Here is a 144,179-nt window from a genome sequence, read left to right on the forward strand (position 1 = left end):
AACGTGAAAAAAAAGTCCTTTGCAAAATCACTATATACGTATACAGTGTAAGTATGGTTGGATCTCACCACTTGATATGTTGCAGTCAAAGTTTCAAATGTGTGCTGTAAGTTTTCCACTGTCCGATCTGGTTCTTAGATGACAAAAGTGCATGTGAAACATATGCCCTCCAACCATGCCATAGCAGTGACGTGTGGATGATGGTTAAATAAACCTCGGGCTGCTGAGTAAGATTTCGGATAGCTGAATAATCCTTGGGCTGCGCGCTCGGGATATGAAGTCCCTTCGATGGCCATTGAAGGGACTTTCGGCCAATCAGATTTGTAAAAGGCTTATTTAAACGCATTTTTACTTCTCCGCATTGCCCTGTCGTGGTTTCCCTTAGTGGTTGTCTGAGAGTGTGTTCCTGAGCGTTTATTTCTGGTCATTGACTTTGGCTTCGTTTTACTTCCTTGTATTCTGATACCCTTTACTTTTGGCTTTCCCTCATCGTTGTGTCTCATTCTGTGTCCCCGACCTCGGCAAGTATCCTGACTATTCGTTGGTACGTTACATCCGGCCATTCTAAGGCCCGGTAAGACGTTACCTTTTTAGTCCTAGGTGTGATACAGTTCTACGTGCTGTATCAACTAGTAATACTGACACATGTGAATGCATGCCAAAATGGCTGCTAGTTGCGCTGACCTGCCCCTCGGCACATGAGCAGAGTACTGTTAAATAACTTTGGCTCTCGCTTTAGAAAATGGACATTGGGAAAGTATGTATATCTTGGTTGTCTGGATTTACTCTATACATCCTGAATAAAATAAGACTGTCAACGTAGCAAGTTCAAAATGCCACACTTTATCACAAAATGGTTGTTATAATGCTCCCTTGATAACGTCACAGTTCTATTACAGCCCGGTTAAAATTACTGAGCATTGCTACAGAGAAGGGTTTAGTAATGCTCTGTAACTCTATATTCTTATATAGCGTACAGTCGTCTAACCCCTAAAGATAGATGTCCAAAAATTATACCTGCTCTATCGACCAACATGGGACTCTGGTGTAGGGCCCAGAATCAGGACTGTCTTGCTGAATGTCAGACAGTTGAGATGTATTCCTAAAAGATTATGGATTGTAACTGCCATCACTCTCAGGGTCCCAGTGAAAGCTGCAGATATTAATGTCATTTACAGACTAGGGTTGCCAGACACACCATGTTTTATTCTTGCTGTTTGGCTTTACGTAAAAAGTGTAATCAAGCAGTAGGAACAATTTATATATAACACCTACATCTGATATATCACGTCTTAACGCAATGTAAAACATTGTTTCTGAAAAAAAATCAATGTTTACATTTGTCCAAACACACGCCTCTAGTCAGACAGCAACTAGAACGGTTTCTCATAGAGAAGCAGTGGATTGGAGGAGGGTGGGAATTGCTGCACAAGAACCATCGGACCGCAGTGGTTGTTTATGAGCAGAATTAAAATGGACCAGACGTCATACTTGATGATCTGATAGCAGATGGAGCAGCAGCACAGTGGAGTGCGTTGACTCCTAGCGCTGGATCACAGGACACTTCTGGCACCATAACCACTACAGAGAGCTCCTCTCTAACAAATCTAAACATATTAAGGAACACATAGAACTTTAAAAACAATATATTTATTTTTAATGTCAAAGTGCTCCTTTTTAACATGTTTGTGCTTCTCAAAGTTGGGAAGTGTGGATATCCCTCCGATGACATAAATATTAAATTAATACTACACTTTTGCTGTATTGTCTAGCAACTCTGCTCCAGACTTTTTTTTTATTTTTATTTGGTTTTCCATCTGTAATTTATCAAAATATCTTAAATTATATCTTACATATGAAGCAATATTCTTACAAAAGACAAAAACAGAGACAATACCTGCGCGACCAAGTATGGGTCCCCTCACCTTATGCTAAAAAAAAAAATCTTAAAAAGATAAAGAATTAAACATGAATCCTATCGGGGTAAGAACTAAGCCATGGATCCCATATTTTTTTTATATGAACCAAATCTTTGAAAAGCCGAAAAATAGTCCTTTTCTATCAGACACTGAAAATTTATTTGATTCACTAACGCCATCAGAGGGATTTATTTTTTTTCTTCCACGTTTTTTAAATAACCAGTTTCATAGCCACGAAAAAACTGAATAATCAAAAATGTGACATTTTTATTAATGTTATCTAAGTTTAGACGTAAAATGGATTTTCCTGGCGATTCCTTAATTTTCAGCTTTAAAATATCTGAGATTATTTGAAAGAGTTTAGACCGGTTATTATTAACTAGTCTACAAGACCACCAGATATGAACACATGTTCCTTCACTAATTCCACATCCCCAGCATAGAGCGGAATGATTAGAATCTATCTTATGTGCTCCAGACTCATAGAAGCTGATTAATACTCTCAGCCAGCAGAGTTGAAGACACTTAGACACACTGTATCTGGTGCCTAGAACTGTCTCGCCCAAGAGAAAGATGGCGGTTCCGGCATGCCTGACGTCACTCTCACTCCGGGCACCTGACAGCTGAAAAGAAGAAGCTGAACGGGGGGGGCGTGGCTAGAGCTGGTTGCCACGTGCCTTCTCTCCACGGCGACGTCACGGCTAGCCTGGCGAGGCTGCTCGATGAGTGGAATGAAGCTGCCCAGGGGGGCGTGGTTACCCGACGTCAGCAGGTCAGACCGCGTGTGGGCGTGGCCAGTCGCGCGGAGAGAGTGGCAGTTGGGGTTGGTAGCCGGGGGATGAGCTCCTCCCGGGGCTGAGCGGAATCGAGTATCGCCAGCAACATGGAGGACGTGAACTCCAATGTGAGCGCGGACCAGGAGGTGCGGAAGCTGCAGGAGCTGGTGAAGAAGCTGGAGAAGCAGAACGAGCAGCTCCGCTCCAGATCCACCCACCAGCCCCCGGGCTCTCCCAGGACCGTGCCCGCCGCTCCCAGCCTCCAGCACCGGGCCTCCCCGCACACCGCGGCCGCCGCAGCCTCCCTGCTCCTCCTCGGCAACGGCGGCCGCTGTCTGAGCCCGGGGCCTGCGCTGCGAGACCAGCGGGGGGACGGCAGCGGGGACGGGGCCGCCTGGGAAGAGCTGATAGAGGCGGCGGCGGAGGAGAGGAGGAAGGACGGCGGGGACAGCGAGCTTATACTGGACCAGGTGGTGCCGCTCCGGCAGGAGGACATAGACAGCATGGTGTGCTTCCAGGAGGAGGAGAGCTGGTAACTACTAGAACTGACAAAGTTTGGCCAGTGCGAGCCCCTGTATGGGGAGCTGGGACATGGGAGGGCAGGGAGTCCTGAGCCTGTACACAAATACACACAATAAACCAGGGCTGGCTGAGTGTCATGGGAAGAGTACTTTAGAAACAGGTGGTTATATTATCATTAAGCTAAATTATCCCACTCAGTTAATGCTTTACCTGAGTTCAAGCCATGCAGAGGTGGAATGTTATAGAGAGCAGAGTGGTTATATATATATATATATATATATGTGTATATATATATATATATATATATATATATATATATATGTGTATATGTGTGTGTTGGCACAAGTACAGAGAGTCGTTTTTTGTTTTAGTTGGAAATGTAAAGGTTCTAACTTAGACCCTGTGGGTGTGGAGGACTATAAAACAAGTACTGGCACAGTGTTTGGGTGCCTATTGTGGGCACCAGCTGTTTTTGCATGGCACCCCAGAATGCCATTATCATGGCTGCACTCAGTACGTGCTGGTGGAGGGCAGTTGGAGATTTTCATGTCTCCTTTGCATCTGCTAGCAATTACTCTTGTTTGAATAAAGCAAATCTTGTTACTTAAAGCAACGCTGTTGTGTTTGACAGTCTTTGGATAGACCCCTAAAGTCTGAAGACACTTTTTCCCCATAGGCACAGTCTTCTTACTTCAGCGCCTGGTGCTTCAAAAAAACAAAAAAAAAAACAGGAGCCTGAGTCAGTGCTTAGCTGACACTCTCGGCCATGCTTTGCCCAGTTGCTGTAACTGGATTCTTCGACAATTAGAATTCGGTCACAGGGCTCCAGGCGCATGCCAAAATCCAGGTAAGTTGTCAGATTTTTCTAAAACGGTTTGACAAATGACTTGGTAGGGTGCCAGGACCCTGCTGGCACTATATCAGCTTATATTGGTTATGCTTGGAGTGTTCCTTTTAATACTGAAAAGTGAGAGCCGCTTTAAAGTGGCTTTCTTACTTATTAGTATTTCTTATATAATGAAACACTCCTGTGGCAAAGTTGGCGGTTCATTGAAATTCCAAAATTAGTTATTACATTATCTAATAGATATTTTCAAGGTTGGCAAAACCTGAAAAAAAGGCAGAGCTTTCCCAGCAGCCATCACTCGTGTGAAAAGGCTTTGTGAAGGATTCCATGAGATCTTCCATAGACTTGTTTTATATTCTTTAACTTGAGTAAAACATTGGTTCAGGCGCCTAAAATTTGATGCCCCCGGAGTTGGACATGGATGACACCAATATAATGATGTTGGAAAACATCCGTTATCTACCTTAAGATTTTCCCATGTCTGTTACGTGGGTATGGCAGGAGAATAATTGGGAGGGAGGGGGGGGGGGGGGGAGGGGAGGGATCTGTGGGTGCAAGCCCTTTGTTTTTTGTCAAACCATTGAGTGTCTTAACTAAAAAATATAAACTTTTGTAATTATTGGGACCTGTGTGATGACTGATCATGACTGAAACTGATTTTCACTGGCCCCTGTGTGTCCTGTATTGTGCTTTTGTTTTAAATTGCGTTTTTTTTTGGGTTTTTTAAACAAACAATGCTGCTGACAAAATAATGTTGAACCAAATTTTGAATTAAAGGGGGACATTCTAATAGCATAACATCTACAGTGCATTGTAGAGGTTATGTATGATGCCAGGAGTGCCTCTAAATTGTCATCCACCACACAAGCTTTCTTCACTAAGCAAAGCCCAGGGCTTAGCTCATTGACTGAGAGCAATCAGCTGACACACTCATCCAATGAGCTGTCCCGGCGCTGCAGGGCTTGGCTTAGGAAAGCTAATGGGGACTCCCAGGCAGGGGTGTATCCTGGTTTTGTGCTGCCCTAGGCCGCAAGGCTAACAAGGCATTTGCCCTGGGCGTTTGGGGGCGGCTTTTTTTGCCGCCCCCTGGAAAATGCCGCCCAAGACAAATGCCTTGTTTGCCTCGCGGCAAATACACCCCTGCTCCCAGGATCGAGCTTCTGGCTTACTTTTGTTGGCAGTGAGGTGAGGAGCAGTGTCCAGTGGGCCATTACCAAACTATTTGACTACTTACAGGGGCTGTGTACTTATACTACCATAAACACAACTATACTCTTTAGTGGTTATGGTTCTTGGAGTGTTCCTTTTAAGCTGCTCTGAGCTGCCTGTTCTGTTTTTGACATATAATGTCTTAGAGTGCTCCTTTAACATATGTAAGGACACAACTTCTGGAATAAAAGGGAATCATGACGGAATATTTCCGTCATGTGTCCTTAAGGGGTTAACATATGTAAGACAATTCTCTCGGGTGTCTCACAAACCTAGATAGAAGTTAAATTCTGTTCACAATATATAGGCAGTGTCCTAACATTACAATGTTCTGGATGAAATTGCCAAAATATTTCCTACAATTTCACTGGTTGAGCTTGGTAGCCACAGAACTAAAGAGAAGCACAGAACTGCAAAATTTGCATCATCCTGGAAAATGCTAAATGTATTCACTGTATGATTAGAGGCTTATTAGTTTGTTTTCTAATAGATATGCATAACTTGTGAAAATGAATTCTTCTGACCTTTAACCCCTTAAGGACACATGACATGTCATGATTCCCTTTTATTCTAGAAGCTTGGTCCTTAAGGGGTTAAAGGACCACTATAGGCACCCATACGACTTCAGCTTAATGAAGTGGTCTGGGTGCCAGGTCCAGCTATGTTTAATCCTTTTTGCAGTAAACATAGCAGTTTCAGAGAAACTGCTATGTTTACCTATGGGTTAATCCAGCCTCTAGTGGCTCTCTCATTGACAGCCGCTAGAGGCGCTTCTCACTGTGATTTTTCACAGTGAGAAGATGCCAGCGTCCATAGGAAAGCATTGATAATGCTTTCCTATGAGACTGGCTGAATGCGTGCGCGGCTCTTGCTGCGCATGCGCATTCAGCCGATGACGGAAGAAGAGGGAGGAGAGTCCCGGCGCTGGAGAAAAGTAAGGAATTAACCCCCTTCCTCCCTCTTCAGCCTGGTGGGAGTGGGGGCACCCTCAGGGCACTATAATTTTCCAGGCACTATAGTGGTCTTTTAATTGAACAGTACATTCTCAATACGGCAGTCCATTATGTATTCTGTGGATGTTTTTACATGGCACATTTACTTTTTTTTTTTTTATTCATATTTGGTAGACTGTATGGCTTGAAATTGCAGGACTGTGCACATTTCTTTTGTATGGGGATAATCTAGGACCACATTATGACTGGCCTGGAAAAAAAATTGTAACGATTTTATATATATATATATATATATATATATATATATATAATTTTTTTTTTTTAATTTATTTCTTTATTACACACACACAATTTGCATGCCAGATGTACAAGGTGGGAAAAGGCAAACCTCTGGCCATATGCGGGAAAACGTGAAGATTTGTTTTGCTCTTGGCTTCCTGTTGCCTCCACTCTTTGACCTGTTAGTGTAGGGTTTCTCTAATCAAGTATATATTTTTTAGCCTTTTTATTATAAAGACCTATAGCAAAGGTCTGATGTGATATAAAACACAATATATTGAATCATGTGTGTGTCTAAGAATGTGCACTATGGCTCGCAATTTTAATCCAATGAATAATTATTACTAAAATGAGAATTGACAGAATTTAAAGGTTCACTGTAGTGATAGCAATACAAACTCTTTAAAAGGGTAAAAAACTCACCTTTATTGCAGTTCCTCGTGGGTCTGCGTGGCTAGCTCAGCACCCGCACTGCCTCCTTGGCTGACTCTATCAGCCAATCCAATGTTTTCCCATGGGAAAGCATTGGGAGACTATCGCTCATGGGCAGTCAAACGCGCAGCATCACCTCATAGAGAAACACTGATTCAATGCATCGCTATGAAAAATGTTCAGCTCCTCCATGCAAAATGTGGAGATGCTGTGCAACACTGACCCAGGAGAGATTGTTTCATTTCAGTTATTTTGACCAATTCTCACTTTGGTGAATAACCCCACAAGTGTGAAATCTCCTAATTACAATCAGATTTGTCATTTGGCTGTAATAGCCAGGCATCTGCCATAACAGGTTCTGGAAGCTACATGGGCAATTAACATGAAACTCCTTTAAAAGGGAAGTCACTTATTTTTTAAATATTATGTTTACTTATCGTCATAACATATGTACTTGTGGAGTATAAAAAATTTAAATATAGAAATCCATACATATTTACCCTGCATGTGGTACCTCCATCATTTCTTCTTTGCACAGGATAGCGGATAAATGACACAGTCTCAATTTATTTGCTTCATTTGCAATGGGCTTCCTGACTTTGCCTTCCTCAAGGTAAAAACACCTTAGTCACAACTGGGTATTCTGTAAATCCTGAGCTGGTAGGAGTTCCTTCAGGGAACCACTGCATTTATGTACTTAATGATGAATAGTAGTAATTTTATAGTTCAATGTTTTCCTGCAAATTTAAAGTTTACATTAGAGGCAGATTATTTTTTTATTTTTATTTTTTTAAATTAGCTTGGCAACTGAAATTAAAGCTTGCTTAAAGGAACACAGGAACACAAACAAGTATTCCTGCCCCTATAGTGTTACAAATACTATTTTAGCCCCCTGACCCACCCTTAAAGCCAATAAAAACTCTTGCACAGGTTTGCCACAGCTGGCTGTGCCCCCGATCTGTCTCCTTGGCTGACATCATCAGAATTGATTATCTCAGACAGTCCCGTGCTTTCCTATCCCAATTATGATGTCAGCCAAGGAGGCAGATAGGGGGTTATATTCTATTAGGGGGGCCTAGATAGTGATGTATCATTATAGGGTGAGAAACACATCTGCATTCCTTTAATGTAAACACTGCCTTTTCTCTGACAAGACAGTGTTTACGTTAAAAAGCCTGCAGGGAATGACTACTCACCAGAACAACTACAGTAAGCAGTAGATGTTTTGGTGATAGCCAAAAATTGCAAAGAGCGTCTTCTTTATTTGAAAGTTTTCCATACTTTATATTTGTATAATTAAATAGGCAAATTACAAAAAATAAAACCAAGGATTAATTTAAAAAATCAATTTAAAAGTAAAGTGGCAGAGCTGCAATATAGCAAAGCTCATTTTGCCTTATTTATGATGGGAACAAATGCAAATTATAATTATTTATTTATTTTTCCTACATCCAAGTACTTCCTGCAGCCAGATCCTCCACTGGTAACTCCTGCTCACTACACTTAAATCATTAGTGTTCATGGTGCTTAGGGTGACCATTTTATTTGCCTATCATTTTTTACACATCTTCAGTTCCTTATGACCTGTGGGTTGGTTTCTAAATTTGCCTCTTAATTTGCCTCTTAATCCCAGGTAGGCCTTTATTTATTTAAATAAGTTTGTCAGCCTCTGCTCTTTTGTTTGCGTTATTTAAAGGGTCACTCTGACTTTAAAAATAAGTTGTTTTTTTTTAAAAATAGTGTTCAATGCTCTTTAGATTCAGTATGCCTCTTTTTTTAAAGATTAAAAACAAACTCCAGAGAGACACCTTAATCCCAAACGAATATAGCAAATACCAGGGACGCAGCTCACAGTTCGCACCGGGTATTATAGCACAAAATAATGTTTTTTCCTGATTCACCGCTCCCATAACATAAGAGCTCAGACTGCTAGAGGTGGGACCAACCAGCTTAAAGGGACACTATAGTCACCTGAACAACTTTAGCTTAATGAGGTTGTTCAGGTGAGAACTATAGCTCCCTGCAGCCTTTCTCATGTAAATACTGTATTTTCTGAGAAAATACAGTGTTTACATTGAAAGCTAGGAACACCTCCAGTTGCAGTCACTCAGAGTGAACCAGAGGGACTTCGGAGTTGATGGAGGCATAATTTGCCTCCATCCACTCAGATCTGCTGTCCTGTGATTCAGTATCTCCTACCTCTGCATGCAGACTCTGAACTTTCCTCATAGAGATGAATTGATTCAATTCATCTCTATGAGGAGATGCTGATTGGCCAGGGCTGTGTTTGAATCATGCTGACTCTGCCCCTGATCTGCCTCTTTGTCAGTCTCAGCCAATCCTATGGGGAAGCACTGTTGTCAGCAGACTGCTTGTTTTTTCTGAGTCTAACAGCATGCAGATTTACAGCTTCAGGCTTGAATACAGTAAGATTTTTACTATATTTATGGAGGCATGAGGGGCCCAGGGGGGCTAGATGGTGGTGTTAACACTATAGGGTCAGGAATACATGTTTGTGTTCCTGACCCTATAGTGATCCTTTAAGATATGCAATAATACTGTTAAAACAATTGTACTACTGTTTCTCAGATTATTTCATTATTTATTTTCCAAAAAATGTCCTTTAACTTCCCATGCCATACATTTGTTACTATGGTTACTCCTGCTGTTGGGGCATTGTGGGCATCTCTGTTCTCACAGCACAAAAAAAATCAAGAATTAAAAAAAATAAACTGTAAAACTTGTTTGTCTCCTGGCAGCAGCTGCTCTGCCTTCTCTGCGGTTTTCTTATGGGGATTCTGAAGATGGTGGACATCTAACATTAAACTCTGATAAAGCAGGAAGCACCTCTAGTGTCTGTCTGCAGGATTAAGACAATCTCTAGTGGCTGTCTCTCAATGCAGGGTTAAGGGGATAGTGACACTGCACCCAGACCATTTCAAATAGATATAGTCTGGCTGTCAGTCCCTTTAAGATGTAGTGGTTTTAATGCTTACTTTACATTTAAGGGAGTTTAGTTTCCCTTAGTCTTGCAGACTGGAATTCCAATGGTTCTGCTGGCAAATTTATATTCATTTCTCGGCTTACCTTAAATAGCAATTAAGCAAAGCAATTAACCACTACATCTGAAAAAATGTAGGCTTAACTAGTCTCCTAGAAACTCTCTTCCTTGGCTGCATTGATCATGCAAAATGTACACTTTTTGCATTATCACTGTTAATCTTTTCCAGTCTGGGTGACAGTAATAGACTGAGAATGCTGGGGGCAGTTTAGCACAGTGGTCTCAGTCAGTCACAGCCATTCTGCTTGGATATAACTGGCATTAATAATTTAGAAGTATCTGGGTCCTGGGCAAAGCCTCCTTTTTATTTATTTTTGTTGTCAAACCATTCTCAAAGGTTTATAAAAAGATACAGTGGAACCGTGCCCTGAGTGTCTTGGCAACATAACCACTACACTAAGATGCAGTGGTTATGTTGCGTAGTGCCTTGGCAAAGTGTATGTACCTGTGTGTCTTAGTTGTGGATGTGCTTTATTGATTAACTGTGTGACACAAGCTGTTAAGGGTGTCAGGTGATTACTGAACATTGTTTTTTTTAAAAGCCTAATTTGTTATTGAATTCATTACACAAGCTACTAAACTAACTCAAACCTTGAGCTGAAGTGGTCTGGGTGCCTATCCTGGTCCTTTAAAGTAATTGTTGGCCTGAACAAGGCAGGTGTGTCTTACATGGAATGGGTATGTAAATAGTGATGGTTGCAGTTATATGATCACCTACGATGAAGATTTCTGTTCTGTGTGAATAAGGAAAGGAGTGAACTATTACGTGTAATGATCAAGGCCCATTTTTATACAACTTTGTATAGTTAATATTGTTTAAGATTTGAGCTTCAGTCAGATGCACATTTACTGCAAGTATCAGTGTTTTTGGCTGTTGACTAAAGTGATGTGTTCTAACATTTCTCTCAGTTGTTTGTTCCTGTAGGATGTTTGATGTACATGTTAATGCATTCTTTAGCCTTTGTTTGCCCTCGTTTTTATTTTGTCTTTGTTTCTATTCACATCTTACGTAGCACGCATGTTTTCAGCTGCCACAGCGTGCACATAACGTAAATGCGTGTTTGTGGTGATTTACAATGTGACAGTTAACAACCTTGTACAGCCATAGCCATTCTGAGAGCACTCGCCTGCCATGCAATATATTCTGTGTATTTCATTTTAAGCAGTACTTATGGAATAAATGCAGATGTTCCTGTGTTTTATAAAATTCTACCAGGGCAAGTTCCTGTTAATATCCAATTTTATAATGGACAAATGGTATTGATAAAGACATTGTAGGTATTTTAATCAACTGTTAATTCAACATGTTTCCTGTATGAGGGTTCCATTGCTGTTTTTTTATATAATGTACGTATCCTCCCTTGGCCTCCTCAGAAGTTTGATGGGCTGAGTTGATTGAGTAGAATTGCATATCTGTAGTTTAGATGCTCTGTCCAACCCGAGATCTTACTGGAGAAGAACAAGTTCAACTCTGTGAAAACTATTAAAACTTTTAACTATTATGACTGTCTACTTTTCTTTGTCGTCTGTCTAAATGCAAATAGAAAGTGACTTGTGACTTTTGATACTTGTCTCACTTTCTTTTCAGATGATCAAAGTAGATGCTGACGTCATACTAATCGCAAATGTTTCACTTATGTAGTATGTGTTCTTCATCTGTATCATACTTGTTGGGTTGTGAATGCGTTATCAGAATTAGAATCTACTTTGAAATATTACGGTTCCATGCATATTGTTTGTGTGTATACAGTACTTCAAACATTTTAAACAAACTATTTTATCCAAGTTAGTCTGAGAGATTTCTTTTGTGTGTTTTGTTATTGTTACAGTGCTCTTCCAATATAGTGTAAATACAAACAAATATTTCATTCCTATGCAGGCAGGGCTAAAATTGGCTGTGGAGTTATGTTGCTGTTCATAGCTTATAAATTGGAGGAATCCTGTAATTCCTCATGTAAATATAATTATTTGCTGTTATCAAACAGACTGTACTTTATGTATGAAGTGTTGAAAAGCAAAATGCATCAAATCTCTATTTGAAGGTAGATTCTAGTACTGATTCATCTTAATGCAGCAGTAATTAGTCAATGTAATATACAGATCATTTAACTTGGATAAATGAGCTATCTTGGCAACAAAAATGCTACAACTTAATGTAGATCAGTGGAAGGCCTGAGGGATCTTTCATAGATCCCCATTTTGTAATTTTGCACAGGTGTGTGGAATACACTATTGATGTGTCACACTCCTGGTTGGATTTATTATTTAAACTCTCTGAAAAATGTGCACAGAAAATATTTTATATACACCTCTAACCATGATCTTGCATGCTTTCATATGTACTTTAAGACACCAAGCACCATGACCACTTTATTGAACTGGTCATGGTGTCCAGAGACTATATGTACAGCATATCAAAGAAGAACGCTGCACACACAAGAGATTAACCTCTTAAATGTTGAAGGTGTAACTCCACCTCTGCCACTGTCAATAGGCTGCCCGGAACAAAGCTCTAGGTTGGCTAATGTCAGTACTGTACTATGAAAATTTGGCATCTGACGCCAGTACGCACAATATGCTGGTGCCAGACAGCCAATAATGTCACAGCATTCACTATCCTCCCCTCAGTCTGTACTCCCGGACTTCTTTCCCCTTTAAGACAGGGGGATTGGATTTCAGGGAGATATTGGTCTCTACGCTGGAAACCCTGCAAGAGTTAAAAAGTAATTCACTAACTTTTTATGCCATACCGTGCAGCTCTGTCTGCAGGGAATACCACCTCCTTGGCTGGATCATCAATCTTGATGAGCTCAGTCAGTCCAATGCTTTCCCATAAGAACACATTGAGAAGCTAGTTTGCATCAACATACAGCACCAATTAGATGGCCCATCTGATTGAAATAGCAGACATTTGCGGAAGCAACTCTAGTGGCTGTCAGAGTGAAGATGGAAACTTTCCGTCATGCTGGTCTTTTACTTCTAAAGCTGTGCCCTTAAGGGGTTAAATCCTGCAATGAAAACATTGCTGTTCTTGCAGAATGAGTGTTTGATTTCTCTTGCCGGGTTAAAACTAGAAGGACATGGCATCCAGACTGCTTCATTGAAATAAAGTGGTCTGGATGCCTATAGAGTCCCTTTAAATCTTGTGTTTTGCTTTACCTCCGGAGTGGCTGTAATGAAAGTCCATTAACATAACATTTCCTAAGCTAGCTTATGGAATGCATTTGCAGCAATTTCTGCTCAGCATATAACAAATTGAGTACTTTGCTGCTAATGTATGTTGAATCATGTGTTATTTATGAGCTGACAATGCTTGCTGTAGGATTTGAAACCCAAAATATGATTTATTTTCAACAAATGAGTAATGGGTGAGATATTATTGTAGATCAACCTTGTGCGCAAGCTCTTGGCCTAAAACTCTCTCATTCATTCCGTCACCCTCCAACCCAGTTTTCTATTAGCGAACTCATGTATTGGGTTATGTGCAATGTCTTACTAATTTCTCGTTGCAATAACAATGCATCAGAGAGGGTCACCTCATTCCCAGAAAAATCAGAGAATCAATTTCTCTAGAGACAGCCTCTTACAGGTGTGAGTGATTTGTCATTCTTTTTTAATGATGTTTCTGTTTTCATGGCTGTTGTGGCAGTCTTTACAATGCAAAAGCAGCTTTTGTATGGATTCATTTTAGGAAAGGCAGAACAGGGCATGGCATGGTATAGGATCTTGTCAGCCAACCCAGCCTTGTGAACTGGCTGGATTGTCACACTTTTCTTTATATTTTGTTTCCAATTTAATAGTTTTCTGTCTAATATCCTATTATAAATGCACATTCAGATATATAAAAGCCTGATATTGTATGCTTCTTTCAAATATCTGTTTAATTTGTCTATTCTGTAAGGGCGTTTCCTTCTGTTTGGAGCGATGTAACTAGTCTGGTATAGTTTAGCATATTAATATGGCAGGCATTCAGGAATCTGAATGTAAACACTGAACTGCAAAGCCAAAGCTGCAGTGTCTGAGCCAAGATTTACTCTCCATCCTGAACCATAATGTGCCATGACATGATTTTTCCATGCATTGCGGTGTAGTACTAATGGTACATTAGAGCACTCCATATATAATTTTGTTTCTACTTAATCACAGATTTACTTTAAAGGGACAAAATAGGCACACAAGTACAGCTTAATGTAGGGCTTTTGAGGCACCGTGCCTGTTGCTGCTTGTAAAGCAGTGTAAATGCTTTATATTGCTGCCAAATCCCACCTCTAGTGGTTCTCACTCAGACAGTTACTAAAGGGATTTCCTGGGTTAGATCCTTCAAAAATTGCAGGACCAACATTCAGCGTTCTGCTGGACGCCCCCCACAGAGATGCACTGATGCAGTTTGCCAAAGGGGAAGCATTGGGTGGGGTCATCTATCAAGGTGGTGTGTTTTTTTTTTGTTTTTTTACAGCTGTGGGGGGGGGGGGGGAAGCATGGTCTATTGAGGAATCCTTCATAGACCACCTCCTTGTATGCTAACAGGCTGAAGAGGACTGGCTGGATGAAGATGCTGGAGGCCACTGTTAAAGTTTGCTCACCTCATTTTCAGTGTTGGGGCTCAGCAGTGATTTGATTCCAGGCCCAAGTTTCACATGCTTCTGGAGAGAGAAGCACCTCTAGTGGCTGTTAGGATGACAGACACTAAAAGGCTAATGGGTTACTCCAATCAATAAACTATTCTAAGAAAACACTGATTTTGGTTAGTCACCCATGCTGTGATGGGATATTTGTATTTTTAATGCTATAGTATTCCTTTAAGTGGTCATCTTGCCTGAAAAGTTTGTATTTATTTTTTTGTTAGAGGAGGTTGTTGTGTCCCGAAAGCTTTACTTCACAACTTCTACCAGATACAGATTATGTGAATGAATTGCTGATTTTTAAGCCAGCTAGATTGGCTCAAGATCTCCTCTTCCCACCTCATTTCTTTATTAGTTATAAAGATATTTTGAGAATATTATCTAGTCGGGCAACGTGATCACATGCTTGGTAAAAAGGGAAAACGTTCAGATCCTAATTGACATAGCATTCCTATTCTGAAACACAGTAGTATGGTGGTTTCATCAAGTTGGTTTGTTACGTGTTGTACATACATGTATGCTGACTACATCATTAAAGAATTTAGGTGAGCACACATTATGTGTAACCCAATCCTTGTAATAGCCACTTTACTACTTATAAAAATAGCTGTCTATACAAAACATTTTGTTCTGTATGTTTATTAGAGGAATTAAGGGAATGAAGATTATCAGGTGCATATTTGTTCACTAGGGCAAATCCCTGCAGTTTCATATTGTGATAATATTGTAATACAACTACAGGTCCTTGGAAGTGACATTCAAACTATATTTCTCTTATAAATCATGGGAAGTGCTATCTTTAACCTTAACTGTGTCATAGGCACAATTCTGTGCACAAGATGACTTTATCGTGGGCAGCAGGTGCAACACTTTAGTAAGCATTTGCCTCACTCCTTGCTGCCTCTGTTTGCTCCAGTCCATGGCTGGGCTCCAACGTGACTGTGATTTAGCATGTTGTCCCACTGGAAACCCGCTACTGCCTCTCCCACTGCTGGGAAGCTCCTATTAGAAGTTTACAGTTGGCTCCAGTGACCCAAGTCCTGCTATGCATGGCCATTAAAGCATAAGCTGATTGCTCTCAGCCAATGGCTACAGAGTTGCTGGAGATTCTGGCAGCAGGGAAGGTGGTGGCAAGCACATGGAAGTATCGAGGTAAGTTGTTAAACCCTTCTTACATTTATTCTGTGAGGGCAACAGGACATTTTTGGCACCATTGTACTGGTTATGGTACTTGGTCCTTTAAAGGGACACTGTAGTCATTATAATTATTTAATCTCTTTTAATTGTTTATAGTGCCTAAAGTCCCCTGGCACAGTCTCTCCATTTAGTGTTAAACCGTGTTGGAGCAGTTTAACACTAAATAAAGGTTCCTGCCCACCCACAACTTGGCCTCTTCAGGTGTGGCTAATGCAGAGATTTTACACTTTGTTGTAGTCATACAAACTCCCAAACGGAGCTCTGATAGGCTAAGAGCAGTCAGTTGACACACTCAACCAATCACAGCTGCCCATTGCTGCTCAGGCTAATACTTCCTCATTAACCAAAGAAGCACAAAGGGGGATGGGCTGATGAGTACTCTTAAGCGCCGAATGAAAGGACGGCACCAGGGAACTCCAGACACTATATGAAAAGTTAAGTGATTAAGCAGATACAGTGCCTATTATTACTATAACCTATAATTGTATGTGAATACATTTCCTATGTGTTTAGATTTTGTTCATGCCAGGATTAATGGAGTGAATAGAGAACAGGATATTATTTTTTATTTTTAATATTTTTTATCAAAGGCCAGCAGACACGATAAAGTGGTTTCATGCATGACCTCTTCATCACAATCCTTCCTAACTCCTTATATAGTCTGAGACCACTAGTTTTACCACAAGATGAGTCTTAAAGCAGCTAGTTTTTAACTTAAAGTAAAACGGGAGAGGGAAAATTATAAGGTTTTTAAATGGTTTTAAGTTCAGATGAGATATTTTAGTAAACCTATCATTTAAATGTGCAAGACAAATTGCTAGCAGATATCAATTATTCCCAGTTGGTTTGAGACGTTGGTATTCGTGGCTATGCTGTAAAAGCCATATTGGTACGGAGATAAAGAATACAAATTGCATTTACACTGATGACTGCTTCTCTCCCAAAGTATAAATTGTTTTAACAATTATATTAATAAAGCAATTTATTGCATATTGAATGGCTTGTACTATTAAAGAGACACATAGGCACTCCTGGTTCTAGGACCCTGCCAAGAGCATTGAAACTGTGCTCCTTGCATGGACTGCTCTGGGTTATTAACAGGCAACCTGATGTGTATTATGCCAGACTAATCTGTAAATTTTTCATGGGTATCCAAATTAAAAATTCATGTCCATGAAGAAATGGAGCTGGACAAGTGGTACCGTGCTCTGCAGTGTCAGGCAGAGCAGGAATATTTGGGGTTGAAGAGTGACTGGTCCAGATTTGCTGTTGAGGTGTGTGGGTGTCACGGTGGCCCCCTGAGCACGCGGTCCTATGGGGAATAGGTTTGAGTTTGGGAGGGGGGCCATGGCAGATTTACTGGGAACTCCCTTTCTCCATTTCAAAGTCCCCTCTTATTTCTGTCACCCTGTGCTTATTAGGGTCACAGGGGGACCAGGAAGCACAGTCTGACCTGCCCAAACCAGACTTCCATGGACTGATCGGTTATGAGGGCTCCATGCGCCCGACCACTACAAACTCATAAACTATGTGGAACTTTGTCGAGGAAGCTGCCATGATGGATTGACTTTTTGAGACTTGTTACCCGACTAACTCAAACACAGACCAATTGGAGGTCTGGTACCCGGTTAGTCTACCTTTGAGGAGATATGTGACAGTAGTCAGTCACTGGGGATGCAAGACAGACAATGTGTGGGTCCCCAGATTCTTTTTGTGTTTTAGTCACTCTGTGCCCATCATTGGAGCAAAGTATATTGAATGTATTGTTTGTCCAGGTTGTATGTGCATTTATCCATCCCCCTTTCCCCTGCATTGCATTATCCCATTGTTCCAGGGACACTGCAAGACCAGTTCAAACTAGGTACCCTGCCCCTCCTCAATCTCCCATTTGGTTCTCAGCCCTCGCTTTTGTCTGGCCCTCCCTTCCTTGTACTATAGTGCTCTATTCACCCTATTATATGGTAAATTAGGCTGTTGGGGGGCATACATTTGTGTGCTATGTGAATAAAGGTTAGTTGTTGTTGTTTTAACCTTCACTAAGTGCTGTCTGGTGTTTGGGAAAAGAGCTCTGATTACTGCTCTGCTGATGAAAAGGGTGTCCAGGGCTATAATTCTACTAGCTTGGTCCAGGGTGGACAAGGCCCTCAGCGATTCCAGTTGAGCCTCTCAAGTGCTACAGGCTCCCTGACCGCTATGGGGAAGCGGACTTATGCTGGCGAGTAGGGCTAACTCGCAATTTCCGTTCTAGTTTATCCCAATGGTGCTCGAAGGGTTTGAGGTCAGGGCTCTGTGTGGGGCAGTCAAGTTGATCCACACCAAACTCATCCTATTATGTTTGTATGGACCTTGCGTTGTGCACTGGGGAACAGTCATGCTGGAACAGAAAATTACCACCCCCAAACTATTCCCACAAAGTTGGAAGAATTGCATTGTCCAAAATGTCTTGGTATGCTGAACCATTAAGATTTCCCTTCACTGGAAAATTAATGCTTGATTTCCCTTCACTGGAAACTTGAGCCCAACTCCTCAAACAGCCCCATACCATTATCCTTCCTCCACCAAACTTTACAGTTGGCACAATGCAGTCAGACGGGTAAGTCTCCTCGCATCTACCAAACCCAGACTCATCAGACTCATCAGCCCATCAGACTACCAAACAGTGAAGGTTAGTCACTCCACAGAGCACTTTCCACTGCTACTGAGTACAGTGAACTTGTGCTTTAGTCAGTGGAAGTTTGCACCTCTTCAGTATGGGATCAACAGAGTGTTGGTGACCCTGCTCTGTGACTTTAAGTGGTCTTCCGCTTTGTGGTTTTAAGTTGTTCTTAAACACGTACACTTTCCAATAATACGACTAATTGTTGACCATGGAATATCTAGCAGGGATGAAATTACACAAACTGACTTATTGCAAAGGTGGCTGGCACAGTACCATGCTTGAATTCACTAAGCTCCTCAGAACGACCTATTTTTAATTTTTCTTTTTATTTTCCAAATATTTGTGAATCAAGACTACATGGCTAGGTGCTTGATGTTATACACTTGTGGCAATGGGTCTGATTGAAACATCTGAATTCAATAATTAAAAGGTGTGTCCCAATACTTTTGTCTATATAGTGTAGTTTCTATAATTACATTGTGTGCAAAAATTCTATATAGAATTTTTTTGTATAGGTTGTGATAACATTGCCTTCCATAACTTTGATTTAAAGGAACACTATAGTCAGGAACACAAACCTGTATTCCTCGTCAAATGTTTTTTATTGAATATTTTCAAAGTTATGATACGTTTCCAAAAGAAAAAAGTGTCATAGTATACGTTATAACAAATATTAACTGGGGGAAATGGAACAGTATATTTATCTGGATTTACAAAGAACGGTATATATTTACAATAAATTTTTTAAAAATAAAGTAAGCAAATATGACATTTCAATTCTTATATTTGGTCAGGTGAGACAATGCCTAAAAAGTAAATGGATTTAATAGCATTTTCAAATGCTATTCTTTATGATAATTAGTATCTCATCTTTTCAGAGTGAGTTTAAAACTTCCTTTATGTCTGGTATGATGGGTGATTTCCGGTGGCTGCTATTAATATGTTCTAATACCGTATATACTCGAGTATAAGCCGACCCGAATATAAGCCGAGGCCCCTAATTTTACCCAAAAAAACTGGGAAAACGTATTGACTCGAGTATAAGACTAGGGTGGGAAATTCAGCAGCTGCTGGTAAATTTCTAAATGAAATTAGATCCTTAAAAAATTATATTAATTGAATATTTATTTACAGTGTGTGTATATAATGAATGCAGTGTGTGTGTATGAGAATTCAGTGTGTGTGTGTATGAGAATGCAGTGTGTGTGTGTATGAGAATGCAGTGTGTGTGTGTGTGTATGAGAATGCAGTGTGTGTGTGTATGAGAATGCAGTGTGTGTGTGTATGAGAATGCAGTGTGTGTGTGTGTATGAGAATGCAGTGTGTGTGTGTGTATGAGAATGCAGTGTGTGTGTGTATGAGAATGCAGTGTGTGTGTGTGTATGAGAATGCAGTGTGTGTGTGTGTATGAGAATGCAGTGTGTGTGTGTGTATGAGAATGCAGTGTGTGTGTGTGTATGAGAATGCAGTGTGTGTGTGTGTATGAGAATGCAGTGTGTGTGTGTGTATGAGAATGCAGTGTGTGTGTGTGTATGAGAATGCAGTGTGTGTGTGTGTATGAGAATGCAGTGTGTGTGTGTGTATGAGAATGCAGTGTGTGTGTGTGTGTATGAGAATGCAGTGTGTGTGTGTGTATGAGAATGCTGTGTGTGTGTGTGTGTGTGTGAGAATGCAGTGTGTGTGTGTGTGAGAATGCTGTGTGTGTGTGTGTGTGAATGCTGTGTGTGTGTGTATGAGTGCGGTGTGTGTGTGTGTATGAGTGCGGTGTGTGTGTGTGTATGAGTGCGGTGTGTGTGTGTGTATGAGTGCGGTGTGTGTAATGCAGAGTGTGATGCAGAGCCTTGGTGGGGGGTGGGCATTTTTATTTTTTAATTATTATTTTAATATTTTTTTTTGTTTCATTACATTTTTTTATTTTATTATTATTTTTATTTTATTATTTTTATTATTATTAATATATATACATTTTTTCGTCCCCCCTCCCTGCTTGCTAGCTGGCCAGGGAGGGGGGCTCTCCTTCCCTGGTGGTCCAGTGGATGGGCACTGTGTAGGAGGGGGCTGTGGGGGCTGCAGAGAGATGTTGCTTACCTTTCCTGCAGCTCCTGTCAGCTCTCTCCTCCTCCGCCGGTCCGTTCAGCACCTCGGCCAGCTCCCAGTGTAAATCTCGCGAGAGCCGCGGCTCTCGCGAGATTTACACTGTGAGCTGACAGAAGAGCTGAACGGACCGGCGGAGGAGGAGAGAGCTGACAGGAGCTGCAGGAAAGGTAAGTAACATCTCTCTGCAGCCCCCACAGCCCCAAGTCTGTATTATGGCAATGCAAATTGCCATAATACAGACAATTGACTCGAGTATAAGCCGAGTTGGGGTTTTTCAGCACAAAAAATGTGCTGAAAAACTCGGCTTATACTCGAGTATATACGGTATTTGTTTTTTTGGTTTATATAAGTTATTTAGGAGTTTTTTTTTTGAAAAGGCAAAGTGTAAGGGGTCAGTTATCGATTCATCTAAGAGTTTGATCAGAGAATGTATAGATTTCCAATAATTTCTCAATTTAGGGCAAGACCATAGTATGTGAGATAAAGATCCTACTTGACCCCACACTCCAACATTTGTTAGTGTGACATAATTTTAATTTTAATAATTTTAGATGTTTCTAACGCCTCTCAGTTAATTTTTCCACTTAATCATAGTCTAATTTTACATTTCCTCTGTCACTATAGGCACCCAGACCACTTCAGCTCAATGAAGTGGTCTGGATGCCAGGTGCCTCTAGTTTTAACCCTGCAGCTGAAAAAAGTTCAGAGAAACTGCTTTATTTACACTGAGGGTTAATCCAAACTAGAGGCCGCTTCTGCGATCCTCACTGTGAAAGAATTGAGTAATGCTTTCCTATGGGCAGTTTGAATGCACGCGGCTCTTGCCGCGCATGCCCATTTGGCGCGGACGCCGGCAGGAGGAGGAGTGGTCACCAGCGCCGAGAGAGCCCAGCGCTGGAGAAAGGTAAGTGGCTGAAGGGGACCATGAGGGTGGGGGGGTGGGACCTAATAACCCTATAGTGCCAGGAATACGAGTTTGTATTCCTGGCACTATATAGTGGTCCTTTAACAGCTGGAAATCATGTGTTTACGATCAGGATCTAAATAGTAATTTTGTTTTCTATAACAGACCTATTCATTTAAAAATCGGAGAGACTACATTTATTAAATATTGTTTTTCGATCATAACATATATTTTTTCATTCACACCATCTAAATTATACCTATTTATTATTTCTGAAAATTTAAGAAAGGAATTTGAAGATATTTTGTTCTTGATATGTGTTTGACAAACAGGAAACAACAATTACAGGGTGCGCCAAGAACAAAGTAAATAAATAAAATGTATAATAGGAAAAGAAATACCAGGGAAACAGGCAAATTAAAGTCTCTAATTCACAGGTATATTCTTCAGAAATTCTCAGGACGTCTTTGGTCAAGTTCTCATCGGCATATATGAAAGAAAAAAAGTTATGTGATATGTGTTACTGAATGATTTGACCAATAACCTACATCAAAACCAGGAATGCCCACTCTGATCACTGAAATAGGTGACGCTCTTGACCATGATGGTGTGGTTTAAGTTTTTTAAATCGTACAAACCTGTATTCCTGACACTATAATGTTAAAAACTCTAATTTCCCCTCTAAATATAGTAAAATCTTACTTTTGTTCCAGTCTGCTGCTGGCTCTGTCACTGATCTGCCTGCTTGGCTGACATCATCCGCAGTGTTGATCAAAACCAATCACAATGCTTTCCCATATGAAAGCATTGCATTGACTGAGACTATCAAGGAAGCAGATTAGGGGCAGAGCCAGCACAAGTCAAATGCTGCCCTGGCCAATTGGCATCTCCTCATGCACTGGATACACTGTGCAGAACTGCCACAGAAAGCACCTCTAGCAGTCATTTGGGGAGTGGCCAGTGGAGGTATCTCTAGGCTGTAATGTAAACCGTGCCTTTTACTGCAAAAAGCCTGCAGGGAATGATTATACTCTTCAGAATAAATACAATAAGTTGTAGTTGTTCTGGTAAATGGTGTCCCTTTGACGGTTATAAGAACATTTCAAACTAAAAATCATTCTTTCAGAACAACATTTAATATATTCAGAATTTATACTTCCAGCTGGATATTAGCCTTGTTGTGGACATCTCAGGGGTCTCTTCCCCTACCTTGTGTTGAAATAATCCCTGGTATGATGTTTGTGTTCCTGACCCTATACTGTTCCTTTAAGTATGACCAAAAAGCATTTATTCCTGACGCTATAGTGTTAAAACCACCATTTGGGTGGCTTGCTCTCGCCTTAACCTCCTTAAAAGGTAATAAAACTTACCTTATTTCCAGTGCTGCGCAGGTTTGCTGGCGCTGGCCTCGCCTTCTTGCTGACATTATAATTTGATTTCAGCCAATAGCATTGGATTGGCTGAAATTGTCAAGGAGGCGGGATGGGGTCAAAACGCTGGCTTTTCTGCCTATTAATACAACCACACAAAGATGGTTTAGAATGAAGCTTCTAGAATGGTAATTGACTAACTCTATACTTTTGTGAACTATATTTTTTATGTTGATTTGCTTAACAAAAATAATATTTTCTGTCTATTATTTAACTATATGCATTTGTTAAATTCCAGAATTCTGTATGTGGTTAATGATTTTTATATATTTTAATGAATGTTCTTTTCATATTTATTATTTTATCAAAAAAGACAAGCCTTAAAGAAGTTACTGAAACCTCATTGTCCATTGAATGTGAATAGATTTTACTGCGGGCTATCCCGGGGTTCTTCATCTTGGTAGAGAAAAAAGGCTGGTTAGGAGACATCATGATAGACTACTCTTGTTATGCAAGTGCCTTATGATCTTGTTGAATATTGATTTGTCTGTGCATTTTATTTTTTATTTTACTGATATTTCAACTTAATTTGTGGCATGTGATGAGGTGTGGACAGGGGAACTTACCATTATAAATGTTGTAGTCAAAACACAGCTCTTGACAAGCTCTAGTCTACATTCCAGTGTAAAGTCCATGAATATTTAGGCTCTGAACTATATTTATATTTTATTCTGTCAGCACAGTAGATTTCTGGTAAAGCAGTGACAAATGTGATAAAATTCAGAATGTCAACTTCCATTCTGTATTTATATCCATGAACCCTTTTTATACATGGTTCTTCCACAGTAACTTGACAAAAAATACATGTAACTTCCCTCATATTTTGTGTAGTGCAAATAACTACCTAAGGTTTTATGTCGGGGTCCTGTCACAATGTGTGTCAGAATGTCTCTCTCTGTGTCAGAATCTCTCTCTCTCTCTCTCTCTGTGTGTGTGTCAGAATGTGTCTCTCTCTCTCTGTGTCAGAATGTCTCTCTCTGTGTCAGAATGTCTCTCTCTCTCTGTGTCAGAATGTGTCTCTCTCTGTGTCAGAATGTGTCTCTCTCTGTGTCAGAATGTGTCTCTCTCTGTGTCAGAATGTGTCTCTCTCTGTGTCAGAATGTGTCTCTCTCTGTGTCAGAATGTGTCTCTCTCTCTGTGTCAGAATGTGTCTCTCTCTGTGTCAGAATGTGTGTCTCTCTCTGTGTCAGAATGTGTGTCTCTCTCTGTGTCAGAATGTGTGTCTCTCTCTGTGTCAGAATGTGTGTCTCTCTCTGTGTCAGAATGTGTGTCTCTCTCTGTGTCAGAATGTGTGTCTCTCTCTCTGTGTCAGAATGTGTGTCTCTCTCTCTGTGTCAGAATGTGTGTCTCTCTCTCTGTGTCAGAATGTGTGTCTCTCTGTGTCAGAATGTGTCTCTCTCTGTGTCAGAATGTGTCTCTCTCTGTGTCAGAATGTGTCTCTCTCTGTGTCAGAATGTGTCTCTCTCTGTGTCAGAATGTGTCTCTCTCTGTGTCAGAATGTGTCTCTCTCTGTGTCAGAATGTGTCTCTCTCTGTGTCAGAATGTGTCTCTCTCTGTGTCAGAATGTGTCTCTCTCTGTGTCAGAATGTGTCTCTCTCTGTGTCAGAATGTGTCTCTCTCTGTGTCAGAATGTGTCTCTCTCTGTGTCAGAATGTGTCTCTCTCTGTGTCAGAATGTGTCTCTCTCTGTGTCAGAATGTGTCTCTCTCTGTGTCAGAATGTGTGTGTCTCTCTCTCTGTGTCAGAATGTGTGTGTCTCTCTCTCTCTGTGTCAGAATGTGTGTGTCTCTCTCTCTCTGTGTCAGAATGTGTGTGTCTCTCTCTCTCTGTGTCAGAATGTGTGTGTCTCTCTCTCTCTGTGTCAGAATGTGTGTGTCTCTCTCTCTCTGTGTCAGAATGTGTGTGTCTCTCTCTCTGTGTCAGAATGTGTGTGTGTGTCTCTCTCTCTGTGTCAGAATGTGTGTCTGTCTCTCTCTCTCTGTGTCAGAATGTGTGTCTCTCTCTCTCTGTGTCAGAATGTGTGTGTCTCTCTCTCTCTCTGTGTCAGAATGTGTGTCTCTCTCTCTCTCTCTGTGTCAGAATGTGTGTCTCTCTCTCTCTCTCTGTGTCAGAATGTCTCTCTCTCTCTGTGTCAGAATGTCTCTCTCTCTCTGTGTCAGAATGTGTGTCTCTCTCTCTGTGTCAGAATGTCTCTCTCTCTCTGTGTCAGAATGTCTCTCTCTCTCTCTCTGTGTCAGAATGTCTCTCTCTCTCTCTCTGTGTCAGAATGTCTCTCTCTCTCTCTCTCTGTGTCAGAATGTCTCTCTCTCTCTCTCTCTGTGTCAGAATGTCTCTCTCTCTCTCTCTCTCTCTGTGTCAGAATGTCTCTCTCTCTCTCTCTCTCTCTCTGTCTGTGTCAGAATGTCTCTCTCTCTCTCTCTCTCTCTCTGTCTGTGTCAGAATGTCTCTCTCTCTCTCTCTCTCTCTCTGTCTGTGTCAGAATGTCTCTCTCTCTCTCTCTCTCTCTCTGTCTGTGTCAGAATGTCTCTCTCTCTCTATCTCTCTGTCAGAATGTCTCTCTCTCTCTCTCTGTGTCAGAATGTCTCTCTCTCTCTCTCTGTGTCAGAATGTGTCTCTCTCTCTCTCTCTCTCTGTGTCAGAATGTCTCTCTCTCTCTCTCTCTCTGTGTCAGAATGTGTCTCTCTCTCTCTCTCTCTCTCTCTGTGTCAGAATGTGTCTCTCTCTCTCTCTCTCTCTGTGTCAGAATGTGTCTCTCTCTCTCTCTCTCTGTGTCAGAATGTCTCTCTCTCTCTCTCTGTGTCAGAATGTCTCTCTCTCTCTCTCTGTGTCAGAATGTCTCTCTCTCTCTGTGTCAGAATGTCTCTCTCTCTCTCTGTGTCAGAATGTCTCTCTCTCTCTCTCTGTGTCAGAATGTCTCTCTCTCTCTCTCTCTGTGTCAGAATGTCTCTCTCTCTCTCTCTGTGTCAGAATGTCTCTCTCTCTCTCTCTGTGTCAGAATGTCTGTGTGTCTCTCTCTCTCTCTCTCTGTGTCAGAATGTCTCTCTCTCTCTCTCTGTGTCAGAATGTGTGTCTCTCTCTCTCTGTGTCAGAATGTGTGTCTCTCTCTCTCTGTGTCAGAATGTGTGTCTCTCTCTCTCTGTGTCAGAATGTGTGTCTCTCTCTCTCTGTGTCAGAATGTGTGTCTCTCTCTCTCTGTGTCAGAATGTGTGTCTCTCTCTCTCTGTGTCAGAATGTGTGTCTCTCTCTCTCTGTGTCAGAATGTGTGTCTCTCTCTCTCTGTGTCAGAATGTGTGTCTCTCTCTCTCTGTGTCAGAATGTGTGTCTCTCTCTCTCTGTGTCAGAATGTGTCTCTCACACATTCTGACACAGAGAGAGAGAGACACACATTCTGACACAGAGAGTCTCTCTCTCTCTGTGTCAGAATGTGTGTCTCTCTCTCTCTGTGTCAGAATGTGTGTCTCTCTCTCTCTGTGTCAGAATGTGTGTCTCTCTCTCTCTCTCTGTGTCAGAATGTGTGTCTCTCTCTCTCTCTCTGTGTCAGAATGTGTGTCTCTCTCTCTCTCTGTGTCAGAATGTGTCTCTCTCTCTCTCTGTGTCAGAATGTCTCTGTGTCTCTCTCTCTCTCTGTGTCAGAATGTCTCTGTCTCTCTCTCTCTCTGTGTCAGAATGTCTCTGTCTCTCTCTCTCTCTGTGTCAGAATGTGTCTCTCTCTCTCTCTCTCTCTGTGTCAGAATGTCTCTCTCTCTCTCTGTGTCAGAATGTCTCTCTCTCTCTCTCTGTGTCAGAATGTCTCTCTCTGTGTGTCAGAATGTCTCTCTCTCTCTGTGTCAGAATGTCTCTCTCTCTCTCTCTGTGTCAGAATGTCTCTCTCTCTCTCTCTGTGTCAGAATGTCTCTCTCTCTCTGTGTGTCAGAATGTCTCTCTCTCTCTCTGTGTCAGAATGTCTCTCTCTCTCTCTGTGTGTCAGAATGTCTCTCTCTCTCTGTCTCTCTGTCAGAATGTCTCTCTCTCTCTGTCTCTGTGTCAGAATGTCTCTCTCTCTCTGTGTCAGAATGTCTCTCTCTCTCTGTGTCAGAATGTCTCTCTCTCTCTGTGTCAGAATGTCTCTCTCTCTCTGTGTCAGAATGTCTCTCTCTCTCTGTGTCAGAATGTCTCTCTCTCTCTGTGTCAGAATGTCTCTCTCTCTCTGTGTCAGAATGTCTCTCTCTCTCTGTGTCAGAATGTCTCTCTCTCTCTGTGTCAGAATGTCTCTCTCTCTCTGTGTCAGAATGTCTCTCTCTCTCTGTGTCAGAATGTCTCTCTCTCTCTGTGTCAGAATGTCTCTCTCTCTCTGTGTCAGAATGTCTCTCTCTCTCTGTGTCAGAATGTCTCTCTCTCTCTGTGTCAGAATGTCTCTCTCTCTCTGTGTCAGAATGTCTCTCTCTCTCTGTGTCAGAATGTCTCTCTCTCTCTGTGTCAGAATGTCTCTCTCTCTCTGTGTCAGAATGTCTCTCTCTCTCTGTGTCAGAATGTCTCTCTCTCTCTGTGTCAGAATGTCTCTCTCTCTCTGTGTCAGAATGTCTCTCTCTCTCTGTGTCAGAATGTCTCTCTCTCTCTGTGTCAGAATGTCTCTCTCTCTCTGTGTCAGAATGTCTCTCTCTCTCTGTGTCAGAATGTCTCTCTCTCTCTCTGTGTCAGAATGTCTCTCTCTCTCTCTGTGTCAGAATGTCTCTCTCTCTCTCTCTGTGTCAGAATGTCTCTCTCTCTCTCTCTGTGTCAGAATGTCTCTCTCTCTCTCTCTGTGTCAGAATGTCTCTCTCTCTCTCTCTGTGTCAGAATGTCTCTCTCTCTCTCTCTGTGTCAGAATGTCTCTCTCTCTCTCTCTGTGTCAGAATGTCTCTCTCTCTCTCTCTGTGTCAGAATGTCTCTCTCTCTCTCTCTGTGTCAGAATGTCTCTCTCTCTCTCTCTGTGTCAGAATGTCTCTCTCTCTCTCTCTGTGTCAGAATGTCTCTCTCTCTCTCTCTGTGTCAGAATGTCTCTCTCTCTCTCTCTGTGTCAGAATGTCTCTCTCTCTCTCTCTGTGTCAGAATGTCTCTCTCTCTCTCTCTCTGTGTCAGAATGTCTCTCTCTCTCTCTCTCTGTGTCAGAATGTCTCTCTCTCTCTCTCTGTGTCAGAATGTCTCTCTCTCTCTCTCTGTGTCAGAATGTCTCTCTCTCTCTCTCTCTCTGTGTCAGAATGTCTCTCTCTCTCTCTCTCTCTGTGTCAGAATGTCTCTCTCTCTCTCTCTCTCTCTGTGTCAGAATGTCTCTCTCTCTCTCTCTCTCTGTGTCAGAATGTCTCTCTCTCTCTCTCTCTCTGTGTCAGAATGTCTCTCTCTCTCTCTCTCTCTGTGTCAGAATGTCTCTCTCTCTCTCTCTCTCTCTCTGTGTCAGAATGTCTCTCTCTCTCTCTCTCTCTCTCTGTGTCAGAATGTCTCTCTCTCTCTCTCTCTCTCTGTGTCAGAATGTCTCTCTCTCTCTCTCTGTGTCAGAATGTCTCTCTCTCTCTCTCTGTGTCAGAATGTCTCTCTCTCTCTCTCTGTGTCAGAATGTCTCTCTCTCTCTGTGTCAGAATGTCTCTCTCTCTCTCTCTCTGTGTGTGTCAGAATGTCTCTCTCTCTCTCTCTCTCTGTGTGTGTCAGAATGTCTCTCTCTCTCTCTCTCTGTCAGAATGTCTCTCTCTCTCTCTGTGTCAGAATGTCTCTCTCTCTCTCTGTGTCAGAATGTCTCTCTCTCTCTCTCTGTGTCAGAATGTCTCTCTCTCTCTCTCTCTGTGTCAGAATGTCTCTCTCTCTCTCTCTCTGTCAGAATGTCTCTCTCTCTCTCTCTCTCTCTCTCTCTCTCTCTGTGTCAGAATGTCTCTCTCTCTTTCTCTCTCTCTCTCTCTCTGTGTCAGAATGTCTTTCTCTCTCTCTCTCTCTGTGTCAGAATGTCTCTCTCTCTCTCTCTCTCTCTCTCTCTCTCTCTCTCTGTGTGTCAGAATGTCTCTCTCTCTCTCTCTCTCTCTCTCTCTCTCTCTCTGTGTGTCAGAATGTCTCTCTCTCTCTGTCAGAATGTCTCTCTCTCTCTCTCTGTGTCAGAATGTCTCTCTCTCTCTCTCTGTGTCAGAATGTCTCTCTCTCTCTCTCTCTGTGTCAGAATGTCTCTCTCTCTCTCTCTCTCTGTGTCAGAATGTCTCTCTCTCTCTCTCTGTGTCAGAATGTCTCTCTCTCTCTCTCTGTGTCAGAATGTCTCTCTCTCTCTCTCTCTGTGTCAGAATGTCTCTCTCTCTCTCTCTCTCTCTGTGTCAGAATGTCTCTCTCTCTCTCTCTCTCTGTGTCAGAATGTCTCTCTCTCTGTGTCAGAATGTCTCTCTCTCTGTGTCAGAATGTCTCTCTCTCTCTGTCAGAATGTCTCTCTCTCTGTGTCAGAATGTCTCTCTCTCTGTGTCAGAATGTCTCTCTCTCTCTGTGTCAGAATGTGTCTCTCTCTCTCTCTCTCTCTCTGTCAGAATGTCTCTATCTCTCTCTCTCTCTCTGTGTCAGAATGTCTCTATCTCTCTCTCTCTCTCTGTGTCAGAATGTCTCTCTCTCTCTGTGTCAGAATGTCTCTCTCTCTCTGTGTCAGAATGTCTGTGTCTCTCTCTCTCTCTCTCTCTGTGTCAGAATGTCTGTGTCTCTCTCTCTCTCTCTGTGTCAGAATGTCTGTGTCTCTCTCTCTCTCTCTGTGTCAGAATGTCTCTCTCTCTCTCGCTCTCTGTCAGAATGTCTCTCTCTCGCTCTCTCTCTCTCTCTGTCAGAATGTCTCTCTCTCTCGCTCTCTGTGTCAGAATGTTTCTCTCTCTCGCTCTCTCTCTCTCTGTCAGAATGTCTCTCTCTCTCTCTCTGTCAGAATGTCTCTCTCTCTCTCTCTGTCAGAATGTCTCTCTCTCTCTCTCTGTCAGAATGTCTCTCTCTCTCTCTCTCTGTCAGAATGTCTCTCTCTCTCTCTCTCTCTCTCTCTCTCTCTCTCTGTCAGAATGTCTCTCTCTCTCTTTCTCTCTCGCTCTCTGTCAGAATGTCTCTCTCTCTCGCTCTCTGTCAGAATGTCTCTCTCTCTCTCGCTCGCTCTCTGTCAGAATGTCTCTCGCTCGCTCTCTGTCAGAATGTCTCTCTCTCGCTCGCTCTCTGTCAGAATGTCTCTCTCTCGCTCGCTCTCTGTCAGAATGTCTCTCTCTCGCTCGCTCTCTGTCAGAATGTCTCTCTCTCTCGCTCGCTCTCTGTCAGAATGTCTCTCTCTCTCGCTCGCTCTCTGTCAGAATGTCTCTCTCTCTCGCTCGCTCTCTGTCAGAATGTCTCTCTCTCTCGCTCGCTCTCTGTCAGAATGTCTCTCTCTCTCGCTCGCTCTCTGTCAGAATGTCTCTCTCTCTCGCTCTCTGTCAGAATGTCTCTCTCTCTCGCTCTCTGTCAGAATGTCTCTCTCTCGCTCACTCTCTGTCAGAATGTCTCTCTCTCTCGCTCTCTGTCAGAATGTCTCTCTCTCTCGCTCTCTGTCAGAATGTTTCTCTCTCTCACTCTGTCAGAATGTCTCTCTCTCTCGCTCTCTGTCAGAATGTCTCTCTCTCTCACTCTGTCAGAATGTCTCTCTCACTCTGTCAGAATGTCTCTCTCTCTCACTCTGTCAGAATGTCTCTCTCTCACTCTGTCAGAATGTCTCTCTCTCTCTCTCGCGCTCTCTCTCTCTCTGTTTAGGTACCTGCAGCCCTCCGATCACAAAATAGGTGTTTTTACTCACCTTCTTTCCCACGCTATGCCAGTTTTCCGCGGCTTGTCCTGGTGAGACAATCAATCTTTAAGATCTCCGCTAAACCAATGCCTTCCTATAGGAAAGCTTTGGGAAGATATTGCGCATGTTTTCTATATTCAGCATCCATGCAGAGCGTGGAGACGCTGAACAAAGGTACTGTGCAGCAATGACACAGGACTCTCTAGTGGCGTGTGAGTGACTGTCACTAGAGGTGTTACTAGGTAGCAATGGAAACACTGCCTTTTCTCTGAATTTTCTTTTTTTTAGCTGGCTCCTAGATTCCAAACAAACTTGTCAAGCCCTGGATTACAGGAAGTTCCGTGCATTTGTTCTTGACCTTCCTCTTTTTATCACTCTTGTAAAGAGTTTGCTATAATGCAGCCTTTTGTTAATGGTACATTTTGTCTCTTCTGTACCCACCAACTGGCATTTCTAGTGTGTGATTTTCAAAAAAATCTTTGCTCGTCTGCTACTGTAGTTTTCAACATAATTTGCTTGTTCTTAACACCGCACTGTCACTCTCTGGGGACTTTGCATAATTTGCAAAGACCTGCGATGGTGACATCGCAGCTGGTGGCCGGGGGATGCAGGGAAAGGTGGGATTTACTTGAACCTGTCCCTTGTGGACACAGCTAATTTCATCAGGCTGGTCCGCTTCTGGTGCTGAATTCAGCGCCAGGAGCAGATGTCACCTCTGTACTCTCACACAGGGTCCTCCATAGACACAGCTAATATCTTTGCAGCCATCACTGGTGTCTAGAAGTGTCAAGTGTAGGAAATATACTAAGCCAAAGTAGTCTGTACTCAATGAAATTCCAATGCAGTCAATAGTAGTATTTCATAAAGGTTTTATCTTTATGAAATATAGGTACTCATTTTGTTGGGGGGCGGGGCAGTGTATGTGTGTTTCAGTGTATCACAGACACACAAAGCCAGCATACCACACACAGCCAGCGCTGATCTTACATACATGAGATACACACACAAACTCTCTCTCCTCCCTCTGCCCTCCCCAGGCTCTTGGCAGAGCTCCCAATCTTTTTAATTGTTTTGTGCCAGGACAAGTAGATTGTCAAGACAGTCAAGTAGGTTGGGCTACTAATTTAGTCCATTGGACCCGTAGATTGTTTTATACATTGTGATTGCGGAGCCAAAATAATATATTTTCTTATGGCTCAATCACTGAATGTTTTGCACCAATGAATCAAAGCTGGAATCTTTAATGCTAAATAGTTGCATTCTGTATTTATATTTGCTTCCTGTTTTGTTGGTACAATCCATTTATATTTTACTGTGTGCCATACTTTAGCTTATTCTTGATATGCTTGAGGTATACTTTAGTTGCTTGAAGGTTGAGAGTACTGCTAACTTTCTAATATTAGGTTAACCTACCCCTATATGTGAAATTAAGAATGAAGAGTAGAAATTGCACCTTCATCCTGTCAGACTTTGTTGTAAGCGCTGCACATTACTAGTTCATTTAAAAGAAAACCAAGAATCAGAGTTGTTCTAGATGATTTCCAGTCTTTTATTCAATGGTTTTATCTTGTTAAGAACAAGTATTTATTGTAAAATCCTATTTTATTTTTATTTTCAGGTTATATACTTCACCAAAGAAAAAGCAAACTCCTTTGCAAAAATCCATAAGTCCATTGGTCTGGTGTCGGCAGGTTTTTGACAGTCCAAGTCCTGACCTGGAATGTGCAAAAAAGTCACTTCTCCATAGGCTTGAACAAACAATGTCAGGTGAGCAGAAACAAATCAACTTAACAGCTACCACATTATTGTGACAGATGGGGAGGAACAACGGGTAGATATAAAATATATTTGTGTGTGCATTTTTGTTCCTCATTCCATTCTAAATTTCATTTATGTAGAATACAAATATAAAACAGCTAAAAATGACATTACAGAAGTGTGTGTGTGTGTGTGTGTGTGTGTGTGTGTGTGTGTGTGTGTGTATGTATGTATGTATGCATGTATGTATATCTATCTATCTACCTATCTATACCTATCTCTTTTTTGTGTATATATAATGGCACAAAATCGAAACAACCTATTTTACATTAAAAACAAACAAACACTAAACCCTGCATATTAAAAAAACAACATGGTAACATTGATAACTGCATTCATTCTGATTGGATGCTTTTTCATGTCAGATCAATAACTAGAAGGTGTTGTGCTGTAAGATGCACATATTCCTAAGCAAAGATCTACATTTAATTTGCATACTTTTTACATATAACTGCAGTCCTCTGTGTTAACCTTTTAATGCAAGCAGAATTACTGTCCTTTGAGATCGTTAATAGATTAAATTTGTTTTCAGTCTTTTTGGTGCATACTTACTAGCCAGCTTGAAAAACGTCACTAGTATTTACCCACTACTTCAACAGATTGCTAAATATTTTTAAGAAACCATATAACACGGTTTGCAAAAGCATAGCATCTGTTGCATAAGCTTTTTGCATTCTACTCTAGGCGTCCAGGACTTCCAAGCTGTTAAGAACACTTTGTATTTGTTGCCTTTCAGCCAAACACAATAGTCTTTTTTTTTTTTTTTTTTTTTTTAGCAATGAATCTTTTTATTTTAATATGAAATCGAAATTAGTAGATAGTTTGCAAGACTTTTTGTTGATATCTGGTTTTCTAGTGACCTACAAAGCCGCCTCCCATATTTTGTACATATTTAATTGTTGCCTAGTTACTTGGTAGTTTGTATATAAACACCCTTTTTTTTTATATTTACTGTGATTTACAGATACTTGGTAAAGGGACATCATACTAAATAGTTGAGCAATTATTATAATTTGCAGTAACAATAATTGAGGGGAGCTTTCATACACACGATTATCAAGCTGTGTTCAAATGTAAAGGAAGAGTTCTTTCAATGTATCAAGCGTTATAGATACGTGCCTCCAACTTGGAGATGCTTTCAGCACACATGCATGCTCTGTAGTTTACCACAATTCCTTTTCATATTGTGCAGAAATACTTTGGACAGGCGGTGCTATTACGACAAAGTTGTTGTGCTTTTTTTTTTTTTTTTCAAGCAAATGATTTGTTGTTGGAATGTGACATCGCCACCAGTGTGCCAGTTCTTGTCAATGTGGCCCTTATTTTTCTTGCTTATATGGCTTTAATTGGCAAGGCTTGGTTGCTTTTATATGCAACCTGCATGCACTTTCACAGAGTTTTATATAAAACACTAAAGAGTTAGTAGAAATATTAACACTTTAGCATCCATCGTCTCTCTGGCTCCAGTAGCTTGTCAACAGAAAGAGAGTGCACACACCCAAACTGAAATCCTATTCTCCTGGTGCCTGTAGTTTACGTACAGGACTGGGCACACAGACGGTTAGTTTAAAAAAAAAAAAAGTAATGGAAGTGGTGGTTAATTTCTGTTGGTTTTTGTTTTGTTTTTTTCCTGTGCCCTACCGGATCTATGTGTGCATTTTAATTTTTTTTATTGTTCTCTATATCTTAAAGATTGTACTCCAACCCTACTACTCCACCTTTAATTAAGTTATTCTCTTTTTTTTCCTTGTGCCAGATCTCCATATCCAGATGCAGCTATTTTGTTTCAGTATTTGCAGCAAAATTCAAGAATTGACAGCCTCTGCAGTGAGATCTCACCAGACTAGTAAATAGCTCAGCTAGTCATTAAAGTTGTAGTTTTGCTCTCTTTAATGCTATAAAGTGCTCAATGCTAAGCTGCAACTCCTCTAAATCCCTGCTACACATCTGTAATATCCAAAGAAAAGAAAGTTACCTATGCTCTCTCCTTAATCCCTAAGTATATTTAGACAAATGGAGGTCATTTAGTTGCTCCAATGGCCATTGGATGGAATGCCCGCCTGCCAACGTCAAGGCAAACCCCCCTAAAGCGGGTCCTACACTGACCCTTCAGCCTTCTTCCTTGAGCTTCTGGCAAATATATCTCTAATGAGACAGAGAGGGGTATTTTTTATATACACCCCTATATACTTATTAACCCTTAATAGGGAACACATGGGATGGGCAGAAGCATTGTAACCAGGCTGTGTGATACAAAGTAAATACAAATACAAAAAGAGAAGTCCTGCGCTCACTCCCATCACTACTGGGCCGGCAGCAAAGACTACAGTACACATTAGCCCCAATATATAGTAAAAACCAAAGAAAAGAAAGTTACCTGCACTTTCTCCTTAATCCCTATGTATATTAAGACAAATGGAGGTCATTTAGTTGCTCCAATGGCCATTGGAGGGAATGCCGCCTGCCAACATCAAGGAGAGAGCGCAGGTAACTTTTTCTTTTCTTTGTTTTTTACTATATATTGGGGCTGATGTGTACTGTAGTCATTGCTGCCGGTCCAGTAGTGATGGAAGTGAGTGCAGGACTTATCTTTTTGTATTTACTTTGTATCACACAGCCTTGTTACAATGCTGCCGCCAATCCCATGTGTTCCCTATTAAGGGTTAATAAGTATATAGGGGTGTATATAAAAAATACCCCTGTGTCTCATTAGAGATATCTTTGCCAGGAAGTTCTCTTTATTGCAACCTTGATGATAAGAAATAGAAGACATAGTATTAAATGTTCTTTTTAATTTTCAAATACAAAACTTAAGTTGGTTTTCAATATTGTTATAGGATTAAAATAAAAAAGGTGAGCTGTGTCTTTAAGACAACTGCAATATTAAAGGATTACTATAGGGTCAGGAACACAAACATGTATTCCTGACCCTATAGTGTTAAAAACACCATCTAGACCCCCTGGGCCCCTCATGCCTCCATACATATAGTAACAAGCTTACTGTATTCAAGCTTGAAGCTGTAACTCTGCATGCTGCAACAAGCAGTCTGCTGACATCATCAGAAATGGTAGCCTGATCCTATCACAGTGCTTCCCCATAGGATTGGCTGAGACTAAGAAAGAGGCAGATCAGGGGCAGAGCCAGCATGATTCAAACACAGCCCTGGCCATCTCCTCATAGAGCCGAATTGAATCAATGAATCTCTATGAGGAAAGTTCAGTGTCTGCATGCAGAGGGAGGAGATACTGAACCACAGGATGCTGTGCATAGCGCTGCCCTGTGCTCTGCTGACTGCAGATCTGAGTGGATGGAGGCATATAATGCCTCCTTCAACTCCGAAGTCCCTCTGGTTCACTCTGAGTGACAGCAACTGGAGGTGCTCCTAGCTTTCAATTTAAACACTGTATTTTCTCAGAAAATGGTTATCACCTGAACAACCTCAGTAAGCTGAAGTTGTTCAGGTGACTATAGTGTCCCTTTAAGTGAATACCACAATCTGTTATGGATGTTATAGAACCAGCAAGTGATAAACACCAAAGTGCACTATTCAATCAATAAAGTACGTAAAAGATAAGTCCAATCAAGTTGTGTATAAAGCACAATTAAGTCCGTCAATATACATTGCAGTAGGAGTGTAAAGTGTTCCACGCTTCACTTACATAATACATTATCCATATGTCTATACGTTCATTGAGAGGAAGTGATTTTGGTGGTTAGACTGTTCCTTTACATTAAATGACATAGGAAACCAGATACATTTCAACCAACAACAAAAATCTTTCTGACAAATGGCACTGGCTCACATTTTGCAATTCCCACACCGACTAGTACCTGTCATTTATATCGCCATTAGATCCAGTAATTGAGGGTTCGGTGATCTAAAATAAAGGAGCACATAATCTATATAATGAATGTGCCTTTTAAGATTTCAGCATTATTTATCCTATTCATGAAATTGGCTGAAGTTGCTCAAAGTTCACCTTTTTACTATATTTGTCGCTGACGTCGAAGAGGGAGGAGAGGTCACCAGCACCGAGGGAGCCTGGCGCTGGATAAAGGTAAGTGGCTGAAGGGGTTTTAACCCCTTCAGCCCAGCGGGAGAGGGGGTCCTGAGGGTGGGGGGAACTAAGGATTATATAGTGTCAGGAAAACGAGTTTATTTTCCTGACACTATAGTGGTCCTTTAACCCCTTCAGGACGGAGTCAATAGTGCACGTTCTGATCAAAACAAAAACTAGAATTTGCGCTATATGTCTGTTCACCCATAGTTCCCCTCTTTCAAATTATAAGCACCCACACTTATTATATATCATTTTGTTCAGGAGAACCAGGGCTTTAATTTATCATTAACTATTCGTATATGGAACATAATTTATTATGAATAAAATTTTAAAAAAATGTGAGAAAATAAGATTTTTTTTTTTTTTTAAATTTGCATTTCCGTCTGACATTTTAACTGTGAATGTCATAATACTGTTAGGTTTTACTGCAAAAAAAAAATGCACATATTTGTAATCAGCGATGTGTCACGAGTACAACAGTACCCCCCATTAACAGGTTTTATGTTGTTTTGGAAAGTTACAGGGTCAAATATAGAAAATTCCATTTTCAAATTAAAATTTTCCAGATTAGTAATGTTACCTTTGAGACGGTGTGGTAGCCCAGGAATGAGAATTACCCCCATAATGGCATAGCATTTGAAAAAGAAGACAAGCCAAGGTATTGAAAGTGGGGTATGTTTAGTCTTTTTTAGTAGCCACTTAGTCACAAACACTGGCCAAAGTTAGCGTTCATATTTGTTTTTGTGTGAAAAAAAGCAAAAAACAAATATTTGGCCAGTGATTGTGACTAAGTGGCTACTAAGAAAGACTGGACATACCCCACTTGCAATACCTCGGGTTGTCTACTTTTGCAAATGGTATGCCATCATGGGGGTAATTTTCATTCCTGGGCTACCATACGCTCTCAAAGGCAACATAACCAATCTGGCAAATTTCAATGTGAAAAAAATGAAATGCAAGCCTTATATGTGACTCTCTAACTTTCCAAAACACCATAAAACCTGTACATGGGGGGTACTGTTATTCTCGGGAGACTTCACTAAACACAAATATTAGTGTTTTATAACAGTAAAACATATTACAACAATAATAAAGACCATAAAAGTGCCGTTCGCTTGTAAAAAATGCGAAAAACGTCACTTTTACTTAAAATATCATCGTTGTAATACAATTTACCAGTTTGAAACACTAATATTTTAGTTCAGCGAAGTCTCCTGAGTAAAACAGTACCCCCTATGTACAGGTTTTATGGTGTCTTGGAGAGTTACAGGGTCAAATATAGTGCTTGCGAATTAAATTCTCTGCACTTTCTCCCTGTGTTGTCAGGCATGTCAATCAAATTTGAATTAATCAAATGACATCATTACGTTAAAAGATTATTTAAATATACACGTAGAATTTTAATATATATGCATTTATAGGTATTTAAATTCTACGTGTATACTAATGTAATCTTTTATGTAATTATATGTATTTATATATATATTTGCGGTTATTTGTATTTTATATATAGATAGATATATATATATAGAATGTCATTCTAAGTGTATTTTGTTATATATATATATATATATAATATAAAAATGCAAAATCTGGCACTCTACCTTAATAGTTTGATCCTTCAAAAAAATGCCTCGGTGCTGCAGAGCGTAGATATGCAAGGAAATAATGAGACAGAGCACTCCAGAGGTCTTGGTGAAAAAAGTTATTTATCCGTGTAAAAAAGAATCGACGTTTCGACCTGCAGGTCTTTATCAAGATTATATATATATATAACAAAATACAGTTAGAATGAAATTACCGTATATACTCGAGTATAAGCAGAGTTTTTCAGCACATTTTTTGTGCTGAAAAACCCCAACTCGGCTTATACTCGAGTCAATAGTCTGTATTATGGCAATTTACATTGCCATAATACAGACTGGGGCTGGCAGAGAGTTTACTTACCTGTCCTGCAGCTCCTGTCAGCTCCCTCCTCCTCCTCCTCCGCGCCGTCCGTTCAGCACCTCGGTCAGCTCCCAGTGTAAGTGACTTAGAGTGTGAGCTGACAGAAGAGCTGAACTGACGGCGCGGAGGAGGAGGGAGCTGACAGGAGCTGCAGGACAGGTAAGTAAACTCTCTGCCAGCCCCCCTCTCCCCCCCACTGAACTGCCAATGCTGGACCACCAGGGAAGGAGAGCCCCCCTCCCGGCCATATATCAAGCAGGGAGGGGGGACGAAAAAAAAAATATTAATAATAATAATTAAATAAAAATAATAATAATTAAATTAAATAAAAAATAATAATAATAAAAAAATAAAAAAATTGCCCACCCCCCACCAAGGCTCTGCAACACACACACGCGCACTGCATTCGTACACGCGCACTGCATTCGTACACACGCACTGCATTCGTACGCACGCACTGCATTCGTACGCACGCACTGCATTCGTACGCACGCACTGCATTCGTGCGCACGCACTGCATTCGTGCGCACGCACTGCATTCGTGCGCACGCACTGCATTCGTGCGCACGCACTGCATTCGTGCGCACGCACTGCATTCGTGCGCACGCACTGCATTCGTGCGCACGCACTGCATTCGTGCGCACGCACTGCATTCGTGCGCACGCACTGCATTCGTGCGCACGCACTGCATTCGTGCGCACGCACTGCATTCGTGCGCACGCACTGCATTCGTGCGCACGCACTGCATTCGCGCACGCACTGCACTCGCGCACGCCGCTCGCACTGCACTCGCGCACGCCGCTCGCGCATGCACTGCACTCATGCACACACTGCACTCGCACGCACCGCACTGCACTCACGCACGCACTGCCACGCACTGCACTCGCACGCTCGCACTGCACTCATGCACGCACTGCACTCATGCACGCACTGCACTCATGCACGCACTGCACTCACGCTCGCACTGCACGCACACGCTCGCACTGCACTCACGCACGCACTGCCACGCACTCGCACGCTCGCACTGCACTCACGCACGCACTGCACTCACGCACTGCACTCGCACGCTCGCACTGCACTCATGCTCGCACGCTCGCACTGCACTCATGCACGCACTGCCACGCACGCACTGCACTCGCACGCTCGCACTGCACTCATGCACGCACTGCACTCGCACGCTCGCACTGCACTCATGCACGCACTGCCACGCACGCACTGCGCTCGCACTGCACTCGCACGCTCGCACTGCACTCATGCACGCACTGCCACGCACGCACTGCACTCGCACGCTCGCACTGCACTCATGCACGCACTGCCACGCACGCACTGCACTCGCACGCTCGCACTGCACTCATTATATATACACACTGCATTCATTATATATACACACTGCATTCATTATATACACACACTGTAAATAAATATTCAATTAATATATTTTTTTTAGGATCGAATTTTATTTAGAAATTTACCAGTAGCTGCTGCATTTCCCACCCTAGTCTTATACTCGAGTCAATACGTTTTCCCAGTTTTTTGGGGTAAAATTAGGGGCCTCGGCTTGTATTCGGGTCGGCTTATACTCTAGTATATACGGTACATATGGATATATAATTTATATTAAATTTTGTTTCAATATTTTATTTATTTTATTATTTTATTTATTATTTTAATTATATGTATTTATATATAATATATGTACATCTATTATATATAATATATACATATATGTAACGTCATTCTAAGTGTATTTTAATATTAATATATATACTTATATTAATATTAAAATACACTTTGTATGACGCTACATATATATAATACGTATATATTATATAATGTACATATACATATATTATATATAAATACGTATAAATAAATTAAAATAATAAAATAAATAAAATATATTTAATATATATATATAAATATATTTAATTTATTTTTACACTTGTTTAATTTTTAATTTTTTTTTTACTTTCCTACCAGCAGGGGGACTGCCTGATATTTCAGACAGTCCCCCTGCTGGCAGATCCATAGCCAGCTATAGGGGGCCATGTGATCGCTCTTTGAGAGCGACCACATGGCCCCCGGGGGCCTGATTTGCCGTGGGGGGGGGGGGCGGGCTGCCAGGCAGTCCTCCCGAAGCGGAGCGCCGGGTAGGTGAGTATCCCGGGCGCTCCAGGGCTTAAAGCCGTTACGACGTTCCATGCCACCGCAACGGCTTTAAAGCCCACTTAAAGCGGGACGGCATGGTACGTCATAACGGCGTTAACGGGTTAATCATCTGTTCTTGTGTTGATTTAAATACCGTAGCCCCTTGTGTTATTTACACAGCAGTGGTGATGGTCATTTTCTCGACAGTTGCGTATCTTACCAAATTAAATTAAATTAACCCCTTAAGGACACATGACGTGCCTGACACGTCATGATTCCCTTTTATTCCAGAAGTTTGGTCCTTAAGGGGTTAAGATCAAATTAAACAAGCACCTAACAGACACTAACCCTCTGTTACCACACAGCTAAATCATATTCCCAATTTCTATGGGAAGAAACATTGTCTCAAACTGCATATCCTTGAGGATACTTGTCATTTTTATTGTACTTTTTCTGCTTCTGACTATGCAGTCTTTTTAATTATATTGTTAAAGGGGCATTTATACCACAGGACACTACTGTATTGGTTATAGTGCTGGCAAGCCACTGGTTATATGTTAAAGGAACACTAGAGGGTCAGGAGGACAAACGTGTGTTCCTGACCCTATAGTGTTAAAACCACTATTTAGTTGACTTGCCCCTACCTAATCCCATTAGAAAGGGTTAAAACACACCTTATTTCCAGTGCCGCATGGGTATGCTTTCCCCACCCCAGATCAGTCTCTGGGGCGGGGATTGTCCTTAGGAAAAGCATTGGATTGCCTCAGATCATCAAGAGGGCGGGGCCAAATCAATATCTCCTTATAGATGCATTGAATCAAGGCATTTTTATGAGGAAAGTTCAGCGTCTCCATGCAGAGCGTGGAGACACTGGATGGCAGTGTTGAACAGTGTGAAGTGGCCACCACTGGAGGTGTCATTAGGCTGTAAATGTAAACACTGCCTTTTTTATGAAAAGATGGTGTTTACTGCAAAAAGCCTGCAGGGACTAATTAGACTCACTAGATACATTAAGCTGTAATTGTTCTGATGACTAGAGTGTTCCTTTAAATTATTTTTGAACAGTATAATACAGGGAGTTCTCTGGGAACCCATGGTCTCTGTATCACTAATCTACTACATTTAAACTGTATATACATAGTTATTGTTAGAGAGAATAATTGAGTTGGGGGGAGGAGGGGAATTAAATATTCTACTTGTCCGAAATTTATCACAACATTTTTAATTAACCAGCTAAATGAATAAATACCTCTATTGCCTTTAAAGATAAGTAAATTGATTTAAAAAGACGAGCTCTATCTTTATTTAGTATCCTAATCTCTCCAATCCCATTTGTAAATCTCATAATTGAGTTTGTGATTTATGCACCGTGAATGTGGGTGGGTGTTGCAGCATTTTATGACAAAACATATGAGGTCAAAATTGTGATTTATATAGGAACATTCATTATGTGGAAGAAATACTGCAATGCGACACATTGTTCTAAATATAAAATAAGAATTAGGTCAAGTGGGCAAGAATACCATGTTTCCATTTATGTCATGTAGCATAAACCGTAATTTAGCAGTGCATCCACCACCGAAGATCACAAATTCCCAAGAATAGGAAAACTAGGTTAAGGAACACTATTCCTAAATTGCCAAATCATCATGTGGGGCTGAGGGAGCACAGGCCTAAAAGTATTAGTCCATGGAAATTGATGTTCTTTGTAAAGTTAATATTTGTGGTACATGCTGTTTAGGAGTTAAATCTATTTTTTTTTTTTTTTTTTTTTATATTTATACAGCCATAACCTTACGTTCCCTGGCACGGAGTCACACAGCCGCCATGAAAATAAGTTTAATTTTCAAACCCATTTTACAACAGTGTTTGATTTGGAAATTATCTCCTACTCTGTTAATTAAATGTTAATATCATATTGGAGGTTGCTGCAAACTCTAGCAGGAATTAAACACACTGTAGAAGGAAAGTTAATATAATATGAGCTATTTTTCAGGAAGTGTGTGGGTAGCCGGAGTGAAACACATGGGGAGGGAGCTGTGGCTGTGGACGCATAAACAAACTTGACACCTAAATGACAGAAAATGGAACAGTGAGATTGCAGGGGCATGATCTACATACGCAAAAAACACTTTGTGGAGTTGAAGCTTGTTGGTGGTTATGTCTCTTTAAATTCTGTACAAGGAATCAATAATACTTTGTATTAAGAATATAATAATGTGATTCTTTGACCTTGATTGTCCACCAGGTCAGATACTTAGATGGAAATTAGTCCTGCACTGAACAGGAGCCATTGTAGGTTGGTACACACATAATAAATGGTCAGGAAGAAGAGTAGTGGGTACACATAAGGATTTTTGCTGTCTTGAGGCTAGTCTGAGATGGCTTACAGTGTCTTCATAATCTTTGTATTGTAATGTAGGCTGTTACTAAAATAGTGAGTTGGGACGCAGTGGTGTCAGTGTAAGGAGGAGATGGATTATGTAGCTACTGGGAAGTGTTGATAATATCAATGATTCAGTTTGGATATATTGTCAGCACCTGCACCCTTGACCTATTCTCCAACAGTCAAAATAACATGATAGAAGAAGAAACATAAAATAAAGAAGTGAACGTGTCACAAAACAGAAAAGGATGATGATCTAGTTGCAAAAATTATAATAAGTTAAAAATGTATTGATCTGGTAATTTTCTCTTTTGTTGAATTACGCATGTTAATATTACTTTTCACCTGGAACTTTGTGTATTATACCAACACAGTTCTTAACATTGTTTATGCATTAACACGTTTTTATTTTTCCCAGGCCAAATTGGTTCTTTAGCCTTTTCTTATAAAAAAGTGACTTTTTTTGTAATACATTTTACTGAGCATTTTTTGTTTTTCTTCATAATCCAAAAAATAGTGACTTATCTAATTTATTTGTTTGTTGTTGTCAGTATTGCTGTCCATACTGTATATATTGCTTGTGATCAGCTAGTATAAAAATGTTTTAGTATTTAGAACTGCAGCACTAGTAAAGAAATGGTTTTGTTTTACTAGCTACATACAAACACATACACTATTTATGTTTAACTTTTTTTTTCTCCAGCCAGCAAGAGACAGAGTATGTACAACATTCCATATAATTCTGCCAGTTATGCTAGCTGTTACAGTCCAAATCCTAGTGGAAGTCCATACAGTAGTGGATTCAATTCTCCGTCCTCTACCCTTGTGAGACCTCCAGTAGTGAGGCAGCTGGTACTGCCTAGCAGCACAGGTGAGTAAATAACACAATGTTTATCTGTCAGGGGAAGATACCACCTGAATGTGTACTTACTGTGTCAAGGTGACAAAAACGTTTCTCTCTTCGCACTGCCTCTAAGGCAATTTGTTCACAGGCAAACAAACTTCTCTTTAGACATTGTTATCCTTTTGCCATTTTTGGTGAAAGGAAACCCTAAAATAAAATGTTTATTTCAATGTTTACGAAGAGATCTAAAAAGTAGTCAATACTTCCAACATTTACTGCATTGTTTCCTTGACAGGCTCCCCCATGGCATCATATATTAAAGACTATTTTCTTTTTTGTTGTGCAAGTTTTCTTTTGCAAAACTTTACCTTGAACTGGCTGTTAGGGTCATACCATGTGTGTTCATGTTGCACTCTTGCCTGTCTTAACCCACCCTAAATACATTGTAATATGTTAACAATATTGGTTACCAGATCTTTTTCAAAGCTGTTTTTGCCATGGTGGTATTTTAAGTCTCCTAGTGGAAGTAATCGGCCTTTATTGACGTCAGTGAATATCTTCTAATCAGACGCCATCTGCAGAAAGTACATCCAATAAGCCAAAGAAACTCTGATTCAATTATACTTAATAGATGTTTAAGGAGCTCTGATTTTATTTAACAGGGACATTTCATTATTGGCAGCGGCAATACATTTTCTATTTCAGGCCCAAATTCCATTCTAGGGTGCATTTTTAACATGTTTTTACCTAAATGTTATTTCTTGATGTTGGGGGGAGTAAGGGGGGGGGGAAAGACTTATTAAAAATGGAAAATGATGTAGACTGTCCAGCAACATATCTGCATGCACTGGTCTCCCTCCTGTGACTTCCATTTAAAAAAATAAATAATGCTGTAGTTTTCAATGCTGGGTTTTACATTATCAGTGGAACAGGCATTGCAATAACGAAGAACAATATACCAATGGAAGAGATTCTGACAATCGAAACGTAAGGGCAATAATAAGTAGAGAAAAAATACTACTTTTTACTACTTAACAAGTAGACAAATCATGATACTCAACAGTTTGCATTTTTCTAACAATCGTGCCTGGGAAAATCCCGTAGTAGTTATGCCATTTTGTTCTAAACTCATATTCTCAGCACTTGGTCTGCAACACTGCATCTTACAGAACATCAAGGGGATAATTCTGATGTATATCTGCCCCACTGTCCTGTGAAATAAGCATGAAGAGAGAATGGTATTGCACTGACAAGTACCGGTATCCTAAGAGGTTTCATAGCAGAAATTAGTCAAAACTGCTCACTCAGGTCACACACATTTGTTCAGTGTTCTGTACTTTGCTTTTGTGTGTGCTGTAGTACATGCAAGGAATTCTCCCCCATCATAGGATTAAATGGGTTAGCATGTCTGAGCTCTGTCTGGGTAAAATAGGGTTGAAGATAATGCACTTAAATCCCTACAAACTAGACATGACAAATGAGAATGTATTTACTAATGTGCTTGTTTAAAATGCATTTATTTTGTTTGAGTTATTGACTATGTAACCAATGTGCTTGATAATTCTGCCCTTAAGTATCCCTTTCAACCCTTTTTTCTGCACTTGGCAATGGTTGTGCTCTTTACTTCTGAACTCTGGATTTCAGATACTTCTTTTTTATGAGCATACTTCTGACTTTGTCTTGAAGGCACGCCTACACGTTTTTATATATTCTCTTACTGGCAATGCACATAAAGACTAACCTTCTAATGTCCCAAGCAATAAATTGATGTTAAAGATTTCCAGTTTACTGCAGTATGCTGTGTAAGAGTCAAGTCACAACACAACACCTTTGTTCTTTTTGAAATAACACTTTAGGTAGATTTTCCTGCATCTCTTACATGCTGGGCTGTTTTATGGGGATTTTACCCCACTAAATGCTTCGGTCTTATCCATCACAGTGCCACTCCTTACATTGGTAAACTCCCATACCTATCAAATCTCCTGTTTCGTATAAACTAGTCTATTTCTACTTTTTGCCTGACCATTAAAAAAAACAAAAAAATGACGATATTATTCACCTCTTCTAATCTTTGTCCAGCTTTGCAAATTGTGTGCTATTGTTTTCCATAATTTTAATCCTTTATTGAATAACCTGTAAGATCTGATACCTTACCTTTATTTTTCTCTATCCTGACCCATGAGTTTTGGCCAGGACAAGACCAGCAACAGCACGCAGATAACTTGAAAATTAGCATCATCTTAAAACATAACTTTAAATTGGGTTTCTTCTAAACATAGGCCTTTGTTTATTATTACACTTAAAGCGGCACTGTCATGCCGAACTTACCTTTCCTCAATCTCTTCCTCTTCTCCCCCTCTCTCGGGATCTGTTCTTCTTTTCTTCCTGTCTTCTTTAGTTTTCTTTAAAATCATAAGACAAAGTAGGGACTCTTTGTCTTATGGAGGATTCCTCCGCTTGACCAGCTCTGACCAGCGGAGGAGCAAAGTGTGCTTCATTTCCGCTGGTCAGAGCAATTTTCCAATGATCCCTAGCGTTCCTCCCTGTTCCCACAATGCTTCCTGTCAGTACTGCAGAACGTCCTGTCACTTAGACAGAACGCCGGCAAAACTGCCGAATTGCATCCTAACAGAATGAGAACAGTTTCTCCATTGGTGTTAGGATGCAATTCGGTACTTTGATCGTATCGGAATTTCATTCTAATGAATGAAACTCCGATCCTATTCATTGCCGCGGCTTTGTCTTTCAGACAAATTTACTAATACTAAGTAAAGATTACTTAGTATTAGTAAATAATATGCCCCTACTCGCTATACCGCGAGTAGGGGCATGTCTAGTAAGCAGTGGCTGCTCACTGAGAAAAAAAACAAAAAAACAATAAACACTCCTCTCCCCCCCCCCCCCGCGCGGGTGTTAAAGATGGGGGGGGGGGAAACCTAGTGTCCTCCCCCCTGGCCCCCACCCCTGCACGGTGAGTGGGGGCCCTAATAAAACAATTAGGGGGGGGCCTACTGTCCTCCCCCCCTGGCCCCCACCCCTGCGCGGTGGGTGGGGCCCTAATAAAACAATAAGGGGGGACCTACTGTCCCCCCCCCCGGCCCCCACCCCTGAGCGGTGGGTGGGGGCCCTAATAAAACAATAAAAGGGGGGGGGGAACCTACTGTCCTCCCCCCCGGCCCCCACCCCTGAGCGGTGGGTGGGGGCCCTAATAAAACAATAAGGGGGGGGGAGACCTACTGTCCTCTCCCCTGGCCCCCACCCCTGCACGGTGGGTGGGGGCCCTAATAAAACAATAAGGGGGGGGAGACCTACTGTCCTCCCCCCTGGCCCCCACCCCTGCGCGGTGGGTGGGGGCCCTAATAAAACAATATGGGGGGGGGACCTACTGTCCTCCCCCCGGCCCCCACCCCTGAGCGGTGGGTGGGGACCCTAATAAAACAATTAGGGGGGGACCTATTGTCCTCCCCAGCCCCCACACCTGCGCGGTGGGTGGGGGCCCTAAATGAACACCACCCCCCCCCCCCCCATCAAGGTGACTAGGGGTCCCAAGCCCCTAGTCACCCACCCCCCACCCAAAACATTCTATCCCCTACCTACCCCCCTCACCCTAAAAATAGTGAGGGGGGAATAAAATAACTAACCTGTAAAAAAAAATAATTAAACTTACCATTTGACGTCTTCTTTTTTCTAAATTCTTCTTTCTTCAGCCCCCCAAAAGGCCAAATAAAAATCCATCATACCCGTCGCAATATTAAAAAAAAAACAAAAAAAAAAACGAGCGCAAACAAAAATTAATCCATCTTCACCCATGGAGGGCAGCCGCGTAGGGTCAAAGCTTATAAAGCCTTGCCCCGCCCTGCAATTAGGCTTAGAACACACTGATTGGTTGGTTTAAGTCAATCAGAGTGCTCTGTGTCATTTTACACAGCGTGGGAAAGTTCTTTGGAATTTTCCCACGCTGTGTAAAATGACACAGAGCACTCTGATTGGCTTAAACCAACCAATCAGTGTGTTCTAAGCCTAATTGCAGGGCGGGGCAAGGCTTTATAAGCCTTGACCCGCCCTGCGGAGCTCAGTATGCGGTGTGCCCTCCATGGGTGAACATGGAGTAATTTTTGTTTGCGCTCGTTTTTTTTTTTTTTTTTTTTTTTTTTTTTTAATATTGGGACGGGTATGATGGATTTTTATTTGGCCTTTTGGGGGGCTGAAGAAAGAAGAATTTAGAAAAAAGAAGACGCCAAATGGTAAGTTTAATTTTTTTTTTTTTTTTTTACAGGTTAGTTATTTTATTCCCCCTCACTATTATTAGGGTGAGGGGGGTAGGTAGGGGATAGAATGTTTTGGGTAGGGGGGTGACTAGGGGCTTGGGACCCCTAGTCACCTTGATGGGGGGGTTCATTTAGGGCCCCCACCCACCGCGCAGGGGTGGGGGCCAGAGGGGGAGGACAGTAGGTCCCCCCCCCCTTATTGTTTTATTAGGGCCCCCACCCACCGCATAGGGGTGGGGGCCGGGGGGGAGGACACTAGGTCCCTAACCCCTTATTGTTTTATTAGGGCGTCCACCCACCGCGCAGGGGTGGGGGCCGGGGGGGAGGACAGTAGGTCCCCCCCCTTATTGTTTTATTAGGGCCCCCACCCACCACGCAGGGGTGGGGGCCGGGGGGGGAGGACAATAGGTCCCCCCCCCCCCCCCCCTTATTACCATTTTTTTTTTTTTACAGTGAGCAGCCATAGGCTGTGCTCACTGTTTAGTAGACATGCCCCTACTCGCGGTATAGTGAGTAGGGGCATTTGGGAGCTTTTAATCTCCCTTGTGCTATTATGGGGGTCATATTGACCCCCATAGAGTGAGGGGGGGGGGGGGGGGGCCTGGGGGGCATATGAAGTGGTGGGGAGCTCTGCTCCCTGCCGCTTCTATAGTTACATATTACAAGGAGGGAGCTGCACGCCGGTAGCTCCCTCCTTGTAATAAACTGAACGAACAAACTAACACTGATATTCAGTGTTAGTTTGTTCATCTGATTTTTTCTATTCATTCATTCGTCTGTCTGATGAATGAATAGATGAAATTCCCGTTCGCATGTCCAGGTGTTTCACTGGGCATGTGCGGGAATCTCTCAGTCTGTGTAGTGTGGGTAGACGACGTGTCCCACAGGGACTTCACTTACCCACACAAAGATGGCGGCGCCCTGAATAAAGATCGGGGCAGAAGATAAAGAATAAAAAAAAGGTAATGTGGGGGGCTTAGGGGCATTTGGGGGTGACTAGGGGGTCGATTGGATGTAGTGGAGGCGGGAGGGGGATTAAAAAAAAACGGGATTCGGCATGACAGTGCCGCTTTAAACCCCACTGGTTTGCCTAATTGTCATTGTTTCTATGTGGAATTAGCTTCTTCTCCATTCCTCACATCAATAGTAAGTGACTAGACGTGGTCAGTAGATAAAGCTAGCAGTCAAGTCCACATTTATTTACCATGTACTTAATTCAGTAAGCTCCCTTATAGGAACACTGGTCTAGCTGCATGCAATATACACTATATAATATTATAGTAGCAATGACATGACTTGACACAAACTTGACGCAATTTGTTGGTTTTGTTTTCTTATTTACCATAACAGTGCTGCTTTTACTACGCGGCACTGTCATGCCGAATCCTGTTTTTTTTAACCCCCCCTCCCGCCTCCACTATATCCAATTGACCCACTAGTCACCCCCAAATACCTCTAAGCCCCCCAGATTACCTCTTTTTAAATCTGTATCTTCTGCCCCGATCTATATTCAGGGCGCCGCCATCTTTGTGTGGGTAGGTGAAGTCCCAGTGGGACACATCATCTGCCCACACTAGACAGACTTGCAGCTCCCTCCTTGTAATATGTAAAGATAGAAGCGGCAGGGAGCAGTGCTCCCTGCCGCTTCATAAGCCCCCCATGTCCCCCCCTCACTCTATGGAGGTCAATATGACCCCCATAATAGCACAAGGGAGATTAAAAGCTCCCAAATGCCCCTACTCACTATACCGCGAGTAGGGGCATGTCTACTAAACAGTGAGCAGCCTGTGGCTGCTCACTGTTGAAAAAAAATTACATAAATTACAATAAGGGGGGGGGGGGGCGGACCTATTGTCCTCCCCCCTCCCCCACCCTGAGCGGCGGGTGGGGGCCATGAAGATAATGGGGGGGGAACCTACTGTCCTCCCCCCCCCCCCCCAGGCCCACACCCCTGGGCGGCGGGTGAGGGCCATAATGATAATGAGGGGGGGGGGACCTACTGTCCTCCCCCCTGGCCCCCACCCCTAGCGGTGGTTGGGGGCCCAAAATAAAGAGGGGGGACCTACTGTCCTCCCCCCCCCCCCCCTGCCCCCACCACTGTGTGGCGTGTGGGGGCCATAATGATAATGAGGGGGGGGATGCTACTGTACTCCCCACCCCTGCGCGGTGGTTGGGGGCCCAAAATAAAGAGAGGGGGGGACCTAGTGTCCTCCTCCCCCCCCCGCCCCCACCACTGTGTGGCGGGTGGGGGCCCTAATAAAACAATAAGGGGGGGGACCTACTGTCCTCCCCTCTTGGCCCCCACTGCTGAGCGGTGGGTGGGGGCCCTAAATAAAGATATGGGGGGGACCTACTGTCCTTCCCCCCCACCCCGCCCCCACCACTGTGTGGCGGGTGGGGGCCATAATGATGAGGGGGACGGACCTACTGACCTCCCCCCGGCCCCCACCCCTGAGCGGTGGGTGGGGGCCCTAATAAAACAATAAGGGGGGGGGCCTACGGACCTGAGCGGCGGCGAGGGCACGCCACGTACTGAGCTCCGCAGGGCGGGTCAAGGCTTATAAAGCCTTGCCCCCCCTGCAATTAGGCTTAGAACACTCTGGTTGGTTTAAGCCAATCAGAGTGCTCTGTGTCATTTTACACAGCGTGTGAAAATTCAAAAGATCTTTCCCACGCTGTGTAAAATGACACAGAGCACTCTGATTGGGAGGGGGGGGGGGGGGTTATTAGGTTTTTTGTTTTTTTACAGTGAGCAGCTATAGGCTGCTCACTGCTTTCTACACATGCCACTACTCGCGATATAGCGAGTACGGGCATATTATTTAGTAATACTAAGTAATCTTTACTTAGTATTAGTAAATTTGGCTGAAAGACCAATTTAGGTCTTTCAGCCTTTTAGTAACATATGTATACTCCCTGATACCGTGGGAATTAGGGAGTTATCTACTAAGCGGCTGCAAGATGCAGCTGCGGCAATGAATAGGATCAGAGTTTTCATTCCGATACGAACAAAGTACCGAATTGCATCCTAACACGAATGGAGAAACTCTTCTCATTCTGTTAGGATGCAATTTGGCCATTTTGCCGGCGTTCTGTGTAAGTGACAGGACGTTCGGCAATACTGACAGGAAGCATTGTGGGAACAGGGAGGAAAGCTAGGGATCATGGGAAAATTGCTCTGACCAGCGGAAATGAAGCACACTTTGCTCCTCCGCTGGTCAGAGCTGGTCAAGCGGAGGAATCCTCCATAAGGCAAAGAGTCCCTACTTTGTCTTATAATTTTAAAGAAAACTAAAGAAGACAGGAAGAAAAGAATAACAGATCCCGAGAGAGGGGGAGAAGAGGAAGAGATTGAGGAAAGGTAAGTTCGACATGACCGTGCCGCTTTAAGCATGTGTGCATTTCCTACTATATGTTCCTGATTAGTGGTGGGTCAATGAGAGTGCACTGAATGTGTAATTGTACTACCTTCTGTATTCTCTGTATGCAGCAAGAAGTATACATATGTTACACAATGTTTGAACATAGTCAAAAGGAAACTAGAATCCTAACTGGTGTTTTTATGGTATGTGTTGTGTGTATTTACACATCCTAATTATCTATATATTTTCTCCTTTTACAGCCAACTATAAAACTGCTGCTGATAAAAATCTTACTCCCGTAAGTCCCCAGTCCTCAATAGACAGTGAGCTAAGCACGTCTGAGATGGATGATGACTCATTGGGTTCTGCTTACAAGTTGAATGATGTCACCGATGTCCAGATATTGGCACGAATGCAAGAAGACAGTGAGTATTAAGTTACAATGGTTTTATATTCCAGTGCATCCTAGAATGATAAGACCTTCTTTCTGCTAAATCATTTAATGCAGCAAATGGTCAGATATAATAACATGCGTGAGGGAGGTAGGGTTGGCATATTAGCCAGGAATTTACTGTTAATAAGTGTGTTAACACCTACAAAGGGGTAGTGAATGAGCAATGTTCTTCTTCAAGTGGAACTTTCACTATAGGGAAGTTGTCATATTTACACTGCTGGGTGGGCATCCTGTTTCAAATGGGGACATGTTCTGGAGCCAGGAACAGAGCTGTGCTAGTGGTAAGCTGGGCATCCACATTAAGCTGAGCTAGTAGTTTTCAAAAGTGCCAAGGGGGCTGTAGGCCTATACTGCGTTTTTAATACTGTAGTGACAGGAATAACGCCCTGGACAAAAGTTACACTGCTGCCAGAGCTAGACACATGTATGAGAGCCTCATTTAACCCCTTAAAGGGACGCTATAAGCATTGAAACAATGTTGGCTTAATGGAGTGCTTTTGGTGTATAGACTATGTTGCTGCAGTCTAACTGTTCAATTAAACTTCTCCTTTTATTGCACAGTCTGTATAATTTAGAGTGGTTTATCTACAGCTGTTAATTGCCTCCTGCGTGTCATTAGGACATTTGACAGCAGGAAATAAAACTTCTTAAACCACACTGTACTTTCACATCTGTTTGGAAATGAAACCATTTTTTCATGTAGGCTGTGTGAGTGACAGCCAGGGGAGGTGTGGCTAAGGCTGCATTAACAGAAACAAAGGTGAAAGTGCAGGGGCATGATCTATACTGTACACCAAACCTGTTCCATTAACCGAAAGTTGTTCTGATGCTTAGAGTATCCCCTTAAGAATCACAATCTGGTCCCTAAAGACACTGCTTGTATGGAATATGGTGCTTATTTTGCAGCTCTGCAATTGTTTAATGTGTTGGATTTTGCGAAAACTTTTTTTGCTAGAACATTTTTTTAAGACTGAGTTGTTCTGATAGACTATAGGTCCGTAAGGGCTTAAAATTTGTTTAAAAAAAAATTAAAATAAAAAAAAGGAAGAGGGTAGTAAAATGTTGGTGGCGAAAGGCTTAAAAAAATTGTGGTAAATTCATAAGAATGGGATATGGCTACTGCCATAGAGAGTATGTTACTGATGTTGGGACTGAGAGGAAAGTGGTGAGAAAAACTTTTAGGTAAATCCGAATTATGTATTCATGTACTTTGACACTTCATGTTGTTGAAAGCAGGTTTTACTGCTGTTTGCCCTTTTGTGGGTTTGCTCTTATTGATGGATTATGGGTAAATTTATTTGCTACATGAAACAGAACCTTTCTTAAACTCTGCCATTGTTAAGTGTTGACATCTTAAGTACTATGACTATTGGAAAGCAGTCCTAGATTGTATTTATGTATTTTTTTTATGAAAACTAGAACACGCTGGGGAGGGATAGAGTTGCAGACACAGTTTGATATATTTGGTGATAGAGCTGCTTTAACATGTTGATTTGTCTGTCTACCTCGTGGCTTAAAATCCTATGTCACCTGCTAGGCTTTAAAAGTAACTTGCGACCTCAATTTTGGAGGGTAGATAACACACTCACCAGGGGGTGAATTTCTACTCGTGAGGCTAAATTTTCACTCCCCAATTGAGCCGTATATGGTATATTAAGCCTTTAGTTGTTTAATCGAACAAACGTTTTTCAGAGCTCTAAACAGCTTACAGTGGTATTTCAACTCCCCACTTGTAGGATATCCCTCAAATGGTAGTTGTAGTGTAGTTTACATGCAATTAAAGAAAAAGAAGGCCCATAGTGCTCTCCATATTTGCAAATAAGTAGTAATAAAATGAAATATACTTACAATATTGAGAGCAGACAAACCGCTCTATGGTAACAGCGTGGGTGGAACAATCCCCACCTAGGATACTTTTGATGATGGACTTGATGTGTATGAAAAATAGGTTGCGCCAAGTACAAATTAAATAAACAAAAAAAAGTATAAAAGACTGCCCCAAAGCAAATGGGTAGTCTAAAAATCTTACTTTTATTTAAACAAATAATAAAATCACAACGCGTTGCGCCCTGTTAGGCTTTTTCAAGTGAGATAAAACATATACCTGGCAGGGAAACAAACCCACAATGCAGAACACGCATTAACAGGCATGCACAGCACATGAGCTGGCATGGAAACCACAGTAAAAGCCATGGCACATGAGCTGGCATGGAAACCACCCTACAATGCAGAAAACACAGTAAAAGGCATGCAAACAACTAAGCTCAGCTCCCTACCTTTCCACCTCTTGAGAAATGCACCAAAACGTCCCAAAACCGCTGCAAATTGCTCCAAAAGTCTCCAAAACTCACTGCAAAAACCTCTACAATACCTCCACGCTCACATGCTACCCAGACTCCAGTATGCAGGGAGTGGGTCTATAATCCCGGAAACTTGCTTAGTATTGTGAAAAGATTCGTAAACGGGCATTTTTTTCCAATGGATTTCCATTCGTAAACAGAATTTTTCGTTTACCGAGGCATTCGTTAACCGAGGTACCACTGTATAAAATTTCAACCTATTATTTTCTTTGAGAAATAGAACGTTTTTAAAACGGTTTTATGTGCATGCATTTGGAGCAATAATGCAATATGTTTCTGTGAGGTCAGACTGCTGAAGTGCACTGGTGTGTATAGTTTGTTTTTTGTGATTTTTCTACCCTGCGTTTAGTAAAGAGTTTCCTGTTTGAAATCCATAAAAACGGAGACTAAAACATTACATTTTTGAAAGTAATCCACTTTCCCATTATTTGTAAAAGCATTGAAGGTGAGAACAAAACTTGTGTATGGGAAAGAAATGTGATGGTCTGTGGCATTTTTCTATTCTAAAATACATCAGTCTTCAGTCTTTGACTGCCCTTGTGATTTGAATATTTTGCAAATTGTTAGGTTGGAAGATGTGCTTTGAACTTTAAATGATAACCATAAAATGTCTCTGCTGCAAAATAAATATCTTGTTTTTATTTAATTAGGCCTTCGCCAAGAATACGCAGCTACTGCTTCTCGACGCAGTTCTGGTTCCTCCTGTAACTCCATGAGGAGAGGGACCTACAGCGACCAGGAACTTGATGCACAGAGCCTAGAAGATGACGAAGAAGCAGTTTCTCACACAATGCATCTGTCTGTAAACAGATTTTCAGCATCTCCCCGTCACTCACCGCGACCATCTCCTAGACAGTCACCAAGAAACTCTCCCCGCTCTAGGTCCCCAGCTCGAAGTCTGGAGTATAGAGGGGTTTCCCCACAGCCTATGATCAGTCGCTTGCAACAGCCTCGACTTTCTCTTCAGGGTCATGCCACTGAAATGCAGACAAATGTGGTTAAAAATGAAGGTGAGTGACCCTAAGATCAGACACGTGTGTGTTTTGTTTTTTTTCAGCACTTTTTTGATCAGCTTAAATTACTTGCTGTTTTTTTGTTCTATAAAAAAAAAACAGAGAGAAAATATAGTGTGCTGATTTCATAAAACTGACAGTAATCTTGTCTGAAAAGTCAGATGCTCTGCTATATTCTCCCTGCCATGGGCAGACCCTTTGGTAACAAATCTACTCTATGCTCCTAACCTGCTTCTGGTTCAGTAACTATGATGAATGCTGCCTGTAGGGCTGTCCAGCATGTACAAAATCTATCATGTGCAAAGTAGAGAGCAGAAACACTAGTTACTCAGCTTAGGTTGATTATAGTATCAACATGAAAAGTTAAATATCAAAGCAGAATCTGTTGCTTAAAGGGACACTCCAGGCACCCAGACCACTTCTGCCCATTGGAGTGGTCTGGGTGCCAACTCCCACCCCCCTAACCCTGCAAGTGTAATTAATAATTACCTTGCAGGGTTAAGTCCTTCTAGTGGCTGTCTAGTAGACAGCGACTAGAGGGACTTCTGTGTTCTTAGAACACGAAAAGTGTTTTAATCGACGCTGGAGGTCCTCACGCTATGTGAGGACCTCCAGCATCGCCAAAATCCCCATAGGAAAGCATTGAATAATGCTTTCCTATGGGGAGGTCTAATGTGTGTGCGGGCCATTGCCGCGCATGCGGTCTCCCCCATCGGTGGGGGAGAAGAGTAGGCAAGCCTGACCTAGCGCTGATGTCTCTGGATAAGTCACTGAAGGGATTTTAACCCCTTTAGCAACATGGGATGGGGGGTGGGAGGGAGAGGGGCACTGAAGGATACTGCAGTGCCAGGAAAACAAATGTTTTCCTGGCACTGTAGAGTCCCTTTAAATTCTTATTGGTATAATTTAATGAAATGCATGCAGCTCAGATCACCTGAATGGAAATGTATTTTTAAATGTACTTTGTTGAAGTATGAGCGGGAGTGGAGGAGCAGTTTGCACCCTCTGTTACTCAGTTGAGGGCTCATATTCCCTATTCATTGTTCTAATTTAGCATAGTCTGGCTCTTCTATCAAGCCCACTCCATGTTTATCCATTGCCTTCCTAAGAGGCAGGAAAAGTAGGTTTTAGGGTTTAGTCAAATACTTTTTGGAGCCCTGGGCATAAAAGGAGTCTATAAAGCGACTGTATTTCTATGACTCCCTTCAGAAAGTGTACATGTGTTTGCATTTCTAATACTTTGGTTTGTTGTGTTTTTTTTGTTTTATGCAGAAAAATTAAGACACAGTCTTCCAAACCTCTACAGGGCAACAGGCATTCAATCTGCAGACGCTGTAAAAAACAGCAGAAGCTGTGAGTCTAATTTACAGGTTCCAAATGGAGGAATGTCTCGAGCGCCCAGTACTTCCAGTATGTACCCAATATGCCCACTCCATACACAATTTCCCTATTACAGGGATATGTAACATCACTTTCCTGGTCAACATGGGTGATCCATGATTTGGGGGTTTTAAGCTTTTATTTTGAAAGACCACCTGTCTTGCAAAATGACATAGTGACACTTTAAAGAGCCTACAATTCCATTATACACTGTGCTTGATGAACAGGCTGCAAACTATAGATAATAGATTCACTATTATTTCCAATTGAATTCATGCGCATGTTAACGTTGTGCTGTCTGCACGGAGATAGGTGTTAACAAATAAGGCCCCAAATTTGGACATTATTTTTTTCCATCTCAAACTTTTGCACTTTTAAAAGTGTTAAACTATAAAACTGAACCTCTACCATGTGATGGCTTAAATATTCCAATACTGATTCTAAATAATTTGTATCGGTTTATGGTAAACATTTAGGATTTTGATAATTATCTCATTACTCGTTTCTGTAATTTCGTTTTTTGAAATCATAGATATAGTTGCTAATTGGTAATAATTTGATCTCGGTTTATTTTAATTTTTTTTTGATGGGCCCAGAATAATAATTTGTAAAGTTTACATAGCTCATCACCTTGCTATTGCTTTTTATTGGGTGGGTGTGGATGAGAACTATTTACATATTCAGTGTTCATAAAATGGCTATAATGTGTGTTTTGATCAGCATTTACAATCTGAGCTGCATGTCTCTTTCCACGTTTTTACATGCTGCATGTTCTGCTATGGGTGCATGTAACTATATTTGTCTGTATCCTTGGCATGTACAGATGCCCTTTGACTGGTCATGTGAGAAGGATGCAAGGTGTTATTAGCATGTTGGCTTTTGCTTCACAACCAATGTGACATTTTGCGTTATTTTATTTTGTTTGTATGTGATTGTTTTTATGTTGTATGAAAAACCTATACTTGGCTAACTTCTGATTAACCCATTTGAAGAAGTCTCAGATTTGCTTTAGTGTTTTTAATAAACCGAATTACATGCAGACCTTATTATGCAGATATGTTATTGTTTGCCAGCTCTTGCTGTTCAACATAATGGTTGTTTAGTGGAGATGTTAGGGATGCACTTTTTCATTTTGAACGGAGTGACTTTCGCTCTCTGACAGTAATACCCAATTTTTCTTTGTCAACATAATTAGTAATTTTGTTTTTGTTTGGTTCAGTCTTCTCATTGTCCTCTCTTCCGATAAGCCAATTGAATATTTTCTTTCATAAATACATTTTATGTCAGTCAAATCTTGATTTTTTTTTTTTGCTGATGACACTCTTCAATTGAGTGTTTGACAGTGGGCAGCCATTAGTACAGAAGGTATTTCTATGAGTATCTGTTCCAGCCAAGTTAAAGGGACACTATAGTCACAAGAACAACTACAGCTTATTGAATTTGTTCTGGTGAGTAGAATCATTACCTTCAGGCTTTTTGCTGTAAACACTGTCTTTTCAGAGAAAATGCAGTGTTTACATTACAGCCTAGTGATAACTTCACTGGCCACTCCTTAGATGTTTACTAGAGGTGCTTCCTGGGTCATGGCTGCCTAGAATGCATCCAAACATTCAGTATCTCCTCCCTCTGCATGCAGACACTGAACTTTCCTCATAGAGATTAATTGATTCAATTCACCTCTACGTGGAGATGCTGATTGGCCAGGGCTGTGTTTGAACCGTGCTGACTCTGCCCCTGATATGACTCTTTGTCAGTCTCAGCCAATCCTATGGGGAAGCATTGTGATTGGATCAGGCCACCACTTCTGATGATGTCAGCAGACTGCTTGTTTTTTTGAGGCAAACAGCATGCAGAGTTACAGCTTCTGGCTTAAATACAGTAAAATGTTGCTATATTTATAGAGGCATGAGGGGCCCAGGGGGGGCTAGATGGTGGTGTTAACAGTATAGGGTCAGGTATACATGTTTGTGTTCCTGACCCTATAGTGATCCTTTAAATACTCTGGGGAATTTTAAACAAGCCCTAGTTTCTCTGCTTTTACTGGACTCTTTGATCTCCTCTATTCTTATAGTCTGAAAGTTGGCCTTTTTGCGTATACATTCAAAATGTATTAATGGCTTTAAAAGCTGTGCATTTATAATAAGGGCTATTGTTTGAGAGTCTGTGAAATGGCAGCACTAAAGTGCACTATTTACTATGAAATCATTTTAATATAGCTACCTTATGGGGTCGCTGTGCTGCCATATGCCATTTGTATATCAACATTTTTAAGTGTTTTTTTTTTTTTGGAGGATGGGAGGTGGTTAGCAAAACACAAACTCTAGAGTTGATTAGCCCTAACACACTAAAATGGTATCCTCCTTGTCACTGAGACCTAAGTCAGTGTTTGGGACCGATATGCACAACAAACCATAATCTGTAAATAGAATCCATTATTCGCCTGCTATTTTCATAACGCTAACAGGTCGTGTGACCTGTTCTACACCATACTATACAGTTAGCATGGATGCTCGAAAGACTGACCTTTCCCAAGTCACTGTTTCATCTTTTGCTGAAAATAAAAGCAAGAAATGTGCGGGGGTTTTTTTTTTTTTTTTTTTAAAACACATCTTCACTTGTAATTTAAGAACAGGTCTACAGCAATAAATCAAAATAAAACTGTAACTGGCAACAGATACACCTTTTCCAGATAATAGCCCATAACTTTTGTATTTGTTACAAGTTAATGTTTTACAGTTTTGGAAAACAAATCTGTAAATGAACTGTGCTGTGCTATTTTATAAAGCTGTACATTCAATATTTCTTCTAATGCAATGCATATATATGATCATAGTACATCAGTCAGTGTTTGGATTCTGTGTAGAGAGGTTGTCAATTTGTAAAATACATTCACATCAGAACTGTTTACTAAAGGCACATTCAAGGCTAGTACCACTTTGTCGGGCTGCATCTCCAGTATTATCACCGCAACCTTTCGGGATTTTAATTTCTGGCACGCTTTATGCACACCCTCTTATTTTACATTGTTATGGCTTTCTCACGCCGCAGTATGAATCATAGCATTACCACGGTCACATCTGAGTTTCCATCTATTTATTTTAAATAAATCTCAGAAAAATGTAATTCTTCCTTGTATTTCAACAGCACCAAAAAGGCAGATAAGTATGCCACGTTCTTCCCAGAAAACAAAACCGGGGGTTCAACCTTCAGCCCCTAAAGGAGGTAATGTTCACAACCTCAAAATTCAGTCTAAAGTCCGGTCGGCCCATTTTACATGGGGTTTTTTTTCTTTTTCTGCAGATACTTCAGTGACACATTTTGCTTTATTAAAGCTCTTACAAATGTCATGCATTGTTTGTCCTGCAGAATCTGTCCAGAGCGTTTCTTGAAGAAAATCCACTGAGTGATTTGGCTTTAATTTAAACCTCTCCTCTGATTTTGTTTGTATAAATCCATTTAATACAGTGCTGCTAAATGATACATACTATTATTTTTATTTTTTTTACTAAAACCATGCGGTAGGATATATAGCAAAGATCCTCCCCCCCCCCCCCCCCCCCCCCCCCCCCAAATGTGCTGCTCCACTGAGTTATACTTAACTAAATCTGTCTCTTACAACTGCAACCACGGTCTTCCTAATGATAATCTTCAGCTCCTGGTGCTTCAGCTGCCTGGAGCCCATGTTGGTGTTCTAACCATTGGAAGGTGTAAGAGTTCAGCATGCAAGACCACAGGATCATCCGTAGATGGAGCCTTTTTCCCTACTGCTGTCACTACTGACATCTTGAGGAGGTTACAAAACTTAATGGCGTTGGTTCCACCTTTTTGTCAGGTTTTGTCAATTCGTCCCTAGTTTGTCTTGGTATATCTGTTGACTGCATTGGAAATTCAGTAAAATTTCAACACCGTCATTTTAGGTGTTTCATAAAGTTTTTCTTAGTGAAATAGTAATTTTGAAGGGGGTGTGACCATGCTGCTTTAAGGACAAGCAACATAGCAAACTATGCCAGAGAGAGCCATCCTCTGACACTCCAAATATTGTGTACTGCATCTCCTATAAAGCTCTTACAGCCGCAATGCGAGCAAAGCATCATGGGAAATGTATTCCAGAACATCCTGAGTGTCGAAGGTTGCCTACCCCCAACCTACCCAGTGGTGGAGGGGGGCCAAGCTACATATTCCATTAACTCCTCCTTGACAGAGGTTTATGGGATAACATCACACCCTATAGATCAAACCAGTCTCCTGGTTGGCAGTACCTCTTTCTTCTTGGTTCTGAGAAGTGGTTCCTGATGTGCATATTGGGAGTACTCTTCAAATGATAGTTTCACTCTAGGCTAGATGATCTTATATTTGTTCTGTGTAGGGGTGGGGTCTTGTAATTAATTGTCTGACAATTTAGTAATCCCTGTTTGGCAGTTCTTTTCCTAAATTTAAATAACAGAGAGCATGTGAAGTATCATGCTAATCTCAGGGCCTTAGAGGGACAATAAATAGTCTGATTTACTCCCAGCACTGTTGGGGAGAGGTCACTGTTGTCTGAAACACGTCTAGCTAGACATGAGATAATATCACAAAGTGTTTTTATCTGCAGTTTCTTGCAGTAGTCTCAGAACCTGTGTAACCTCTCTTTCTGCAAAAATCAAAACAAACAATGGGTTTATAAGGGGCTGAAACATGTACACGTCTGTGTTGAGCATATGCTTCTTAATAAATAAATGTCTATTCCTTTGTGGCTGTTAGAGTTCTACATTCTGGGTGTGATTTAATATTATTCACCAGGCGTGGTCCATACATTGCTTGCTTTATTGATGTATTTCTTATTCATCATTTCTTCCACACCCCTATTGTCTGCTGAGTCTGTGCATTGTCTGTGCAGAATGCCAATTTCTTCAGCACTTAAGCTTGTCTGTACAGTCAGTGTCATCTCAGTTGTAAGTTCTTGGATTCTGATTTCCGATCTATTTTTTGTATCTACCGTTTAGTTTATTCTAAGTATTTAGGAGTGGTACGTGTTATGGATATGTTATGTACGTGTATTTGGGGAAAGCACAACTTGCTTCCTTAAGTGCGGCCTGTTGAATTTGCCTTATATTTCTTTTGTAGAATTAGATTTATTTCGCTTTTCTTTTTTAGACATTGATGGTCTTTAATCTGAGGTTAGATGTGATTTTTCCTTCATTTTCATCTGTAAATACTGAACAAAAACATTAATTGAGGCAGTCAGCTAGACCCTTATCCTCTTCTACATACCTTCATCCTCTTCTACATACCTTCCTTCTTTTGTTTTTAATCTAACTAATCCTTGTTTTACTTTCCTTTTCTCATTTATGTATCTAAAAAAAAATGTTTTGTCCCTTTTTTTTTTTTTGACTGCTATTTTCTCTTCTGTGTGTGAGTTGGAAGCGCTTATAACTTGCTTAGTTTTTATGTATTTAAATGTTTCTATCATATCCCCCCGTCTCGTCTTTCCTCCAAGCCATACATGTTAAGATCCTTTAACCTTTCCTTGTAAGTTTTATCCTGCAATTCATGAAACAGTTTAGTAGCCATTCTCTGATCTCTCTCTAAAGGATCAATATCCTTGTGGAGATACGGTCTCCAGTACTGCGTACAATACTGTGAGGTCTCACCAGTGTGCTGTACAATGACATGAGCATTTCCCTCTTTTTACTGCGAATACCTCTCCCTATACAACCAAGCATTCTGGAAGAGGTGCAATGCCAGTGAACCACTCATGGACAGCTGTTTCATTGTTATTTCAACTCATCAGCATTAGGTTGGTTACTGGCTTGCTATGGAGGCTTGGCGTTACTTGTTAAGTACATACCAAATAAGTTGTGGTGGGAAAAAAGTGTGGATAAAAACCCTTCCATCTGAACAAGGTGGATAGTTAATGCAATGTTAAACACAAATACACACACCAGCGAAGCCAGTAAACCATCTCATGCTGCTGAGTTGAAATAACAAATAACAACCATTGCACCTCTTCCTGAGTTGTGTTTCAAAGCTGTTGTATGCAGCAGACGCATTCTCCAAGGAATCAATGTATAAAGTGGAATTATGAGGCAAAACTGTGATTCTCTGTTGAGCTCATTTGCATACGCCTACCCTGAATCCCTTGCCGTAGTGAGAGCACTGTTAAAGTGAGATTTCATTTGCCTGGTGTGTATTTGTGTTTAACATTGCATTAACTATCCACTTATTTTAGGTGGAAGGGGTTTTCATCCACACTCCTCCCCCCCCCCCCCCTTAATCTTTTAAGCCGCCATTCTTTGTTACATGCATCTACCCAATGCCCGTGGCACTGTGTGCCAGGCCCATCTGTATGCTATAGTGACTTGGCAGCATATCTGCCCAGTTGCTAGTATTTTACGACAGCAAGGTGCCATTGGCTGCTTGTTCTTGAGCAAACATGCCCCTACTCACTACAGGGACAGCGGAGACAGGAGGAGGTTTAATCCCTGTCAGTATGGGGGTTGTCACAGTGACCCCCGTGTTTCTCTAGTAGCTGACAGATTTATCAGGTTTAGCTGTGGGAATTTCAGCTGAATTTAGTTGAAATTCTATTTTATTTTTTTGAAGCAAAAGCAATAATTTTTGTCTGGCTTTTGACAATAGAATGTAATCGCCTATATTGAAAAGGTTTATCTGGGTGCTCATATAAAAGCAATTTTTTTACAACAAACTTGTTTTCTGTCTGATTGTGTGAAGAATTGGTCCCTAAAGACTTGTAGCACCATAACTATATGTAACTATGTAGTTTTTGTGATGTTTAGTGTGCCCCTATATCAGTTTGCACTGCAATGTACACACATTGATTTCTAGTACTGTATGATTGTGGTGCTTAATTTATTATGATCTATTTGTTGCGGTCAGTAAGTAAACATGACAAATGCCCATAGTCTGTATGCTTTCTTTTCCTGTTTATGCAGTACCTTCGCCATGCAAGTTCCGCTCCCCTTCAACACCTTCACCATTAGCATTGAGACAGCCTATGAAAGCTTTAAGTAATCATGGTTCTCCAAATGCACAAGAAGCTACCACTGTTTCACAGAACAGCCCTTCAACAGCCACCTCTACAAGCCAACCTCCTGGCTCTGCAAGTCCAATTGCCAGAACTGGGCCAGCAGTGAGAAGTGGCTTACCCAGACCTAGCACACCCTCAGGTGGGAGTATACCAGTGCCTCGCAGCAAAATTGCACAGCCAGTTCGGAGGTATGTTGATAATGCTATAATGCCCAGTTTGCACTGTAAATGCACTGTTGTAATACTGCTCGGTTCATATTGTATTTAGGTAATGACATAGAGCTTGTAAACTTAAGGAAAATGGTATTTTGCTTTGTAAATACCGGCATGACTGAATTGGTTGCTTGTTTTATATATGAACACTTTATACATTCAGAGTGTGTGCGCGCGCGTGTCTGTCAGAGTGTGTGCGCGCGCGTGTCTGTCAGTGTGTGCGCGCGCGTGTCTGTCAGAGTGTGTGTGCGCGCGCGTGTCTGTCAGAGTGTGTGTGCGCGCGCGTGTCTGTCAGAGTGTGCGCGCGCGTGTCTGTCAGAGTGTGTGTGCGCGCGCGTGTCTGTCAGAGTGTGTGTGCGCGCGCGTGTCTGTCAGAGTGTGTGTGTGCGCGCGTGTGTCTGTCAGAGTGTGTGCGCGCGTGTGTCTGTCAGAGTGTGTGCGCGCGTGTGTCTGTCAGAGTGTGTGCGCGCGTGTGTCTGTCAGAGTGTGTGTGCGCGCGCACACACTCTGACAGACACGCGTAAATACCTGCATGACTGAATTGGTTGCTTGTTTTATATATGAACACTTTATACATTCAGAGTGTGTGCGCGCGCGTGTCTGTCAGAGTGTGTGCGCGCGCGTGTCTGTCAGAGTGTGTGCGCGCGCGTGTCTGTCAGAGTGTGTGCGCGCGCGTGTCTGTCAGAGTGTGTGTGCGCGCGCGTGTCTGTCAGAGTGTGTGTGCGCGCGCGTGTCTGTCAGAGTGTGTGTGCGCGCGCGTGTCTGTCAGAGTGTGTGCGCGCGCGTGTCTGTCAGAGTGTGTGCGCGCGCGTGTCTGTCAGAGTGTGTGCGCGCGCGTGTCTGTCAGAGTGTGTGCGCGCGCGTGTCTGTCAGAGTGTGTGCGCGCGCGTGTCTGTCAGAGTGTGTGCGCGCGCGTGTCTGTCAGAGTGTGTGCGCGCGCGTGTCTGTCAGAGTGTGTGCGCGCGCGTGTCTGTCAGAGTGTGTGCGCGCGCGTGTCTGTCAGAGTGTGTGCGCGCGCGTGTCTGTCAGAGTGTGTGCGCGCGCGTGTCTGTCAGAGTGTGTGCGCGCGCGTGTCTGTCAGAGTGTGTGCGCGCGCGTGTCTGTCAGAGTGTGTGCGCGCGCGTGTCTGTCAGAGTGTGTGCGCGCGCGTGTCTGTCAGAGTGTGTGCGCGCGCGTGTCTGTCAGAGTGTGTGCGCGCGCGTGTCTGTCAGAGTGTGTGCGCGCGCGTGTCTGTCAGAGTGTGTGCGCGCGCGTGTCTGTCAGAGTGTGTGCGCGCGCGTGTCTGTCAGAGTGTGTGCGCGCGCGTGTCTGTCAGAGTGTGTGCGCGCGCGTGTCTGTCAGAGTGTGTGCGCGCGCGTGTCTGTCAGAGTGTGTGCGCGCGCGTGTCTGTCAGAGTGCGCGCGCCTGTCAGAGTGCGCGCGCGCGCGCCTGTCAGAGTGCGCGCGCGCGCGCCTGTCCGAGTGCGTGCGCGCGCGCGCGCCTGTCCGAGTGCGCGCGCGCGCGCCTGTCCGAGTGCGTGCGCGCGCGCGCGCCTGTCCGAGTGCGTGCGCGCGCGCGCGCCTGTCCGAGTGCGTGCGCGCGCGCGCGCCTGTCCGAGTGCGTGCGCGCGCGCGCGCCTGTCCGAGTGCGTGCGCGCGCGCGCGCCTGTCCGAGTGCGTGCGTGCGCGCGCGCGCGCCTGTCCGAGTGCGTGCGCGCGCGCGCGCGCGCCTGTCCGAGTGCGTGCGCGCGCGCGCGCGCGCCTGTCCGAGTGCGTGCGCGCGCGCGCGCCTGTCCGAGTGCGCGCGCGCGCGCCTGTCCGAGTGCGTGCGCGCGCGCGCGCCTGTCCGAGTGCGCGCGCGCGCCTGTCCGAGTGCGTGCGCGCGCGCGCCTGTCCGAGTGCGTGCGCGCGCGCGCGCCTGTCAGAGTGCGTGCGCGCGCGCGCGCCTGTCAGAGTGCGTGCGCGCGCGCCTGTCAGAGTGCGTGCGCGCGCGCCTGTCAGAGTGCGTGCGCGCGCGCGCCTGTCAGAGTGCGTGCGCGCGCGCGCGCCTGTCAGAGTGCGTGCGCGCGCGCGCGCCTGTCAGAGTGCGTGCGCGCGCGCGCGCCTGTCAGAGTGCGTGCGCGCGCGCGCGCCTGTCAGAGTGCGTGCGCGCGCGCGCGCCTGTCAGAGTGCGTGCGCGCGCGCGCGCCTGTCAGAGTGCGTGCGCGCGCGCGCGCCTGTCAGAGTGCGTGCGCGCGCGCGCGCCTGTCAGAGTGCGTGCGCGCGCGCGCGCCTGTCAGAGTGCGTGCGCGCGCGCGCGCCTGTCAGAGTGCGTGCGCGCGCGCGCGCCTGTCAGAGTGCGTGCGCGCGCGCGCGCCTGTCAGAGTGCGTGCGCGCGCGCGCGCCTGTCAGAGTGCGTGCGCGCGCGCGCGCCTGTCAGAGTGCGTGCGCGCGCGCGCGCCTGTCAGAGTGCGTGCGCGCGCGCGCGCCTGTCAGAGTGCGTGCGCGCGCGCGCGCCTGTCAGAGTGCGTGCGCGCGCGCGCGCCTGTCAGAGTGCGTGCGCGCGCGCGCGCCTGTCAGAGTGCGTGCGCGCGCGCGCCTGTCAGAGTGCGTGCGCGCGCGCGCCTGTCAGAGTGCGTGCGCGCGCGCGCGCGCCTGTCAGAGTGCGTGCGCGCGCGCGCGCGCCTGTCAGAGTGCGTGCGCGCGCGCGCGCGCCTGTCAGAGTGCGTGCGCGCGCGCGCGCGCCTGTCAGAGTGCGTGCGCGCGCGCGCGCGCCTGTCAGAGTGCGTGCGCGCGCGCGCGCGCCTGTCAGAGTGCGTGCGCGCGCGCGCGCGCCTGTCAGAGTGCGTGCGCGCGCGCGCGCGCCTGTCAGAGTGCGTGCGCGCGCGCGCGCGCCTGTCAGAGTGCGTGCGCGCGCGCGCGCCTGTCAGAGTGCGTGCGCGCGCGCGCGCCTGTCAGAGTGCGTGCGCGCGCGCGCGCCTGTCAGAGTGCGTGCGCGCGCGCGCGCCTGTCAGAGTGCGTGCGCGCGCGCGCGCCTGTCAGAGTGTGTGCGCGTGTGTGTGCGCGCGTGTGCCTGTCAGTGTGTGCCTGTCAGAGTGTGTGTGTGTGTGCGCGCGTGTGCCTGTCAGTGTGTGCCTGTCAGAGTGTGTGTGTGTGTGTGCGCGCGTGTGCCTGTCAGTGTGTGCCTGTCAGAGTGTGTGTGTGTGTGCGCGCGTGTGCCTGTCAGTGTGTGCCTGTCAGAGTGTGTGTGTGTGTGCGCGCGTGTGCCTGTCAGTGTGTGCGCGCGTGTGCCTGTCAGTGTGTGTGCGCGCGCGCGTGTGTCTGTCAGAGTGTGTGTGGAAGTGTGTCTGTCAGAGTGTGCGCGCGCGCGCCTGTCAGAGTGGGTGCGCGCGTGTGCCTGTCAGAGTGTGTGTGTGTGCGCGCGTGTGCCTGTCAGAGTGTGTGTGCGCGCGCGCGCGTGTGTGTGGAAGTGTGTCTGTCAGAGTGTGTGTGGAAGTGTGTCTGTCAGAGTGTGTGTGGAAGTGTGTCTGTCAGAGTGGGCGCGCGCGCGTGTCAGAGTGGGCGCGCGCGCGTGTCAGAGTGGGCGCGCGCGCGTGTCAGAGTGGGCGCGCGCGCGCCTGTCAGAGTGGGCGCGCGCGCGCCTGTCAGAGTGGGCGCGCGCGCGCCTGTCAGAGTGGGCGCGCGCGCGCCTGTCAGAGTGGGCGCGCGCGCGCCTGTCAGAGTGGGCGCGCGCGCGCCTGTCAGAGTGGGCGCGCGCGCGCCTGTCAGAGTGGGCGCGCGCGCGCCTGTCAGAGTGGGCGCGTGCGCGCGTGTGCCTGTCAATGTGTGTGTGCGCGCGTGTGAGAGCGCGCGCGTGTCTGTGTGCGCGCGCGTGTCTGTCAGAGTGTGTGCGCGCGCGTGTCTGTCAGAGTGTGTGCGCGCGCGTGTCTGTCAGAGTGTGTGCGCGCGCGTGTCTGTCAGAGTGTGTGCGCGCGCGTGTCTGTCAGAGTGTGTGCGCGCGCGTGTCTGTCAGAGTGTGTGCGCGCGCGTGTCTGTCAGAGTGTGTGCGCGCGCGTGTCTGTCAGAGTGTGTGCGCGCGCGTGTCTGTCAGAGTGCGCGCGCGCGCCTGTCAGAGTGCGCGCGCCTGTCAGAGTGCGCGCGCCTGTCAGAGTGCGCGCGCGCGCCTGTCAGAGTGCGCGCGCGCGCGCCTGTCAGAGTGCGCGCGCGCGCGCCTGTCCGAGTGCGTGCGCGCGCGCGCGCCTGTCCGAGTGCGCGCGCGCGCGCCTGTCCGAGTGCGTGCGCGCGCGCGCGCCTGTCCGAGTGCGTGCGCGCGCGCGCGCCTGTCCGAGTGCGTGCGCGCGCGCGCGCCTGTCCGAGTGCGTGCGCGCGCGCGCGCCTGTCCGAGTGCGTGCGCGCGCGCGCGCCTGTCCGAGTGCGTGCGTGCGCGCGCGCGCGCCTGTCCGAGTGCGTGCGCGCGCGCGCGCGCGCCTGTCCGAGTGCGTGCGCGCGCGCGCGCCTGTCCGAGTGCGTGCGCGCGCGCGCGCCTGTCCGAGTGCGTGCGCGCGCGCGCGCCTGTCCGAGTGCGTGCGCGCGCGCGCGCCTGTCCGAGTGCGTGCGTGCGCGCGCGCGCGCCTGTCCGAGTGCGTGCGCGCGCGCGCGCGCGCCTGTCCGAGTGCGTGCGCGCGCGCGCGCCTGTCCGAGTGCGTGCGCGCGCGCGCGCCTGTCCGAGTGCGTGCGCGCGCGCGCGCCTGTCCGAGTGCGCGCGCGCGCGCCTGTCCGAGTGCGTGCGCGCGCGCGCCTGTCCGAGTGCGTGCGCGCGCGCGCGCCTGTCAGAGTGCGTGCGCGCGCGCGCCTGTCAGAGTGCGTGCGCGCGCGCGCGCCTGTCAGAGTGCGTGCGCGCGCGCGCGCCTGTCAGAGTGCGTGCGCGCGCGCGCGCCTGTCAGAGTGCGTGCGCGCGCGCGCGCCTGTCAGAGTGCGTGCGCGCGCGCGCGCCTGTCAGAGTGCGTGCGCGCGCGCGCGCCTGTCAGAGTGCGTGCGCGCGCGCGCGCCTGTCAGAGTGCGTGCGCGCGCGCGCGCCTGTCAGAGTGCGTGCGCGCGCGCGCGCCTGTCAGAGTGCGTGCGCGCGCGCGCGCCTGTCAGAGTGCGTGCGCGCGCGCGCGCCTGTCAGAGTGCGTGCGCGCGCGCGCGCCTGTCAGAGTGCGTGCGCGCGCGCGCGCCTGTCAGAGTGCGTGCGCGCGCGCGCGCCTGTCAGAGTGCGTGCGCGCGCGCGCGCCTGTCAGAGTGCGTGCGCGCGCGCGCGCCTGTCAGAGTGCGTGCGCGCGCGCGCGCCTGTCAGAGTGCGTGCGCGCGCGCGCGCCTGTCAGAGTGCGTGCGCGCGCGCGCGCCTGTCAGAGTGCGTGCGCGCGCGCGCGCGCCTGTCAGAGTGCGTGCGCGCGCGCGCGCGCCTGTCAGAGTGCGTGCGCGCGCGCGCGCCTGTCAGAGTGCGTGCGCGCGCGCGCCTGTCAGAGTGCGTGCGCGCGCGCGCGCCTGTCAGAGTGCGTGCGCGCGCGCGCGCCTGTCAGAGTGCGTGCGCGCGCGCGCGCCTGTCAGAGTGCGTGCGCGCGCGCGCGCCTGTCAGAGTGTGCGCGCGCGTGCCTGTCAGAGTGTGTGCGCGTGTGTGTGCGCGCGTGTGCCTGTCAGTGTGTGCCTGTCAGAGTGTGTGTGTGTGTGCGCGCGTGTGCCTGTCAGTGTGTGCCTGTCAGAGTGTGTGTGTGTGTGCGCGCGTGTGCCTGTCAGTGTGTGCCTGTCAGAGTGTGTGTGTGTGTGCGCGCGTGTGCCTGTCAGTGTGTGCGCGCGTGTGCCTGTCAGTGTGTGCGCGCGTGTGCCTGTCAGTGTGTGTGCGCGCGCGCGTGTGTCTGTCAGAGTGTGTGTGGAAGTGTGTCTGTCAGAGTGTGCGCGCGCGCGCCTGTCAGAGTGGGTGCGCGCGTGTGCCTGTCAGAGTGTGTGTGTGTGCGCGCGTGTGCCTGTCAGAGTGTGTGTGCGCGCGCGCGCGTGTGTGTGGAAGTGTGTCTGTCAGAGTGTGTGTGGAAGTGTGTCTGTCAGAGTGTGTGTGGAAGTGTGTCTGTCAGAGTGTGCGCGCGCGCGTGTCAGAGTGGGCGCGCGCGCGTGTCAGAGTGGGCGCGCGCGCGTGTCAGAGTGGGCGCGCGCGCGTGTCAGAGTGGGCGCGCGCGCGCCTGTCAGAGTGGGCGCGCGCGCGCCTGTCAGAGTGGGCGCGCGCGCGCCTGTCAGAGTGGGCGCGCGCGCGCCTGTCAGAGTGGGCGCGCGCGCGCCTGTCAGAGTGGGCGCGCGCGCGCCTGTCAGAGTGGGCGCGCGCGCGCCTGTCAGAGTGGGCGCGCGCGCGCCTGTCAGAGTGGGCGCGTGCGCGCGTGTGCCTGTCAATGTGTGTGTGCGCGCGTGTGAGAGCGCGCGCGCGCGTGTGAGAGCGCGCGCGCCTGAGAGAGCGCGCGCGCGCCTGAGAGAGCGCGCGCGCGCCTGAGAGAGCGCGCGCGCGCCTGAGAGAGCGCGCGCGCCTGTGAGAGAGCGCGCGCCTGCCTGGGAGTGCCTGTGGGAGTGCGCGCGCGCCTGCGGGAGTGCGAGTGCGCGCGCCTGTGGGAGCGCGCGCGCCGGTCGGAGCGCCTGCGCGCATGCGTGTGTTGGTCACTGTTGCGATGGCCACAGCTGGCTAGTGAAGGACCTGAAGGTGCACAGAGGCACGCAACGCCACGTCACATTCTGACATGACGTCAACGTGCTCCACCTTCACAGGTTTTCAAGGAGTAGCGGGAGGATCCGCTTTGGCACAGGGTGCGGACGGCGCCATTGGGGCTATACCAGAGGCTGGACTCCAGAGTCGCATACTGGCAGCGGCAATGTGAGTGGAGTCTGCTTGTCGGCTAATATAGTTTATTTTTTAAACAAGGGCCGGGTTTTATGATTATATGATATGATAAATAATATCTTTAGAAAGACCATTTAATGGCGAGAAAAATGGTATATAATATGTGCGGGTACAGTAAATGAGTAAGCGGAAAGTTACAGCTAAACACAAATTGTTTAGCTGTAAGAAAGTTACATAGCTTGGCCTAAATGTGTGGTTTAGTTTGCGCATGCTCAATAATGCAATGCAATCCTACCCCGCGCCTGCATTCCACAATACTATGCCTATGTGCAGCATTTATTGTATTGTAAAAAATGCCTCCTGGGCCAGCATCTGTAATTTCCTGCATCTCCGGTGTGTACCTCTTTCCTGTTTTGGACCCGACACTCTGTCGGAGGATTGCAGATTATCGGTTACATGATAAAGAACATGTAGGGAAGAAAATTATCACACAACTGCATTTTCCTTTGATTGCTTTCTATTGAGAAATTGACTGCACACGTTGTAATTGAAGTCTGTAATTTTTTTAAATACTTTCTTTTATGCTTATTGTAGGTCGTTACCAGCCCCCAAAACTTATGGTAACATGAAAGATGACAGCTGGAAAGAAGGCTGCTATTGAACTGCAAAATCCGAACGCATCACAGATTAATGGACGGCTAACGTTGTCCACATTAAGACAGAGGAAAAGATCTACCACATGGAACTGTTTGGGATTTTGCAAACCAATCCCAGGGCTCTCTGTCCGTACCTAGCACAAACGGCAGAGGTTAAAAAATTGAGCACTTTATTGATATTTACCATCCAATAACAGTCATACATCCACCTTTAATTGGGTCTCTTGCTTAGTATTTAATTGCTTGATGTAGTTTAACCCTTTGGCATCCTGGACCACTGCAAAATTGACTTCACCAATGAGTGATATCTGATCAAGACAAGCGCAAGCTCCTTTTTTTTTTTTTTTTTCTTTCTCAAAATGCCTAGTTTAATGCCAAAGAAAAACTCTTGGGTTACAATTTTTTTTACTTTTACCAATCCTAGAATAATCAATTTATTTCACACAATGTACACCCCTTTTATTACCCATATAAAAGTGTGCAATGCAGCATGTGTTCTTTTGCCATTAATTGCACTGCTCCAGATTAGATATCACCTTTTTAATACAAGTGTGACTTGATTTGGTTTGCGCACACATTGCTGGTGCCTGTAGCAGATAAAATGTTTAATTTTAAGCTATTGAGGTTAATGCATCATCTCATCTTGGACATTTAACAGGACACAATAACATATCAGGATTAAGTCCATGTATCATATGAAAGCCTGTCCTAAAATTCTATGAAGAGCATTCTCGTTTATTATGCAAGCAGACATTAAAGGGTCACTGTAGGCACCATAACCATTACAACACGCTGTAGTGGTCTTAATGCCAAGGGTCCCCGGGTGCTGTCCACTTGCAGTGACATTTACCTTGCTGTGATAGGTGCCCACAGTTTTTCTGGTATGATAATGCAGAAGTATAAAGATTTGCTTTATCAAAGCAGAAGGACGATGGGAGCCCAACAAAGCAAGGTAAATTCATAAATTATTTGACAGATTTGACAGACTTTGGGATTCCTGGCACCATAACTACTACAGTTCACCGTAGTGGGTATAGTGTTTAGATTTTCCCTTTAAATATGAAAAAATAATGGGACAACCAATAGCCTTGTTTTGTGAGTGCTTTTTCACTCACTGGCTTTGGTGACTTTATTTTTGAATATTTTGGATACATTTTTTAATACATTACACTGAAATTGTGAATATATTGGGAGTTTCTTTGCTTTTTTTTTATATCCTCAGTGCCTTTTCTATAGACGTAAGTTTTTTATTTTTTTTGTTTTCAGGTCTATTAACCACATTTAGTTTATTTAGGATTGTAGCGTATAAGGGATTGGAAGTCGGATACTAACTCAGTGCTTTTGCCCTGTTGACTATATGCATCTGCATCCCACTATTTGTATATCTAACTAGCATCTGAAATTGTATTTTGAGGTACTGCAGCAATTAATGTGATGTCCCAAGAGGTTTTCACTTTGAAAGTATACAATTCCACTGGGTCACTGTTTAGAAGTGCTGAGGGCTTGGTTAAAAAAAACAAAAAACAGGAAGTCACAGTATGAAGATGGATTTACATATTCACTGTATGTATTTTTGTGTGTGTTTGCTGAAAGGGCTTGTACAATCTTTTCATAAATTATCCTCATGTGGATGGGAACTCTGGCTGCAACTGAAAGTGTTCTGCTCAGAGAATGAGCAAGCTTCCTTCTATGGAGAAGCAAGGTGCAGGAATGAAGTTGGGATGTTAAGAGACAGAATACTATGCATATGTACCATACATAGACTAGCTGAGACATTTTCCATCAAATGCCAAATGACCTCAAACAATTTTATCAGATAATCACCCACTCTGAGCTGAGAGGATCAAAACACAATCTGAGATGTTTTCTATTTTGGTGTTGAAAAGATATTTCTTGACTTTCAGATGTTAGATTTGTATTTAATTTGTAAATAATGTTGGTCTGTTGTGAGCTTTTCAGTATTTCAAATATGTACTTTGCCTTACATATCCCATATTTAACATTATCAATGCCAGCGTTTTAAATTGTGCTAGACCTGTTTACAGACAGCTATACAGAAAGGCTAGCACTCGTAAATTTTTGTATCTAGTATATTCACACTTGCAGCACATAGTCAAAAGCCTTACATCAAACTATCCTTGGGTCTTGGTTCTAGGCCAGGCATTTGCTTGTCCGCAGCTTATTTGAACATGAAATACGTAAACACCCTATGCTTTGTGAACTCACTTTCTGCGTCATGTATTACTAAGAACAACATTTTTTAAATTGTGCCAGTTATATGCTACTAGGTTGAAGGCACTTACCCCTATATCTAGATTATTTATACAGCAGTTTTCTTGCCTTTTAATGATTCAGAGAAATCATTCCATGTTGGCAGGTTTTTCTAGGTAACTGCAGAGGCACACATGGCAGCGTGCACTAGTTAAATGTGGTATTTTAACAAAAACTATCAGATCTAAGAAAAGCTGCTAATTTGCTTTACTTCTCCTTGGTGCACACAGTAAGTGCAATGTAAACATTTACCCGTTAAAGAATCACTATAGGGTCAGGAACACAAACATGTATTCCTGACCCTATGTTGCTAAAACCACCATTTATGTGGCTTGTCCCCCTATAAAAGTTTAAAACTCACCTTATTTCCAGCACCGTGCGGGTCTGCTGGTGCTGGCTCCGCCCCCTTTGTGACATCATCAAATTGGGATGATTTTAGCCAGTCCAATGCTTTTCCATAGGGAAAGCATTGGATTGGCTAAAAATCGGCGCAGGGCCATATGCCGTTTTGGCCAGTCAGGACATCCTCATAGAGATGCATTGAATCAATGCATCTCTATGAGGAAAATTCAGCATCTCCATGCAGAGCGTGTGGACGCTGAACGGCAGGGCTGCTAATGAAGACAAAATGCAGTTATCCAAACCCTCTACAGCAGACCATGGGAACTCTAATACTGTGCCAGCTGCCTGCACGTGTATTTTTTAAAAAAAAATGATTTCATTGCTTAAAGGGACACTCCGGACTACTAAAGCATTTTAGCTTTAGTAGTCCAGAACAGTCCTTTTTTTTTTTTTTATTTTTTTTTTTTATTTTACAAAATGTGCAGATTTTTATAGAAATTGACCTTGTTACAACCAGTTATGTTACGTCCTGGTTTGATAACCTTAGTAGAGCTAAACTAAAGAGGCAGAAATTACCTTCCTTGCAAAGACTTCTCATTAAGTTGCATTGGGAAGTCTGTGATCGGACATATAGTAGGGGAGGTTTGCAAAGGAAGCAGACAAGATAGCAGCAGCTTTTAAAAAATGTTTTAGATATGCATTATTTCATTGGAGTAATAATAAAATGCATGTATGTTTCATTTGAGGTATATACACTAAAACATTATTTTTTTTTATGTAGGCAGGAGAGTGTCCCTTTAAGATTTTAAAATGTCTTTCCTTTATCCAAACATGATAGCCAATATTTGGTGCAGCTTGAATTTGGCATAATCCCGCACTTATAACACGGTAGACAGTGAATTTTCCAAGTAAAATCCCTGCTGATTTCATTGAACATAACACTGAGATCTCGTTGGTCAGTAGGGGATGCTTGAGAGTTTGTGTTTTTTTTTTTTTTAAAGTAAGTTTTAACTAAGCCAACATTTGCCTATGCATGTTTTAGCCTCGATATAATTTATTGCTAGGGATTTAAATGTTGCAATATTTTTACATCTAGAATTAAAATGTGTCTGCTTCTTCTTCATTTTAGTTGGACAGATTTAAAGGCATTTTATATTTCCTATTTAAGCCCATCTCACATCTTTCGTGGCTTTTGATTCACAAAATATTTGAAGAGGTACCCCTATTTATAAATACTGCCCAGGTAAATGCAGAGGTTTGCACTCCAGTTGCTGTGGAATACAAATCTCATTAAGCTCAGCCAGTTGTCCTCTGACTGAGCCTAGCAGTTCCAGTCCACAGTTGAAGCGCTAGCAGCTCTCTCTCCCTGGATGTCTCTCTTTACCGTTTCTTTGTACTTGAGGATGTTGAAGGAAGTGTGAACATGTGGATATGATAAATAGTGCCTATGATTTATTTATGTTTGCATATTAAAGGGTTTTGGAATGTGGATTATTTTTGTGCCAATGCCTCTGAATAGTCATTTGTATGTAAGAAAGCAGATTGTGTATTTTTTCTGCTTCCAAAGTTATTTAAATTTTTGTATGTGTGTTTAAAAAAAAAAAAAAAAAAATTGTACAAATTGTAAAAAAATACAAATTTATTCTTAACAATTCCTGATGTTTTTGTTTTCTTGTGTGTAAAATAGCCTTGTTAAAATATAGTTTGGTTGCCACTATGATGTAAAAAGTATCAATAAGGAAATAGTTTTACTATTTTTTTTTTTTCATCTGTATATAAAACAAAAAACACAAAACATTTTTGGGGGGTTGTTTTTTTCCTTCCTCCTTCAACATTTTGTTGCAGCCTCACTTGGAATATTTCAGGCCAAGCTAAGTTTTTTGGAATTTTGGTTGCCTGATGGAATTCACAATTTTAATACAGATAAATATTTAAAACAAAATAAAGTATCTTGGTATAGCATTCTGTCTATTACAGCTCAGAATTGTGATGGAAGGCACCTTGACCCAAGGCTCAAGCTACAGATGACCGGATGTCCAGTCTGTTTTTACTTTCATGTTATGCTTTGGATATGCTGTAGCTGCTCTAAAATTTCAGTGTTGAAGTTGCCCTTCTCATCAGCATATCTAAGGTCAATCTACAAAAAACGCAGTCTGGATTAGACAATGGAGACTCTTGCATGTGAAAAACCTGCTGTCTCTTGGGGTACGTCGGGTAACTCGTCTGGTGACAGGGAATTTACAAAAAGATCAGAATCACAACTACTCCCCTCTTTTAAATCCATGGGAAGCAATGTAGATGGATTTATCACAATACATCTCTTTTAGGGTTACATTTGGAGGCATGAGGCGAGCACACTGCATCCTGAGATGCCTTGCAGTATGTATGTGTTTCGGCTGAACTTGTGATAGAATGCTGTTAATGTCATGCGGGGTGTAAATGGTGACAGGATTGTCAGAGACCTTGTCGGTGGCTTTGTCCAGGCGGTAACAGCAGCTACTGCTCTTACATGGGAAGGGGCACCTCTGGCAAGTGTCTAACCTGGTTGAGTAATAGGCAATGGGTCTCTGTTTCCCACCATGGTCCTGAGTGAGGACAGCTGTGGCATAGCCATATCCTTATCAGAAGTCAATGTGGTCACTGCTTGAGATGGTGTGAGGCATATCAGTTCATAGGAAGCAGTAGCCTTGTGTTATGAGTGACCCCTAGTGTACGAAATTATAATATTAAAGAGGAACCAACTCTTATCCCTATAAGTATTTGTGAGGTGTGAAAAATAAAATGTAAAATATATAGTAATACACAGCATTTTATTCTGCAACTGATTAGCTCCTTGTTTGTCACTGTTATAAGCTCTATTTAACGCCCCTGGCAGTCCTCTAAAGGAATAGCAGGAAATAAACCAGGTTTGTTTTTATTTCATTTACAAAGTTCACCATGGCTTTGCCTCATGTAAACTGGATTATGCAATTTGCCATATCTTTATATAACAGAAAAAAAGTCAGCACAAGCTAGGTGAGCATTAAGATTTTATTTATTTGTATATGATCTAGAGCAGTTTTTCCCAACTGGTTTTCTGTGGAACCCTAGGGTTCCGCGGTACACTAATTGGGGTTCCGCCAAAAAATCTGAAAATAAAATGGCTGCGGGCAGCCAGGGAGCAGTGATCTCCCTGCTCAGCTCCCTCGCGCGCACAGCAGTAATGCCGGAGCCGGAATATGACGTCACTCCGGCATCACTAGGAGGCGCGCGAGGGAGCTGAGCAGGGAGATCAGAGCTCACTGCTCCCTTGCCGCCGACCTCCACCTTCACCTGCCTGCTAGACCTCCCGCCTGCCAAGCTGCAGCCAGTCCCACTGGACCTAAAGGTAGAGGGGCTGGGTGGAGTAAAATGTAAAAAAAAAAATATTGTATGTTTGTCTGTTAGGGAGTTTGTATGGGTTTGTCAGTGAGAGTGAATGTGTTTGGCAGTGAGAATGTATCTGTTATTGTCAATGAGAGTGTATATGTGTGTCTATAAAAGAGTGTGTTTGGCAGTGAGAGTGTATGTGTCAGTGTGTGTATCTGTGTCAAGATTTGTGTCACTGTGCATCTAAGTGTGTCAGTGTGTATCTGTGTGTCAGATACATATAAACACTGACACAGAGATTATCCACACACTGGCACATACAAACACAGATATACACACCTTGACACACACCGGCCCATGCAAACAGATACACACTCTGTGTCAATGTGTGTATCTGTGTGCCACTATCTGCCAGTGTGTGTATCTGTGTGTCAATTTTTTTTTTTTTTACACACTTGCACATACAAACACAGATACACAGACTTTGAAACAGACGCACATACAGATTACATACGCACACACAGATAAACACTGTGTGTCAAGGTGTAGGTGTGTGTTGTGTCACTGGGGGGCGGGGAGGGTGTGATCCTGACCCTATAGTGATCCTTTAACTGCTAGATGTTGGTACACTATGTCAAAGAGTTCCATGGGAAAAATTAATTGGGAAACCCTGATCTAGAGAAGTGACACTTCCTTGACTTCGGCTGTTTACTTAAAACCCCTTAAGGACACATGACGGATATATTCCGTCATGATTCCCTTTTATTCCAGAAGTTGTGTCCTTAAGGGGTTAAAACTCTTTTATTGATTTATGTTTTATTATATCTTTCCTCTGCATGTAGCAGATATTAAATTTATGTCATTTTTATGTGAAGCATATTGTTTCTGGAGTATCTAAATGCTATATAAGCTATATTGAATATATGTGAATCACTTGCAGTTATATACCATCTGCACTATTACTGCATATTTTCTCTTTTGCCTTATATATAATAATACCATTTGGAGGAACCATTATACATTTTCCAGCAAGGTTGTATTTCATATATTTTATTCTCATTGCCTTTTTATTGGTGTTTCTTTTTGCTCCACTCACCACTTTTATTACATTATTGTCTGTTGGTAGTTTTGGGGAATTACACCAGAGTGTGAAGCGATTTTAAACACCTTCAACTCTACTTAAGCACCCAGATTGCACTTTATTTAATCTTTACTTAGTATTAGTAAATTTGGCTGAAAGACCAATTTAGGTCTTTCAGCCTTTTAGTAGATAGCTCCCTCATACCGTGGGAATTAGGGAGTTATCTACTTATTCATTCCTGTCATTACATTGAGTGGCTAAGTAACTTACATTTTATATGAATGTATGTTACTTGATTGTTGTAAGTGTTGCAAATGCTTACAGCTGAATCCTGGCTATGTTTGTATACTTTTTATTTAAAATTGTATACAATGTAAAAATGTTCTTCTTTCACTGGGTAAGTATATTAGTACTTAAGCAATACTGTGCTTCGGCAACTTCGACACTTCGGAAATTGGGAACCTCGGCAATTCGGCACTTCGGAAATTCGGCACTTCAGCAATTCGGACATTCGGAAGTACCTGAATGTCCGAATTTCCCGAAATTCGTCCGAATTCATATTCGGACCGAAACGAATTGCACATGTCTAGGCACAACCTTTTCCTGTTTTGCTGCATAATCCAATCAGATGCAGGCTTTAGTGAATAGCCGTGATTGTGAATGTAATGAATTCACTATTAACGACTGCCAGGAAGAGGTTCCCTATATCGTTTTCCAGTTAACCGAACACAATAAGTTCACCTTAGTGCGGTATTTTTCGTTTGACAGAACACTGACCACCCCTTGGCTTGTGAACTTCAAAAGAAACACTTAACTCAAGTGTTCTCTCTGGGTGGCCGCCGTTCGTATAACCGAAAACAAGTGCTCTTGGAAATGGTGGCAATTTTGTCTCCCGAACACAGGCAGCTGCACTTGGTCGTGGAGTGCGTGGAACTCTAGTTCAGATACTTGGCCACGGGAAAATTGTACGGTTGCCAACTCTGTTCTCAGACAAAGCAGAGTGCTTTTTGGGGAAAAGACACTCCCGAACAGAGAGAACATTCGCTCCCTACGAACCAGGGGGAACCTTAGTTTGTTTTTGCATATGAAGTACCGGAAGTTGACCCGGCCGCTACCTCCTTTTTCTTGGAACTATTTTGGGCAGCAGCCACGTGTGTGGTCGGTCAAAACTTCACCCCGGTGGCGATTCGGCTATACTACATGGTTCTGAGTGCTATTTGGACAACTTGGGTGCTCAGATCTGGGCTATCCGGGGATATAATACTTGTTGGGGTTCCTATCGATATTGTATGTATTTTGGGGAATTTTATGTATTCTGTATGATATTTCAAGTGCATGGGAGATAATTAGTTTAAGAAATAGTAAACTTACTTATCTCCCAGACACAGAGATGCCTGGCCAGGTTTACGATTGTATTGAATGTAGACCCCATTCTGGGGGTCATGTATATAAACAGACAACTTGGCCATAATAAACCAGTTCGTTTTGTACCCTTCATCAAGTCTCAGCTGATGTTTGGGTATGTAAGAGTTATAATTACTGATTCACTATGGGACCTGGGAGAATCTACAGCGGAGGTACCACTCAGGGTACAGGTGCTTAATTACAGTGAACTACACATTATAGAATAGTTATGAGGACAGACCTCTTTTCTCTATAATTTACAGCTACTATTAGAGTGTGTGCTTTGTGATTAAGTAATTAATTTCTTTCTCTAAAATATACCTGCAACATTAGAGTGTAAACTCCTATAACATGTATTTTAAAATATAAACATTGAATTCTGTACATTATACCCCTAATATTAGCATGAATGTATGAGGATATCGATGGTGTGTACACGTCCTTTGCGGTTATGGTGAAGAGCAGCCCAATGCCTGCAAAAAGGGCTATTCCAATTAGAGGGTCTCAGAGATGCTCTCTGATTGGTGCAGCAGGGCATTTGCCATGCATGTTCAAAAGCCTCCCAATGCTTTCTTGTGGGAAATCATTGGATTGGCTGAGATCATTGATCTCTGATCCAAGTCAAAAAGGCGGAGCTTCACTGAGGAGTCTGGTGCTGTGAGGGGAAAAAAAGTAAGTAAAATCACCTTTAAAAAAAAAAAAAAAAAAAAAAAAAAAGGGTACCCAACCAGTGGTATGCATACTCCCAGGGGTACAATTCAGTTCCGGCGTTACAAGAAAAAATTTCTGTAATGGCGGTTTAGGTTGGGAAACGCAGGGTGAGAATGGCCAACGGGTGGCATTCAGGTCCATCTGATGGACATATGTCTTCAGGAACCCAGTCATGCGCTACAACGCTATGGTAGAGCGACCAGGCTTGTTCTAATCTGCACACAGAGCTGGTCACTTCCTTTCAGCTTACTCACTCTCAAGGAGGGGCTGGACAGAGGGAGGAGCAAGCCCCCAACTCCCATCAGCCACAGCTAGCAGAAGCCACCTAATAGGTAGGAAACTGGAAGGTGGATAAAATTGTGGCCTCCCTGTGTTTGTATCTATGTATGTGTGTGTCAGTTTTTGTATATGTGTAACAAATACAGGGTGCGCTAAGTAGGACAATGAGAGATAATAAACAAAAATAATATACCGGGAGTGCAGAATTATTAGGCAAATGGGTATTTTGACCACATCATCCTCTTTATGCATGTTGTCTTACTCCAAGCTGTATAGGCTTGAAAGCCTACTACCAATTAAGCATACTAGGTGATGTGCATCTCTGTAATGAGAAGGGGTGTGGTCTAATGACATCAACACCCTATATCAGGTGTGCATAATTATTAGGCAACTTCCTTTCCTTTGGCAAAATGGGTCAAAAGAAGGACTTGACAGGCTCAGAAAAGTCAAAAATAGTGAGATATCTTGCAGAGGGATGCAGCACTCTTAAAATTGCAAAGCTTCTGAAGCGCGATCATCGAACAATCAAGCGTTTCATTCAAAATAGTCAACAGGGTCGCAAGAAGCGTGTGGAAAAACCAAGGCGCAAAATAACTGCCCATGAACTGAGAAAAGTCAAGCGTGCAGCTGCCAAGATGCCACTTGCCACCAGTTTGGCCACATTTCAGAGCTGCAACATCACTGGAGTGCCCAAAAGCACAAGGTGTGCAATACTCAGAGACATGGCCAAGGTAAGAAAGGCTGAAAGACGACCACCACTGAACATGACACACAAGCTGAAACGTCAAGACTGGGCCAAGAAATATCTCAAGACTCATTTTTCTAAGGTTTTATGGACTGATGAAATGAGAGTGAGTCTTGATGGGCCAGATGGATGGGCCCGTGGCTGGATTGGTAAAGGGCAGAGAGCTCCAGTCCGACTCAGACGCCAGCAAGGTGGAGGTGGAGTACTGGTGCGGGCTGGTATCATCAAAGATGAGCTTGTGGGGCCTTTTCGGGTTGAGGATGGAGTCAAGCTCAACTCCCAGTCCTACTGCCAGTTTCTGGAAGACACCTTCTTCAAGCAGTGGTACAGGAAGAAGTCTGCATCCTTCAAGAAAAACATGATTTTCATGCAGGACAATGCTCCATCACACGCGTCCAAGTACTCCACAGCGTGGCTGGCAAGGAAGGGTATAAAAGAAGAAAATCTAATGACAAGGCCTCCTTGTTCACCTGATCTGAACCCCATTGAGAACCTGTGGTCCATCATCAAATGTGAGATTTACAAGGAGGGAAAACAGTACACCTCTCTGAACAGTGTCTGGGAGGCCGTGGTTGCTTCTGCACGCAATGTTGATGGTGAACAGATCAAAACTGACAGAATCCATGGATGGCAGGGTTTTGAGTGTCCTTGCAAAGAAAGGCGGCTATATTGGTCACTGATTTGTTTTTGTTTTGTTTTTGAATGTCAGAAATGTATATTTGTGAATGTTGAGATGTTATATTGGTTTCACTGGTAAAAATAAATAATTGAAATGGGTATATATTTGTTTTTTGTTAAGTTGCCTAATAATTATGCACAGTAATAGTCACCTGCACACACAGATATCCCCCTAAAATAGCTAAAACTAAAAACTACTTCCAAAAATATTCAGCTTTGATATTAATACGTTTTTTGGGTTCATTGAGAACATGGTTGTTGTTCAATAATAAAATTAATCCTCAAAAATACAACTTGCCTAATAATTCTGCACTCCCTGTAAAGAGTCTCTTAAAGTACAGCGAAGACCTGGAGTGTATATTCTTCAGTTCTTGCTTTGAATCCTCAGTGGTAAATCTGAAATACAAAAGAAAAAATAGAGAGCAATAGGGCAAAACCGTTTTAGGAGAGCTGGATCACGAACAACATAGAAGTAGAGAAGTGCCAACTCACAATTTAAAGAGCTTTGCCCAGCTCTAGGTAAAACAGCATACAGTGGTATTTAAACTCCCCACATGTAGGATATAACTGGACACTTGGAGGTGTATCCTCAAGACTTCTTACAGCATTCCAGATAAGCGTCAGCATATAAAATACATAAAAGGGGGAAAAACCCAATGGTGCAATAACGTAGGTTAACTGCCACTACAGACAACACTGAGGTCCTAAGAGTGCCAACTTACAATTGGGAGGGCTATAACCAGCTCTGAGTAAAACAGCATACAGTGGTATTTAAACTCCCCACATGTAGGATATCCTTCTAGCGATGCTTGCAGTGCCGGTCTTATGAAAATAAAATCACAAGAGAGGGCCCATAGTGTTTACCGTATAAAAAAATAGCCGTAAAAGGTAAAATGAAACATACTTACAGTGCTCAGAGCAGCCACACTGCTCTATGAACCAGGCGTAGGTGGAATAATCCCCACCAGGGATTTCTTTTTTTTTTTAATTCTTTATTTTTGTTGTGCATATGAGAATACAACATTGCTTGAACAGCCACAACAGCTCTAACAAGCGCATTATTCTTGTATTGGTGAACATATTTGTGGCATAAAAGTAACTTGCACATTTTTGGTTAAGTAGACGTTGCATTTATCACATAGTAGTGTGGTGTAACACCAAATTAATATAAATATTAAACAAGGTTCGTCTACATTAAAAGGTATTTATTTAGAAGGCAACAACACAATACTATAAATGTATTACAAACACACAGCCTAGACCCACGGAGCAACAACCCTTTTAAATCTATCTATCTATATAGTAATCCCTTTCCCCACACGTTTGATCTCACCCACGGTTAGGCCTTCACATCTAGTAATGGCTCACTGCTGCAAGTCCAACATCACATCCACCAAGGAAGAAAAGGAAGCAATAGAGTATAACATGGTTCACCAAGATAGCACATGGCGTCTGCTCAGTAGCACAGCCAAGAAGTAACAGAGAGAAATGAAGATAGAGAGGAGTGGCTATCTCTCTCCTGACTTGTAAAGGTATTGAATTACCTACTTAACATATCAAAGGGTAAAGCTTATCCCCCTGTAAGAAAGATCTACATGAACTTGATCACATGACCCCTGGTCACCATGTTAGTTTGATGACAGAATGTCACCACATTCCCTCACTTTTTCTTCTCTTATGTTGAGCACATTTAAAAATAATAATATTTCCCTCTTATCTATCTAAACTATGAGATCTGAAGTAGGAAAGGGGAGCACAGGAATTAGTGTGAGTGAGATGAGTAAGGTAAAAGAAAACAGTCAAATAGGGGTTGCATCACCCCACATTCCCCCACTTTTTCTTCATCTATGTTGCTCCGTTATCTAGTTATCCCTCTAGTACAAGAGAACCTAGTGGGAGCAAAAACCTGATATACAGGAGAAATTCAACCCACCGTCCCTCCGGAATAGTTCCCTCAGCGACATAAGTTCTCCTGTACTTTCCTATGGCTGTCAATTCACATTTTATACAAATTTGTCAAAAAAACAAAACAAAACAAAAAAAAGAAATTTAGGTCAATGTGTGAATTTGTCAAAAAAAAACAAAACAAAATTTAGGTCAATGTGTGTGTGTGTGTGTTAAATATGTATGTATGTGCAATGTACTAGTGGCAGAGTTTGTAGAGTGTGTAGGACTGGATGTGATATTTGCGGAATTCCATATTCTTAATCCAGTTCCGACTCCTCCCAGAAGGGCTGCAAATATGTCCAGTTTTTCCTGACTCCCTGCTTTGCCTAAACCACTGCCGCCGTTGTTCCGGACACCTTGGAAGAATAGAAGGATTATTAAAATGTAGACTAATCTTTTTAAACTGACTCCCTTATTTGGAGTATCTTCTGCCCGCATTGCCTGTCTCCCATCCCTACTGTGATACAGCTTATACTTATCCATCCTGTAACAAGGATCCACCACAATCTTCTGTTGACACACATCATCATCCTAATGCAGCTTTGCCTTGCTCTGTGGGAACACTAGATCTCATCATTAGAAATGTATAGCTATATGGGAGACTGGAAAACTCAGAGAAAGAATCAAAACAAAAGAAAAACAAACATACATACAGATGTAGAGAGATACAAAAATTATGAGAGTTATTGATTGCTGGGACCCCCCAATTGAACAATCTTTTCCTCCTCTCTCATCTGTTCCCTCAGTGCTTTCACATCTGCCTCCAATCTTTCAGTCTGTCTCTTTAGGTCCCAGTAGTCTCTATTCCCTTCTTTATTCCTCCAATTATCCCAGTCCCGTCTATTGGTCTGATGCTCATCCCATCTATGGTTCCTTCTCCAATTATTCTCCCAATAACTGTTCCTGTTGTTTCTCCGTTTTTCTCCCCAATTGTGATTATCTGTCCTTTTTAGCCTCTCCCAGGTATTTTTATTATTCCAATTATTATTGATTACCTTAGGCCCCTCCCATCTATTTCTCCAATTCTCTCCCATTACATTACTTCCATTAGCACTGTCCCTATTCCTATGGTCCCTCTGTGGATCTCTCCATCTTTTGTGAAAGTCCTGTTTTGGTCTCCAGTTCTCATTATCCCTCTTGTTCTGGGGTACATCCCACCTCTGGCTTCTCCATTTACCATTTATATCTCTACCAGAGTCAACCTTGAATGTTCTTATGGCCGAAACAGAGAAGGCCTGTTCTGAGGAAGGATGCTTGATCCACCAATTGTCAGCTCTAGTTAGTACCATTTCTAAGTCTGCTAATGTTGGATCAAAAAGCCTCACAAATTCTTGACACTCCCAGGGAAGGGCTTCCATTACTTTAGCAATGTGTTCTGGTGAGCCCAAGACCAGAGGCTGTTGAGGTTGGCGTAGCGTATACCAGAACAATATCCTTTGAGCTACCTCTCTAGGACCATCTGCTGGCCTCATCTTAATATCAGCTATTTCTTTCTCAATGCTAAGTAAATAGAAATTTGTTGCAGCAATTCTTCCTGCCTGATCAGACACACTGTTATTAAATCCAAATAGTCTGCTAGCCAAAGGACCCATAGCATATTCTAACAGTTCTGTCCATTCTTCTAAGTTAAGACCTCCTTTTTTCGCTCTATTTGCTCCCCTCATAAACCAATGTGTAAAGGTGTTAAAGTCGTCAGTTGGCATACTTCCCCACCATTTCTGGAAATTATCTTTGTCTGTGATTGACATAGTCCTTGTCTGTCTAGAGAAGCTAGTAGGCATTTCTCTTACATTAAAATGTTCAGTTATTATTATAGGGGCTTGTGGGACACAATTCACAATTGGCACATTTCCATTGTGTTTTGTTCCCACTACTGGTTCTTTAATAAAATACGACTGGCCTGGGCATACTCTAGGAATCTCCTTATCCCATTTATTTGTGTTTTCTTTAATTTTCATTTTATATTCCATGACTAGGTCTTGGAGTTCAGTGATCTTAGCACTATATGCATCTCTCTGTTGTTCTATTTCCTTTAATTCTTTCTCCAACCCCTCAATCATTTTGTTTGTTCTTAGGGCAGCTATTTTAAAACAATCTCTTTCATCAAGAGCATCTTCCATTTTATTAGTGGTTACTAAATTAGCTTGCTGCAATTCGAGTACCATGCTTGCCAAACCCCCTATTGCAGCAACAACCGCTTGTCCCACCAAGCTTTTCCTTTTCTTAATATTGCACTTTTTATTAGTAACAATCTGTGTCAAAACATCCATAAAACCTTCATATTTTCCACAATTGGGGCCTGCTGGTTCTGGAAGCTCATATGGTCCACCATGTTTGTCAATGTCATTCTTGAAGTACTCTAGTACTTCTACAGAAAAATACTTAGTACCCAGAAATGACATTTTAAAACTGAGCTCTCCCTGAGTCTTTAAACTGGCTCCAAAGAGATTAAACCATTTGAGAAACTTAATTACATTAACCTATTCAAACAAACTCTTGTCTTTTAAGAAAAAAACTTCACAGTTTCAATACAACAAATGCCCACAGAAAGCAAAACACAAAACCACCCTTTTGCCTTTGTTTAAGTGCAGTAGGGGGGAGGAGGAGGGAGTTACAAATAAACAGAATGACTTAAAGGAAGAGATGGGAACTGGAAAATACCTGACTGTAACTTCAGCACAATGATAATTCCCAACCATATAACAATCTAACATAGGCACCTTTACTTCATAATATTTACCTCAAATACAAACTGTTCATTTTCTATTAAACACACTCCAGTGTAAAAATGTAAATGTTAACCTGGCTAAACAGTAGCCAACACACTGTATTAGCCCCAATACCTTTATCATGTAAACACAATGCAAATTATATTTACCTTGATACCGGAGAAACTGACGGAAGCCAAGCACAGAGAGATGGACACAGGTTTCTTCAGGAAGGAAGAGATTCTTTATTGGATCACCGATCGGGACTCAGAGGGACTAGCGTCACCAAAATACAGCAAAGTCTGAGTACTGAATACATAGAGTACATTCCTTATATAGCACTGTAGCTCCTCCCACAATTAACTACACCCACACATACCCTTAACCTATTTAATAAATAGAGTCTAAACTCATCCATCCGGTCTAACCACGTGGCTCATCTGATACAAAGGAGAGGGACGCGTAATTCCAGTTCTTACATTCCTGCACCTGGTCAGTACAGTGATGACAGTATCTTAGCTACGTGTTATTAACTAACTGATACTACAAACACATATACATACATATGCCTTGTGGCAATCTTAGCCTGCTAAACTTGTATTTTACTGGAATTACATCACATTCCCCCCTTTGATGCCTCTGATATTTCACAATTACTTGAGGCATCACTTAACCTTGGTTTGCATATACCTCAGGTTACCATGAACCAGACCAGACTTATCTTATGATGTGAATCTTCAACATTCATCTTCTTGCATTGGTTCTCCCTGATCTAGAGCCTTATACTTATATATCGCCATTATCTGTGCAGCAGCCTTCCTCTCTGCTATACTTCCTATCAGGCTTTGCACAGACCTAACTACTAAGGGTATAAGACACGGTAGGAGTAGACACAACAGTAAAATCAGTAGGACTCCACCTACCACTGCCTTAAGCCCTCCAAACCACTCATACCAGCTACCAAACCAACTACTTGGATTGTACCCTTTCCATACCTGAGTAGGCACATGCACTAGTTTAACCATATGGCTAGTAAGCTCAGCTATTGCTTGCCCTTCGTCATCTATTTGAAGACAGCAATTACTTAGGTTAAACTTCCCACATACACCTCCCTCTACTGCCAAAAGGTAATCCAAGGCTAATCTATTTTGGTACACTGCTGTCCTCATCCTGGTATTATGCTTCGCTAGAAGATTGAGCGCTTGTGATGTCTCATTTGTGATAATCTCAACCACCGCCTGTAATCTTATAATACGGTTGAGCATATAAATAGGGGTTCTATAACCAAAGGTACCATCCTCAGCCCACGTGGCTGGCCCATAGTAATCTATAATACGCTGGGGAGGCCATTCATCATCTTCCCAGGCGCCTATCTCTATGGGTCCCCTTTTCTTCCTATGATTCACATCATACACTTTAACACCTAAAGTCTCACCTGTTTCAATCGGTAACAAGAAGAAGGATGGTTTGAGCATACCCAACACACATGCCCCTTCCCAGTCCTGTGGCAGCTCCGAATAGGCTTTCTTACCACAGATCCAGTACAAATTTGCTGGGGCTCTCCAAGTAGATGTGATGGATAAATCAAACCACACATCCTTTAAACTGGCATATCTAGCAAACGGGTTAGATGGTTCTGAGACATTTGAAGCCGACCACCAAGTTGTATTTTTAGTATCATCATCATAAGCTTTTTGCCCTAGACAAGTTAATTCTCCTACAGAAGTATTATACATTATTCCTTTCCTTGCTATGCAAACATAACCTATGATGGAGGTCTTTAATCTCCACTCAGATTTACCTCTAACACTCAAATGATAATCGGCTTGTGTAGATATTAATTGGTCAACTGCCTCAGAACCGGACATTACTTCCTTTGCTTCCCAAGGCCATTGGTCTCCCATGTTAGTACCTCCACACACATAGCAGTTGGTAACATTAAGACTACCGGCAATACTTTCAGCTAGGTCAATGAACAGGTTTTTAGCGTTATGGGGGATCTTATTATCTATACTCATCTCTTCATAAAAGGAATGGTATACTTGATGAGTCTGGGAGGATACCGTATCAGTCTCTATTCCTATAAACAATAATGTCCCAGGATCTAAACCCGTCCCGTATATCTGAAACCCAAATAAATTTCCATACTTATCTAAGAACTTGTCGGGGTTATTAATGAGTATATGGACTGGGTTGCATTCCATAGACTTACAATAAGGGCTAGTCGGCAACTTAGTCACTATCATGTCTTTGTCTACTGTCTGTCCCCAAGTTGCCCACCCCACACAAGACCAATATGGGCAAAAGTTATAGTCTTTATTTGGGCATCTAGGACTCACATATTTATTTTTGCTACTGGGACAAATATATTTATCGTTAGACCCATACGTCCTCTCCCATCTAAGATCCCCACATACATTCCACGGCTTTCTACCACTCGATATCGCTTTACACGCATCAAATAGCAGAACACCCGAAGAATGTACGGATTCTAACACCGTTTTATTAATTAGGGTCCCCTGAGGATCTCCATTCCTGAGAGTCAACCAAATTGTACGAGGTTGATACTCTGGACTGAAGCACTTAGGTTCTCCTACTCCTAAATGGCACACACTATAATCTATATTTAAGTATCTACATCTCGATACATCTCCTTTACATTCGTATTGTGAATGCCAAATTAGGGTTTGGGAAATATGGTTACCTGTTCTCGTAGTCTTAATGCATACCTCACAGCTAGGAGTGTCGGTACCTCTACCTTCCTGAATATAAAAACACATATAAATAAACACTATCAAAAGCACATCTTTCGCCGTCATCCTCAGTCTTCGTCCGTGCGATGGCGCCTCAGCTTCCAGGATGTGAGGGCTGCAGGGAATGGAGTTCTGCTCGTCTTCACAGGTGTCCCTTCGAGACTTTCCTGGCTTATACACTATGTGATGGTAAGCGGACAGGCTTTATTATGGCCTTCTCACTCACACCTGTAACAATAAAATTTGTAATCCACAATAATTCCTCGTTACTCCGACTGAGTAGTGCGTTTTAACCGGATCTTGCAGGGATTCTCTGGATCTGGATCAAAAGAACAACATAAGGACCTCTCCACTTGGGCCCTAACGGTACATTATTCCACTCTTTAATCCACACTTGATCTCCTGGATGATAACTATGAACAGGGGGATAAATATTCACAGGTAATCTATCTTGTACCCATTTCTGTACCTCCTCCATAGTCTTACCCAACTCTACAACCTGCTGCCGGGTAATTCCTTCTCCCAACTGACTCAAGTCCCCCCTTAAGTTACCAAGTACGGGAGGTGGTCGCCCATACATGATTTCAAAAGGAGAGAGGCCCATCCTTCTGGTAGGGGTACTGCGGATTCGCAATAAAGCTATGGGTAAGAGAACGTTCCACTTAAGTTGGGTTTCCTGACACATTTTAGCCAACTGGTTCTTTATAGTTCTATTCATTCTCTCTACCTTACCAGAACTCTGGGGTCTATATGCAGTATGAAGCCTCCACTATATACCAAGCATATGAGTCAGTTGTTGTAGGCACTGGTGAACAAAAGCTGGACCATTGTCCGATCCTATAGAACAGGGTAGTCCATATCGGGGTATTATTTCTCGTAGCAGGAATCTCACAACTTCTCCTGCTTTCTCTGTACGAGTAGGACATGCTTCTACCCAGCCTGAATAGGTGCACACAATTACCAGCAGGTAACGATGTCCACCCGATTCAGGCATCACTGTAAAGTCTATTTGTAGATCGGACATGGGGAGTCCCCCCATAAACTGAACTCCTGGTGGCTTTACTGGTCCTTGTCTTGCATTATTCTTAGCACACGTTACACATCTGCGTACAATGGCCTGAGTCAAGTTGGACAATCTTGGTATGTAGAAATGTTTTCTAAGAGATTCTTCAGTACTGTCTCTCCCAGAATGTGTCCCGTTGTGATAATTTTGGACAATTTCTACCGCTAGCGATGCTGGTATAACTATTCTTCCATCTTCTAGCTGATACCACTTGTTCTCCAGATACTTTCCCGGTTCAGTCTTTAACCACTCCTCTTCTTGAGCTGTATAAACTGGAGTCCATTGGGACAGTGGAGTTGGTATAAGAGCAGCTATATGCCCTACATACTCCTGTCTTCCTGATTCAGCAGCACGCTTAGCTGCACTATCTGCCATCCGATTTCCCTTGGTTACATCACCATCTCCTCTCAGATGCGCTCGACAATGTATGATACCGACTTCTTTCGGCTCCCACACTGCTTCCAATAGTTGTAGGATTTCAGCTGCGTACTTGATTTCTTTGCCTTCTGAATTCAGTAGTCCTCTTTCTTTATACAAAGCTCCGTGGGCATGAGTGGTTAAAAACGCATACTTAGAGTCCGTATAGATATTTACTCTTAAACCTTCAGCCAATTGTAACGCTCGTGTTAGTGCTATTAATTCTGCCTTTTGTGCTGATGTTCCTTTCGCCAATGGCCGAGCTTCTATCACCTTGTCTATGGTTGTCACTGCATATCCTGCATAGCGGATCCCTTCTTTCACATAACTACTGCCGTCGGTGTAATATTGAACATCGGGGTTCTGGATGGAAAAATCACGAAGATCTGGTCTACTTGAGAATACTTCATCCATTACTTCCAGACAATCATGTTGACTTTCAGTAGGTTGTGGCAAAAGGGTAGCTGGATTTAAGGTGTTTACAGTCTCTAAATGCACTCTTGGGTTTTCACACAACATTGCTTGATACTTGGTCATACGGCTATTACTAAACCAATGATTTCCTTTGTAATCCAACAACGTCTGTACTGCATGTGGGACTCGTACATAAAGTTCTTGACCCAGAGTGAGTTTATCGGCTTCAGCTACTAGCAGGGCGGCTGCAGCTACGGCTCTTAGACAAGGTGGAAGTCCGCTGGCCACTGCATCCAATTGTTTAGACATGTAGGCAACAGGTCTTTGCCATGATCCCAAGTACTGTGTCAATACTCCCACAGCCATTCTTCTTTGCTCGTGTACATATAAGTAGAATGGTCGTGTGTGATCAGGTAGACCTAATGCTGGGGCACTCATCAAAGCCTTCTTCACATCTTCAAATGCCGTTTGCTGTTCTTGGGTCCATAAGAAGGGGTCGTGCTCTGTACCTTTGATAGCTGCGTACAGAGGTTTTGCTAGTATCGCATAACTGGGAATCCATATCCTACAGAAGCCTGCTGCCCCCAAGAATTCTCGCACTTGTCTTCTATTCTTGGGTATTGGTATTTGGCAGACAGCTTCTTTTCTCTCTGGCCCCATAATTCTTTGACCTTCAGAGATATGGAATCCTAGATACTTGACAGTTGGCAAACACAACTGAGCCTTCTTTCTAGACACCTTGTATCCTGCCTTCCAGAGAATGTGTAGTAGATCGTGCGTTGCTTGCTGACAGATTTCTTTTGTAACTGCTGCTATCAACAAGTCATCTACATATTGTAACAATACACACTCTCCTGGGATGGACTCGAAATCCAATAGATCTTGACTTAGGGCTGAACCAAATAGGGTAGGTGAATTTTTAAACCCTTGGGGCAGTCTTGTCCAAGTCATTTGGCGTTTTGAGCCCGTTACAGCGTTCTCCCACTGGAAAGCGAAAATACATTGGCTTTCTGCGGCAATTCGGAGGCAAAAGAAGGCATCTTTGAGGTCTAAAACTGTGAAGTAAGTAGCCCCGCCCGGAATTAAAGCAAGCAGGTTATATGGATTGGGTACAACTGGATGTATACTAACAACCGCATCATTGACTGCTCTTAAGTCCTGCACAGGTCGATACTCATCTGTGCCGGGCTTTTGAACAGGCAGCAATGGGGTGTTCCAGGGGGAAGTACAGAATTTTAGGATACCATACCGTATGAACTTATCCAGATAGGATTGGATGTTCTTCTTAGCCTTCTGCGGAATGTGATATTGTCTTAGGCTCACTGGATAAACCCCATGTTTCAGTTCAATTTTTATTGGTGGAATATTGCGGGCCAGTCCTGGTGGGTTGTTCTCTGCCCAAACTCCTGGTATGTTAAACAATGTCTCATCACTCCTAGGGTTTTGGCTAGTCAACACTGTATAAAGTCGCCACTCTTCTTCCTTTGGTACGGATAAAGTCATAATACCTGAAGGTCTATTAAACTTTAAAGATGTTGTTCCATCTGGTAGGAACGTAATCTGCGCTTGTAATTTGGATAGCATATCACGTCCCAGCAATTGGACTGGACATTCAGGCATATAAAGGAATTGGTGTTTTACTACGTGGCCTCCCAATGTACAGAGTCGACTTTTAAGAACCGGTCTTTCAGCACTTCTTCCAGTTGCTCCTATCACAGTAATAGTCCTTCCAGATGGAGGAGCAACTAGATTAGTCACCACTGAATGTTCAGCACCAGTGTCGATCATGAACGCACTCCTTTTCCCCCCTATTGATACATCGACCATAGGCTCCGCTCGACCAAGGGGGATGGAGCCCGGTCGGTATCAATAGTCCTCCATGACCGTGTCAGCCAATCCTACAAAGTCCCTACCTTCTCTATCGCGAGACCTTTGCGCTGCTGGAATATACCTGTCTTCCCTAACACTTCCTCTGTTCCCATTACTCCCTCTATAACCATTACTCCCTCCGGGACCTCCTCTACCTCTCGCTCTGCCTCTAAAGTTTCCGTAGCCTGCCCTGGGTTGGTCTCTCTCGTACTGCTCTCTTTGCGGACATTCGTTCCTCCAATGCCCTTCTTCCTTGCAATACGCACACTGATCCCTACTCAAAGGCTCCCTACTCCATCTATTATTGCCTCTATCTGGGCCCCGTTTATCTACGCCTGCGATCGCTACCGCTAGCATATCAGCCTTTTTACGCATCTTGCGCTCCTCCTCTTTCTTGCTTTCTGTTTCCCTATTCATATACACCTTATTAGCTACCTCCATTAGTTGGGTGATTGACATACCTGCAAACCCTTCTAACTTTTGTAGCTTGCGCTTAATATCTCCGTAAGCTTGGCTGACAAAGGCGGAGTTCACCATTCGGGAATTGTCTGCGTCTTCCGGATTAAAGGGGGTGTACAAGCGGTATGCCTCCAATAATCGGTCATAAAAGACACTGGGCGCTTCATCGCTTTTCTGGATCACCTCAACTGTCTTCGACATGTTAATGGCTTTCTTTCCTCCGGCTTTCATGCCAGCAATTATAGCGTCTCTATAGGCTCTGAGTTGAACCATATCAGCACCATTTACGTTCCAATCGGGATCGGTGTTGGGATAGTGTGTCGCGGCCCATGCTGCTGGATTGGCTTGGTTCAAAGCACGGGCTTTATCCTCTAGTGCTTTAATGGCTGCTTGATTTATTCTTGTCCTTTCCTCATTGTTAAATAAAGTCATTAGTAACTGCTGGCAATCAGCCCATGTCGGATTATGCGTCTGTACTATTGAGGTGAACAGATCAGTCATAGCTTGTGGTTTCTCAGTATACGAGGAATTATGGGTCTTCCAGTTTAAAAGATCGGTTGTGGTAAATGGGACATATACGAAGACTGGGTCAGCGTGTGCCATTTGACCTGCGGCATCGATATAAGCTGACCCGGGATTCAGACGAAGAGGCATCTGATAGTGCTTTAATTGTTGGGCACCAGTCAACTGTCGGGTTTGGATGGGGCTACGTAGAGAGGCGTCAGTCATGGGTTCCGGTCGGGGAGAGATAGGGTATGGGGATGTGGGAGGTCGGTTTTGGGAAAAGGTCGTAAATAAAACACTTCGAGCCGAGCTAGATGAAGCTTGACCGGAAGTCTGAAGTGGCGCCAAATCAGGATATTCGTTTCTAATGGGGGTGGGTTCTGGTTCCGGAAGGGGAGATTTAGTACGAGGGGGGGTGGATCCTGTACTGGAGGAGGAAGCGGAAGTGGATGGGGGTAGTGAGGGAAGGGTTACAGGACTTCCTGTATTTGCGTCACTTCCTCTTACCGGAAAGTAAGGGGGCGGCAAAGGGATCTCGGACTCAGGGGGCGTGTCCAAAATGGGCCTAACACCAGCCCTAGTGGACGAACAAGTCCTAGCTACCATGAGGCGACACTGTTCCTCGTGGCATGTCCGGAGCCATTTTGGCGAGTCATTTACGGCCTGTCTCCAACAATCAATATAAGGAAACTGGCCGTAAAGTTCAGGCCTACCTGATACAGCCACGTGTAAGCGCTGTACCAGAGTTGGATCCTAAACTGCCACGTGGCGGCCATGCCGCAACCAAAGTAGGCCACTCCCTAGTGCACAAAGTGACCAAACGTACAGGGGACATCTTAACCCCAAAATCACAAACTTTGAATCCCTTTTTAAAATTCTTAACCATACATCCTAAGGGATCCGGAATCGTTGACTGCGACGCACCCATATTTAACAGTGGAACGTCGTCGACAACGATTACTATACACGCGTACTATTCAACAGTCACACCCGTTTCCTCTGGCAACAGCACCACGTGGTACGGTTACCAAGTGAAACGTACACAATAACAATAAACACTCAGGGAATTCCCGTACACACACAGCTGCTACACCAGTCACTATATAATCAATATTATGCCCTTTGGCGTAACTACACAGTCACCCACGCTATAATTCTCTATATACGAATTACCCGTCTATAACACACCCCAGTAACATCGTCTTTTACAAATAGCGGTTACAGTACGGTTAGCATAGGTCAAAGCACAAGTTAAGGTCACAATACAATTATTAGTGGTTATGGTGTTAAAACATGCAATGGACGACAATGATTAGTACTTATTATATAATGTCAGTAAATATACAGGGTTATGGTACCGTGCACTATAATACAGCAACACACTATTAACACTCTCGCTAGACGGCTGAGCTCGCGCTATCTAACAAGATATACACTTTACTAAAACAATCGTTAACACATTTACAATTCCCAACTAAACTATTGGCCAGTACCTTGAATGGACTACCTAAAACTATATACACCCGTTTTGGTTAGCCACACTGCCCAATCACCACATATACATAGCGAGCTAGAGAACCGAATTTACACAGGCGCCTCTTAGTCGCACTATACAACGAGCTAGAGATCCGAATTTACACAGGCGCCTCTTAGTCGTACTATCAAAAGTCTAGTGGGTTCCAAATTTACACGCCTTCCCACTTAGCCCAGATAGGATGAGAACTAGCGAACCGAATTTACACAGGCGCCGCTTAGTCTCCCGGTCCCTCCGACCTAGCGAACGTAATATACACCCTAGAACGCTAGTCTAGACAAGACACCGGTGTCCGGCTAGGGCTATCTTACACCAGGACCCCGCCTGACTAACCAAATCAAACGGTCTGACTAAAGAGCGTTCGATCGAGCGGTGCGCCTTCGCTCCTTCCCTCCGACAGAGGGGGCAGATACAGATTCAAAAACCCCTTTGGGCCTACCGCACAATCGGTATACCCCTAGCGGGTCCTGCCGTCTAAAACAGCAGTTATCTTACCTCCTCGTTCCTGAACCTGAGTTCACACTCATCGACGGGGACACCCCAGCACTTCTTACGTAGAGGCCGATGATCTCCTGGACAACAGACCAGTGGCGCCGAGACGAAGGGAGGTCCACGCAGAAGTTCAGGGGTGCAGCCGTAGAGAACGTGGGCAAAGATAGACCGTCTCACGCCTCTGCCTCTCAGCTACCGTTGAACGATGAGCTTCCCGGCCAACGCACCAAATGATACCGGAGAAACTGACGGAAGCCAAGCACAGAGAGATGGACACAGGTTTCTTCAGGAAGGAAGAGATTCTTTATTGGATCACCGATCGGGACTCAGAGGGACTAGCGTCACCAAAATACAGCAAAGTCTGAGTACTGAATACATAGAGTACATTCCTTATATAGCACTGTAGCTCCTCCCACAATTAACTACACCCACACATACCCTTAACCTATTTAATAAATAGAGTCTAAACTCATCCATCCGGTCTAACCACGTGGCTCATCTGATACAAAGGAGAGGGACGCGTAATTCCAGTTCTTACATTCCTGCACCTGGTCAGTACAGTGATGACAGTATCTTAGCTACGTGTTATTAACTAACTGATACTACAAACACATATACATACATATGCCTTGTGGCAATCTTAGCCTGCTAAACTTGTATTTTACTGGAATTACATCACAACCTTAGTATGGTGAAGGTAATACTTGCTAATTAACTTCAAAACCAGTAAATTAGCCCAAATTAGCATATTAAAATATAATAGCAAGGCTTGGAGGGTAGGTACCTAAACTAGATTATTCAAGACACACAAAAAAAGTATAAAGTATGGAAGCCTATAGTGTATTAAAATGCAGGCCTGAAAAAAATTAAACATTTTTTTTTTTATTTTTTTTTAGGCCTGTACTATGATAGCCAAAACACAACAAAACTCAACCTTAAATATATGAAACACACAAAAAACAATAGTATGTTCAACATTGAGGCCTATGCTGGTAGTGTATTAAAATAAAATAAAATGAAGGCCTGAGAAAACACACAAAAAAACTAATCCGCATTCGAATACAAAAAGAAACCGCATGGAAGCCTACTATAGTGTGTTAAAATGCAGGGCTAGGCCTGTACTCTGATAATGAAGGCCTTAAAAACTACTAGGCCTGAACTATGGTAGTCTAAACACAACAAACTCAGATATTTGAAACACGCAAAAAGACTAATACTCTATTCAAAATTGAGGCCTGATGCCCAAGCTTGTATAAAGAATCAAATCAGCATTCAAATACAAAAAAGAAGCAGCATGCAAGCCTATTATAATGCAGGGCTAGGCCTGTACTCTGATAGCCAAAAACCCAATAAAACTCAACTCAGATATTTGAAACATATATTCAAAATTGAGGCCTGATGCCTAATCTGGTATATTAAAATGGAGGCCTGATGCCTAATCTGGTACATTAAAATGGAGGCCTGAACTAGACTCCAAACACAATCAGCCCTGGATTTCCCATGCAGAGGATAATTAAACAAAGTACTTTTTTTTTTTTTTTTTTTTTTCCTCCCCAAAAAGTAAATCTGACTATCTATTAATGTGTTATTACCTCATAAATAACCTTTGTAGAAGTCTCACAAGGTTCGTCTACATGAAAAGGTATTTATTTAGAAGGCAACACACAATACTATAAATGTATAACACACAGCCCAGACCCACGGAGCAACAACCCTTTTAAATCTATCTATCTATATAGTAACCCCTTTCCCCACACGTTTGATCTCACCCACGGTTAGGCCTTCACATCTAGTAATGGCTCACTGCTGCAAGTCCAACATCACATTCACCAAGGAAGAAAAGGAAGCAGCAGAGTATAACATGGTTCACCAAGATAGCACATGGCGTCTGCTCAGTAGCACAGCCAAGAAGGAACAGAGAGAAATGAAGATAGAGAGGAGTGGCTATCTCTCTCCTGACTTGTAAAGGTATTGAATTACCTACTTAACATATCAAAGGGTAAAGCTTATCCCCCTGTAAGAAAGATCTACATGAACTTGATCACATGACCCCTGGTCACCATGTTAGTTTGATGACAGAATGTCACCACAAGTAGTTGCTAGACATTGAGCATTTTCTAGTAGTTAGTTGCAAGATAAGGTTACATGCAGGCAGTGTATTTAGTTTAGCTAGGTACATGCTTAGGTATGAGAGATATAGTATCTCCCCTCAGGCCCCCATAGACACACATAGATGCAGTTGATAAAGCATGAGAGACACAGCTTCACCCCCTAGTCCCCTAAAGCTACACAATAATGCATTTAAATCTGCTTGAAGCCACTATAGGTATACTTGCTGAAGTAGGGTTGTGCATAGGATAAGGGAGAGTGCTGTTTAGTAAGAGTAGCTTCTCTGTGCTGCAGCTCACGAGCATTAGTCCCTTAGACAGTTCGTCATGGATTCTTGCTGGAGTTGAACTTTGTCTCCGCGGGGAGCCGCCATCTTGGTGGTCTCGAGGCCGTTCTTGGAGGGAAAGTTCCACTGCCAACCGATGCCAGTGGAGCTCGTTCTAGGCAGTGGGGAAGCAGGCTTCTGACCTCCGTCCCTCTCTGCTGCTCTGTGGGTTGTGCGCCGGTTTCAGCTTCCAAACTCACAAGGTCAAGGGAGCTTGCATGCGGTGAGGGTTCTCGTGGGCTGCGGCTGCTTTGCGGATTGCTTGGTCCCCCGAGAGCCTGGGTCAGCCGTGGTGGGAGGCTTAGTATTTGCTGCTTGTGGTCGCTTGGGAGCAGGCTGGAAGTGTGGTAAGTGGGATGTTCACCTTCATGCTGGGGCACCCTGCTCGGCACTCTGCTTAGTCCTTGTGGCCTGCTGTAGTCGGGGCTCAGGTCTCCTACGCACATGGTGGTCGCCATTTTGTGTGCAGCGGTGTCGTCCATAGTATCCCCCCGGTCCAGAGGGGGGGGGGGAACAGGACCAGGTCAGCAGATGGAATCCCTGTTCGACGGGCTCCAGTGGGCAGGTTAGTGGTGTGGCGGCCGTCCACTCCTCTCGCTGACGGGTAAGGTCTCGCCTGTTGCCACAGGGACCTCTCCCCTGAGGGAATAAAACCCCGAGGGCAAGCCTCTCCTCAGCTCTGGTAGCCCTAGACGTCTGGGGTCGCAGTTGTGGGCTAGTCACGCAATCCAAAAGCCCGATTTACAGGCGTAAAAGGTGATCTATAGATTGTATTGAGCAGGAGCTGGTCTGTCTTGCGACCGCTCGGCTCGGCGGCCCGGCCCCGCCCCCGGGATTTCTTTTGTAGTACTGGATCTTTAAAATGATAAAAACTCAGCCAGGATAAAACAGCAACAAATAAAAGCAAGTGTGGAAAATACTTTTATTGGATTCTTATAAAAACACAACGCGTTTCGCCAAAACAGGTGTATCTGTAGGTCTGTATCTGTGTGTGTCATTGTTTTATCTGCATTTGTGGCAGTCTTTGTATCTGTGTGTCTGTACATCTTTGTGTGGTAGTGTTTGTCCTGCTCTTCCACTGCTCTCTTGAAACAGGAGGCCTCGGACTGCCTCAGACAGCAGCACCGCTCATTGGATGAGAATGATGAGTGAGCAACCGGGTAGCTAATCACAGTAATAAGAGCAGGATTAACTATAAAGCAACCCTACGCAGCCACCAAGGAATATCTTGATTCCTTATGTATATAAATAGATCAAGATTAGAGATGTCCCACACAGTTCGCTGGCGAATAGTTCCTGGCGAACATAGCTTGTTAGCGTTCGACACGGACGGCGAACATATGCGATGTTCGGTCCGCCCCCTATTCGTCATCATTGAGTAAACTTTGACCCTGTACCTCACATTCAGCAGACACATTCCAGCCAATCAGCAGCAGACCCTCCCTCCCAGACCCTCCTACCTCCTGGACAGCATCAATTTTAGAATCATTCTGAAGCTGCATTCTTTTTTTTAATTTGTATTTTTTTTTTTTTTTACATTTGAGCATGCTAGGCTGAACGTGCGTATATCATGGCTAGTTTCACTGAGGGTATGAGTATATAGCAGTACATTGTTGTGAAAGATGGCTGTCATGTTTAGGGTGTAGCTTGCATGTTATCAACTGTGTATTTATATCAGCAGCTCCACCACTAGTTATAAATCAAGTGTGAGTCGCCCCATGAGATAAGACTAGTGAATAACATAATACATGAACGGTTAAGGTAAAGGCATGTAAGGAACTACGACAATAAACTCTTTAGGAGGTGAAATAATTACATGTTTAAACGCTTGCTACTTTACGATTAGTTAATGTGCAGAGAGCAGTTCGTGTGATCAAAGGCATGGTGTGGAGGATCGGCTATAGTGGGACATGCTTGAAAGGCTGCTGTTTACTGCTTGTGCTCATCCAATCCGATCTGGGCGCCAGGTGCAGACCCTGGGAGTCCCCGATACCTGGAACAACAAAGGCAAGTCTCTGGCTGAGTGCCGGGTTCGCGGCTTGAGGTGGTGGAAGCTTGTTTTGTCGGTCGGATCTGTCCCGGTGGTGCTTCACGTCCGGTGCGGGATTGTGGTGGCTTAAGGTGGAGGCGAGTGCTTGACGTGGGGCAGGCTCTGCATTTCAGTTTGTGCCTCCGGTCCCGTCTTTTGCGTTGGTGGATTTTAATGGGGACCGCTTCGCTTAGCTGTGGTGGAGCTTGTTGGGGCTGTGGTGGAACTTGTTGGGGCTTCCTGCTTGTTATTTGCTTCCAAAATTGATTAAAGAGTCTGTCCAGCTTAGACTCAATATCCTGCCATGCTTTGCTGGTACCAGGAGGACACGCGGCTGCCGCCATATTGGGAGAGTCGCAGATGAGTATGTCAGCCTGGGCGGCTGTGCTCTGTGCGTCCATTAGCTCCAGACAGCCTCTCAGGGGTGGACCGGGATAACCCCCACCGGTAATGGAGCTCCTGCCGGGAAGTAGCTGCTCCTGGGCATCCCAGGATCGGGAGATCGGCCACCTCTCCCGCCCAGTGAGCACCAGGACACACTTGCCACGCGGAGGTAAGACTCTGTCGAGTTGCTGACCGCTATTAAGCATGTCGGGTCGGTCAGGTAGGAGCAACATTGCTGGGTCATCCCCTTCTGGGGTGAAATTCGCTTGTTGATAGCTGCTTAAAGTGAGATATTGAGGGAGCTCACACAAAGTGCGTCTTTCCTCCATGACAGCTAGGCCCCGCCCCCCGGAAGCTGCATTCTTAGTGAGAGGAGGGACAGTGTAGCTGCTGCTGATTTGATAGGGAAATCGATAGCTAGGCTAGTGTATTCAGTGTCCACTACAGTCCTGAAGGACTCATCTGATCTCTGCTGTAAGGACAGCACCCCAAAAAGTCCTTTTTAGGGCTAGAACATCAGTCTGCTTTTTTTTTTTTCCTGTGTAATCTAATTGCAGTTGCCTGCCTGCCTGCCTGCCAACGTGTGTGTCAGGCTCACAGCATATACTGTGCCCACTTGCCCAGTGCCACCACTCATATCTGGTGTTACAATAGCTTGCATTTAAAAAAAAAAAAAAACTTTTTTGACTGTAATATAATAGCAGTCAGTTTCCTTCACATGTGTGCGTTTCAGGGCCTGCCAAGGCACAGTGTCACACCAGTGCAACTCATATCTGGTGTAACAGTAGTGTACATTTAAAAAAAAATACAATTTTGACTGTAATAGATTGAATAGCAGTTAGTTGTCTGCAAGCATGTGTGTCAGGCGTACAGCGTCTACTCTGCCAACTTCTGCCAGTGCACAGTGCCACTCATATCTGTTGTCACAGTAGCTTGCACACATAGTACCACTAATCGAAAAAAAAATGACAGACAGAGGCAGGCCAACCCGCAGGGGCCGTCGTAGTCGTGGTGCTGTGATTCCCTTTGGCCCTAGAATAATGCCCAGTGTTCAGAGGCCACGTACCCGGTCTCGAAAAGTTCTGAGGACATAGTTGACTGGCTAACACAGGACACCCAATCTTCTACAGCTTCCGCTCGGAAACCTTGACGAACCATCCTCCTCCAGCTTAGCTTCGGGCATCTCTCAAGTTACCACTCGCCCGCCTGCCACCACCACCAACACTAGCACCACAGCCGCTTCACTTGATCTGTCAGAGGAGTTATTTACACATCAGTTGGAAGAAATGAGTGATGCGCAACCATTATTGCCAGAGGATGTAGATAACAGGGATATGTCTCAGTCAGGCAGCATTACACACATGGACGTACGGTGTGATGATGATGATGTAGTACCCGCTGCTGCTTCCTTTGCTGAGTTGCCTAGGTCAAAAAAGTCTATATTACCTCACCTTTATTAAGATGAGGGATGGATCCTGAAGGGACTGACAGTGGGCGATACATTAGACTAAAAAAGGCCTGATAGGGGACGTAACAGGGATTAAACTGATAGGAATAGTACTACTTAACACACCTTATAATAACACAGAGAGAGGCAACGCAGAGAGAGGAGTCTGAAGAAGAGTAGTCAGAGGAGGAAGGTATCTTTGAGGAGGTGGAAGACCAAACACAGCAGGCGTCCCAGGGGGCTTGTTGTCACCTTTCGGGGACCCTTGGTGTTGTACGTGGCTGGGTGGAGGAAGAGACCTTCAATAACATCAGTGAGGACAAGGAACGGGACATGGCTAGCTTGGTATCCAACCTTGTGCAAATGGGGAGTTTGCGGTTGTGCAAATGGACTGTTTGCGGTGCGTTAAGCGGGGAGTTAGGTCTGTCACTGTGAAGCGGGCGTAACCCTTACACTACCTGATCGATACAACATCATACCTGATGTTTTAAAGCACGTTATTCCAAACAATTTAGGAATGTTAGGTGATTTATGCCCTTTATAGATTAAAACCAGACTCTGCATCAACTATGTAATTTTCATTGGGAGTTTTGCCATGGATCCCCCTCCGGCATGTCACAGTCCAGGTGTTAGTCCCCTTGAAACAACTTTTCCATTACTATTGTGGCCAGAAAGAGTCCCTGTGAGTTTTAAAATTCGCCTGCCTATTGAAGTCTATGGCGGTTCGCGAACATTTGCGGAAGTTCGCGTTCGCCATTTGCAAACGGAAAATTTTATGTTCGCGACATCTCTAATCAAGATCAATACATCAGATGTAATATTAAAAGGCAACACTAGGTGTCAGACGTGATTATCCAACCTCTAAAGCAACAGAATAATGACATAATGTATGAAATATAAACCATAACATCCTAAAGCTGTACATATACTACCTTCTTAGCAAACCAATATAGCTAATCACCTGTGCATCACATTTATGATGTTTTGATCACAAAAGTACCTTTAAAAAAATAAATAAAACTTAACATGTATGAGATTTATTCACAAAAGGTCTAACTGTAGTGAACTGAAAGGGAAAAGGACATATTTTAGGTAAACATGGATACTATGGTTTCCATACTGTAAGGACGCACATCTCATCGAGTTCTGCAAGATCATTTTTGGCCTAATAGTTTTCCTTTAAGGGAATCACTATTAAAACTTGTGCTGTCTTTATTGAGGTGCATTTCTCTGAGGTCCCTAGAAGCAGGATGCCAAAAATCAAACTTGGTGAGAGCCCACATTGGGACTGTCTCGCTAAATCAGGAACTTTTGGGAGGTGTATATAAAAGAGTGTAAGCTCTGTGGGCAATGATAACCTTTCGCTTTTTCACTTGTTGTATGCTTTTTGGTGGGACAGAACTGACGTTTTTAGTAGAGTCTGAAAGGTACAAAGGCGTTTTATCGCACAATGGGACGATATAATTTAGCACATGAACATTAAGTGCACAAAGGGATAACATGGTTATCAATACTCTCACTCTTACCCGCCACACACTCCAGTTTTATAAACATTTCAAGATAATTGGATTCATTTCTCCCTGCAACTTAGGGTACGGACTGAACTTTAGAAGACACTCAACCAAATTTATTTCACCTGTGTCACTACATTATTAATTTACTATAACAATGCTATAATTTTTTTTAAAAATAGTTTACTACTATAATATTTTTTACTTGCAGTTACATGTAGTTATTAATATTTTGGCTGATAGTTATATTAGATATATATATTATAGAAATTTTGCTCTACACCCTCTCCCTCTCCCATTCTCACCCTATTATTAATTATTTCAAATAACTGTATATTACTTAGGCCGAATTCCACAAACCAACTGAAACAAAGGCACTTATTTTATACCAACCACTACCGTCGATCCTTCTAACTATATAGCATGCTCTTCCAGCTGTTTGGAATCACAGTCTATCACCTCCTCATTCTGTTCACATGTTACCAGTTACTGCAATTATACTATTAATTCTCTCTGCCATCACCTCCAAATTTCCCCTGTATAAAATAGCTTCAGGAACTAGATCTCTGCTCACAAGCAGGGCCCTCTTTACCTCTGTATTTGTCTATTTATACTGTGCTGTCTTTAGATTATGCTGTCTTTTTCCAAATTTTTGTCATGATACCTGTTGTATTTGCTTTAGAGGAGGTCGGGCATCTGGACGCCTATTCCCAGGAAGGGACACATGCACCCATCTCTTTCAGCCATTTTTGCAGTTTAAACTCCGTCCGGGACAGCCCCGCCCCCTTTTATGACGCAGCGCAACTTTGCCGACGTCATGACGTCATGACCCGCCGAAAATTTCTAATCAGGACGTTTTGGGTGCGTGGGCATCATTTAAAGAGCCAAGGTATAAAAGGTACTCACTTTTGCCCTGTCATGGTTCCAGCTTGTCTGTTCCCTCAGTGCTATTTCTGTTGTTAATTTTTGGTTCTTGACTTGGCTTTGTATCTTGACTTTGTACTCGGCTTGGCTTTCGCTTACCCGTCTTCTTGTTTCCTCGACCTCGGCTTATTCCTGACCATTCTTTGTCCGTGTGACGTTAGTCCGGCCACTCTAAGGTCCGGTATACTCCTTTCTAGTTATTCGTACTCTGCGTGTTGGATCCCTGTCTCGATCCTGACAATTGTACAGCGCTGCGGAACATGTTGGCACTTTATAAATGCCAGTATGTAATAAATACAATTACAAAGAGCAATTGTAGTAGAAAATTCTAAAACTGTAGGATTTAAGGAAACACCATGTAAATAAATCAAACGTTCCTGCTGATGGCTCCATCTTTTGCACATTACTTTATGTAAGCTCATCGAGCAGGGCCCTCAACCCCCTCTGTTCCTGTATGTCCAGTGGTCTGATCTCAATTATGTGTCTGTTAGTCCACCCATTGTACAGCGCTACGGAATTTGTTGGCGCTATATAAATAATAATAATAATAATAATAATACAAGATTGATTTATGCAATGCAGCATGATGCGCTTCTCACCCGTACTTCTATCCGCTTTGTCTCCTTATTCTTGTCAAAAGCCCCAATACATAATTATTTTCCTTTTTTTTTTATTAGCCTCCGTTTCTACATTCACAAATTACTATATTGAATGGCCCATCCCATAATTTATACCTCCAACCCATCAATATCAGGTCCCAGGAAAAAAAAATATGACTATGATGTGTCCAAAAGAAAACTTGTTGTAAGGGATCCAATATAGATTCAGAATGATGCTGCAAATTGTTGAATAACTATTTATACACGTACATTTTTGTTCGCACTAGCATTTTGTGTACCACCCTGTCAGCAAGGCTACAACGTTCTGAGAAAGTAGTCATACTAACCCTTCCCCCTCCCCCCCTTGCATTGTGAAGATGGCATGTCAGAACCCTTTGCTTTCCCTCCATGCCTCAGTAGACATGATCTCATGCTCTACTTTACATTCATCTTCAATACATCTTTGTGCAAAGTCTGTTCTTCAGGTGGATATTAAATCTTTCTAAATAGAGATCATATCGTTCTGTCTCAATATTAAGTACAAAGCAGAAGCCAACAGGCTTGCATCTTCAAGGACGATGACACATTTTCTTCATTAAGGTTGGTCAGGAGCTTTTCAGTCTGTGTGTATCAATGATGGATTTTTCGATTTAATTTCCTTTTTCTTCTTCAGGTTCTTGGGAAAATATTGATTTATCTTTTCTGTTAAAATTTTTTAAAAAACTGTTTGAGACGACTACTTTTATTACATCAACTGCAATGTTTCACATGGAAACAAAAAAATGAAAATAACAGAACATATTATGTGAGTTAAAAACAGACAAACAGATGTCAAAAACGGTTCTAATGATTTTTCCTGAGTTTTTTGCGTATTTAATAATTCTTTCTACTCAAACTTCACACTAGTATATAAAGTTTCCGCGGTACATGGTCCAACCACCGGGAGTGGAGAGACCCCCGGATATAGGGTAACGACTACTATTAAGGCCTAGGCTTGAGGAGGTGCTGGATAGTGGCACTGTGGACCGGGCCTTGTATGTTACATAAAATCCAGGTACATCTACTACACTGTGAAGGTGTAAAAAGTGTATATGGTCCTGGAACATAAACTGCCCTTTTAGCATGGTCTACGTGTGGAGTAACACAGCAAAGCTCATGACATTCAGTCACCCTTCAAGCGATATGAAGGGGAATGTGGCACAGTCATGCCTGGCATAAAGTCTGCCTGTCTTATGTGGCCTGCGTTCGATGTCTGTTAGCAGTATACTAACTGTTTTATATAAGCACTGTCATATCCCATAAGAATCCCTAAGACTTATTCACAAACTCCGTAGTTTGGTACCTTCAGTTCTACCGAGCACGTGCTCTCTGGCAGATGACGGCCATTTTTTAGGCCCGAATGAACTTCAGCGGGAGTTAGCTGCAAACACTGTGGAACCCAAATCGGCCACTAGACCATGCAGGTCATCGGTCTACTTGTCATCTTGTTTTATCTCACTTGCCTACCTACCAGGAGAGCCATATTTGGAGGGAAGGTACTACAGACTCTTGAGAACAATCACTCCCAGAGCGCCCTTTTGTTTAACCCCAGGAGCTACTGCTATTTGACCGGCCAAGATCACTTTTCTTCTGGAACTGTTTTGGGCTTCGCCCACGTGTGCGGCCGGTCAAAACTATACCCCGGTGGCAATGGGACAATTACATATAGATCTGGGTGCTATTCAGACAACTTGGGCGCTCGGAAAAGAGGCTTCTGAGGTACAGCATTGGCGTGCAGTCCATAATCTAGTAAGGGGACAGGACATGCTTGGGGTCCCTGTAATGCTACATGTACCAGTTCGGCACTGAACCACATTGAGGAATCTGGTTATGTAATGGACCTTTTACAAGGTACAGCTTATCCACATGCATGGCCGCACTGGGAGGAAGTGATGTCCGATCTATACCTGCCAGTGCTCAGAGGAGGCCATGCAGGAAGACAGAAGCTGCCCATCACACTCCCCTAAGTACAGCCCGCAGTTATTTCCGGATCCTCTCTGGACCAAAGGGAAGCCACTCTCCAGGCAAAAGGTAGGCATAGAGAAGGGTGACTAAAACATCTTGAATTTCAATATCTTTATTTATGTGTGTTTTGTCAGAGTGCGTGTGTCTGTTAGTGTGCCTGGCAGTGGATGTGTTTGTTTGCCTGTGTATGGCTGTGATGCATGTGTGTGTGTACATTTGTTACTGTATCGGTCAGTGAGAATCACTGTGTATGTTTCCCTGTGTTTATCTCCATGAGTGTATCTGGAATGTAAATGTGTGTATAGTGTGTATATATGTGTCTGAAAGCATTTGTGTAAGCATGTGTGGGTTGGTGGGGGCTCAGCGACTGTATTTGTAAGGGGCCATAAGTGTTATGATGGCAGCCCTGCAGGGTGAACTGAGATTTGGTGAATGTAAAGTGATATGCCGGCACCTGCTGGCTTGAAACTGTGCCACATGTACAGAGCGAATAGAAAGGAGTCCTCACCAGACTGGCCTCACCTAGCCAGTTAATTTTATTATCGCTTGCATTTTGTTTATTCATAATCTGTGTCACAATGAAGCCCTCATGTTCAAGTTTCGCCTAAGGGCTAGAACAGGGCGAAAGATAAGCTATATAATACTATTTGAACGGAGGTTAAGGGCACAGAAGCACTGAGGTTAAGAGCTAGATGTAATAAGGCTTCACAGAAGAGTCAGCTCAGTTTGTACCTTTAAGACAAAAAAAATATTTCAAAGTGATGACTTAATAACGGTAGCAGATGTGTAAGACGCTTTATTAATATACACAGTTAAAACATGCAGGCTAGTAGACTCTTTTATGGCTTTAACCCTCTGGAGAAGCTCCAACATAGATCCTTCCATCAGGTGCTGGGTTTGTTGGATCTCCAAATCCAGGTGCCGCTTCAATTTTTCCAGGTGGCAGGGTTTACGTGATGACGTAAAAGTATGATGACGCATTTCGCCATGACATTGGCTTCTTCAGAATTGTCTATCATCTGCTCACATTTCACTTATACATCTGCCCTTATGGGTGTGCATAATCATCAGTAAATCAGACTATCCAATTCTCGACTGATGATTATGCACGCCCATCAGGGTGGATTTATAAGCGATTTGTAAGCAGACGATAAATCTGAATAAGTCGTCGACACAGCAAAATGCGTCATCACATATTTACGTCATTGCACATGCTGTCAGTAAACCCTGCCTCCTGGAAGAATTGAAGGGGCACCCAGATTCGGAGATCCAACAAAGACGGCAACCGATCGAAGACCTATTGACTATGAAACATTGCCTGTTTTACAGCATAGCAACAGCATAACAACAGCATAACTATTTAAATTTTCAATTGTGAATTTGTTGTTCCATTCATAAATTAGCAGCAATCCAATTTAGTTCTCTAGATTACAAAATTGTTTTTTAAATGGTCAAACAGATTGGCTGGTGTGTTATATCGAAGGTTGTATGTATTTATTTTTCCTTTTTCTTTCTAGATACTCTTTAATCACAAGGCTGCATTCTTTGACATTTTTGTAATGTGTTGTTTGTTAAAGAGAATGACAGAGAGCATATGTTTCCAGGCTTTGTTCTGTCAGACAGCCCTGTCAGTGCTGTCTAAGCCTATTCTCCAGCTGAAGATAGATAGTATATGGATGTGATCAGAAAAGTGTACAGGCAGTCCGTAACCCTGTCAAAAAAACGAACACATCGACAGATCTGAATCCTTGACAAAAAAAATATAAAATAGACAAACCTCGGTTTTTATACTGAAAGGTACACTCAAGCTCATTTTAAATCTTCCGCATACTAATTTTGTTCATGGATTGCTGCTGTCAAAATGATTATTTTATTTTATTTTTGCCTCAGTAACACGCCTGAGGGAGATGTACCTAAATATAAGAATACTTGCTGGGAAAGATATGACAATTTTCTGTTTGAATTACAGCTACTGCTACCACATAACAGGATAGCACGTTTTTAAGGGCCAAAAAAGTCCAATACTCTGAAATGTTTTTTGGGGTGTATTACTGACAGGGCAGGCCTTAGGGTTGTTAGCTTGCAGGGAGGGGGGCATGCTGATATCTCAGTTGCACACAGTTAGAGACCATAGCATACAAAGTCATGTACTGTTACTTCTTTCCATTATAGGCACTGGCTAGGGGAGGAGTGGATTCACTGCAGTCCCTGGTTTTTAGTAGTTGCTGCTTCCTCCTCAATATGCAGCTGGGCAGCGGGTTCAGGACACATTAAGCTCCACCCCCGCTAGCCATACTGCATATTTAGCTCCGCCCCAGCCGAACACCAGCTTTTGAAATTGCGCCACAGACTGCACTGCTGCCTGCTAGCCCTTATGTGTGAGAGCTATGTCAGCCATCTGGCACCCCCAGCTGCCAGGGCACCATGTGCTGCAGCACCGCTGGCACACTGCTCAGGCTGGTCCTGATTACAGATTTCCATTTATGTAATTGTTAGCTAATTAAATGAACACACAAAAGCACTCTTTTCATTTTATAAATATATTCCAATTTCAATAGAAATTAACCTGGTTTTAACCCCTGGCTTTCAAGAAGACAACAGGTCATGTTACTTCCTGGTTTGGTTAGTTTAGTGGGACTAAACAATAGGCAGCAATTATTCACAACACGTGTCTTGCAAAGACTTCTCATTGAGCTGCACAGGAAGTCTATGATTGGAAAGTCACAGGAAGTCTGGGCAGAGTTAGAAGGGGAGGGTTTGTAAAAGCAGCAGATACTAGATCAAATTACTTGCATATTCCAAAAAAAATTACATGCATTTTTTTATTATAGTGGGTATATCTAATATTTCACTTTTTTTTTTTTTTAAATGGTGTGTTCCTTTAATGAAAAAAAAAAAAACCCATTGTACTTGCATAAACTCCCAGGCTCTAGCATATATATTATCCATGGGACTATGCAACCCCTGGTATGGTAATCAGTGGCTTATCTATCTTGGGTACCCCCTAGGAAACCATATATATTATTACTCTACCCCTCCCAAGGATCAAGAGTGTAAGAAGATGCAGGAGCTATGGGCTATGGGCTCCTATCTGGCTAGATCACCCTCCATCTACAGAGAGCCATTCATAGAGCCTACTGACTAATAATTTATATAAAAAATAAATAATAATAATAATAATAATACTAGCAATTTGCATCCTCCAGTTGCCATTTTTGTGAGGAGGGATATTTGCCTTGATAACTTGTTATGGGATCTTTGCACTGCTAGACTTAGCTTTCATGGACAAGGTGATCATCGCTCGGTGAACCCAAGGTATGTTGTCAAAACATTGGCAAACAATTTGGCTGCTTGCACATGGAGTGAGGGTGCCAGAGACACTTTAGTCACCAAAACAACTTTAGCTTAATAAAACAGTTTTGATGTATAACTCATGCCCTTCAGCCTCACTTGTCAATTATCTGCCATTTAGAAGTTAAATCACTTTAGTTACTGTCCATGCAGCCCTAACCAAACCTCCCCTGACTGTGACTCACACAGCCTGCATGGAAAAAAATGGTTTCATTTTTAATCAGATGTTAATTTACTTGAGATGTTTTTATTTTCTGCTCTGTAAATCGAACTTTAATGATACACAGGAGGCTCCAGTAAGGTCTAACACAGGAGGGCAGTAAAGGAAGTGTAAATTTTATTTTAGGAAGTGTTTAGGAAGGATTACATTACATGCAAGGATGTGTAACTAGAGCTCTATAAACAAAGTGATTTAGCTACTAAATTGCACAAAAAATAAGAAGTGAGATAGCAGGAGAATGATCTACACACAAAAACAGCTTAATGAAGCTAAAATTGTTTAGTGTCCTAAAACAAGTATGAACCAAACAGTGTCATTTTTGACCATTAAAGGACTAGTGTACACAACCTCATGTCAGCTGCATTTCACAAGTTGGGTTTTCTGTGTTGGCTGATTTTTCTTTATTACTCTACTTTAGTTTCAGCTTTTAAAAAGATGTCACTTCCTGATTTGATAAGACCGAAGAATCTGGAGAACTTTGGTGATGTGCCTGTAGAATATTGCATATTCTATATGTTCCTATTTAAATACATATTAAGGTGCGGCTGTCTAATGGGTTAAAAAGAACAGATGTGTTGGCTATTCTGCACCATGAGAACTCTGGAATATGCTGTATAGGGAGATTGGGGGTAGGGTCCTTACATGGCCAGAGTCTAAATTAAACGTTATGATGTAATTTAGCCTATAAAAAAGGAAGAGGACAATAGACCACATTCTCTTCCTCCTACGATCCGCTCTCCTCTCCTGGTGGGTTCCTGACTTGCTGATACAAAGACGACTACTTAAGATCTCTGTTAAGTATATTATTGTTTGCTGTTGATGTAGAATAAATGCATATTTTTTATAAAGAACGTCATATTGCGTATTAGTACTTTTCATTTATATAGACGTATATTAATGTGTCGAGCCTTTGACCCAAGAAGAAATATCTATACATAAAAGACTTATTCAACAAAATAAACACAGTCCAATTATAACAGTGCCACTGTAATGTCAAAGATGAGAATTTGTGCTATTTTATTCTATTAAATGATAATTGATGGTCTATGCAATAATAACAAACTGCTCTTTGAGAATTTTATTCCAAAATGGAATAAAACATTAAATTAACAAATACCAGGCTGCATGGAGTTAGCAATGAAATAAGCAGGACATTCCATGTTGGCATAATATCTTTAGGGAATCTCACTCAAAACTCAAAGAACACATATAGAAAACTCAAACTTTCCTCCACACAAATAATTCATCCACCACACAGACACATTAAGCCTGCCACTCCCCCTCATACAGGTTCCCCCCTACAAAACACTCTCCCACATGCACACACCACTCACCACCCTCACACAGAACACACACGCACGCACTTGTCTATACGTCTGGATGAGCAAGAATTATTTTGTTCTTTATTTTTTTGCCCGTCTCATTTATCCTAGATACCCTTTTAATCTTTATGAATCTAAATGCTGTTGTATTTTACATATACTAAATTTGTGTTGTATTTTACATATACTGAATTCTCTATATTTATAATGAATGTGATACTGAAAGTCTTTTTTGACTTTGTTTTCTTGTTATTCCAACTAAAAACAGATTTGAAAAACAAAAAGAAATGTATTTTTTAGATCTCCAGTTCATATAAGGCTACAAAAAGTAAATGTTCTATAAATATAGGTAATGTAAATTTTTAAGTATTTGTATATATCAGACTATATATCAAAATGATATTATATATGTATGCAATAGCTACAGTATGAGTAGGTTCAGGTTAAAATTATGTAAGGAAGACCAAGTAGCAGCTTTGCAGATGTCTTCAGGTGAGGCGGCTGCTTTTTCAGCCCAGGAGGTCGCCATAGCTCTAGTGGAACGAGCCTTTAAAGGGAAACTAAGGGGAATCCCTTTGGATTGATAAGCCAACCTGATTGTATACGTCAGCCATCTGGCCAAAGAGGGTCCTGAGACAGCACAACCCCTGTTAGTGCCATGAAAGTATACAAATAGATGATCTAAGGATCGAAATCCCTGAGTCTTCTGAAGATAGATTTTCAGGGATCTTCTAACATCTAGGAGATGTCACTTTCTTTCCAGATCCGATGTAGGAGATGACAAAAAGCCGGCAGGACAATAGGTTGGTTAATAGCACTAGAAATAACCTTAGGCAAAAAAGAAGGCTTGGTGTGCAGGACCACCTTGTCTTGATGAAAAAAATGTTGAATTCCGGAGAGGAAGAGAGAGCTCGGATCACACCTACTCATCTAGCAGAGGTGATAGCCACCAGGAAAACCGTCTTGAAGGTAAGTAACTTGATAGGAACCTCCAGTAATGGTTCAAACGGTGGTTCACAAAGGGCTTGAAGCACGAGAGACAGATCCCAAGTAGGGAAAGGTACTAACTTAGGAGGCCTCTTAAGCCTTATGGATTTAAGAAATCTTCGAATAAGAAGGTTTGAGGCAATGACACGAACCAGGAAGTGACTTAGAGCTGAAATCTGGCCTTTGGGCGTAGATACTCCCAGGCTGGCTTCCAACCCATCTTGCAGAAAAGAAAGAATTTCCGGGATAGAGGCTTTGGCCGGATCCAAACCTCGAAGTGAACACCAGGTTCTGAACTTAATCCAAACTCTGAAATAGATTTTCGAAATGGACAAGCGGACAGAAGACAGCAACACATCATATAAAAGGTCAGAAAGACCATGGCCTTGAAGGATCACCCTTGCAGCAACCATGCCGCCAGGTGAAAATTCTCCAGAGTTTCCACGGGGAGAGTCACATTCTCCAATATTTGAGAAGAGACTGGGAGATGCCAACGTGAGATTGTCATGTTTTCCACTACTGAAAACCAACTTCTGTTCGGCCAGAAGGGCAGGACTGCCAAAATTCTTGCCTTCTCCATCTTACTTCCGAACAATCCGTGGTATAAGAGCGACAGGAGGGAAAACATAAGCCATGTCGAAGCTCCAAGGGATCGATAGACCGTCTGGGACATCTGGGTAATCTCCTGAATGGAGAGAAGCAAAACTTTGTACATTTCTGTTTCACCTTGTGGCCAACAGGGCAATCTCTGGCCTGCCGAAGCGTGAAACCAGCTCCCAGAAAACTTGGCTTGACAGTGCCCAGTCTGCCTGAGACCAATGGCTTCTGCTGAGGTCGTCTGCAATAATGTTAAGAGACCCTCTGATATGGGTAGCTGATATATCGAGAAGATTCGCTTGAGCCCAAGACATTATGCAGTAGCAGAGATCTTGTAGAGCTTTCACCTTCGTGCCTCCCTGGTGATTCAAATAAGCCACTGTAGTGGCGTTGTCCAACTGAATCCTCACTGACTGATTGGTGATGGCTGAACTGAAGGAAACCAGTGCCTTCCAAACCGCTTTTAATTTCCTGAAATTTTGAGGAAGCGCCTGCCTCCACACTGTTCCAACGACCTTGATGGAACTGAGAACCTAGATGGGCGCCCCAACCCGTCTGGAAGGCGTCTGTGGTTATCGTAATCCAATGTTTCTGTGCAAACGATAGGCCCTTTGAAATGTTGCTTCCAGTTCAGTTGTCTTTTCACCACTTCGGATAGGTGGAAGGGCGCGTCTAGATCTTCCTGTTTTCGTGTTCTGGACAAGAAGCTCCCCTGTGAATTTACTCGAAGACCCAAGAATTCTAGACTTCGTGACGCAGTCAGCTTGGATTTTTCCAGGTTCAGGATCCAACCGTGATCTTTAAAACCTTTATTGCAATCTTGAGATGAAGAGTTAGCAGTTGTCTTGATTGGGCTTTCAGGAACCAATCGTCCAGGTATGGAACAATCGAGATACCTTTCAGACGTAAACTGCTGCTATGGGTGCCAGGATTTTCGAGGAGCTGAGGATAGGCCAAAGGGAAGAGCCCTGAATTGTAAATGGAGAATCCTTCGCTTACTTGTTAAAACCGCAAACCGGAGAAACTTCCGGGAAGATTCTAAAACATACATGGAGATAAGCATCTTTTAAAATCTAACTTTGCCATGTAATCTCCCTTTCGTAAAATCTGTGTCACAGACAGAATACTTTCCATACGGAACTTCTGGTACGGTATGCAGGTGTTTACTTGTTTCAGGTCTAGGATCGGCCGAAAGGATCCATCTGGTTTTTGAACCAGAAAAAGGCGCGAGTAAACTCCCTGAAATTCACAACGTTTGGGTCAGGGGCGTATTAGCCGCGAGGCAAACAAGGCATTTGCCTTGGGCGGCATTTTCTAGGGGGCGGCAAAAAAAGCCGCCCCCCAAATGCCCAAGGCAAATGTCTTGTTAGCCTTGCGGCTAACAGACATGCTGGGCTGCTGCTGGGCGGTCGGGCGGCGCTCTTGGGCGGCTGGCGAGGGAGCACTTCATCTGAGCTGTCTGCTCAGCTCCCTCGCGCGCCGCAGAGTGAGGCTGGGAGCCGGAATATGACGTCATATTCCGGCTCCGCCTCCCAGCCTCACTGTGCGGCACGCGAGGGAGCTGAGCAGACAGCTCAGATGAAGTGCTCCCTCGCTAGCCACCCAACCGCCCAGCAGCAGCCCAGCAGCCACTGGACCACCAGGGAAAAAAGATGCCCCCCCCCCAGCATTCCCAAAGGTAAGGAGGCTGGGGGGGTTGAAGTAAAACAAAGTGTTAATGTGAGTGAGTGTGAGTGTCTGTTAGTGAATGTGTGTCTGTTAGTGAATGTGTGTCTGTTAGTGAGTGTGAGTGTGTGTGTCTGTTAGTGAGTGTGAGTGTCTGTCTGTTAGTGAATGTGTGTCTGTTAGTGAGTGTGAGTGTCTGTTAGTGAATGTGTGTCTGTTAGTGAGTGTGAGTGTCTGTTAGTGAGTGTGAGTCTGTTAGTGAGTGTGAGTGTGTGTGTGTGAGTGTCTGTTAGTGAGTGTGAGTGTGTGTGTCTGTTAGTGAATGTGTGTCTGTTAGTGAATGTGTGTCTGTTAGTGAATGTGTGTCTGTTAGTGTGTGTGTGTGTGTCTGTTAGTGTGTGTGTGTGTGTCTGTTAGTGTGTGTGTGTCTGTTAGTGTGTGTGTGTCTGTTAGTGTGTGTGTGTCTGTTAGTGTGTGTGTGTCTGTTAGTGTGTGTGTGTCTGTGAGTGTGTGTGTGTGTGTGTATGTTAGTGAGTGTGTGTGTCTGCTAGTTTGTGTCTGCTAGTGACTGAGTGCGTCTGTTAGTGCGTGTCTGTTAGTGCGTGTCTGTTAGTGCGTGTCTGTTAGTGCGTGTCTGTTACTGAGTGTGAGTGTGTGTGTCTGACTGTGTGTGTGTCTGCTAGTTTGTGTCTGCTAGTGACTGAGTGCGTGTCTGTTAGTGCGTGTCTGTTAGTGCGTGTCTGTTAGTGCGTGTCTGTTAGTGCATGTGAGTGTGTCTGTTACTGAGTGTGAGTGTGTCTGTTACTGAGTGTGAGTGTGTCTGTTAGCGAGTGTGAGTGTGTCTGTTAGCGAGTGTGAGTGTGTCTGTTAGCGAGTGTATGCGTATCTGTCAGTGAATGTGTGTGTGTGTATTTAGAATGCGGGATGGGGTGAAGGTTGGGGGGGGGTGCCCGAGTTTTGTCCTGCCTAGGGCAGCACAAAACCAGGATACACCACTGGTTTGGGTACCTTCTCTACCACATCTTTTCTTAAAAGAGGAAGAGCTTCTGTTAGGAGAGCCTCTGTTTTTACTCTTAAAGGATAGCTTGACAGTAGGAAGGATGGACGTGGTTTTGATGAAAATTTTATTCTGTAACCTTCTGAAATGGTTCTTGTAATCCACCCATTTGAAGTACTCTTTTCCCATACGTGGGCGAAGAACCGAAGGCGACCTCCCACTCTTATGGCGTCAAAACTTCCACTTTTTGTCTTGCCTGTTGGATTCCGGTCTAGACCACTGGCTGTTGTTTCCACCATGTATTTGAAACCTGCGAAACCGCCCTAGGTAACGAAAAAACCTCTGACCATTGTACTGAAATCTTTTATATCCATGGTTCTTGATTCCAGAGGTAGGGCTTTCTTTGTATTTGACATCTGTCCAATAATGTCTTCCAAAGGAGTGCCAAAAAGATTGTTCCTCTCAGGACCACCTTGTCCAAAGGGTAAGTCACATAAGGATGCCTTAGACGCAGAATCAGCCGTCCATGTTCGTAGCCAAAGCGCTCTTCTGGCTACTGACGACAAACCCATAATTCTCGCTGATAAACGCAGAAACTCATTAGAGGCATCCAAAAGAAATTAATTGGAGAGTTTCAGTAGGAACAAGAGATGGGAAGGATCTGTATCTTATTTTCCCATAAGGGAATCTTCCAGGGCTTGTAGCCAAACGCTCTGAGCTCTGAGAACTGCTGAACCTGCAATTTCATCTCTGCACTGATATCCTGCGGCCTGGAATATTCTTCTACACGAAGTTTCGGCCCGTTTGTCCATTGGGTCTTTAAACCCTGAGACTTCGCCAATGGGTATAGTGGTTTTCTTTGATAGCTGGGCAATCTGAACATCCACCTTAGGAAGCTCTTCCCATTTTTCTACAGACTGTAGCTTGAACAGCAGTTTATAAATGCTTTGAAATAAACGCACGTCTTTCAGGATTCTTCCATTCTCTATGAAGGAGATCCAATATTTTAGGAGACATTGGGAAACCTTTAACCTTACCCTTGGTAGGTTCAGTTTCTTGTACTGCCGTCGTCACTTCTTTAATAACTTTCTTCAGCTCTTCTGGTGGAAACCTCTCCTCCACACTTGAAGCCAGGCTGGAAATATCCTGAAGGTGAAGAAAAAAAAGCATTCACCTGAAGAGACGTCAGACACAGAAGGAGATCTATTCCTCCTACGCTTTGTGGGCAGTTTCTCCCGAATAGCCGGTTCTTTTTCACAGCATCTTTAAAAGATTCAAAATGTCTGGGACAAATGTTCCTGAAACCAGCCCAGGAAGGATGCCATATCAGTCTGCTTGGCTTTTTCTTTTTGCGACATCCGTCAGGTAGAGGTACTGCACTTCCAGACAACATAAGTGCTTAGATTTGCTTGTGGCTTTTTTCGGAACAGAAGTTGACATCTTGTCTTATCTGGAGACACAGGACTGTGGGAAGAAACACCAGAATAAATTAATTCCAGGAGCATGCATAAAGAAAGGTGAAAAAAGGAGAGTTTAAATATATAAATCTCACCTCAAATCACCTAGGATCCGTGTAGGAGGCTGGTGACACGGAGAACCAGGACTGTACACCCACCCTTGGGGTCAGGAAGGTCCTGCACAGCCATATAGGTCCAAATTTTGAATTTGGCGCCAAACACCGTTTCGCGCATGCTCAGTAGCACGATTCTGTGTTCGGTGGAACGCAAAACCTCCCGGGCGTGCGTTCCACCGCTGTGCGCATGCGTAACGAGCAATGATCAGAAAAAAAACCCACAAAAGCCAGTACCCGGTCGCGTTCCGTAACGCAAACCCGGAAGTACTATTGCCGCTCAGTTCCCGCCCGGGAAACTATCGGGCACTCACCTCCCGGTCAGCAACCTGTGCTGAACGCACCAAATCTCCACCTGCACTGTGGGGGAACCTGTCCCTCCCGTTGCCGGGACAAGAAGAACTGGTGTGTGTCACTGGGTTACAGCTTATATGGACGCAGCAGGCGGAGCACAGCATTTAAATTCTAAAGAAGGGGGAGCTTCTTGTCCAGAACCCTAAGGAACATCCCACTTGTAAGTACTGACACTATACGAAGGGAAAATAAATAATAATAATTAAATATTAAAAAAATGTTTTAACAAAAAATGCCCCCTCAATTACATACATACACAAACACACTCCATTGTACACACATACACTACAGAAACACACTGCATTATATACACACAAACACACTGTGTATATAATGTAGTGTAGTGTGTATATGATGCAGTGTGTGTATATGATGCATTGTGTGTATATAATGCACACTACACAAACATACTGCATTATATAAACACTACACAAACACACTGTGTATATAATGCAGTGTGTGTGTGTTTGTGTAGTGTGTTTGTGTAGTGTGTGCATATAATGCAGTGTGTTTATATAATGCACACTACACAAGCACATTGCAGTATATACACACACTACAAAAATACACACGGCATCCACTACACAAATACACACACACACACACTGCATCCACTACACATGGCATGCATATTTTGTGCATTTACCTTTAGAAATAGTTTTTTTTCCAAAATGGTAAATGTACAGAATATCGGTAAGTTATCGGCTCTTAAAAATCAATATCGGTCGATCCCTATTGGGAATGACACACTTTCAGTGCCCAGCCCTGCAGAGAGTATGATATGGGAAGGGAGATTCATCATCAGGCTAGGAAACATACATAAGGATAAGCAATTCTTAAAGGACCACTATAGGCACCCAGACCATTTCAGATTAATGAAGTGGTCTGGGTGCCAGGTCCATCTAGGATTAACCCTGTCTGCTGTAAACATAGCAGTTTCAGAGAAACTGCTATGTTTACATATGGGTTAATACAGGCTCTAGTGGCTGTCTCATTGACAGCCACTAGAGGCGCTTCTCACTTTGATTTTCACAGTGAGAAGACGCCAGCGTCCATAGGATAGCATTGAGAATGCTTTCCTATGGACTGACTGCACGCAAGGCTCTTGCCGCGCATGCGCATTCAGCCGATGACGGCCAAAGGAGCCCGGCGCTGGAGAAAGGTGAGTTTTAAACCCCCTTCCTCTCCATTCAGCCTGGCGGGAGGGGGACCCTGGCACTATAGTGGTCCTTTAATGTGTAAACTAATTTACCTGCAGATTTCTAGAGAATTTAAATCTGCAGTTGTACATAACAGAAATGACTCTGCAGTTTGATTTTTCACCAGTACAGGTCCGTATGTAGAGGTGAATTAGAATACATATGAGCTCGGTTATAGACTTGGGCAGATCCTGTAGGCTGATTCAATGTCATGCCAGTAATGCAACTAAATGGTAGCATGCTGGAACCTAACCGCCCAATAAATCCAGTTACAGAACATCCTGCTAGCATTACCCCGTGTTCCCTCTTCCCCCTAAGTCTAGACTGACACAGCATATATAAGAGCAATGTAATAAGAATAAACAATCCACTTTACTTTAGGATTTCTTATTATACGTTGCAGTTAAAGAGATGAGATCTAGATGCTTAGCCTTCTGTACGTTATACTATAGTGTCAATTTGTATAAGTTAATGCACAACTATATAGACCACACTTCCATGTATTATAAAATAGTTACTACCGGTGTATAGATACCAATCTCTTACACAGTAGCCTAGTACATTCTATTTCTCTCAATGGGTGGCCAGTGGTAAAATGAGAACGTCAAGGCTATCACCGTCTGTCTTGCAAATCCTTCTGCACAGAGCAGGAAAGCAGGGTGCAGTGCCATTGGGCTCTGGGGCAACAATTATGGGGTTAAATTATTAGGGGGGGAAAAAAAATTAACTCCTGTAGGTAAGACAGCACACGGACACTGCTGCCTAGATAACAATTTGAGTTAGCGGATGAGAGTGCTCCTTTGATTGGGAAAAACCAAAGAATTGGGGAATTTTAAAGTAATTCACAAACTATCTCCTCTAAAACAAGACTGATACAAGTGAGGCCACCGCTGCCTGAGCTGGAGTTTTTTGTAATAAATATAGGAAATAATGTGAAGTTTCTATGACCAATGTTCACTTATCAATAAGCAGAACATTTTGGATAATGGCAATAGTCAATGAAAAAGGCTTTTTTATTAATGTGATAACATATACATCTTGGATGTAGCTCCACAAATTCATATCTACGCAAAGCATGTCCACACTAATTAAATAACATAAGATATAGAGTAGATAAACAAGGAAGAGAAACATGTAACACTATAGTAATGTGCTAAGAACCCATATTGACGTTCAGCCCTCTATCTATATATAGAGGATTCAAAGGTTTTTCTCCCCGGGCCCTGGGTATTGATTAAACTACACTATTTTAATACTAAAGTCCTTTCGCAAAACAGTAACTTTTGGACAATTAAAAAAAAAAAAATTGTTAAAAAAATAAATCTCCAAATCAGCTAATTTTACCTAATTTTACAGCTTTACTAAAATTTTGAATATTCTATGTCAGTTCCTCTAAATTATTGGTTTAATGAATAACCCTGCCTGTTTCAAGCCTTGTAAAGCGATCCCTGATGTATTGAAGCTAGGTTTTTCTGATAATGTAGCCCAGTAGAAAATGCTGCCTGCCTAATGCTGTGGGGGTGTGGTAAGGAGGGTGAGGCAGATGAAGGCTGCATGAGATGTGATAGACGTTCATTGCAGCCTCTGTCTGCCTGATTACTGCCTGACTGTTGCTTGAGGATGAGATAGGGGCAGCCTGTCCTTCCTCCTCCCCTTCACTAGCAGTTCATTCACAAACAAGTGGATACAATACACAGACACCAACACATCAGTGGGATGGAAAACTCAACTTCTATGGATAACGAAACTGAGTATCTACAATGGAACTCAAACGAAAGCGTAACACAAGCAACAACAGGAATGGATGATAGTAGTTCTCCTGGAGATGTCTGGACGGATCTCAACAGCATCACCTTAATGTTGCAGGGGTCCATGTCCCAGCAACTTGCCACCCCTGCTCCTTTCTGGGACACCCCGCTGAACCATGGTCTTAGTGTTTTTGTTGGGGTGGCTCTGTGTGTCACCATGCTGGGTCTAGGCTGCACGGTGGAGGTCTCCCAGATAGGGGAGCAGCTAAGGAGACCTATTGGGGTTCTTCTGGCAGCTATCAGCCAATTTGTCCTAATGCCACTGGTGGCTTTCCTCTTGGCTTTGATCTTCTCTCTGAATGAAGTGGCAGCAGTTGCTGTGCTGCTGTGTGGCTGCTGTCCTGGAGGAAACCTTTCCAATATCATGTCGCTTCTGGTGAATGGCGATATGAACCTCAGGTACCATACCACCAACTCCAATACATTAATGGATAACACAGAGTATGCTTAAATAGAAAGAATTGGGAAAATTGTGTTGGCAAGTGCCATATTCTGAGAAACCAACTATTCTAGCTTTTGCCAACATAATTATCCTAGTAATGACTTGACAAATATTGCTATATTAAAGTCAACCTTACAATACATAAACTTTAAAGTAGTAAGGAACACTGCAAGGTACAAGTAACATAAATGATGTTAGTGTGTCAAGGAAATTAGTTAAATAGAATATTTGTAACAGTTATACAGCTTTATGTCATATGCAGTGACTATGCTATATGCATAGATTACTATAACTAATAACTGTCTATTTTCCTCCCAGTATCTCTTACATGTGTTACACACACACACACACACACACACACACACTCTCTCTCTCCCTCTCATATGCCTTTCAGATTTTTATGATCCAAAAAAGAAGCTGAAATTGAGAATTGTTTCCACATTGTAAATGTACAACAGCTTAATTTTCCAAGGAAATACATATTAACATTTATCCCGCCCTTTGTCACTCTAACATGGGATGTTCGGTTTTATTAAGTGTATTATGTTTATCCCACAAAACACTAAGGTGCCCAGTTTTTAAAATATAATCCAGAGTATTTTGATATAAAAAGTAAATTAGCTGAATATAATAAGAACAACATTTCAAAAAATAGTTTTCTTTAAAATTTTAGATATTTCACAAGTTCCAGTAATGGAGTTTATCTAACGGACATTTTTATAATGATAGGGATGGTGTGCAATGCTATTCCAAATTACTTTTAAAGATATATATTCTTCTTAAGCCTCGAACAGTGACTTGCGGCAAACATTATTTATGAACAGAGGACACAGTCGGAGAATTGGCTTTCTTAAAATGGGGATATTTAGTAATTCTATGCAAAACTCAACAATGAATCTGACAAGGTTAAATTTTACACTTTTCTTTTACCTTATATTATCTCCAATAACACACACAGGAAAGCCAAGACTGTCAAAGCCAGCAATACCATTTCAGAATGTGGGAACTAATAAAATTTATATATATATATATATATATATATATATATATATATATATATATATATATATATATATATATATATATATATATATATATATATATATATATATATATTTATAATCCACATCTCAGTGTAATAAACCTTTGTCAATATCATGAACATTTGGATGGATGTTCTAACCCTTTTTAACCCCCCTCTTTTGTATTCTGTTACCCCCTCTTTCTTTTGGTTTCATTTAAAAAGTTTGTAAATTAATACACTGAAAATCTTTCAATAAAAACAATTTGACCACAATACTAGATGCATTGAAATATCAAGCGGACGTCTCCCAAATATTTCACAGAAAAACATTCTCTAGAATAAATATATTGTTTGTAGCCATCTGTTGCACCCATCCTATGACAGTTGCTCTAAAACGGACTAGTCTTAGAGTCTATGACATTTTATTAAGATTGTTTCAACGGAAGAAGGACTATAATCACACTGTTTTACATATTTTCTCAAAATAAATATTTCTGTTAAAAAAAAAAAAAAAATACCTCTGTGATAGGAAAGGATTGGGCACTCACGCCCACGAACAGTCAATCAGTTGTTGTACTTCCACAGAAATGAACTAGGAGTCCAATGAGTCTTTTGGCTGAGCATCATGGCAGTTGCAGTCCATTACTGTAGTAGTGCCAGAGATCGCCTAGATAAAACATAGTAAAACACAAGTTAGAAGAAAGGTATAAACCCGGTCAGTTCATTCTTCACAGCCTGAACAAACAAAACACTCTGTAGACACAGAAATGGAAAATACAGATTATTCCAGGCGTTGTGCTCTGTCAAGCTGTTACTGACGTGTTTTGTGTATGTGTAGGTAATAAACTACATTATGTCAGTCCTCTCTCTGCAAAGTGAACTAGGTAGGAACTGGCAATGAAGGATGACTGACACAGTTCAGGTACATACCAGATCTGTACATATTTACTAGAAATAGAGCCATATCCAAACGTGGCTCTATATATTATATTAAACATTCATATTTCACAAAACTACAGCCAGGCCCGACTGGATTAATACATATTTGTCTAATAGATCCATTGACATAGAACTAGGTCACACATATTTCATATACGGTAAATGCCAAAATAAATCTCATGTTAATATTATTAATTTTTACAAGGCACCAACAAAGTCTGCAGCTTAATATTGATCTGGACTGTGGTCACCCTCCCGGTATAGTCCCCTTCCCTGTATTCTCACTCAATCCCTAACCTTCTCTCAGTTTTTAACAGTCCCCTCTATACCACACACTCCCCCATACCAAGCCTCTCTGTGCTTCATTCTCTTTAACTCAGATTCCATTTTTCATGGATTGAAATCCCTCTTTATCCTTCACTTAAGGTTATACCAAATGCTGATCCTACTATCCTCCATTCATTTCCCTCCCTTATCGTAATGCCCATATATCCATTAAATACCAGTTACCCCAAATGTATGACACACACACATATATTAGATATATTTTTATATACAATATATGATCTTTTTACACTTTTTTTCCTGCACTCTGTCCTGTTATTCTATCCCTGTCTGCCAGCCTGTTTTCTGTTAACCCCTTGTTATACTTTATATGATATCATCCATCTGTTTCTATTAGATTGTTGAAACAGGCAGTGCTCTCCCTACCTTCCTCTGGATTGCAATGGTTGGTGTCTCCATCTAATTAGGCACACAGTAATGCGGTCAGCCTCGCTACAACCATAATTTCATATTAGACTCACTGCAAATCAATTTTTTAGGAGATAGCTTGATGTCAGTGTGGGTGACAGTGAATAGGGAGACTTGGTTCCATCTTTCTGTACCAACATTAATTGTACCTTACACATCAGTTTGTTAACATTTTATTGGCAACTGAGTCAGTTCGATTAGAAAAGAAAGAACGTGGCCCTAAGCAGCAGATGAATATTTTTCATCCTGGATTAGCTGCCCCATTTCCCAAATTAAAAAAGACACCCTTATAAATGTTGATTTTATAATTACATTTAAAAAAAAAAAAAAAATTCAGACCCCTGACCATTTTTATCATACCAATGAGTAACAAAAGGTACGTTGTGAATTATTATTCTGTACAATAGTTTATATTTAATTTCTTGAAGAACAAAATCAAATATTCTGAGACAGAATTTAATTTATAATTAATTGAACCCCTACCCCTCAAGCATTTCACTTGTACAAGTCTTCACCCCCTGTGCTATGGAAGTCCCCGGTTTACACAGATTAAATCAATTACTCTAACAAGAACACAACGGATATCAACCTGCATCCCATTAGATCAGCTAAAATTCAGAATAAAAACGGTTACGGTTTAGGAAACTGGAGAATGTACTGCAGAGATAAAACAATCTAGATTTGTAAATAGGTACAGGTGATATTCCATGATTTGGATATTGCAGTGATCACATTACGTGTACACTGAGATAATAGGCAAGTTGCCCATAAACAGAGAGCTGCAAATAAGGATAGAAATTCAACAGAAAATATGAGGAAACAGGGAAGCATGGGGGATGTTCATGAATCTTTACAAACAGTCTATTGTATTTTTTATTTTTTTTTGGGATAGCATATTTAAAACGCATATTATACAAATAGGCCTGAGTTAACTAATAATTCAGATTTATACACACTGAGCCTGACTGATCGCTTTGTTTTATTGTCAAATGTATCCATCTTCCATTATTAAATGTTAAGATATGATTAAAAACCAACAGTGACAGGTATTCTACAACATGTCCCAACCACACCTTATGGCAAGTCACCCCTTTTAATGAGAAGAGATGTAAAGGTTTTTTGTTTTTTTTTTGCTTTCCACTGCAATAACCACAGGTTCACTTGTAACATTGTAGCAGGTGTCTAGCTACTTATGACCAGCTTCTGTGCTGAGAACAAAAAGGATATTTAAAGGATCGCTATAGGGTCAGGAACACAAACATGTATTCCTGACCCTATAGTGTTAAAACCACCATCTAGCCCCCCCTGGATCTCTCATGCCTCCATAAATATAGCAACATTTTACTGTATTCAAGCATGAAGCTCTAACTCTGCATGCTGTTTGTCTCAGAAAAACAAGCAGTCTGCTGACATCATCAGAAGTGGTGGCCTGATCCAGTCACAATGCTTCCCCATAGGATTGGCTGAGACTGACAAAGAGGCAGATCAGGGGCAGTGCCAGCACAATTCAAACACAGCCCTGGCCAATCAGCATCTCCTCATAGAGATGAATTGAATCAATTAATCTATATGAGGAAAGTTCAGTGTCTGCATGCAGAGGGAGGAGATACTGAATGTTTGGATGCATTTTAGGCAGCCATGACCCAAGAAGGATCTCTAACAGCCATCTGAGTGGCCGCCAGTGAAGTTATCACGAGGCTGTAATGTAAACAGTGTTTACAGCAAAAAGCCTGAAGGTAATGATTCTACTCACCAGAACAAATTCAATAAGATGTAGTTGTTCTGGTGACTATAGTGTCCCTTTAATGCATTCAGTGCTGGAATCTGTATCACAGCTTGATATGGTTGTTATGGTGCCAGGAGGCAGTGTGTGCCGATTGATGAGAACTGGAGGATTCCCCAGCATCTAAACCCATTGCTTCTACTGCAGAGTTCAAGTTTTAAAATATATAAATAACATTATTACACACTGGTTCCACCTTCTTCCCATCCAGCGGCTACACTAGAGAGTGCCACAACACAAGGGCACCATTACGGAGGTCTGCACCCACTGGAGGAGCAAATCTCACGCTGCCAGCTCTGTCACAAGGCAGTCTGCCACTTGCTGGCAGCAGGGCTGAAAGACTAAAATACACTGCCTGTTTGGCTACTGCTCAGTGGTCCCAGAGCCGGATTAAGGTTCACAGATTGGGGCTCCCCCCTAGAGCCCTGGACTCTGTTTCTGTGAGTGCTGTTTGAGAGTATGTGTAGTGGCTGTGTACTATATGAGAAGGCAGAGAGCTGTATGGCGGGGGGCCAGAGTGTGTCTATGGCATTGTGTGCATGTGTATGTGCCTGATCATCCCTGTGTCTCTGTGTTAGTGTGCATATGTATGTCTGGGAGCATATGTGTTTTGGGTGTAGGACGGGGCTTCTTGTGGTTTTTGTGTGTTGTGTTCATAGTCACGCTGTGTTTCATGTGTTTGAGGGGACTGTGTATGATGACTATTTTCAGGGGGAGACTGTGATAGGGTGAGTAGGAGAGCAGAAAGTAAGCAGGGTGAGAGGGTATAAGTGGGACATGAGGACAGGTTAGGGTGTGACAGGATTTGGACGGTAGGTATGACAGATTTGGGGGGTGGGGGTGAGTGTAAGAGTGATGGGGTGAGTGTTACAGGTGATGGCCGGTGACTATGAATGTATTTAGCGGAGAGTATAACAGGGTTAGTCTGGCAGGTTGAGAGGGGTGGTGCGTGTGACAATGTTGGAGGGTGAGTGTGATAGAGTGAGGGCGAGAGATTGTAACAGGGTGAGGGGTGGTGAGTGAGTGTGGCAAGGTGAGTGAGGTGGTGACAATGTCTGAGGGTTAGGTGTGTGTGGGGTGAGTGACATTCTGTAGGGATGTTATATTAAACACAGCCACCCACATTGTAATCCCTGTTTTGTTTTTAATAGAACCTACATAGGTTGGAAATCCCAGCACCTGCACGTCATCTCCTTCACAGAGTGCAAGAACCACAGACCACCATTTGTCATTTTTAACCCCTTAAGGACCAAACTTCTGGAATAAAAGGGAATCATGACATGTCACACATGTCATGTGTCCTTAAGGGGTTAAAGGGCTGTTCAGGGAGACACTCTCAACCAATCACAGCCACCCAGTGCTTGTCAGGCTAACACTTCCTCATTACCCCAAACTTAACAGAGGGAATAGACTGCCGAGTACTTTCGTTTAGCATGAACGCTGAATGGAAGGATGGTCCCGGGGGACTCCAGACACTATTACCACTTCAATGAGATGAAGAAGTTATAGTGCCTACAGTGTCCTTTCAAGACCACTGCAATTGATAACTAACAGATTTGCAAACAAACAAAAGTAATGAGTGGAAGTAAGAAGCGGAAGACTTAATGGGCTAAATCAGGCTTGCAACCACATAGTTGAAAACACTTGATGCTTTTAAATGGAGGGCAATAATGTTCACTAAGATTCTCAGAGTTACATTTATTTATCTGTCTTTTTTTTACCCTTATCTGCATGATAATAAAAACTAGTGATCAAAATTTAAATTTAAATCATGTAGGTAAAAACACACGTCATGTTGGTGCCACTGAGGCCCCAAAGTAACATATCAACCCTAGAAGCATGCTTTAACTGCAATTATTACATGTTAATTACACTTACTGCAAAAAAAACAAGTGTAACATAATGTGAAACAGTAATGTCCATTACTGGCTGCTTGTAAAGTAAGAGTTCATTAACAAGTAATTGTAAAGTAATGGTTCACTAACATTTTATGAGTCACTATGAGTCAGTAATTAACTAGATTATTGGCCAGGAGTCCTTTTTTTTTATATTAAATCTCCAATATCTCCCCGAAATCTTAAAAGTGGTTCTTTCATCAGGAGATAGTCTATGCAAAATAATCTGGTACTATTTTCAATATTGTTATTATATTTTTAAGAGAGTGTATTAGAGAGATGCATCATAAACACATTCTTGAATGATCACAGGAGAGTACATATGTTTATGTTAATCAATTATAATCTGTTCAGCTTTTTTTTTTTTTTTTTTTTTTTTTTAAACAATAAAAATATGTCCAGCTTTGTTTAAGTGCACAAAGCATGTTCACAGAGTTCAGAAAATCATTAACTGGTTTCTGCAGTGTGGGCATTTTAGATTTTTATTTTCAATGGTTTATCTAAAAATATTATATGAAGACCACAGTCATCTTTTCTTTACATATTGTGACTTCTTTCCTGCACCTAATTACCTTTCATATCAACTGTCCCCTAATGCCACCTGTCAGACTGGCCTAGGAAAACCATTAAAATACTATATAAAGTGATGCGTCATTTTCTGTTATATAAAAAAAAATGTTAATCATAACAATATCTAACACCACAAGTGTACATTTCCTCTCCACTAAAGCCGACTTGGATCTAGCTTACAAAATGTAAATAGTTTTTTTCTAAATTCTATAGAATTACTATTGGAGACCATGCCCCATGGAGTAAAATCATTTTTCTCTCCTACTGTTTAGCATCATCATGACAGCATCCTCCACACTGCTAGCTTTGCTGCTCATGCCACTTTGCTTGTGGATCTATAGTCGACCCTGGATTAACACCCCATTGGTGGAGTTACTGCCACTAGGTGCTGTGAGCCTGACTCTCTGTAGTACTCTTCTGCCCATTTGTCTGGGAGTCTATATACGATACCGCTACAATAGGATTGCAGATATCCTGCTCAAGGTAAGGCTGTATAATCTATTACTGTAATGTATTACTTAATGGAACACTGGAGAACATATTGCTTAATTGTAGATCCCCTATAAATGCCATTTTCGATATCCATAATATCATTAGGTTTTACAATAAGCATTGTTGTGGTGGCATTAGCCATGAAATCCCTGTACTATGTGTAACTTCTCATTGTCTTACAAACTCGCCCTGTATTGTAATGTTGATGGTATTGCGTAAAGACTTTTCTGTACGTTCTAGAGAGGTATCAATGGCAGCACCATGGCTGAGACACGAACTAAAACAAGCAGAGATAAGAGTAGGTTGCAGGTTACACACCACATGCTTTTTAAATTGGTGATTTGATATCCTGTTGAATGTCACCAGTGCAACTATGTTATAACTGTGAATCTCCTCCAATGATGCTCCCGTGTTTGGAGTGGTGATGCAATTAGCTGGACAGACAGATTCAGGCATTGAAAGTTACATGATCACAGGGAAGACATTTTGTGTCTGTTGATTTAAATCAAATCCACCCTGGTAGCAGTCAGTAACACTTGATTTAAGTCATGATTTCTAAACATAAAGACTCAGTCTTGTTGGTTGTTATAATCTTTAAAATTTGAGCAAAAAAAACCCCCAACAAACGGAATCCTTGCAAATCCCCTATGTATATGGCACCAAGCGGTTATGAAACATGTCAGGATAATATTAGAGGAGAAGCTAGCCTTAGAGCTAAGTAAAGGAACAAAGAACCAAAACCACTGCCGCTCGCTATTTGTGGACCACCAGCACAGCTTCCAATGCAACCAGAACCTCCTACTAACAGCTTCCGTTAGGTCCACTGAGCTAAGGACAGCCATGCTCAGCTGACAATCTTAGCCAATAAGCTAAGCTCTGAACTGCCAGGCTACTGTAATCACTACCTAGCAAACTCCAGATAAGTTGTAAAACAGTTCACAAACCATTTGATTACATCAGTCCTGATACCAGAACCACTACAGTGCACCTTGGTGATTATGGTGCTTTGAGTGTTCTTTTAAAGAATTACTACAAGCACCATAACCACTCCATTGATTTAAAATGCTGCACATGTGGTGTTTAACTCCTCTGCTGCTAGAGATGTAACTCCACCTCCAGCAGTGTCATTGGGGTCATCAGCTAGCCAATACAAGAGTTATAAGCTGGCTAATGTCAATTCTGTACAACTTTCGTTGCACAGACTTCCATTCATTGGCTGAGAGCTGTCAGCTGATGTTCTCAGTCAACGAATGGCTACGGCTGTGGCTTCTGCAAAAGACAAAAAAAATTGCTCTTGTCTATAATAAGATATAAAATGAGGGAACCGTCTAGTTTGTATTGATCCTAAACAGAACGGCCACATGATTATGGCCACCACCCTTAGAAAGAATAGCCTGACAGCTAAACCAAATGTCTATTAATCATAGACATTATTACGGATTATTCTCAAATTCTGCAGCAACTTAATGGCCAAGAAAAATCAATAGGTCAGTTCACGTTGGACTTTCATTTTATTTGTTTGATTTATTGTGATGCCCAGTATTCTAGACTGTACCCCAGTGACTTACCCAAAGCAGTCCAGGTAACAGTGCTACTTGACCCTCATATCTTCCAAACACTATCTGACAGCAATGCTTGATATGTGCTCTATAGGTCAGAGATTCCTGAACAATAATCAGAGCTATATCCAGCGCTCCAATACAGTTTCATATGAGCGTTTTGACAATATTGAAATGCTAATATTTATCCACACAAACAAAATATTCATGCTGCACCTTAAGTTTTGAAAAATAATTTGTTTATAAATATTTTGTTACACATTGTATAACTGGATGGATAATTTTTTCCCCCAATGACTGTGGGAAAAAATGACTGGATAGAATAAAAAAAAAAAAAACATCATTTGAAGTAATACCAAAAAAAAATTCAGAAGTAAATGGTTAGCCTCTGAGGTCAGAGTATTGCTGCATTACATCATGTGCCTCTTACTGGATTTTTTTTTTGGTTGGGGTGGGAAATTACCACCTAGCTCCCCCCACAAAAGCACTTACCCTAATTAAATCGGAGATCAATATTTCCCTGGAATGATTAAATGCAGTTTCCTGATTCAGTTATTAAAAAAAAACCACACATCTAGAGATGTCAATAAGAGTGGGGGTGGAGGTATGTTTGCTCAAAACATTACAAGGGGGTACATCATGGTTTGTGAAGAGGGCAATCTAAATTGCAGTGCTGCAATGCACCAATTTGAAATTGTTAGCCATGGCTGTGATAGAACTTTCAGCACTGCAGCAGGTTTGTACTACATTACCCACGATGCTCAGTCATATGGCTAGCTGGGAATCATAAAAGGTTTAGGTGCATGAGGTTCGCTACAACATTACTAAATAAATATTGTTAAAACAAATGGCGCTTTTTTAATGTACTTGCAACGTTAAAATATGCCAGATTACAATATCGTAATTAAAATTATGTGGTGGTTAATTTAATACTCTAGCATTAGAAATAAGTACATTTATTTCCAACACTGTGTTTTTCAGTTGCCCATTTAGATTTAGGAGACTCCTGATTCCTGGTAAAAAAAAAAAAAAAAAAACATGGTCTTCTCTCCACAGCTCTGCTACACCCACTAAAGAAAAGAGGTTCTGCTGCACATGAGGTTCTACTGCACATAAGTGTCAATCGCCACTATGTGCCAACAGAATACTTCTCATACAGCATTCCACTTTGAGAGTATTCAAACATTGGAAAGAAGAGCACCCTCTTAGATGGTGTGATTGACAGCCAGAAAAGTGCAAACAAGAAGCTTCATAAAAGTGTGGATTTCTTAAAAAGAAAGGCAGATGCAACAGTATGTTACCACTTAAAGCACTTCTTCTTGCTTTATAGTGTTCCTTTAAACAAAATCAAACTAGTTAGAGAAGCAGGGTTTGCATGAAATCCTTCTGGTTAATTGGCAGGATATGTTCTGCACAGTAATCTTTTTTTGAGTTTGAGATATCGAGCTTCTATACCTTTCAGACAGCACAATATTTTAATGATTGTCATGTAAATACAGAGGAGAGAAAGTTTAATGGCTTTGTGAAGCGAATTTAGATCCTACGCTTGTGATGAGAATTTTGAAAAGCTTTATTTATTTCAAATTTAATAGGAAATTTGTCCGAACAATTATTTACAGCAAAGTGGAGTTCCAAAATAAATGAATACACTTAAACGTCTTGAGTATGGCAGGACATTTCTAATAATAGGTTGCCTTAAAGAGACCCTATAGGCACCAATGCCACTTCGTCTCAAGGAAGTGGTCTGGGTGCTCCCTGTTTTAATAGCAGGAGCGGCAACATTTGCTTTGCAAGGTTAATCTGCCTCTAGTGGCTGGACTACCTTATTGGCGCAGAGCAACATTTTGCCGTGAATGCGCACAAGCCTCTCAATGGTTTTCTATGGGAAAATATTGCATGGGCTAAAATATTCTTAGTGGGTATAGGGGGTGGGCCATTAACACAATTTGTGGCATGGGGCTGCTCAATGTGGCCAGACCTGCCTGAAAAGAAGACTTGGCAGCTCAGCCTAGCATAAATGCAAGACAATAGTGGGATACCAGGGAACAAAGCTGGTATAGCAGGACAGGACCCCAAAATCAGGGGTTCTCCTATTCTAATAAATAGATTCTCCTGGCGGCAGTTAACGGTTATAAAATCTCCCATGTCACCACTCAGGAAGATTGGGTCAGCCAATAAACTGGGATAAACAGTGGGGTTCTTGCATTATTATTTTAGCTCACTTCCAGCCGTACATGGGATGTGGTAATGACAATGGCATTCTCTGGTTTACCTTGGGACATTCCAGGCACCAATTCAACTGATCAACTTTTTTCTTTTACAGTTTTTGCACTAAACTTTTTTGCAGCCTGCTGCACTATAAGCTGGCCTTCGTCCTCATGTCAGAAAGACTTATAAAATATATGTACACAGCTCAGCACCAACAACACTGAGTGAGCTGCTTTTAATACACAACCTGACTGCAGACAGTCAGAGAAACTGCAAACAGGTAGTGATATCCTTACTATAGGTCTCTATGGGTGTCCTCTCCTAATGCAGGTTGCATTGTAGCTCACATAAACGAGTGTGGTCAGTGGCTGAGCTGTGTACATACATGTCAGTAGGAAGTCTTTTTATGGAGTTAGGGGCCGTGGCTATGAAGGTAAGTTTATAATGCATCATTGTACAAAACATTTATTTTTTAGCAAAACCTACAAAGATTTGTGCATGCAAATGAAAAAACAAAACAAAAACAAACAAACAAACAAACAAAAACAAACATACAGCATTCTAGATAAAAAAATTTAACAGAATCAAATTACTAGTGATACCGGAGAAACTGACGGAAGCGAAGCACAGAGAGATGGACACAGGTTTCTTCAGGAAGGAAGAGATTCTTTATTGGATCACCGATCGGGACTCAGAGGGACTAACGTCACCAAAATACAGCAAGTTCTGAGCCCCGGACAATAGTGCAGGCTCCTTATATAGGCACATAACTCCTCCCATATTAAGCTCCACCCGCACATTCTCTTAACCAATCAACACAAATAAGAATTAACTTCCTGTTTGACCGCATGGCTTGTCCAGCACAATGGAGGAGGGGGAATACTACATCCTGTATTCTTGCACATGCTCCGTACACTACTGATCGTATCTTGCCTCGTGCAACCAACTGATCGATACGTCAGCATATGCACGTACACATGCCACGTGGTAATCTCGGCCTACTAAATTTATTTTTACCGAGATTCCACCACACTAGAAATAAAGCTTGTGTATTATACATAATCACTGTTTCAAATTCAAACACCATTTCCAACTTTTGAAATTCAGAGGAGCATTTGAAGAACAGTAAATAATCCCTGAACGCTTTCTTTGATTGATAGATTTCATAAACTGACGTGTGTAGGCTGGAAGATTTATACATGTTACACACTAGCTAAGATTAATGGTCTACCCAGTCCCAGACAGCTTTCTACAACATTCCATCATAAATATTCTCTCTACTCTTATTCAACTCAAAACAGGAGCACGGCAGTCATGCATTAATTTAACTCCTTCAGAATAGTGTACAACAAATCCTTCGTTATACTGAGAGCCTGGACATGGTTTTTTTATAAAGCGTCTTGGTCGTATGTTTTAGCATTTTAAAATTATTTCTGACAATATGGCATAGATGTGTAAATAATGGAATTAATGAAAGTCAATAGGTAAGACTATACATAGAAAATCGTGAAAGCTTAATCTGAATTCCCTGGTTAAATCATTTGATATTATTACATGTTATATATCCTTCTACTTTCAATGTCAGCTAGTTTATACATACCGAGATGTGAGTAGATTATGAACACAAGACATAGGATGCCTTATCAACTACATTTTCCTAGACACATAACACCCATACATAATGCTAGACAGTTAGTGGACAAATGGCAACTTTTGGCTTGGGCTTGTCTTGCATACAAAAATCACAGAGTTCAGTGTGGATTGTCCTAAATACACAGTGTATGCATTACATGTATTTGACAGATACAGGCTGCCAGAATAGCAAGGTGTGACATAGAATATATCCATGCAACCCCCACCATCATGAGCGGCATAATATGACAGATCTTTCGCAGAGATCTATACAGATACAGTGTCCAAACTCCTCCAGGGATATCATACATACTCATTACAGTCTGACAACCTGGTCAACCCCATGTGTTGCAGTTTACTGAGCAATATCCCAGTGGACAGTCCAGTCCTGGAGAATAGTACAATTGCAGGCTATCACTCCATGCCTAAAGCCACCCATTGCTAGCAAAGGCCCTGATTAAATCCTGCCTGCTTCCACACATCGGCTGCTCTGTGTCAATAAACACCCCAAATGCACCTCCTTATATTTTAATCTGCAGGAGAATAGTGTGAAGCTCTATCTCCCATTCCTGTATGAAAGTGGACTAGGTGGAAATCAACATGTTGATGAAGTTCATCAAGTCAATGGAACAAAACAATATCTAGGTCAACGACACCTCCCAGAACATTTAGTGAGCCAGAGAAAAGCAGAGAATGATGGGACTTGTCCCCCCCCCCAAAAAAATACGATAGTGTAACACCCCTGCTGAGGGTGGACTAGGTGAGTTGTTAGAAAAGCTCAATAAAATTAGCTCACATGTTGAGGATATTTTGTTGAGAACATATTCAAAACAAGAATGAATCTAAATCTAATGCTCCTAGTAACATCCTTCAGTATCATTCTAACCGCTTCGCTTTATTCTTCTTCCATTAGGTTTCCCTTTGGTCTCTGCTGGTAACTTTGGTCCTCCTCTTTATCCTCACTGGAGCAATGCTTGGTCCAGAGCTGCTAGCTACTATCCCAGCCTCCGTCTACGTTGTAGCTCTCATCATGCCTCTTATTGGCTATGGGTTGGGATACGGCCTAGCCACATTATTCAACCTTCCACCAAACTCCAGGAGAACGGTGTCTCTGGAAACAGGATGTCAGAATGTCCAGCTCTGCACTGCCCTCCTCAAACTAGCCTTCCCTGCCCATCTCATTGGCAGCATGTACATGTTCCCCCTCCTGTATGCACTATTCCAGGCAGCCGAAGCTGGGATTTATGTCTTAGTCTACAAACTATACAGGAAGGAAGTTCTTCATAAACCAGAACCTCTGGATGAAGAGGAGGACACAGATATTTCCTACAAAAAGCTGAAAGAAGAGGAAGTTAATGACATATCTTACGGGGCTGTAACTATGTCAGACCCTAGTTCCTTACCAGTGGAGGCAGCTCAGGAAATGCACTAATTGTTGAGAAGGGGTTGACTGTCCGTGGCTGAACGGATTGTAGGAGATGCAGTTTATCTACAGCTGGACAGACACCTTTCTCACTTGTATTTGGTACATGTATAGACTACGAAGTATTTTCAAACTGATGGAAAATTTTACGAATATGTCTGTTTGCTGGAATGTGACAAGGAGTCACAGTTGAATGATTCCCAAGCATTAATGTATTTACTTTATCCTGTAAGTACATTATTGTTGAAATGTTATATTTGTGTTGACCTGCCTCCATTTGCAGTACTCAGTCTGAATATTGTTTTCCTTATTCCTGTGTAGAACCCTTACCGTGAATCCCCTGGTGCTCTACGAGTACTGTAAATGCTGTGAATAAGGAGTATGGTATGGCAAGATGCTTAGACATGGGAGCATTTAGTTAAGGTGTGTGGGTTGTGGAATAATCCCTATTTTACCCCCTTCCCACAAAATATACACAGGGAACTGCTAAAGGTTTTACATAAGGTACATATATGGATATATTTACTAAACACTATACTGTAGTGAATGGAAAATTAAATTCCAAACTTCAGGATAAAATAAATAGCCACACTGTGACTATAGTTGGAGAATTTCTTAAAATCAGCTAGTTTGCTATAAATTGTGTGACTCATTACAAATTGGGAGTTTATTGAACACATCCCATTGTATACTGGGTTTTATGCTCTTTGAATGTTTTGCCACATGTGATAAAACATAAAACGGCTTCTGTGAATAAGCCCTACACATGAATATTCTTGTGTAAATATATTGGAAATATTTATTGGCATGCATGTTTCTTCTCATAAGCATGTCAGTGGATCATGTGTCAGGGATGTTAATATAACCAAGTTTTTAAAACGCACACTCCAGGTGCCATAATAGCTGCATCACAATTTAGTTGTTAGGGTGCCAGGAGTTCCCAGCAGTCTCTCACCATAAGGGTTAAACTTTTTAATAGTAAAAATCCACAGGGTACCCATGGATTTTCTACTATTGCTACTTATTTTGGGGCAGCGAACTTCCACCACAGTGTACCAGGGTTGGCATTGGGCCTCAACTTCTCTCTCCCAGAGTGCCACACTGGTTTAAAATTCGGGGTAACCTCACAAATTGCAAAGACCATGCACATTTGCTCTGCAGCGGCTTCCTCTGTTGATTCCCCTTAAGGTAAGAAAGCACAAGGAACATGCTGACACCATAACCACTTCACTGTATTCTGGTACCTTGAGTGGCTCTTTAAAGAGTTACCATTCCATCATTTACAACTGTGATTTTCAAGATGTGGAGGACCGAGCTGTTTTTTTTTTTTTGTTTTTTTTTATCAGTCCTCAAAATATACAATCGTCTTTTTGGTGCCTGGAAAAATAAATCTCTCTCCTGACGGATTGAGAGGCACAGGAAATCTGTACAATAAAGTGTGTCACTAAAACCAGAGTCAAGCTAACATTTATTGCATTGGTGGGCCTCTGAACCACTGTTTGACACAACTCCTCTGGTATCCAATAAATTGTCAAAAGTGACTGTAAATGTGTTTGTGCCAAATAAATTAAAAAAAAATTACAACAAAATGCTCAAAGTCCAGATGCTTGCCTGTAGATGACCTCAATATATACCACTGTTTGACGCATAACCTAAAATATCTACTACAGGGAATCAAATGTAAATACAAAGTAAAACAAAACAAATGTTAGTAAAGCTTTTCTTACCTTGCCCTCTGGGCCAGTGATAGTCCTCAGACTGCTGTGGAAAATATTCTGCTTCTCCAGTCCACTTTGGAGCAACCACGATTTCAGCAAAACCTAATAAATAATTGAAAGCATTCTGTACAATTACTTGATAGATAGAAGGTGCAAAGTGAACACAATGCAAACAAGAGGGGTTTATTCACTAAACAGTAGACTGACAAGGGAGGTTAAAAAAACAAACAACATTTGCAGGTATTTTTCTAATTAGGCTATTTGGCACTCATCTTGCTGCTTGTCTGAAGTAAACAGTGAATTTAAGCAAACCCCAATTACAAATCAAAAGCCTTTTAGTTTAATTTAGCTTTTATACTGTTATTGTCACATTTAGCTGCCCACACAATAAGAAAAGTGGGTATTTATGACACTGTGTAGCAGAATTTATATATATATATAAGAAACATTTAAAAAAGTGATTATTTTTGAGTATTTCTGTCAATTGAAACATAATATTGACCAGGACTGGCAGGCCAGAGGTTTATAGCATGATAGTAATGAACCTTTAGATAATGTACTGCTATGATTTGAAATGGCCAGTCTTTATGCATAATGGTGGTTTGCAGTAAATAACGATAGGATATATCACTATGTTACAAGGTACAAATAAGAGAATAAACCACAATGGGTTTGTTCACTAAACAGTGAATTGTAATGAATTAAACTGAATTGCAAAATATAGTAAAAAAAAAAAAGTTAAATTGTGATTATAGTTATTTTTCTACTTCAGCCATTTTGTCTACATTTTGCAGTTTGTTTTCTAATTTAGTGTCTACTGAATACACTCTTTAAAAAAATATTTTAAAGTTATGCATTTCCGCCAGGAAACCATTCACTAACCCGTGAATTCGTAGGAACTCATCGGGTCATTTCTAATTTTAGGCCTAAATATTTAAGCCGGAAACATAGCATATTTGGAAATGTTTACAAATCAATTATTTTTTCCTGACATTCACAGTTTATGGAATACCTTCGCACACTGTATTGATAGAAAAGGATTGTTTTTCAAAACTTATTTTACATGGCATTGGTTAGGGCGAGCTGTTTATTCCAGGAAACTTTAAAAACGCATAAAACAGGGCTAAAATCTGAACGACGATCATTTTTTGAAGAAAATCTAGCGCAAAGACAATTCCTGAATAAAGGGTGAAGGTTAAATGGATGCCATTGGCATGTATGTGAGTCTGACAAATTAGGGTTTGAGATAGATATTGCATGAATCTGGTTACACAACTAGGGAATGCCTAGAATTAAAAATAATTTGTAGGGAATCAAAGGGTTAAAACTCTGGGGCGTGTACCGGTCCACTAATTGAAAAAAGCTCATATTTTGTCTATTACGTGTGTGGCCATACATCAGAAACCACAAATGGATTATTCACTAGAGAAGCATTTATCGAGGGCTGGAAAGGAAACTTCATATATTAGGGCAAAATAGTGAAAATATAAAACTAAATTTGGTGACTTTTTCCCCAGTGTGGGTATTTGAATCCAAAACATGAAATGTTCGAGCGAAATTGCCAACAATGTCTGCTTTTGTGTGTAATTCCCAAGCCAGAATACTTTGTGAGGAGGGCACGATGATGTAACTGATTAAAGGAAAGTTTGGAGTATGTAAAACTCAATATTCATTTTCAACATTTACCAGAGTAAACCGATGGGATTCACTTAAGTGTGACTTGTTAGGAATTCAAAGTGAATTTCACATTTAAGGACAAAATAGTCAAAATGGAAACATTCTCTAAATGAGCTTTGCTTTCAGTGCAGCTACTCTGGTCTTAAATCTGTAATTCACTTTAGTAAATACAACCCTGTTTTTTTCTCTCTTGCGTATTTAAATGAGAAACTTGAAGGGCAGGTAGAATCCATACACACCTTAGGGGTTAATCAGACTACCCACTATTTAAACACACACCTGTTTGCTACAAGTAGCCACACATTATGGCTAGCTTCACAGAAGAAGCAATGGATAACTACATGTACTCAGCATATAACCCTTATTCTTACAGATACCTTAATCCTAAAAATAAGGGAGTTAGCTGGAGGCAGAAAAATTATCATCTGACTAATTATGGAGATGCTGGGGAGTACTTTGATAATTACCAGAGGGCTCAGCTGAAGGCTATCTTGTCTCAAGTCAATCCTAACCTCACTCCAAGGTTGAGGAAAGCGAATACAAGAGATGTTGGCATTCAGGTAAATCCCAGGCAGGATGCCTCTGTTCAATGCTCATTAGGCCCCAGGACCCTTCTGAGGAGGAAGCTTGGGGCCATTAGGAAACCACCACAACCTCCCCAAACCCAAGGCAGCCCTGCTTCACCCACCAAGGCAGTGCGCTTCCCCAGGACCCTGGCTGTGTACTCCCCTGTGGCTACGGGGAGGCTGGCTCCTTTCCAAGAGGAGGACCTGGAAAAGGCAGAGGAGGACCAGGAGAAGGCAGAAGAGGAACTCCAGAGAGAAGAAGAACCCAAACCACAAAGGCCGAGAGCAGAGGAGAGCCAGGTGCAAGAGCAAACCCAGGAGGAGCCTAAAGAGAGCCCTGAGGTCCAGCAAGAAGCCTCTCTTGGGCAGACTAGAGTGAAGTTCCAGGTGAGTGTGTCCCCATTAAATAGTATTATGTAGTAATGTGGAGACCTACCGTCACACAAGCTGCTGGGCATTGTTACTAACCATCTTCCATGCCCACTGGACAGGCTGCTACATAGCAATAGAGGGCGCCTTCACATGAGGTCTATTCTGTGTGTGCATTGTCCTCTCCTCCAGGTACTGTGTGGGTCCAGTCTGAATCCCCATGGCTATCGTTGGCTTATATTCTCGCGTTAGGTGTTACCTCACTGTTTAGAACACGATCCCCAAAATATCAAAGGAGTGTGTGCCTTCTCTAAATCGGGTCAACATTGTGTCTGCTTATACTCCATAAATAGTAACATTAGGGTTCGGCATATCCTGGAGAACGTCCACTCGAATATTCCATAAACTCTAGTTCTTGGAGCACGAGAAACCGTTATTGAATGGTGGGTATGTATGTGTATACTTTTTTATTTTATAATTTTGTGTATCTAGCATTCCCTACACAGAAAGCAGGTTTGTTCACTTGGTTGGAAACTGTAGATTTTGTTTTTCTTGCGAACAGGGCTGCACAAAATGCAATTGTAGTGAACTGAAACTTGAATACAAATGTGTGCTCCCAATGCTATAGAGGTGTTTTTTTTTTTTTTTTTTTTTTTTTTTGGGGTTAGCAGGCCCCAGTGCAAAAAGTGCAAGGAAACTCCACCTCTGGCTTATTGATCTGAGTCAAACCAATGTTTTCCCACTGGAAAGCTACTGCGCATGTGCTGTAAAAAAACAACACTCTGCCAATCTGGAACAATCAGATTGAGTTACAGTAGTGTAGTTTTTACACCGGTATTTTGGCAAAGTGGCTCTCAGGAAGATGACCACTAAAGGCAAGTTAATTTGCAAATATAAACATTGCTGTTGTTACAGGACATTTTTAGCTGCAATGTTAAAATGGGGTTCAGATTTCAGTTTAGTTTTCAGTCTGAATTGTAGCAGACTGCTGAATCTTGGCTAAATATAGTCAGTTAGGCTGTAACTCTCCAAAATGGACGCTTTCCAATTGCTCTAAATATTGTGTGTGAGTGTGTGTGAGAGTGTGAGAGTGTGAGAGTGTGAGAGTGTGAGAGTGTGAGAGTGTGAGAGTGTGAGAGTGTGAGAGTGTGAGAGTGTGTCAGTCACTAGGAATATGTGTGGTAAACACAAACCTTTTATTTTTGGTTAAATCTTGACTTGTACTTTTTAGTTCCTGGAACAGAAATATGGTTATTACCACTGTAAAGACTGCAACATTCGATGGGAAAGTGCTTATGTATGGTGTGTGCAGGGTACTAACAAGGTAAGCACAGACTACATTCTGCTTTCTGTAAAACTGATGCATATAATACATTGATATGGGGTTTTTTTTTTGTTTTTTCTCCTCCCATGTTTGGTGCAGGTGTACTTCAAACAGTTTTGTAGGACCTGTCAGAAGACCTTTAATCCTTACAGAGTGGAGGACATAATGTGTCAAGTAAGTGTCTCCATCTAAATAGGGAAACCTCCTTCATGATACTGCATTGCCCTTTACACGTCTACTGAAAATGACGACATGCTTGCAAAGGGTAGCTCAGGGTATCCTCCTCCCTTCAAGGTGCCATGTTAGGTGGGACAGTCAAATGTTTCTAAAATCCATGAACCTGGTAAAAATGACTTATTTCAATATTGGAATCCGTTTACACAAAATATATTTTCCCGGTTTACGACCAGCAGAATGCAAAAACTTGAATCTGTCTTTTTATGACCTATTTTGGATTAGACTAGTTATAATGGAATACAATAACAGACTGATGTAATCCTAATGGACCATGTATCAGACATGGATTTATTATTATTATTCATTTTTCATTCGGCCAAACCATGTACTTTCCTTCTGAATATTTAAAACGACTGGTATGAGATCTGACAATGGAGATGTAACTTTGTATTTTCTATTCGCACTTTCCAGAGTTGTAAGCAAACCAGATGTGTCTGTCCAGTGAAACTTCGCCACGTAGACCCAAAAAGGCCACATCGCCAGGATTTGTGTGGCAGATGCAAGGGCAAAAGGTTGTCTTGTGATAGCACCTTCAGCTTCAAATATATTATCTAACCCAATCCCCCAACAAGTTCCTGTCCTGCTGTCGTTATTTTGGCAACGATCCATGTTTTTGTTTAACTTTTTCATTTTGGAGCAAACAAATAGGCAGGCTGTATCACTAATAAACCTTTACCACCGCATCCTATATAGTATACCTCAAACTTTTTCACTTTATGTAAGAAAAGTCTATCCGCATAATGCAAGTATTGCTGCCTTGCCTGTAGTAGAATTGAGAGTTCTGTAAATCCAAAGTTTAATAAAGAAGAAAACTACAATATGCATATATTTTTCCTTCTGGTAGACTGTGTGCCTGGATTGTGAGTGATAAGTGGAGGGGCACTTTCTAGAACAGATAACATTTTACGTTTTCTGTGGTTGTTTTGCTTATTCCATTAATTAACAATCATATAGGATAGGATACTTTCCACCATAGTGGAACGGGGGAAAAAAAATTGCCATTCGCAATGTGTTATGTGCGGTTTGCTTGTGACATGTCCCTGGTGACTCATAAGTGGGATACCAGAGGACAAAGGCCAGGAGAGAGTATTGTGGTTTTGCGTATGTGTATAGAATGAGGTTTGTGTGTCAGGGATGTTTTGTCTGTAGTCATTCTAGCATATTCAGAAGTGGTTATGTTTCTGTAGGAGTTCCGGCATGTTCTTAAGGGATCCATACTTTGCATATGGAATTGTCTGGTATGTGTGAAAATTGTGCAGTGTGTCTATATAAATGTAATTAAATAGCTAAAAATATATTGCCTTTTCCTTGGGAAGAGAGGGACACTGGAAGTCCTGCTGCTGTCTGGATCCCATGTCAGAGCATTGCTGTGTTAACCTGCGGCAACGCTCTGAATCGCAGAGCTCGGGAGAGGAAAATTCTACACGTGCTGAGGTGTAGATCTCCTCACCAGCCATGCAGTGTGGCTAGTGCCTGCTCTGTAAGGGCTGGCAGAGTGCAGATCCTTTGCTCTTTCCTGCTGGCCTCAACCCATGGTCATCACAGCCCACTGGGCATTTGCCTGATGGCCAGTTCAGGCCTGCTTTCCACATAAAACTTCTGTGAAGTTAGATTGATTTTAAGTATGGCTAGGGGCCAGAATGAAGGGAGTATATACTGTTTAAAAATCGGTTTTATTTAAAGGCTTTCCAAGATCTACTTTTTGTTGTCCTTATTCTATTATTGGACTCTAGTAGTAAAAGGGAAG

General features: G+C 42.8%; 3 protein-coding genes across 5 annotated transcripts; all 3 read left to right on the forward strand.

Annotated features, from left to right (window-relative positions):
- Positions 1 to 2,720: 2,720 nt before the first annotated feature.
- On the forward strand, positions 2,721 to 72,877 carry SLAIN2 (SLAIN motif family member 2). Of its 3 annotated transcripts, XM_063457932.1 has the most exons (9): positions 2,721 to 3,227; positions 32,287 to 32,435; positions 43,733 to 43,900; positions 51,764 to 51,928; positions 54,968 to 55,327; positions 56,603 to 56,740; positions 59,855 to 59,932; positions 63,646 to 63,928; positions 71,339 to 72,877. In XM_063457932.1, the coding sequence occupies exons 1-9, from the start codon at positions 2,803 to 2,805 to the stop codon at positions 71,403 to 71,405; spliced, it is 1,833 nt and encodes a 610-aa protein (XP_063314002.1). In that variant the 5' UTR covers positions 2,721 to 2,802; the 3' UTR covers positions 71,406 to 72,877. The 3 variants fall into 3 exon arrangements, with proteins under 3 accessions (XP_063314002.1, XP_063314003.1, XP_063314004.1); XM_063457933.1 differs by lacking the exon at positions 59,855 to 59,932; XM_063457934.1 differs by lacking the exons at positions 56,603 to 56,740; positions 59,855 to 59,932.
- Positions 72,878 to 121,620: 48,743 nt separating this feature from the next.
- Positions 121,621 to 138,098, forward strand: SLC10A4 (solute carrier family 10 member 4). Its single transcript, XM_063457935.1, has 3 exons — positions 121,621 to 122,220; positions 129,500 to 129,710; positions 136,032 to 138,098. Exons 1-3 carry the CDS (start codon positions 121,730 to 121,732, stop codon positions 136,548 to 136,550), a joined length of 1,221 nt encoding a protein of 406 aa, XP_063314005.1. The 5' UTR covers positions 121,621 to 121,729; the 3' UTR covers positions 136,551 to 138,098.
- A 2,143-nt stretch (positions 138,099 to 140,241) lies between these two features.
- ZAR1 (zygote arrest 1) lies at positions 140,242 to 143,165 on the forward strand. The gene is made up of 4 exons (XM_063457937.1): positions 140,242 to 140,889; positions 142,103 to 142,195; positions 142,295 to 142,369; positions 142,844 to 143,165. The coding sequence occupies exons 1-4, from the start codon at positions 140,242 to 140,244 to the stop codon at positions 142,985 to 142,987; spliced, it is 960 nt and encodes a 319-aa protein (XP_063314007.1). The 3' UTR covers positions 142,988 to 143,165.
- Positions 143,166 to 144,179: the final 1,014 nt, after the last annotated feature.

The sequence above is a fragment of the Pelobates fuscus genome, chromosome 6 (genome assembly GCF_036172605.1).
Source record: "Pelobates fuscus isolate aPelFus1 chromosome 6, aPelFus1.pri, whole genome shotgun sequence".
NCBI classification, from domain to species: domain Eukaryota; kingdom Metazoa; phylum Chordata; class Amphibia; order Anura; family Pelobatidae; genus Pelobates; species Pelobates fuscus.

What these genes read in the sequence shown, in the direction of transcription:
- SLAIN2 (XM_063457932.1), top strand. Translation starts at nt 2,803, where the DNA reads ATGGAGGACGTGAACTCCAATGTGAGCGCGGACCAGGAGGTGCGGAAG. An exon ending in GGTACTGCCTAGCAGCACAG is followed by an intron (nt 43,901 to 51,763) that starts GTGAGTAAATAA and finishes CTCCTTTTACAG; the next exon opens with CCAACTATAAAACTGCTGCT. An exon ending in TCGAGCGCCCAGTACTTCCA is followed by an intron (nt 56,741 to 59,854) that starts GTATGTACCCAA and finishes GTATTTCAACAG; the next exon opens with CACCAAAAAGGCAGATAAGT.
- ZAR1 (XM_063457937.1), top strand. Translation starts at nt 140,242, where the DNA reads ATGGCTAGCTTCACAGAAGAAGCAATGGATAACTACATGTACTCAGCA. An exon ending in AGACTAGAGTGAAGTTCCAG is followed by an intron (nt 140,890 to 142,102) that starts GTGAGTGTGTCC and finishes TGTACTTTTTAG; the next exon opens with TTCCTGGAACAGAAATATGG. An exon ending in GTGTGCAGGGTACTAACAAG is followed by an intron (nt 142,196 to 142,294) that starts GTAAGCACAGAC and finishes TGTTTGGTGCAG; the next exon opens with GTGTACTTCAAACAGTTTTG.
- SLC10A4 (XM_063457935.1), top strand. Translation starts at nt 121,730, where the DNA reads ATGGAAAACTCAACTTCTATGGATAACGAAACTGAGTATCTACAATGG. An exon ending in AATGGCGATATGAACCTCAG is followed by an intron (nt 122,221 to 129,499) that starts GTACCATACCAC and finishes CCTACTGTTTAG; the next exon opens with CATCATCATGACAGCATCCT. An exon ending in TTGCAGATATCCTGCTCAAG is followed by an intron (nt 129,711 to 136,031) that starts GTAAGGCTGTAT and finishes TTCTTCCATTAG; the next exon opens with GTTTCCCTTTGGTCTCTGCT.